We start from the raw sequence: 131,606 nt of genomic DNA, 5'->3' as shown, positions 1-131,606 counted from the left end.
TGAGTCACAAGTGAATCATCTATCCTTACATCTTGGTACTGCGTCCTCCGAAAACTGCCAATTTAAAAAGCAGCTTAAGGAGTTGAGTGCGGATCACCAAAAAGTTGTCAATGAGCGTGATGTTCTGAAAACCAACTGCGCCCGACTGAAATCTGAGTACTCAACCCTAAGGTCCGGTCTTCCCGAGATTGCAAAGCACGTCACAGCTTGTCCAAGTGTTCGCATTCCGTTTGGGAAGGCTATAGTTGCTGCTCGTGCGCTTGAGCGATCGCGCTTCTGGGATGTTGTGAAATCAAACCTTTCTGTGCCGGATATTATTCCGGCGCCAATTTCAAATGAACTTGTTGAAGATGCTGATGGTAAGTGGACGGAAGCCTGTGCGGCTTTGGCGAATTTAAGAATTTCCCGTCTTGAGGAGTTAGCCGAGAATCAAGACTTTTCCTCTCGTCAAGTGGTTGACGATGATTTGGCAGGTGGTGGGTTGGAGGGGCAGTGATTGCCTGCTTCCCACGGTGATGTATCTTCGCCAGCGAGGGATGGGCCCAGCAGTTTAAGGGTTTCGTATCCCTATATCTATATTTATGCATTTTATTTTCAAAGCGGGATATACGTCTGATCGCTGCGGGCGAGGATTGTATATTCTCCTTAGTGTAGGGCGCCGTTCCAATTAAGCCACCCTTAGTGTAGGTAATAATTATTTTAAACAATATGCGGAAGAGTAGAATTTCACCTGTCTTTTCTTATACAATGTTTGAGTATAAGACATTTTCTGTTTGCCGGAGGCATTTTAATATGAATGTTGCTCTTCTTATCGTATATTAATTTTTTGAATATATTTTGCTATATGCGTTTCATTTTTATCTTGCAATTATATAAGCGGTATATTTATATTTGCATGCGCATTGTAGCAATTGAACAAATGCTATTTGCATATGACGGGAGCGACCCTTCTATATGCAAATAATCTTTTTATTCTTTTCTGTTTATTAAAGCAAGCCAATGCTTATGTACATTATACTCTTGAATTATGTGTACGCACTGATAAACCAATATCTAATCCGTCTATATAAGCAACCCAATGCTTATTTCAAGAGTCTTCCGGACAATCCAATGTCCGTGGAATGGACAAGTAACCAAACTTGTATTTTATAGTCATGACTTTGCAAGTCTCCGTCTTGCGCGGTATACGAGCGTTTGAAACAAACCAATGTTTTACTACTGTTACCATTAAAAATAGTTTTAGTAACCAAAGTAAACTATGCCACTTGGGATTCGGAGTGCATCCCTGTGCAGCTTTAGGGGCATATAATAACAGAATGCACAAATGAAATGGCTAAAATTGCATGGTTCAATTTATTAAAAAATAATTCAAATGACAGAAAAACATAACAAAATTTCAACAGATGTCCGGGTGATCAATCCTACTGTTGCTATCTTTTGCTCTTTTGCGCCGTTTTATTTTTATGCATGCAAGGCGCATCATGTCATTTTTCTTTACAGCCTTCATGCCCCTCCTCATTGAACTTCCCAGCAAATGTTTCATCTGGGCTATTCGCCACGCAATCACTGTTTGGGTTTTTATCTTTCTTTACCGCTTTTGATGTGGCAATGCCATCTTGTATCTTAACCCGGCGTTGCTTTCGTGGCTTTGATAATGCTAAAAACGAACATATATTTCATAGCATTATTCCTCAAGAAAGACAAGCTTTTAGTTGCAATTGTTCTATTTACAAGTGATATTCGTTTAAATAATAAAAGGTGAAGACAAAAGACAGATTCGACAAATTGAAGACAAAAAGGTCCAAAGAGCTAAAAAGTACAAGATACAACTAAAAAGGTTCAAAATATTGATGAGGAACGTCTCAAAATGACAAGAGTACAAGTTGCGGAACACAAAGTACGCGATTTAAAATAATACGCGAGGATGTCCGAAAATCCGGAACCGGGACCTGAGCCAAGAAGAAACGCCCGACGCAACGGACCAAAAATATCTAGTCTACTATGCACAAGAATATAATATAATATATATATAATTATATATAATTATATATTATTATTATTATTATTATTATATTACGTCGACAAAGAAGAAAACAAAAGCAGTTGGCTGAATCCAGGGTGGCCATGCGACTCGCATGGCCAGAGGCACAAAACCATGCGAGTCGCATGGTGTGAGATTGCTGGTCAGGTCCTATATAAAGCCAGTTTTGTGCCGAGTTATGAACATCCTTTTTCTCTTCCTCTTCAACGTAAATATATTTATATTTATAATTTATATTTTAATTTTAATTATAATTCTAATAATAAGGGTATGTTAGCGAATGTTGTAAGGGTGTAAGTCGAAATTCTGTCCGTGTAACGCTACGCTATTTTTAATCATTGTAAGTTATGTTCAACCTTTTTATATTAATGTCTCGTAGCTAAGTTATTATTATGCTTATTTAAAACGAAGTAATCATGATGTTGGGCTAATTACTAAAATTGGGTAATTGGGCTTTGTACCATAATTGGGGTTTGAACAAAAGAACGACACTTGTGGAAACTAGACTATGGGCTATTAATGGGCTTTATATTTGTTTAACTAAATGAAAGTTTGTTAATGTTAATATAAAGATTTACAATTGGGCGTCCCTATAAATTACCATATACACTCGATCGGACACGATGGGCGGGGTATTTATATGTACGAATAATCGTTCATTTAACCGGACACGGGAATGGATTAATAGCCACTAGAATAATTAAAACAGGGGTGAAATTACATTCAAGGGTAATTGGTGTAATTGTTAACAAAGTAGTAAAACCTTGGTTTACACGCAGTCGATAACCTAGTGTAATTGTAAACAAAGTATTAAAACCTTGTTACAATTCGAATCCCCAATTAGTTGGAATATTTATCTTCGGGTATAATAATAATTTGACAAGGACACTTGCAATTTATATTTATGACTGATGGACTGTTATGGACAAAAACCAGACGGACATATTGAATAATCCAGGACAAAGGACAATTAACCCATGGGCATAAAACTAAAATCAACACGTCAAACATCATGATTACGGAAGTTTAAATAAGCATAATTCTTTTATTTCATATTTAATTTCCTTTATTTTATATTTAATTGCACTTCTAATTATCGCACTTTTATTTATTGTTATTTTATTTAATCGCACTTTTATTTATTTTATTTTATCGCACTTTAATTTTATCGCATTTTTATTCGCAATTTCATTATCGTTATTTACTTTAAGCTTTAATTTAAGTCTTGTATTTATTTTATATTTTACATTAGGTTTTAACTGCGACTAAAGTTTTAAAATCGACAAACCGGTCATTAAACGGTAAAAACCTCCCTTTATAATAATAATATTACCTATATATATATTTGTATTTTTATAAAAGTAAACTAATATAGCGTTGAGCTTTGTTTAAAGATTTCCCTGTGGAACGAACCGGACTTACTAAAAACTACACTACTGTACGATTAGGTACACTGCCTATAAGTGTTGTAGCAAGGTTTAAGTATATCCATTCTATAAATAAATAAATATCTTGTGTAAAATTGTATCGTATTTAATAGTATTTTCTGCTAAAATTTAATAGTATTTTATACCCCTCTGATTTTATTTTAATTATATATATATATATTTTATTTAAAAAAAAAAATAATAATAAGTAATCGGGCCAAGGTACTGTAGCAGCCCAACTTTTGGCCTGGATCCGAACCCCATGCGAGTCGCATGAGATTTCAACTAAACCCCATGCGAGTCGCATGAGGGGTCTGACAGGACCACATCTGAACCCTAAAAACGCATTAATTACGAATTATAATATATTATTATTATAATTAAACCCTAATTTGATTTATTATTATTAATTAAGTTTTTAGTTTAATTAATTACTTTTAATTAGTTTTATTATATTTAAAACTTAATACTTTAATATAATTACTATAAAAATAATATTTTAATAAAAATTGTATTTTTTTTTTATCACTTTTTATTTCTTTTAATATTTTGTCCATTTTTAATCGTTGTAGCGTAATATTTGTATTTTTAGCTCATAATTAATTTTAAAATTAGTTTTTGCTATAGTTATTTTTACTCCTATATTTTTAGGCTTTGCCGTAGAATTCCTTAAGTGCTTTTTCTTTAGACTAAGATTTAGGTGCTTTAGAATTTTGCGACGCCTTTTTAAGTTTTAGTTTCTTTTTAAGTTATTTTCATTTGGGATTTAGTTTTTCCTGTAAGCTTTAATATTTTTAGACCTTTTACTATGTATCAATTATCATTCCCATTAGTAATATCAATTTGCGATTATAATTTTAAGTTAGTTGTAGTAATAAGGTTAAATTAATTAAGTATTTTTAAGTTTTTATAAGTTTCTTTTATTTTTCCGTCACCTTTTATTTTTCAACCATTTTTTTTTTTTCGACATTTTTCGACGCGCAATCTTTTTCTCTCTTATTTCTCGCTATTCTAGTTTTAGGACTTAGAATTTTTTTTCTACTTCTTATCTAAATTTCTTAAAATTACGAAAATTTATTTTAAGTGGTTAAATTGATAGACATCAAAATTTTCTGGTTCGTAGTAATAGTTGGATTTGTACGTGGACCGGGTTATTGGAGCCAAACAGTCCTCAATTATATTGAGACCAAACGAATCCTGCCCCTCTGCTGCATCTTTTGGCTATTCGAAACGTGGGCAAAATCAGAAAAGTCTATTGATTGGATAACTTATTATAACTTTTCTTTCCTTTTAAAAACTAATAGGATATTCTGTGAATGCACCGAGCAAGACGTTCACCACCTTTTGTACGTTCACCACCTGTAACTCGATCAAGACATCGTTTAACAAATATAACCGCCGTTGATTTTTCTTTAGAATCGTCATCCAGTCGACCAAGTACTTCAGTTCAAATTTCCGATAATCCATTTTTTGAACCCAACCTCACAATTGAGAATCCAGAAAATATTCAGGAACGGTTCGTAGATCCTGAACCATTAAACTTTCCTCCGGAACCACCAATCATTCAAACAGAGATTGTTGAGGAACGAACTATTAAATCAGAATCATCTAGTGATACCGATTCAACAAATTCAATTATGGAGAATCTGGAACCTTTAAGTATGGAAGACCGAATGAGAGCTAAACGCACTGGCCAAGGTCACGCAATTACTCATCCAGACATTAATGCGCCAGATTATGAAATCAAAGGACAAATTCTACACATGGTGACTAATCAATGCCAATTTAGTGGTGCGCCGAAGGAAGATCCAAATGAACATCTACGTACCTTTAATAGGATCTGCACACTATTTAAAATACGAGAAGTGGAGGATGAACAGATATATCTCATGTTATTTCCCTGGACTTTAAAGGGAGAAGCCAAAGATTGGTTGGAATCGTTACCTGAAGGGGCGATCGATACATGGGACGTTTTAGTTGACAAATTTCTTAAACAATTTTTTCCTGCATCTAAAGCCGTAAGACTTCAAGCAGAAATTGTTACGTTCACACAAAAGCCAAATGAAACTCTATATGAGGCGTGGACAAGATATGGAAAGTTGTTAAGAGGATGTCCGCAACATGGTTTAGACACCTGTCAAATAGTACAAATATTCTACCAAGGATGCGACATCACTACAAGAAAAGACATAGATATAGCAGCTGGTGGTTCTATTATGAAGAAAACCGAAACTGATGCTTACAAAATTATTGATAACACTGCTTCCCACTCACATGAGTGGCACCAAGAAAAAGACATCATTAGATCATCTAAAGCAGCTAGAGCCGATTCTAGCCATGACTTAGATTCCATTTCCGCAAAGATAGATGCTTTCGAGAGACGAATGGAAAAGATGACTAAAGATATTCATGCTATACGAATTAGTTGTGAGCAGTGTGGAGGACCACATTTGACAAAAGATTGTCTCAATATTGAATTAACAATGGAACAAAGAGAGAATATTTCATACATAAACCAAAGGCCTGGAAATAATTATCAGAATAATTATCAACCGCCAAGACCGATTTACAATCAAAACCAGAATTATAACCGAAATATTCCATACAATAACCAACAAGGTCCTAGCAATCAACAAGTATCCAATAATACTTATAATCAGCAAAGACCGAATTTTCAAAACAAACCACCACAACAAACCGATGATAAAAAGCCGAATTTAGAAGATATGATGACGAAGCTAGTTGAAACTCAAACGCAGTTTTTCACATCTCAAAAACAAACCAATGAACAAAATGCTCAAGCATTTAGAAATCAACAAGCTTCTATTCAAAATCTGGAACAAGAAGTAAGTAACCTAGCAAGGTTAATAGGTGAAAGAAAACCGGGAAGTTTACCTAGTGATACAAATGCTAACCCCCGGAATGAAACAGCTAAAGCTATTACCACAAGAAGTGGTACAACACTTAAATCAACTGAAATACCTGTAACTTCTGATGAAACTATTCCTACTCCACAAGAACCACAACCTGATCAAGATAAGGAAAAAGAACCGGTAGTTGAAAAGGTTAATGAAGATAACACAGTTAAGGATAAACCTTATGTTAAACCATACCAACCACCTCTTCCTTATCCGAGTAAAATGAAGAAAGAGAAACTTGAAGCCGAGCAATCCAAATTCTTGGATATGTTTAAACAGATAAATGTAAATCTTCCTTTCATTGATGTGATTTCAGGAATGCCAAGATATGCTAAATTCTTGAAAGATCTAATCACGAATAGAAAGAAAATGGAAGAACTCTCGGCTGTTACTATGAATGCTAATTGTTCAGCAGTGCTGTTGAATAAGATACCAGAAAAACTATCTGATCCAGGAAGTTTCACAATTCCATGTTTTCTGGGTAGTCTTAGTTCAATAGAAGCATTAGCAGACTTAGGTGCTAGTATAAATCTAATGCCGTATTCACTATACGCTAAACTAGACCTTGGAGAATAGAAACCAACCAGAATAAGCATACAACTAGCCGATAGATCAATAAAATATCCTAGAGGGATAATGGAGAACATGCTAGTTAAAGTTGGTACTTTAGTATTCCCAGTAGATTTTGTTGTTTTGGACATGGAAGAAGATTCTCAAGTTCCTCTCATATTAGGAAGACCATTCTTAAACACGGCTAAAGCAATGATAGACGTGTTCGGTAAGAAACTGACCCTAAGTATAGAGGATGAGAGTGTTACCTTTTCAGTTGATAGAGCAATGCAACAACCACAATCTGCAGATGATACATGTTATTATATTCAAACTATAGATGCACATGCGGAATTATTAGAAGAATTTCCAGAATTACAAGGAACAGGAGAATGTTCTTTAGGAGAAGGAAATGAACCAATTGATGAAGCTGAAATGTTAGCTACACTTATAGCTAATGGATATGAACCAACAACAGAAGAAATTCAAATACTAAAAGAAGAAGACAGATATCGATATAAATCATCGATAGAAGAACCTCCGAAATTAGAGTTAAAGCCACTTCCAAACCATTTGGAATACGCTTATTTACATGGTGAATCTGAATTACCTGTAATAATATCGTCTTCTCTTACTGAAAATGAGAAATCACAACTCATTTCTGTGTTGAAAGCTCATAAACCAGCCATTGCATGGAAGATTCATGATATTAAAGGAATAAGTCCTTCGTATTGCACACATAAAATCCTTATGGAAGAAGGTCATAAAACGTATGTGCAACGCCAACGAAGACTAAATCCTAATATGCAAGATGTAGTTAAGAAAGAGATTATTAAACTGCTAGATGCAGGATTGATATATCCAATCTCTGATAGTCCATGGGTAAGCCCAGTTCAATGCGTACCTAAGAAGGGTGGCATGACTGTCATTACAAATGAGAAAAATGAGCTTATTCCTACTAGGACTGTAACAGGATGGCGTGTGTGTATTGATTATAGAAAATTAAATGACGCCACCAGAAAAGATCACTTTCCCTTACCTTTCATAGATCAAATGTTGGAAAGATTAGCCGGAAATAGTTACTATTGTTTTCTAGATGGATTTTCCGGATATTTTCAAATTCCAATAGCACCCGAGGACCAAGAGAAAACAACATTCACGTGCCCTTATGGTACTTTTGCTTACAAAAGAATGCCATTTGGACTTTGTAACGCCCCTGCAACCTTTCAAAGGTGTATGATGGCGATTTTTCACGACATGATAGAAGAATGCATGGAAGTTTTCATGGATGACTTTTCAGTCTTCGGTGATACATTTAAATCATGTCTAGTTAATCTGGAACGAATGCTAATTAGATGCGAAAAATCAAATCTAGTACTTAATTGGGAGAAATGCCATTTCATGGTTAAAGAAGGCATCGTTCTTGGACATAAAATTTCAAAAGAAGGAATTGAAGTGGATAGAGCTAAAGTAGATGTAATTGCTAAACTTCCACATCCCACCAATGTTAGAGGAGTTAGGAGTTTTCTAGGGCATGCCGGTTTTTATCGACGTTTCATAAAAGATTTTTCAAAAATTGCCACTCCTATGAATAAACTCCTAGAAAAGGATGCTCCATTCATCTTTTCAGATGAATGTATCAAATCTTTTAATATTCTTAAAGAAAAACTCACTAATGCACCAATCATGATAACACCAAATTGGAATCTACCATTTGAACTAATGTGCGATGCAAGTGATTTTGCAATGGGAGCCGTTTTAGGACAAAGGATTGAAAAACGATTTCAACCTATATATTATGCTAGTAAGACATTACAAGGAGCACAAACGAACTATACAACTACTGAAAAAGAACTCCTTGCTATTGTCTTTGCTTTTGACAAATTTCGATCATATCTCGTTCTAGCAAAAACGGTGGTCTATACCGACCATTCTGCTCTTAGATACCTATTTTCAAAACAAGATGCTAAACCAAGATTAATCCGTTGGATCTTACTCTTACAAGAGTTTGATATTGAAATCCGAGATAAAAAAGGAGCAGAAAATCTCGCCGCTGATCATCTTTCTCGTCTTGAAAATCCTGAATTAGAAGTTCTAAATGAATCAGCCATACAAGACAACTTTCCTGATGAATATTTATTGAAGATAGATTATAAAGAAATCCCATGGTTTGCAGACTATGCAAACTACTTAGTTTGTGGATTCCTTGAAAAAGGATTATCGTACCAAAGACGAAAGAAATTCTTCAGTGATATAAAACACTATTTCTGGGAAGATCCACATCTGTTTAAAAGTTGTCCCGATGGAATAATACGCCGATGTGTATTTGGAGATGAAGCTAGTAAAATTTTAAACCATTGTCACACAGGACCAACAGGAGGGCATTATGGGCCTCAACTAACAGCAAGAAAAGTTTATGAAGCTGGATTCTATTGGCCTACAATTTACAAAGACGCACACCTTCTTTGCAAATCCTGTGATGCATGTCAAAGGGCCGGAAGAATAAGTCAACGTGATGAAATGCCACAAAATGTCATCCAAGTATGTGAAGTATTTGACATTTGGGGTATTGACTTTATGGGTCCATTTCCAAAATCTCATAATAATCTATATATACTCGTAGCCATTGATTATGTATCTAAATGGGCGGAAGCACAAGCTCTCCCAACTAACGATGCACGAGTTGTAGTCAACTTTTTAAAACGTCTTTTTGCAAGGTTTGGAACACCGAAAGCTTTAATAAGTGATCGGGGTACTCATTTCTGTAATAATCAACTTGAGAAAGTTCTTAAAAGATATGGAGTAACTCATAAAATCTCCACCGCATATCATCCACAAACAAGTGGACAAGTTGAAAATACCAACCGAGCTTTAAAACGTATTCTAGAGAAAACCGTAGGATCAAATCCGATGGAATGGTCCATTAAATTGGAGGATGCACTCTGGGCTTTTAGAACAGCCTACAAAACTCCAATTGGAACCACATCTTTTAGACTTGTTTATGGAAAAGCATGTCATCTTCCAGTAGAAATTGAACACAAAGCATTTTGGGCTTTGAAGACATGTAATCTTGATTTACATGAAGCCGGACGTCTACGATTAAGTCAACTAAACGAATTAGAAGAATTAAGACATGAAGCATACGAAAATTCGTTAATCTATAAAGAAAGAACGAAGAAATGGCATGATAAAAGAATCAGAAGTTCAAAAGAATTTAAAGAAGGAGACAGAGTTCTTCTTTTCAATTCACGATTCAAGCTATTTCCTGGAAAATTGAAATCAAGATGGTCTGGACCATTCATAGTCAAAAGAGTTTTCCCATACGGAACGATAGAATTAATAAATTCAAATGGGATTGAATTTAAAGTTAATGGTCACAGAGTTAAACATTACATACATGGTCCGATGGAAGTCGACAACGAAGTTAATCACAATTTCGACACCACAGCTAACTAAGTGTGGGGAGAATCAAGTCTGTAAAGGATAATATGTATTTCTGTTAGAGTTAGATTGTCTGTTTTCATGTAGTTCTCGAAAATGGAACACGTATGGTCTTTCCCTAGCAGACCCTAAAGAACTAGTCTTCTCCCCCCATTCTGAATTTTTATTTTTTTTAGGTTTTTACGAAATGAAGACTGCCTGTGAACTAAACCATGGTCTAATGCTACACGCTTTGATCACTAAACGTAATAATGACATACTACCGAGTGAATTAGTATCAGTAATCAGAGAAAGAATGGACGGAGTTAGAAAAGGATCCAGATGCGAAGATAATAAGTTACAATTTGGTAAAGGAAAATCAAAATCCGCAGTGAAAAGAAGAGCACGACACCTAGAAAAATGTCACAAATGCGGAAAATGGTCACATGGAGGTAAATGTTCAAATAATCAAACCTATTCAAATACCGAATTTGTTACTTTATGCAGAGACGGACCGTTCATATGTTTAGAAGAAAAGACAATGAATGCTCGAGGTTACGCCTATGCAGCCATGGAAGACCAATTAAACCGACTATCTTATGAATATAATAGATCATATAACTAAGAAATCTATTTCACAGGTATGTCTGTACAGTTTTTATTTTTATTTTTAACCTTTTGATAATAAACGCTAATTTGTTCGCTAAAAAGTATTAAATTGGTATTAAATAAAATTAGGTTTGGCGACCGAAATTATTGATATCGTTCAAAAATTTATTACATCACTGCGAAATTTAACGTTTATTCTTAAGGTATAAATATCTTTAATCAATCAACCCAAAATATTTCAAAAATTCGTCATGAGTTAAATTAGGTCTTGGAACCGAAATTACTTTACCGAAAAGAGGGGCGCATATTTTTGATAATATTTGACTGATTAAAGTGGGATAAAAAGACAAAAAGATTTTTAATTTTATTTTTACCATATTTAAAATTAATATTTAAATCTTAAACTAATATTGTAAAACTTTGTAAAAACAATATTTTTAAAATGGTAAATATTTGAAAAATTAATATAAGTTTGGTGTGAATTTATAATATAAATTTTTAAAATAAGTTTGGTGTGAATTTATAATATGAATTTATAAATTAAGTCTGGTGTGAATTTTTAAAATATTAATTTTGAATTTTATAATTGTGTGAATTTAAAAACAAAAATTTACTTTATCTCATTAAGTTAAGAATATGATTTTTAAAATTCGTCGTAAGTTGAAGACTAGGTCTTTGAACCGAAATTGCTTTACCCGAGGGAGGGACGAGAACTTTTATTATCATTATTTTTAATCTTATTGATTTAAAGTATGCCAAAAACATTAAAAAAAAACCCAAAAATCTTAGCTTTTAAAACAATCGGTACAAAAAGACAAATTTTAAAATTTTGTCGAGGGACGGACTAGGGCATCGTCCCGAAACGACCTCGTCTTAAAAAGAAACAAATTTTTAAAATTTTATTTAATTTATGTTTTAAAAGCTTAAGGTTTTAAAAAAAAAAAAAAAAAAAAAAAAAAAAAAAAAAAAAAACCTGGAATTGACCCCCATGCGAGTCGCATGGGGGAAAGGCTTAAGCCATGCGACTCGCATGGCCATAAAAAACTGGACAGGATCAAAAGCTCAGCCGATTCTGTTTCTTTCTCACAATACACACACATATACACGAACCATCTCCCAAACTCTCTCAATTTTTCACCAATTTTCACCAAATTTCTTGCAAAACTTCACAATAATCATGCCTAGATTCAGTAGTCTCAACCCCTTCAGGAGAAAGGTAAAGATTTCACCCCTAATCTCTTTAAATTCGAATTTTTGTGTTCTTGAGCTAGAAAATTTATATTTTGATTTTGTTAAATTTAGGTGTAATTAGAGCTAAATTATTGTTATATTATGCATGTATATCCTAGATAGAAGCTATTTAACATGAATTGAAGCTAAAAACTTCAAATTTTTAAGAATCTAGGGTTTGTGTTCTTGAGCAATTTGGGGCTTTTTGATATAAACAGGTTATGGCCGATTTTTGTCATGAATTGTTGCTAAATTAAGTGGTGTAACATGTTTAGGTAGTTAATTGATCCAAACTTTGAGCCTAAACATGTTTTTGAGAATTAAAGTGGACTTTTTAAGTCTAAAAATTCATGAACTTGGATAATTTGATATAAAGGCCATTTGAAACTTGTTTCATTGCTAGTAGTGATTATTTTGGCATGTTAATTGAGATAAATGCTTATGAACTTGATGTACATTTTTCGTATATGCTTATTTGACAAAGTGTAGACTTGACAAAAATATGAAAATGAGCACTAGTTTGATTTGAATGCCATGTAACAAGTGTTTAATTGCTATAATGATTATTGTTGACATGTTTAAGAGTTTAAATGTGATAAAACATTGTATACATTTTCGTATGTAAAAATGTAGAATTGTTATTGTTAAGAAAATGTGTATAAAATGTGTTATGAATTGAACATGTCATCATAATTGTTTCAAGTTATTATTTTGCTAACACTAATGCATATTTGGATGCACAAATTTTGTGTTTAATGTGTTTTGCAGAAAGCCGATACTGGAGGTTCAGGAGCATCATCATCCAGGCAACCAGAGCCCGAACCGGAAATGTTTCATGAACAAGAACAGCATATGCAACAAGAAGAAGAAGAACAGGAGGAGCAACATATTCCATATCACGATCAAGATCAATTATTTGTGAATCAGTTTCGTCAATTCGCTCCACATCAAAGGATTCTGAGCTTAGACATTAATGAAGATCAGTTACACCCAAATCTAAGATTTGATCGATGTTGGATAGAGTATCCAGATTATCAAAAGAACATGCACATTCTCTACTTTAAGGTTGTTGAAATGCCAAGGGCAATTGACTGGGTACCTTTGGAAACAGTTGACCTTGCCGAACCGATTCGGGAATTATTGGTGCAAAGGTATGGTAATTCTCAATTTAACGATTGGATGCGCCTATTTTCCATTCGTAGAACCATATATAGGGAATGGTGTATAGAATTACTTAGTACTATTAAGTTAAACAGTGATGTTAGGAGGATAGATGATAGAAGCTTTATTAGATTTCTGTTAGGTGGACGAATGTACAGAATGTCCATGATAGATTTAGCTAGGGCCTTACAGATTTACACCCCTGCTGAACTTTTGAGCCCCGACTGTAATAGCTTGATTGCCCAAGGAGAAAGGGTAGATAGGGAATTTGATATTAACGCTGTCTGGAGGCGTATGTCCCACTTTAATGAATTTCACGCCAGTGGAAATCATACATACTTAGATATAGACAGAGCTGAACTCCGGGTGATTCATAGATTCTTAGCAAACACAATTACACAAAGGGGTAGGAATAAGGAGAAATTGACCGTAAACGATTTGTTCTACCTCAAGTGTATTAGAGACCCGAGGAGTTTCGTTAACATTCCCTATTGTGTTGGTTATTATCTCGCTAATGTAGTTTCGGGGATGAAATCGGGGAGTATTATAGGTGGTGGTATTTTCATTACTCTCATTGGAGAGTATTTAGGTGTAGATAAGCACCAAGGGGGTCCAATGAACGAAATAGAGGACGGAGGTGAAACTATAAGTTCAAACCTTTATCACGGTGCAAGGGTATTATTAATGAGACGTGGTCGGGTACATCGATACGAGGGACCTCAGCGACAGGTAGAGAGAGGTTCGGATGACGAGATGGAGGAGGCGAACAACATTATAGGAGTTGTTCGGGAGACTGCTCTTGATTTGGGGGTTCGTATGGAGGATGAATACATGACGAACTATGATAGGCATATGCAGTATGAGGCATGGCAACGCCGGAATGACTACGAGCATTCCCGGCAACGAGAGCATGGCCGATGGGATTATCATCAGCGCCAAATTATAAGCCAGTTGCAGCCTGGCGAGATGTATTATCCGACCCGACCCGCATACTATCCCGCACATCAGCCAGAGATGAGACCACCCTATGATTCATATGATTATGACGCAGCATACCAGTACACCTATAATCAGCCATGGAACCCGGACGCGAACATGAATTGGGATCCATATCCTAATTTTCCTCCTAACCCACCTCCTGATCAGTAGAGATAAGTGGTAATTTCTATTTTTATTTTAAACACTTAACATTTTATTATGTTTATGTAATGTTTGATATTTTATTATTATTGTGTACTAATATTTTTCTTATAGTTTGAAAGTGGGATGCCAAAGTTCCATTTCAAATTGCATGTATGATTATATTTGTATTGTATGTATTCTCTTTTATGCACAAAACAGGGTAAAACAACGCGTTTTCAAAGACTGGCATTAAGTTCAGCAAAAGCAAGTAATTTTGACGACAATGATGCAAAATATATGTGAAATAACAACAAGACGGAATGAACAAATGACGTGCACCATTTATCATTCAGCAAACAAACGCCAATATATTTGGAAACTTTAGTAAAAATTTAATCATTTTCACACAAATCACCCTCAATAATTTAAATTGTTACTGATTTCTTGCAAATGAGGGCATTGCAAGATCTTAAGTGTGGGAAGGGATTAAATTCTTTCGGATTTTAAAATTTTTATATTAAACACTTGGTTACCATTAAAAATACTAGTAAAGCAGTAGTTGTATTAGAATCTAGTGCTCTCTGATAAAAAAAGAACAGCCCTAGTCTTATATACTGACTACCCAATTCTAGTAAAATTTTTCAAAATTTGCAATTAAATGAATTCAAATCATGTTTATACATATTTATGAACGATAAAACTAGGTTTTAACACCGAAATTATTGTTACCTCGGAAAGGACATAAATTGAGAAACAAACTAAAATGTTAAAATTCATTTAAAATGGAATAGAGGACGATAAAAAGAAAAATAAAAAGCCAAGTGTGGGAAAATTTACCAAGTTATTTTAAACATATGTCACATATATCTGTAACAAATAACTGAAAATACTTTTGCTTTGGACTAAACTAAACTGTTTTACCCGATGAAAGAAAAGAAGAGATGGATCTACACGATGAATCAATTCCATCATTAAAAGGAAGTAAAGTCTTCCGAAAAAGACACGCGCTTCTTGATTTAGGTCATGAAGTTGTCGTTCAGACCAGCTGTAGGTTGACGAAAAATCTAGAAAAGTCATCACTAAAATCAGCAGGAAATCCACGGACCTCAGCATTAAACAGGGTCGCCAAGTGGTCAGATTTATCCTAACCATGAGAAGGATTTATCTCGTATAATGGGGGGCACCATGCAAATTAGCTGGATAAGACTAATGAATCAGATCCCCAGAAAGGATAATCTCCTTAAAGATTAAAAATCAGCTTTTAAGACTGATATTACTCAATCCTAGAGATTGACCTTAAAGATTGAGAATTCAAACTCATGGAATTCAATGATATCTAAACTCGAGCTTGAACGAGAAAATATTTTGATCAAAATTATAAACCGATTTGTTTTCTGAAAACCCTATTTTCAATGCGTTCATTACCATTGAACGTAAAATCCTAGGAATTCACCTGGAATTCATTAGGTCACCTGAACTAAATCGGGTGTCAACCGTAAGAACGGTGGTTGCATAGCATGGTCGGAGACAGGACCTTGTGCCAGACCGAAAAATTATAAGGGTGAGCTTTACTATTGCTCCTATCAAGGATAGTAATTGCGTCCGACACGTTATAGACCATAATCAAAAGCATGTCACGGGACATTGCCTTAAACAGTTGCTTGTTCAACGCTTTCCTTTACAACCGGACGGTAGCTTGCCGAAAGGTAATATACGGGACAAGTAAACTGGACGTGTTGCTTTCCTAATACAAGGTTAGCAAGTGGGTGACACAAAACCACAAGTTTTGAGCTAAAATTTTCAAATCTGAAACCCACCAAACCCACAAAAATATTTTGCAAACACCGGTAAAGGGTTATTCCGGAAAACTTATCTAGGGTAAAAACTAGATTTCGAAAGATCAAATGTTTTCATAAAAATCCAATTTCCTTAATGGATCTAAATTTTTATAGTCATGTGGGACTGTAAACCATATCGTTACTACCATTGTTTATACCGCCGTATAGAAATCACTGATGTACAAAGTGTGAAGAATAAAGAAGTGATTCTAGTATTTCAAGACAATATTGCTTGAGGACAAGCAACGCTCAAGTGTGGGAATATTTGATAATGCTAAAAACGAACATATATTTCATAGCATTATTCCTCAAGAAAGACAAGCTTTTAGTTGCAATTGTTCTATTTACAAGTGATATTCGTTTAAATAATAAAAGGTGAAGACAAAAGACAGATTCGACAAATTGAAGACAAAAAGGTCCAAAGAGCTAAAAAGTACAAGATACAACTAAAAAGGTTCAAAATATTGATGAGGAACGTCTCAAAATGACAAGAGTACAAGTTGCGGAACACAAAGTACGCGATTTAAAATAATACGCGAGGACGTCCGAAAATCCGGAACCGGGACCTGAGCCAAGAAGAAACGCCCGACGCAACGGACCAAAAATATCTAGTCTACTATGCACAAGAATATAATATAATATATATATAATTATATATAATTATATATTATATATATTATTATTATTATATTACGTCGACAAAGAAGAAAACAAAAGCAGTTGGCTGAATCCAGGGTGGCCATGCGACTCGCATGGCCAGAGGCACAAAACCATGCGAGTCGCATGGTGTGAGATTGCTGGTCAGGTCCTATATAAAGCCAGTTTTGTGCCGAGTTATGAACATCCTTTTTCTCTTCCTCTTCAACGTAAATATATTTATATTTATAATTTATATTTTAATTTTAATTATAATTCTAATAATAAGGGTATGTTAGCGAATGTTGTAAGGGTGTAAGTCGAAATTCTGTCCGTGTAACGCTACGCTATTTTTAATCATTGTAAGTTATGTTCAACCTTTTTATATTAATGTCTCGTAGCTAAGTTATTATTATGCTTATTTAAAACGAAGTAATCATGATGTTGGGCTAATTACTAAAATTGGGTAATTGGGCTTTGTACCATAATTGGGGTTTGAACAAAAGAACGACACTTGTGGAAACTAGACTATGGGCTATTAATGGGCTTTATATTTGTTTAACTAAATGAAAGTTTGTTAATGTTAATATAAAGATTTACAATTGGGCGTCCCTATAAATTACCATATACACTCGATCGGACACGATGGGCGGGGTATTTATATGTACGAATAATCGTTCATTTAACCGGACACGGGAATGGATTAATAGCCACTAGAATAATTAAAACAGGGGTGAAATTACATTCAAGGGTAATTGGTGTAATTGTTAACAAAGTAGTAAAACCTTGGTTTACACGCAGTCGATAACCTAGTGTAATTGTAAACAAAGTATTAAAACCTTGTTACAATTCGAATCCCCAATTAGTTGGAATATTTATCTTCGGGTATAATAATAATTTGACAAGGACACTTGCAATTTATATTTATGACTGATGGACTGTTATGGACAAAAACCAGACGGACATATTGAATAATCCAGGACAAAGGACAATTAACCCATGGGCATAAAACTAAAATCAACACGTCAAACATCATGATTACGGAAGTTTAAATAAGCATAATTCTTTTATTTCATATTTAATTTCCTTTATTTTATATTTAATTGCACTTCTAATTATCGCACTTTTATTTATTGTTATTTTATTTAATCGCACTTTTATTTATTTTATTTTATCGCACTTTAATTTTATCGCATTTTTATTCGCAATTTCATTATCGTTATTTACTTTAAGCTTTAATTTAAGTCTTGTATTTATTTTATATTTTACATTAGGTTTTAACTGCGACTAAAGTTTTAAAATCGACAAACCGGTCATTAAACGGTAAAAACCTCCCTTTATAATAATAATATTACCTATATATATATTTGTATTTTTATAAAAGTAAACTAATATAGCGTTGAGCTTTGTTTAAAGATTTCCCTGTGGAACGAACCGGACTTACTAAAAACTACACTACTGTACGATTAGGTACACTGCCTATAAGTGTTGTAGCAAGGTTTAAGTATATCCATTCTATAAATAAATAAATATCTTGTGTAAAATTGTATCGTATTTAATAGTATTTTCTGCTAAAATTTAATAGTATTTTATACCCCTCTGCTTTGACATCAGGCTTCTTTCCTTTTGACCCTTTTTTATTTTCCTTTATCTTTTCATGGACCATCTTGATGGGTTTTTTACGTCTATTGCGTTTCCCCACCATTCGTTCGGTTTCCGTTGTTTTAAACGCCCTAAACCTCCTGCTGATATAATGTCCGAGAATAAATTTCAATTCTAATTAGGGTAAAAATTTTCTTAACATTGTTGCCATTTTATGCAACTTACCTCTTCCTGACGACGATGTTTGAATGATCTCAGCTGATATCCGAGTGCGCATGCTTTGCTTTACATCGAGCTCTTTAGGCGCGTCTTTTTTTACAATTATGTTAATTTTTGATGCAGCGCACAAGCTGTGTTTGGGTTTTATCTGTGCACGCACCCTTGCATTTTGATTTTGCATCGCACGTTGCCACTTGTTGGTGTTAGGTGATGTTTGCACCTTTCCACGTGCGGCTTCTTTCTTATTTCCTGGTTGACGTTGTCCTTTTAAACCAGCAACGTGGGTGTGGATTATTTCTTCGCATATTTTTGCTTCTTGGTTTGCCTTAACACTTTTTCTAAGTTTTTTTGAAGCCTGCATCTTATAATATTTTTAAAACATTTAATCTCAACATAGTTTTTATGCGTCCTACTTACATGATTAAGCATTTTATCTTAATCGTTGCCAATTTTAAATGTTGTTTTAAGTACAAAATAGGTGTTAACACCTTTTCCTAGTGACTGTCGCACTGTAACAATTAAACATTTAATTGAATGATTTGCGTACCTGTGTGCGCAGCGTTTCCTTGGTCTTTTGCTGTTTGCTTAACTGCGCAGCTTTTTCTTTCCGCATCACCGCTTTTGACCTCGTTCTGTTCTCCTCATTCTCTTCCGATTTTATGGTTGCAATTCCCCTTTTTGTTGGGAATTTTAGCATGCCAGGTCATTTTTCAGAAAATACTACCTGCCAGTGCACCTTGCCAAACGGCCTGCCAGACGTTTTTTGGCCAAAAATTACTATTTTGCCCCCAAGCTTTGCTTATAAAAGGAGGGCTTCATTTCTCATTTCAACACACCAAAAACACACCAATTCTTCACTTCTCTCTCTAAAATATCTCTCTATAGTCGCTCTCTAGTGATCTATAGGAGATTAGTTCTCTCTCTACTTTCTCTCTCTAGTTTCTAGAGAGAGAAAAGTACAGAGATTAGGAAATGTAATTATCTCTCTATTGTCACTCTCTAGTGATCAATAGGAGATTAGTATGTAGTTAGTAGTAGAAGATATCAAGCATTATAACGTTATGGATATTATGAAGTAATACAAGTGTTATTCTGCCGACATTATCCGGTACTATCTATCCTTTTCTTTTATTAATTCATCATAATGTTCTTGTTTGATGTTTGTGATTTATTAATGATTGAAATGCTTGTTGCCATAATGTGTGAGTAATTGCTTGATAGTTTTCCATGATTTATTAATGTTAGTTAGGGATGATTATCGTTTCGTAATCACTTTCTGTCTATGATATTAAACCTCGTTATTATCGTCCTTCCACCAATAAACGTGATTAAAACCTTTTATAAAGTCGAAAATATAAAGGTAATTAGTTATCTGTGTTTATACATTGGTCAAGGTATGAACCCATCGGAAATACTATAAAGTACATGGGGAAGTACCATAGGACCAGATCAAGACATTGGTCAAGAGTATAAGACTCGAGGAAATACTGTTGTAACAGTAGAGTACAGTGTTGATGTACTATAGGATCACTTGAGCATGGTCAAGGTTAGAAGCTATGGAACCATTATAAGTCTAGTACATGGTGGATAACTAAGGGATTTATTGGGTAAATTTAAGTAAGGGCTGGTTTAAATCATAAATGGGAGTATAACGCACTACTATACAAACTAAGCTTATAAATCTTAAGGATGACTGAGAACTATCGGATGTTCTAATTTGTCTACAAACCCTTAGATTTTACCAAACCATTGACAGAAATGGATTCGAAACACAATCATAACCACTCACTTGGGTGATACACTAAGGTGTTAAGAAAGGTTGGATATTCTATATATATGGCTATGCTACTTTATTCGTGCGCTCAAGGTATGCATTGCATCTAAGATGGGCCACTTATATCCTTAAACCAGATAAAGCGTCGGGAGTTGAGCATAGTCCATCCGATCAGAATCTTCAAAGCCTAGTCCCTCGTGACATGCTAACCGGGGAACCGCTTAGTAGGGAATCTAGTGTTCACACCAAGGTATATCTATCTAAGGAGTGTCTCATAATCATCCCGACACTACGTTATCTTAAATCATGGTGAACCACGCATTCTCTGTCCTTAACTGTTGCATGCTAGCTAGCTTATTTTAATTATATTGCTTTAATATCTTAATTACAATTATATAAACTATTCAACCCAACTATTTCCTTTACACAGTTTGATATTCCGGATAAAGTGGTGTCTAGAATAAACCGGTTGGACTTGGTTATTGGATTTTTCGAACAGTCGCCAATTTATTGGGATCAAAAGGATCCTGCCTCTCCACACAAGGTGTACCTGGCCACTAGTCTTGGATACTAAATTGTGTATAAACCCAATCTTAATTACTAAATTATCTAGATAAGCTCCGCTTCAAATTCAACCGCTCAAGGAACGACCCTAGGTCATATTTGCCCTTGCTAAGCCATAGGAAGAAATAATAGATTTAGGCCCAGTATATATAAATTAAACATTCAGCTTCTCCCGTTGGTATCCTGAATTGACGTTTTGCGACCTAACGACACCGCATAAATAAACCATCCGATTTGGGCATATCAAGGGTATTCCCTATTGAGATTTATACTGGACATATTTAGCGATGAATATCCCCAAGCAATAATCAAAATTTGCTCTACCATTGAGTCTGGCGACTAATTGGGATATTCAAGTGATCAATACAAGGTGAGAATATTTTGTACAGATATTGTATGTCAAATTCTATCGGCTTGTAATGCTTGAATCCAAACATAGAAAGGTTAGCTTACATAGAGGTAAATATATTTCGAAAATAATGTCTAAAAGCATATCCGACCATCACGGGCCGTCCTTGTCTTTAAGGGAGAACACATGTGGATGATTTGAGCATCCAAAGTAATTATGAAGTCAACAAGCATCTGCATAAAGTTCAAGTCAAGTTTAAAAAAGATGAAAACAATATTCAAATGTTCAAAGATGAAGAATTCAAGTCAAAATCAATCAAGAAGAAAGATAATGAGGAGAGTTCCCATAATTAAAGAAGATATGTGCTCAAATCTCAAATCATTCATAGTGTGACGCTCTCGCGTGGCTTGGATTGTTGATCCAGGGGTTCACATTAAACTGCCGAGCATCCTTGTGCCTGTGATATAAGATATACCCATTAAGACAAGAAGCTAAAAATATATTTACAGATATGTACTCTAAGTTATGCTATTACAGATGAAAAGCATGGGGTTTTTAGCGTTTGTGTATGCACATCTCAGAATATTCAAAATACTATGAGATCTACCCGAGCCATCTAAATCGAAGGTATAGGTTGAGGTAGAAGCCCAAGGCTGACAGGAATATTCAAAATATTGTGAGAGTACCTTCTGATCAATTAGATCAAAAGTATGTGCTAGTGATAACGGACAGCGTCTGGACTTTAGTGCTCAATTGACTACCTGATACATCGTGCGATCTCAAATGAGGACTGATTCTATGATCTAATCTAGCATAGAAATATGTTAAAGTAATTAATCAACGTGATCATCAAAATGTCTATGAGGAAAGAATATGAAAGCTTAATGTGACTTGATATCTATAATCAGAGTTTTAATCTTTAGGTACTTAATCTTAAGAATTGAACGATGATGATTTGCGAGTATAGTTTAGTATTGATTCCATGCTAAGATCAACATCTCACAAAAATATGTGTTTTTGTTTCCGTTAAAATACAAGTTAGTATTTAAATGTAATTGCATATGCTTTTCATACATGCATTCATACTATGAAAAATACAAAAATATTTTTAGTGTTTCTTTTTTTTTCATAAATTTTAGAAAATTCAGAAATATTTTCTGTCATATTTTTTTTTTTTTTGGTTACTCATGTGAATTCAAATTGACGTATCAAACTGAAGCTGAGTTTATGTGAAGTGCGAAAAATGTTTTTGATGGTTGAAATTCAAAATTTGTTTTTCTATTTGAAAATTCAAGAGTTTTTGAATGTTTACAACGTGATGTGAAGTTTGTATGTTTGTGAAAAATGTTGAGTCAAAAAGGTTAAACCAGTGTGTGTTTGAACTGAATGTTTGATCTGACCAACATTTTGTCAAAGTTGATATACGTACGATCCATGATAACTGCAAGAAGAAGTTAAAGTTGGAGCTTCTGGAGTTCTGATGAAGTGAATGAATGGCGTACGTGACGGAAAGGGATAAAGCTGCTTAATTAACCGTTTCGATGTTTATAATGTTTATGTTGTAAAGAAACGAGAGATTGATTATGCCTAACGTGCTCATGATTATATATGTCATTGTGTTTTGTGATGTTTACATGTGCAGGTTATGAAGCTTTAGAAAGAAATAGAAGTTACTGTGGGGTAATCAGAATCGTCTGATTATTTACAGGCCAAACATTATCAAATCTTAATATTCTGCTGCTTCTAAGAAGATTTGAAGAGATTGAAGAACCTGAAGTCACAACAGTCATAAGTTAGGGTTAATCTGATGACAGGTGAACTTTGAAGATTGCTAAGAATAAGTCTCTGAGTATCAACAGAGTTTTTACTCAAAGGTTCAACAAGTTGTATTTCTTGGTAATTGTATCGACTTGCGATTATCATTGTAATATAACAAGGATAAAGATGAAGACAGAAGACATGTGCCAGTTAAGGAAGTTTATTGGTGCATAAGGGAAAGTCTCGTGAAATTGAATGTAATGCCACATCCGAGGGGGAGTATGATGATCCTCAAGGGAGTTTGTTGGTGTACAAATCCGAGTAAAGAAGGAATGTTGATCGAACTAGGTCCTAGGGGGAGTATGTTGGTGCATAAAAGTCCCAAGTTCGTATCAACCGAAGCCCGATAAAAGTCAGACGGGACTGTCGAGTGTTAGCAGGCCCAATTAGTATATAAGGAGTTTAAGGGCTTCATTAGAAGGTTAATCACCCAATTAGGTTTCCTGTTAGTTTTCACTCAACCAAGAACTGATCCAAAACCCACAAGTCGAATAACGACTCTAGGCGTTGATCTAATCCGATCTATACGATCCGGTTCGACTAAATCGACACCCGAAAGTCAACGATTCGCTAGAACATCGATCCGAAGATCCGAATAGCTCCAACAGAAACCAACCTTAACTGAACAAAAAATACAACATACCAACAAGAACCCGACCACGATATCAACACGCATAGGCTAAAAACATAATCGTACGAATCAACAACCCGGGCGAGAAAAACCCCAAAAGAACCTATGGACCCGCATTTTTCAATTTACCATCAATGATCTCCCAATTAATACTTTTGCCTGAACGATTATTAATCTTGAAGGTAAGCGCACTTGAAGATCCATCGTCAACCACGTTCGAAGAACTTCCACACCGATTAGCAACTTGAGGATCCATAAACAAATTTTGGATCGCTTCTCCGTAATCCAAATCGTCGCCATAATCATTAAGAGAATAGGAACACGAAATGTCTTTATCTTTAGTCCTTCTTTTCGAATTCTTACAAACGCCTTCACCTTGATTATTTGCTTTTTTCCGAGTATCCAATTCGTCCTCATCCTTTAAATCACCCAAGTTCTACATTCTGTTCATAAGCTCAACAAAACCCATATATTTATCATCCAAAACCGCACCACCTTTGATGTTAGTGGCCGAAACAGAGGGCGAGGGATGCCCAACAACCCTTGGATCCAAATCCGAACAAATCACCTCATCGTCCAAAGTAACATTAAAGTTGGGCCTCGGCCCATTAAGGGGGCTATCACATTGTTCCAAAGAACCGAAACGAATGCCAGAACCAGAAACATTCTCATCGACCTTATTAGCGGAAAAAAAAAAACCTTCTGTGTAACAAACGATGGACTGAAACTCGAAGGTAGTTCAGTCCCTAACTCAGTCGATTCAATGATATAAAAAACAAGATATCATACTTAAGAAGATGCTAGTTACATATTTCTAGCACACCAAAGTACATTTGCATTTAAGAAACATGCTAAACATACAACGTACATATATTACTTGTATAAATCATTTATTTGATCTCTATATAATTCCATAACTTGGTTCCTTCTGATCTTCATGGTTGCTGTCATCAAACCACTCTCAATCTGAAAGGGTTAACATGATTTGGAAGAAATTTATCTAATTAGTAGAGATTTAAAGCAATTGGTAAAACTCACTTCTAGAACTATAAAAACAAAATATGATGTAATAGTTTTGACTCATTTTACGAATCGACAATGTTGGGACTTAAAACGACCTAGGAAGAATATTTATAGGGATGAAGTGGGTTGACCGAAACACGTTGTCCAAAATTTATAGATTATTTAATAAATAGTTAGTGTGTCGAATATGATAAAAGGTTATGCTATTTCAATACAGAGTAGTACTAAACAAACTTTTGGAGTAAACTAAGCAAGTTTTGGCATAAAGGTTACACTTTGAGGTATTGGTTTAAAATTTTCTTAATTTACCCATTTGACCGGCTAAGATTTGACATACCCCAAGTCGAGCCACTTATAAGTAAACGGGTCACATTTGCTACCCGCACTAAAGAGCTTAGATCTAGATGTGATAAGATAGGCTAAATGAAAAATTAAGGGAAAAAGGGGAATTAAATCATAAACAAAAGAGATCGGTTTATATACATTACCGTAAAAGGCTCTTCAATTACAAGAATAGCTCCAATTTGGAACGAGCATTCAGAAGTCCTGTTTAGAGAAAATGAATTAACACTTGCAACAAAAATTATCACTAATATTTAGGCCATGTTAGACGACAATTTTTTCAAAATCCTATTTATAAGTTGTACGAAGGAAGATCTAATCATAGGCTCCTAATTACCTAAGAATAGAAATGGATAGGACCCCGTTACCGTTACGTAGACGATAAATAAAGACACAAAAAATGTGAAGAAAAATGATAAAAGGATTTTCCTGACGACAACCCTATGCATAAACTACTTGTAACGAGCAGTGTAGTGTTGACTTTAATGAGTTGTTTTCATTTGTACAAGCAATTGATGCATGTTAACGATAGCCTTAAGTGTTATCGTTAGAAAAATCCAAGATAAAGGTAAGTAGTTTGATATACTACTTCAACAATGCAAGAGTCCTCAAGAACTAGATAACATGCTCAAAATATCTAACTATTTGAAATTCTACTAGGCGATAATAATTACAATATTTTGAGATTAGTTTTTCGTTACCATCTCCGTAGCTCTTTAGATAACAAACCAGCTATTTCCTCCTTGTTAAGTTCAACAGAACCAGAAACCGAAGTAGATAGATTTTTTGATGCCAACATAATTTCTTCCTTGTTTGGAACAATGATAGCTCCAAGGCGACGTCGATCCTAGTTTTCATTTATGGTATAATATAATGTATGCAAATTAGTACTATATCTATAGTAGACGTGACAACGTTGGCCCATTCCTAATGAAGGTGTCAAATTGGGTAATCGAATATAAAGTAGCTAAAACTTTTACAATGAAATTGGTCAAAACTAAGTCAAAGTGTAATGTTGTTGAATCGTGACTCATACTTCTTCTTAATACATGTTATTATATGAATCTAGATTAAAACTTCAAATTTTTTTTTTTTTTTTTTTTTGATAATTATAATTATCTATATTAAATTTGTTTTGTTATAAAAGCGTACATTTTATTTTAAAGCGTAAATATATGAGTTAGTGGGTCGGAATGACCCGACCCAACTCAACTTATGTTGGCCCGTATTCGACTCGCCTGATTTATCCATGTTCCCACTTGTAGTTATGATTAATGAAAGAACCGATAATGAAATAAGGAATTATAAATTTTTTGTAACATGAAATTGTGAATCCGTAATTGTTATAAAAATGGTTTTTTTATAAAGCTAAAAAATAAAAGTGTAAGAAATGTGTTAGTGGGTTGAAATGACCCGACCAGACCTTTTCGGCCCGTCCTTGACTCGCCTGATTAATCCAAGTTCCCACTTGTATTAAAGATTAATGAAAAAAATCTGATGATGAATTAGGATTTTATGTAACACCTGGCCAATTACAACTATTTGCTGAATTAAACTACTTCTCATGGCAGCTTCTTCTAGTTGTTGTTGGAAGCTTCGACGAGCCCAACACACCACTATAGAGGATCTAGACTATACTAGACTCACTACACCAACACTTTGACGTTGGTTAGCCTTTAATTTTATAAATCCTTAGTGCACAATGTACTTAGGCGACAGTGTCGACCATATATCTTTAGGCGGTATAACCGACCATGTATTACTTAGGCGGCAGAGCCGGCCATATAATAAGAACAACAAAAGTGCACTAAGACCTTAAACACAAACTAAGGCTTGATCGGGAAACTTAATAAAAATACTTATATTAAATTACAATTACAATATTACTTACAAGCTTTCTCTTCTCTACTTTCGCTAACTCACACTCTTCTTCTCTTCTTCACAACTCACTTCTTATTTCACTCTCACACCTAACACAACTTAAATGAAATCTCCTCTCATATTTATACTACTCCATGGAACATTCTAGAACCTAGATATTTCCATGGATATATAAATATCTAGATATTTCTATAACCTACAAATATCTAGATTTTTCTTTTACATTTCAATTTCTAGATTTTTCTCTCATATTCTAATATCTAGATATTTTCTTATACACATTAATATCTAGATATTTTACATATATACATCTACTAATTCCATATTATTTTATAATACCAAATTTGCATTGTATTTTAACACTCTCCCTCAATGCAAATTTTCTTCCAACGATGTCTTACAGACCATTCCAAGTGCTTCTCTGAATTTTGTAAACTTCGGTTTACTTAGGCTCTTGGTGAATATATCTGCAACCTGTTCATCTGACTTTGTTGGCACCATCTTGATCTCCCCTTCAAGGACCTTCTCGCGAACATAGTGATAGTGCACTTCTATATGTTTTGTTCTCGCATGAAAGACTGGATTTTCTGCTAGACGTATAGCTGATAAGTTATCGCAGAAAAGCTTTACTTGATAATCTGTTGATTGATGAAGATCTTCCATTAGTTGCTTCAACCAAGTAATTTCTTGTGTTGCTGATGCTGCCGATCGATATTCTGCTTCAGTGCTTGATAAGGATACAGTTGGTTGTCTCTTGCTGCACCATGATATTACTCCCGATCCAAGACTAAACATGTATCCAGTTGTTGATCGTCGTGTATCATAGTCTCCAGCATAATCAGCGTCACAGTATCCAGTCACCCGACATTCTTTTGTTCTCTTATATAAAATGCCAAAGTTAATAGTGCCTTTAACATACCTTAAGATGCGTCGTACAACATCAAGGTGAGGCTTTTTCGGATTGCTCATGTATCGACTAACCACTCCAACTGCATAAGATATGTCTGGCCGGCTTAGTGTGAGATAAATAAGACTTTCGACCATCTTTCGATACATGGTAACATCTTGAAGACTTTTTCCTTCATCTGCTCGTAGTTTTGTATTCGGATCCATCGGAGTTGAGATAGGTTTGCAATTAAGCATTCCGTACTTTTGTAAAAGATCTCGCGCATATTTCTGTTGTCCCAGAAATAATCCTTCTCTTTTCTGCTCTATTTCGAGTCCAAGAAAATGTTTGAGTTCTCCAAGCTCCTTCATATGAAATCTGATAGACAGATTCTCTCTTGTTCTTTGGATCTCCTCATAGTGATCTCCCGTGATGATTAAGTCATCCACATATACTAGCACTATGGCTAGTTTTCCATGATTTTGTTTCACAAATAAACTAGAATCTGAAGGAGCAACTGTAAAACCACTTTGTACCAAGAACTCACCAATTTTCCCATACCAAGCTCTTGGAGCCTGCTTCAAGCCATATAGTGCCTTCTTTAATTTGCAGACATGCTCAGGATGGATCTTGTTCTCAAAGCCTCTTGGTTGCTCCATATAAATGTTTTTGTCAAGTTCTCCATGTAAGAAAGCGTTCTTGACATCCATCTGCCACAGCTTCCAAGATTTGCTGGCAGCTAAAGCTAGTAGAGCTCGAATTGTTGTGATCTTCGCCACTGGACTAAACGTTTCTTCATAATCAAGCCCATATTGTTGAGAAAAACCTCTAGCAACAAGTCGAGCTTTATACCTTTCAATGGAGCCATCTGATCGAGTCTTCACCTTGTAAACCCATTTACAAGATATTGGTTTTACATCTTTTGGCTTTGGAACTAAACTCCATGTCTGGTTTTCTTTTAGTGCATTAATTTCTTCTTCCATCGCTTTCTGCCATTCTTGACTTTGTGCTGCTTCTTCATAAGTGAAAGGCTCAATAGGTATTGATTCATCCACATGAGCAGCATTGGCATACCTCGGATTAGGTTGCCTCGGCCTTGTTGATCTCCGTAATTCTTGCACATGCTCCTTGGCATCCATTTGGCTTGGACGAACCTCTTCGGATGTAGATTGATGTACCCCAGTTTTCCATGGACTCGTTTCCTTAGAGTACGATCCTTCTCCTTCTTTAATTGGATCCGTTATGTGCTCTTTATGTTCTTCTTTCTCTTTTGGAACTTCTTCTAATCCATGAGATTCTGGAAGCTCTATCTTTTGAGGTAACCACCATGAAGAAGCTTCATCAAATACCACATTTCTTGAAGTATGACACTTTCCAGTATTTGGATCACAACATCTCCATCCTTTTCTTGATTCATCATAACCGACAAAAATGCATCGAATTGCCTTCTTATCAAATTTGCTTCGTAGATGATCTGGTACGAAGACGTAGCATACACATCCAAAAACCTTGAGATGGTTGACGGTTGGCTTGATCTTCCATAATCTTTCATATGGTGAAATATATCCCAACTTTGTTTGTGGGAGTCTGTTAATCACGTATGAAGCCGTCCTCATACATTCGGCCCAAAATCTTCCTGGTACATTCTTACCATGAAGCATACTTCGACAGGTTTCAGCAAGATGACGATTCTTACGTTCTGCCACTCCATTCTATTGTGGAGTATTAGGGCAAGTTAATTGCCTTCTGATCTTGTGCTTCTCAAGATAGATATTGAACTCGGTTGATAAATATTCTCCTCCATTATCTGTGCGTAAGCATCGAATCTTAGTATTGAGCTCACTTTCTACCTTGTTCTTGAACTCTTTAAACTTCAGAAAAGTCTCCGACTTCTCCTTCATGAAGTAAACCCACACATATCTTGAGAAGTCATCAATGAATGTCACCATATATTTCATACCTCCAAGTGATGTTTGTTTCACTGGGCCGAAGACATCTGAGTGTATTAGCTCTAGTGGTGTCTTGGACTGATGCGCTGACTCCTTGAATGGCAATTGGTGAGCTTTGCCAAATTGACATCCAGCACATATTGTATCTGTTCGGATATCAATTTGAGGAAGCCCATTTACTATGCGTTTCACCATCATCTCCTTTAACTTATTGTATCCCACATGCCCAAGACGTTCATTCTACAGATCAGCCGTCTCATTCTTTCGAGTCTTATCCACATATGCTGTTTCAGCAGATAGTACATAGACCGACTCTATTCTTTTTCCTTGCATAATTGGATTGCCAACCACCTTCACTCTCTTGAATACAGACACATCTTCTGGTCCAAAGAGCACATAATTCCCTTCTGCTGTCAATTGTGGTACTGACAGTAAATTCTTCTTTAGGCCAGGGACAAGATACACCTTCTCGAGTTGGAGCTTATGAGAGTCGCCTTCATTTGGAATTATTGTCTTTCCAATGTGAGAAATATATAACCTTGAATTGTCGGCTGTCAACACAACTCTCTTTCCTTTGTAATCCTCCATTTCTTGCAGCTTTGTCCCATCGTTGGTCATATGATTTGAGCATCCAGAATCGATGATCCAATCATCTTTGTAGTTTATTTTTGACTTTAAAGTTGTTGTAAGAGCTTGATCATCTATGTCAGCTTCAACAGAGAGTCCAGCTTCTGCATCCCATGTTTCCTCATTAATGGTTGCTTCGAATGTGACCTCTTTCTTCTCATCTCTTGTGGCGGCCACATTTCCTTCGAAAGTTCGCCTTTTGGGGAATCTACAATCTCGAGCAAAATGACCCTTCTTGCCACAATTGAAGCATTCACCATTCTTTCTCTTATCATTTTCCCCGTATTGTTGGCGATGATCTCTTCTTCCTTGTTGAGCTCCCCGAGCTCCCCCTGAAGTGTTGCCTTTTGACTTTGGGTGACTCTTCCATCCATATGTCTGACTTTCTTTCATCGCATCTTGTCTTCGAGATGTTGCTTTCTTCTTATTGGTGAAGAGTGCATCTTCTCCGTCTTTTATGGTTACTTCATTCATCTGCTTGGCTAATGCCTCTTGATTAGCCAACAAATTCTCCAGCTCTATTAATGATGGTTGAGTAGGCCATCCTCTCACAGCGGCTATAAATCCATTATACTCGGACCTTAAGCCATGGATGATAATTCTCTTCATCCTTGCATCACTCACTTTTTCTTCAGGAGCAAGTTGAGATATCTCACGACAAATAGATTTCACCTTGGTGAAATACTAAGAAATAGATAGACTTCCTTGTGTGATACCCGAAAGCTCATTTTCCAAGAGCTGGAGGCGTGCTTCATTCTTCTTTGAAAATAATTTTTCAAAAGTTTCCCAAGCTGCCTTTGGTGTTTTCTCGTCACAGATGTGCTCCAATAGATCCTCCTCGATTGTAGTCTTCAATATAAATAAAGCCTTCCCGACCTTGATGTTCCATTTTCTCAAGGCTTCGACACTTTCTTTCGGTGGAGGTGTTGTGTCACTGCCAGCAACTATTTCCCATAAATACTGTCCTTGTAGGTAGGATTCTATGCAAGTCCACCAATAACCATAGTTGTGGTTATTGAGACTCTTGATTCCACTGCTCGTACTTGCAAGATCTGCCATCATGACGTCCAACGTCCAATAAGCTTGGTCCCTGACCGATGAGCTTTCACAGTTCCTAACTGTGCTCCGACAGAATCTTTCTTAGAGCCTTGGTGAAAACAAGCCGATGTAAACGTCCAACGTTTACCGATTTCCTCCACTAGAAATGGTCCCGAACGACCCGCTCTGATACCAATTGTTGGAAGCTTCGACGAGCCCAACACACCACTATAGAGGATCTAGACTATACTAGACTCACTACACCAACACTTTGACGTTGGTTAGCCTTTAATTTTATAAATCCTTAGTGCACAATGTACTTAGGCGACAGTGTCGACCATATATCTTTAGGCGGTATAACCGACCATGTATTACTTAGGCGGCAGAGCCGACCATATAATAAGAACAACAAAAGTGCACTAAGACCTTAAACACAAACTAAGGCTTGATCGGGAAATTTAATAAAAATACTTATATTAAATTACAATTACAATATTACTTACAAGCTTTCTCTTCTCTACTTTCGCTAACTCACACTCTTCTTCTCTTCTTCACAACTCACTTCTTATTTCACTCTCACACCTAACACAACTTAAATGAAATCTCCTCCCATATTTATACTACTCCATGGAACATTCTAGAACCTAGATATTTCCATGGATATATAAATATCTAGATATTTCTATAACCTACAAATATCTAGATTTTTCTTTTACATTTCAATTTCTAGATTTTTCTCTCATATTCTAATATCTAGATATTTTCTTATACATATTAATATCTATATATTTTACATATATACATCTACTAATTCCATATTATTTTATAATACCAAATTTGCATTGTATTTTAACAGTTGTTCTGGTTCAACATTTTCCCCTAGTAACCATTAAAAAAATGTTATTAAGTCATATATTTATTTAATCAAATACAAAGAAATTGTTTCCAAATTTCGATGCTTGTTTACCTGTTGAAAGGACAATAGTGTCCTTGGCCCGTCCTTCAAGAACAATAACACCACCAGCATTACGATTTCGACCTATCGGGTATGAAGGTGAAATCCATCCGATATCTCCTGTATATAACCACCCGTCCTTATCCAACGCTTGCTTTGTCGCTATTGGATTCTTTATACAAATAGATAAACATCATTAGCAATCTAATAAAACTGCATCAGTTTGGTTTTCAGTTTCCTCAGTTTATTTGGTTAATTTTAAAAAATTTGCAAAACCGAAACCAAATTCCACTTCAAAATGGAAACCATGCTGAAATTATTGATGTACCTTATAATAACCTTTCATGACCTGTGGGCCCTTGACTATGATAATTCCTTTTGAACTAGGAGGAAGATCTTCACCTGTTTCTTCATTTACAACCTTTATTTCTGTATACGGTATCGGACGCCCAACTGAGCCAAGAACCTTCAAATGTCAAATATATGAACATTCATATTACTACATCCACCATCATTTGATGTTACTTTTCAAATATCTCTCAAAAAACTTTAACAAGAAAGTTGTGTAAATTTAGGTGGGTCGGGATTTGAGAAACAAGTCAAAATATGTATAGTACTTGTTTAGAATGGGTTGTAACAATTTCATCATGTGTAACTTATTCTTATTTTCCATATTTAAAAACATTGTTTAAAACTTTGCCTTTTAGATAAGGGATTAATTATAATCCAATTTCTAGAATAATACTCACTCCGTCCCAGTTTAATAATCTACAGATAAAAAGGTACACAGTTTAATAAATGTTAATATCACAATATTTTTTATTCACTTTACAGTTTTAGCTCATACTTTTTACATATTTTTTTATTTTAAATGCATAAAGTAAGGGTACAAGAAAACTTTACCTCATTATTCTTATTTATTTATAGAAGTGGACTATTAATTTGGGACGTCAAGAAAACAAGATTATTGAATTGAGAGGGAGGGAGTAATGTTCAAATAGTTTTATGCATTATGAATACACTTTGTGACTTTCGACCCATTTCTCCGGTTTTAATTTTATCAGATTTTCTTTGTATTAGAAAATATGACCAACTATATCTGTAAAAATTCAGATCGAGATTGGCATGTTACGTTACAATCTGATCCTCGACCAGCTACTGTTGGAGATGACTCTGTTAGTCCATATCCAGCTAGAATTTTGATACCAATTGCCTGTGAATACAAAAACTTTAGCGTCCTATTTACTTTTTTCTTTTGGTGAAAAAAATATAAATTATATAAATATAATCAACTTTGTATTAAAATTAAATATAATACAGTTAATTCAAACCTCAAAGAATCTGTCAACATGCAAAGGCAAGCTACCACCTCCACACATTCCGGCCTGTGTATGTTTGGTTGCTTAATATAATCTTTATTTTACCCAAAAAAAAAAAAAAAAACATATACACAACCCACATAACAAATATTTGTATTAGATGTGGCAAAATGTAAGAGGTGAGAGGGTTGGGTAACGGGTCAAGCGGTGGAATCGGACGGGTCGAATTGGCTCATATCAGCTTTTGTGCATATTTTGTACAGTTTTTTATATATATAACGAGTGTGTAAAATATATTCTTAAAAACACAATCATTCTAATAATAACGTAAGTAGTAACAATAACAAAATAAAATGATTTAAAAGGTTTTATCCATTAACAGAAAATTAATACACTTTGTTGTATTTTTAGAGCCTAAACCCAAGGGGTGGGGCCGTTGGACTTTCTTATTACTCCCGAAAGGAAAAAAATAATATTTTTTTTGTGACTTTCCTGCCCGACTTGTTTGGCCCATTTCCGTTTATAGTCATTTTTAATTTTTGATTTGTCCTGGTTGACCGTTATAGATAAAACATAACCTTGCGTCACATTCATAAGTATATGGGTCGAAAGTATAGGTTGTTTATAAATCATACCCTAGAGATCCCAATTGACGAGTGGATTTTATTATACATAACTTTTTTTGCTAATAAATGCAATGGAAGCAAGATTGCAGCAACAACCCGTGCGTATAACCATTCCAACATCGCAACAACGTAAGACGGTTGCTTCTGGTTTTTTGGTAAAATATTACCCTACAAGGAAAGAACAACAACAATATCAAATTATCAAATTCAAATTTTATCATCATACAAAAAATAGAAGTTAAGAAGAGCGATAAAGGTTGAACCTCGTATATGTTTTTGAAATGCATGTATGACATACTGATCTTTAAGAATGATAGTGAAATCAACTTACGAATAGAAGAACTCGAATATATCTGTTTCATTATCCCACTGCATAACATGATACACACTACTCACATATACTGTACTAATTATGGTTGAATAGTTATTGTTCAGAGGGTAAACTAGTAATTTTCTATTTTCCAGTTTTTCCTTTATACCCATTGTTGATGTCATCATGATAACATTCCAACGAATTGGGCTATTCAATTTTTAGCACCATAAAGTCCACAAATAAATCGGGTCAAAAGGTAAAACTTTTAAACATGGAAATGTACCTGTATAAATTTTGGTATACAAGAGGCACCGAAAGGATATAATGCGGCTGATAGTGCCTCAAATCATCCTACAACAAATTAATTAAATACTTATTACTTATCAAGGTGAAAAAGTGTGTAATAAGAAAATATATTATTATATTTATATAGAACAGACCTTCAAGTGTTTGATCGTTGTGTACATTTGCTCAACTCCATGAAAAAGAGCATGATACCCAGAAGAACGTTCATACGCATGCCAAGGTGGAAGCATACTTAGATATCTATCTTCGGGCCCAACAGAGAACAACTCCCACAAATTTCTAACCTGGAAAAATATGAACATAAACCCAATCATTACAACATAATATACTAGCATTAAGCTAACCTTTCTCGTATATAATATACGATTGAATAAAGCTATAATGTTTAAGAATGGGATACAGACAAAATCCACTAAGATACATAAGAGGTAGCAATATGGGTTGTATTTTTTTAGCATAGATTGAAATGGGTCGGGTAAGTTAGGCATGTTAGGACGTAGTTTTATTGAGGTAATTTGTTTTTTTAAAGGCAACAGTCGGCATCGAATAGTCTCATTTGCCACGCACGTACGCATTTTTGGGAGGAAACTCGAATCGCATTGCAGGAACCCGGTCCTTAAACCATTCTGAGGGGCAGGCGGACCGGGTTTGAATCCTGAATGGATCCGTGTGAAAACCCTCTGAAGTCAATCTAGAGCTCCATATTTCAGGCAGATTGATTAATACAATGGGCCCAACGAGGCTCGAACCCATGACCTAACCCTCGTCCCAACACACAATGTGTTGGGGATACCGTTGAAGCGAAGCTTCGTTGGTTATTGAGGTAGTTTATATCCATGCGAAATTACAAAAATACCCCATTTATTAGTTTAATGGACCATTATCCCTGATTAAGCCCATAATTATAAACAGGTTTCGTAAAAGACAAAAGGAATCCATTACTCTCATTTTAGGGTTAGCCTTTGATACATTTAAACCTTAGCCTCCTCCTTAACCCATTTTGATCCCCTTCTTCCATTTTATCCCACTCTTTATATGAACTATGATTAATCAATGAATTTCAATGTTAGATTTACGTTTTATGATTTAAAAATGGTATCAGATCATAATCACAATTTGTAGCTTCATTTTCTTACAAAAAATAATCCTTAACTGATGATGTTTCTAGATGCCGCTAGATGTCTCCATTCTAGCCGCAATCTAGAAGATACTAGATATTCAAAGTTGTCAATTTTGACTATGGATATGGAAGAAGCAAAGTTGGAACAATGACGGCTAAACCAACTTTGACAACTCATGTGGAAGTAGCAAAGTTGAAAACAATTACGGCTAGCCACCATTTTTTGCGTTCACACCATCCCGTTCACACCTTTCCACCTCCTCAAATTTTTCCTATAAATAGAGGTGGAAACCTTCATTGTAATGCATTCAGAAAAGTGTAATCACACCTAGTTAGTGTGTGTGAGTTTAAGTGTAATCATAACCAAGAGTGAATACAACCTAGATAGTGGTGAGATTCCTAGTGTGTTAGTTTGAGAGTTTTTTTTTTGTTTTTGAGTTTTGTAATACTCTGTAATCTATTCTTGTGAGTAATATAGTTATTTTCTCTCAAATTTGTGTGTACTAACGTCCAGTCGATCCGCTCTTAATCTCAACAAGTGGTATCAGAGTGTTTGAGTTTTCTAAAGTTTTCAACCCCGTTTGTGTTGAAAAGTTATTTGTAAGGTGATAATGTCCACGGAAGAGTCGGGATCATCTTCCGGAGCCATGATTATGCTCAGTGCCACCAACTACACGCTGTGGAAACCTCGGATGGAAGATCTCCTCAGCTGTAAGGATTTGTTTGACCCTATTGAATTAAAGGGTACGAATCCTGATTCCGCCAAAGAGAAAGAGTGGAAGAAGTTAAACCGAAAAACTATTGGTCAGATCCGTCAATGGATTGATCATGGTGTCTTCCACCATGTTGCACAAGAGACAGACGCATATGTCCTCTGGAAAAAGTTGGAGGATGTGACGACTCCGTCAAAACACTTAACGGCTCCGTCACTTGGTCCCACAGCTTGATCGAAACTCTATATGAATTTAATAAAACAACCTTGCATTCTTTATTTAAAAATGATTTCCTATAAAGGAAATCTACTAAAATGTATAAGTTTAGAAAAACTATACAATAATACTTCAACCAAAAGTTGACCAAAATAAAGTCAACAAACAACCACTTTTTAATGTAATAAAATAGAATGCAAGTTAATGTTTAACAAAAGCTGCCATCATAAATATGCAGACTCTCTAAGCACAGCGGAAGCAATCAATCATGAACCTGAGAATAAAACATGCGAGTAACTGTCAACAAAAATGTTGAGTGAATTATAGGTTTAATATTGCAAACAATATTTAATTTAAACAATAAAAATTTATGTTTGAAAACATAAAAACTCCTTTTTGAACCACCAAATTATATGCTAGAAAACATATAATAAAACATTATTCCATTTTCCGTGAGCCACCTGGTAACCACTTAACCATTTATTTACCCTTGCCAAACACAATAAATAATATACACCGAACAAGTGTATCTACAACAAAATACGAAGTACTAAACATTCCGATAACAAATTGCTAGCGCGACTAGCTCGAAATGGGGTTGTCAAACCCGATAGATCTATCCATAGGATTCGCGTTCACCAGTAGAAACCAGTGATTACAGTTACCAGACTAGGGAATATTTTTGTTCAACTCACAATGAATAATTTAAACCAACTTCCACTTGTGTCCAAAATATAAATAAATTGCATGTATTCTCATCCCAAAAGATTTAAAATAGAAAAATGGGACTATAACTCACCTTAATAGCAACTGAAGAAATCTCACAAACAAGCGAACAGCAAATAAAGTAAAGTGATCAAGAAAGATCACAACGCCGACCTATAAATAAAGCAGGCCGATATAAATAACTAACTTAGGTCAAGTCTTAGTATGATAGCTATTGTACATGTTGCAAGTAGACATAGAATAACACTCGGCAAGCATCGGTTTGACTGGAACAGCATACGGACACACACTTTCTATTTTTAGAAAGTTTCTATTTTTAGCAGGTTTCCATTTTTGGAAAGTTTTCTATTTTAGGAAAGTTTCTATTTTTGGAAAGTTTCTATTTTTGGAAAGTTTCTATTTTTGGAAAGTTTCCAAATTTAGAAAGTTCTATTTTTAGAAAGTTTTGAAGTTAGGAAAGTTTCCTTATTTAGAAAGTCACCAGAAGTCAACTGAAAGTCAAAGTCAACCGAAAGTCAACTCAAAAGTCAACCTTGGTCAAACATAGTCAACATTAATTTAAAAAGTGTAAGTTATAATAATAACATAGGTTATAATGTTTATTAAAGTCAAAAGTGTATAATTATGTCTTAACATAAGTTTAATTAAATAAAAATGAATTATTAAAGTTTAGATAAGTTTAAATGATATAATTAATATAACATAAGTATTAAATTAATTAATTAAATATTAGTCATAATATAAGTATTATTAATTAATAATAAATTTTAAATCATATCATAAGTATTATTAATTAATAATGAATTATTAATCATATCATAAATTTCTAATTATACTTATTAAATCATAAGTATTTAATAATTAAATAATAACTAAGTCTTATAATAATTAAATAATTATTTAATCCTTATTATAAGTCCTATAATACTAATAATCTCATAATATAAGTTTAATACTTATCATAAGTATTTTTCATTAATAATACAAGTATTATTAATCATAAGTTTAATTAAAATGTTAATTAAATCATAAGTCATAATTAAATGATATAATAAATATATATCATAAGTCTTAAATAATAATAATTACTTCTTATATCATAAGTAATTAATCAATAATGAAAAATCATTATTTTTCTCATAAGTTTTAATATTTAACCATAAGTTTTAATCAAAAGTTCATCGGGTCGTATCTTGAGCCCCGGGTGTCGGTTTTCGGCGAGCCTTACATATATCTCCGCCTAAGCAAACCACCCGACACTTTGGTACACTCAAGAACACACCATGAACAGCCCACAAGTCGTGATATACAGTCAATATACTACTTGGAACTTCAATTCAATCAAAAACGTGTTTTAGACGTAACGGGTGATTCGTGGCTCGGATTGAGATGACCCGAACATGAAAGTTCGCCCCACCATCAGTCGTAACACACTAACACACCCTAAAGTCACCAAATATGGTCACAAAGTCGGACCAAACCTGGTTCATACCAAAATCACATTTCAATCTTAACAAAATACCACTTTGATCGTAACTAGGGCTCCGGGAATCGAAACGACATGAATCCGGAGTCTAAAATTAATGTCTTGATGAGAAGAACTCATTTATATACTTTATTTTATGATCAACATCAGTTACAATATCAGAAACACACGAAAAAGCTGCTGTTCCAATTTTATCAAACCGAAAAATATGCAATCGAGTAATTCTACGAATACAATCAACATTACAACAACTAATAATCATCATACTAATAAAATATAATCAAAATACAGAAAAATAAAGAAAAATTAAAAATCTAGGGTTAGGGTTTATACCCTAATCAATAATCAAGTGATATAGACGCGTAGAGAACGATGAGAGGAATCCGTTTATGTTGAAAGCCCTAATTCTTAACCTTGATTTGATGATGAAATGGTGATGATGATGATGAAAGGGGACGTTCATGGGAGGAGAGGGAGGAAGGAGGTGAAAAAAAATAAGATGATTAGGTTAGAAATGAGAGTAAGTAGTGAAGTTTAGAGTAATGGTCACTAGTTTGCAAGTTTGACAAAATACTCCCCTCCTTAAGGGATTTTCGGCCAAAAACTGAATGGGGTGGGCCCCATAGTGGCCCAATTTGATAAATGACAAAATCCTAGTGGCCCGAACGCCCGAACGAAACCCGAAACGCGAAAACGCCGCTACGCGATTGATTTTTCGAAGAGATAATAAGTACGCGACGAATAAAATATATAAACACTATATATAATCATATGACATCAAAATATCATATTTAAAATAATTAGGACTTAAAAATTCCAAAAGTTCGACCGTTGGTTTGAAAACCGAAAAGATTCGCCGGATAGAAATCCGCGACTCGTAGGAACGTATAATTTAAAATATGAATACAAATATTCATATAACACATAATAATTAATATATTATTACAAAAATAATAATATAGGTCATAGAAATGACGTGGCACGAATAACAATTAACGGTCGTTAAATAGTTAACGGTAAAAGATAACGGAAAAAGTAGGGTCGTTACAGTACCTTCCCGTTACGGAAATTTCGTCCCGAAATTTAAGCAGGTGCAGGGGTTGACTCAGCATTTGGGAACAAATGCGGGTACTTCTTCTTCATCTGATCTTCACGCTCCCAAGTGAACTCGGGACCGCTTCCGGTGTTCCATCTAACTCGAACAATAGGAATTTTACTCTGCTTAAGAGTCTTTACCTCTCGGTCCATAATTTCAACAGGTTCTTCAATAAAATAAAGTTGCTTATCAACATGAAGTTCATCAAAAAGAATAGTTTCATTGGCCTCGGCCAAACACTTCTTTAAATTCGATACATGAAAAACGTCACGAATAGCACTGAGTTCTTGTGGCAATTTCAAACGATAAGCCACTGGTCCAACTCTCTCAATAATCCCAAAAGGTCCAACAAATCGAGGATTCAACTTTCCCCTTTTACCAAAACGTACCACACCCTTCCAAGGTGAAACTTTCAACATAACACGATCACCGACCTGAAAGTCGATATCGTTCCTTCTCTTATCAGCATAACTCTTTTGCCTACTCCTGGCAGTTCTCAATCTTTCCTTAATCTGTGCAATCTTCTCGGTAGTCTCGTGAATGATCTCTGGTCATGTGAGTTGAGCATCCCCAACCTCATTCCAACAGACAGGAGACCTACACTTTCTACCATACAGAGCTTCAAATGGTGCGGCTTTAATACTTGCATGATAACTGCTATTATAAGAAAACTCATCCAGCGGCAAATATTTATCCCACCCATTTCCAAAATCAATAACAGACGCTCTTAACATGTTTTCTACGTTTGAATGGTCCTTTCACTCTGACCATCCGTCTGTGGATGATAAGCGGTGCTCATATCCAATTTAGTTCCTAGAGCACCTTGTTAGGACTGCCTCAGTCCAACATAATCGATACGGGAACACCATGTCTCGAAATAATCTCCTTCAAATACAAACGAGTAAACTTCTTCATTGAATATGTTTCCTTAATTGGCAAGAAAAGAGTTGACTTAGCGAGTCGGTAACAATCACCCAAATGGTATCATAACCACCCACAACTCCCGGTAACTTCGTAATAAAGTCCATCTTAATACCTTCCCACTTCCACTCGGGAATTTTAGGTTGCACCAAAAGTCCAGACGGTTTCTGATGTTCAGCTTTAACCTTAGCGCAGGTCAAACACTTAGCCACATACGTAGCCACATCAGCTTTCAAATTAGGCCACCAATACAGCTCCTTAAGATCATGATACATCTTTCCTGAACCAGGATGAATAGAGTACCTAGACTTATGAGCCTCATCTAAAACAAGTTTTCGTAGATCACCAAACTTCGGAACCCAAAGGCATCCCGCAAAATACCGAGTACCATCGGTTTGTACCTCTAACTGTTTACTCAAGCCTCAGACCTTCCCATTACAAAATTTTCCTCCTTCAAGGCTTCTTATTGTGCCTCAAGGATCTGCCTAGCGAGGTTTGTTTGAATTGTCATATTCAAGGCCCTAAACCTGCGAGGTTCAGCCCTTTCTTTACGACTTAATGCATCAGCCACATCATTGGCCTTTCCCGGATGATATAAAAGTTCGCAATCATAATCATTTAACGTCTCAACCCATCTTCGTTGCCTCATATTTAACTGTTTCTAATCAAGAATATGTTGAAGACTTTTGTGATCAGTGTACAATGTACCTTTGACCCCATATAGATAATGTCTGCAAATCTTAAGCGCAAACACAATAGCTCTCAACTCTAAATCATGGGTTACGTAATTCTGCTCGTGAATCTTCAACTGACGTGACGCGTACGCAATAACTTTCTTTCGTTGCATCAAAACACAACCAAAGTCTTGACACGAAGCATCACAATAGATAACAAAATCATCATTACCCTCAGGTAGTGATAATATCGGTGCAGAAGTTAACTTCTTCTTCAGAGTTTGGAAAGCAGACTCTTGTTCACTCTTCCACTCGTACTTCTTCCCCTTATGCGTTAAAGCAGTCAGAGGTTTCGCTACTCGTGAAAAATCTTGAATGAACCTTCTATAATAGCCTGCTAATCCTAGAAACTGGCGAATCTGAGTAGGAGTTTTCGGAATTTTCCACTTTTCAATTGCCTCAATCTTGGCGGGATCAACTAGTATTCCTTGTTTACTAACAATATATCCAAGGAATTGAACTTCTCTTAATCAGAAATTAGACTTAGAGAACTTAGCGTACAACTCTTCTTTTCTCAATAAATCAAGCACCAACTTCAAATATTCTTCGTGTTCTTCATCACTCTTAGAATAAATAAGGATGTCGTCGATAAAAACAATAACGAATATGTCCAGATAGGGTCTGCACACACGGTTCATGAGGTCCATAAACACAGCAGGTGCATTTGTCAATCCGAACGGCATAACAAGAAATTCAAAGTGACCGTAACGGGTGCGGAAAGCAGTTTTCAGAATATCAGTTTCTTTAGCGCGTAATTGGTGATAACCGGAACGAAGATCAATCTTATAATAAACGGACGAACCTTGAAGTTGATCGAACAGATCATCAATTCTCGGAAGAGGGTAACGGTTTTTAACAGTAAGCTCGTTCAATTCACGATAATCAATACACAAACGAAATGAACCATCTTTCTTCTCAACGAACAAAACGGGAGCTCCCCAAGGGGACGAACTGGGCCGGATGAAATAAAGTTGCAATAATGAAGGAAGAAATAAATATGGAGTAGTCACATCGGTGGCATAGATATTTAAGGCAATTCTCTCAAAGGAGTTAACGAGGATCATGGACTCCAAAGTAAATTTTCATTATATTTCCGAAAGGAAGACGTATGAAAGGTGTGATAATTCAACGAGAGTGAACTTCCTTGTACAATGAGCGAGGAAGTCTAGGATTAATCCATATTCTTAAATTTATGTGCGGATGAAAAGAACGCGAATCATGGGTTATAAAGAATGGCCGACTCCAGGTGAGATGAATCTCCAAAAATAATTTCGTGCACCCTAAAGTATCGAATCCTAGGATTGATGTTTACGAGGGTGTTGCGGTTGACAGCGAAAATTGAGAGTAGAAACTCCTCAAACGGTCTAGAGTAATATATATCCATGATACCCATTATAACAACAGTTGGGGTAGAAACCCACCTAGCGCCTTTTCTACAATAAGGTGACCATCGAGTGTACCCCAGAAACTTGATTTATCGGTCTGCGTTTCGGCCATGTCCAACCATAAGAGGGAAAATTCTATGAGCGCAAAGACTTTCCAACAAATTTTATAAAACCGGCATCCAAACTGGTGTAAGAATTTCTATCAATGGACTTAATGGTAAATTTTCATCCTTAAACGGAGGATGAGAAGAAATGTGATCCAAACACTCTGTAGAGTAATGCGAAAATTCTAATGTAATCAATCAAAGAAGTTTTGAAAAAGCTTTAAACGTCTAATGTAACCCCATAAATGGAACGAAGCTCTTAGTAAATTTAGAAGTATGTACAACGTGTACCATTTTACGTAAATCAATTTGAGTTAACTAGACAACTCAATAAGAGTGGTTTTAAAATAATTTTGAAGGTATAAATTAGTGTATACTATCCAAAATAGGTAAGGGTAAATTTGTCCATTTGAATTCATACGTACATATATGATTTTATAAATAGTATACATGACAAAGTATTTCATTACTTCTATTCGCCCATAAATCTCGTGAGAACCGCCCAATTACACAAATGTGTAAAATTTTTAATGAAAAGCAGGGTATCCACATCACAGAGGTTACGAGTTGAAGTAAGATCGTTAAAGCTCGGGTGATGGACTTGAATCGTCTTGCGACATCTCTTCAATAAATGCTACGAGGTCATGAAAACCAATGAGTTAAATAATGTCTTGACTTTTATCAGAACACAAGTCCTTGGGTCAAAACTATTCACGTGCGAAGCTGTCACTAACAAGCGAGTTATAAATGATAAAACATGGGGTAGGTAGTTCGGTTAAGATGAGTCTCTCGCATATCAATAAATAAGATAATGAGTATCTTCCTTACTCATGTAATAACGTTAGAATTTCCGAATGAGTGGTGTACAAATTTTCTTTGACTCGCTTTCTATTCCTCATGTCACAATATTGGGACTTATTTATGAATTAACGTAATATAATCACGTTGGCCTGACGCCATTATATTTCACTAAGTCATAGTTCCATTCCAATAGCACTACATGAGGTCAGGACACGCGGTCAACCTCGAATTTCAACACAATTTCCCTAAAACAATTTCTTAACAATGTGCTAAGGATAGCACAAGAGACAAGGACATCGAAAGTAATGAATAGGAGTAACGATGACATAAAAATGTCTTCGAAGTACCAAGAATCTCTAAAAGTAAGAATGACGTTTTCCGTTTCAACAACCAAAGCACATAGGCACAACGGCACAAATGCACGTAATATAACAAAAATGTTATATACCTAAACATAATAGCTGACATTGAAATGCCGAGCATTTAGAAGTCAAGAATGACATCTCGCGTAATATAACTCAAACGTTATATACATAACCATAATAGATGACATAGAAATGCCGAGAATTCTTGAACACGTAATGTAACTTAAACGTTATATCAATAAACACTAATTATGACATAGAAATGTCGAGAATTCCAGAAGTCAAGAATGACACCCCCTCGGTTTCACTAACCGAGGTGTTCCTTTAAAAGATGAACTCGCATGAGTCGGAGAATACGTTTAAATCGGAATGGGAGTTCCTCCCGGATTCAGAACATAATAGAAATGTATGTATGATAACAATATACATACCAACACGACACAAATAATCACATATAATAATATATAATAGGCCGGGCTGTAGACTAGACTCACTAATGCACCCTATTGACCCGGGTAACGACATCAATGCAGCCTAATTCCCTACAACCAGAGCTCTGATACCAACTGTGACGACTCCGTCAAAACACTTAACGGCTCCGTCACTTGGTCCCACAGCTTGATCGAAACTCTATATGAATTTAATAAAACAACCTTGCATTCTTTATTTAAAAATGATTTCCTATAAAGGAAATCTACTAAAATGTATAAGTTTAGAAAAACTATACAATAATACTTTAACCAAAAGTTGACCAAAATAAAGTCAACAAACAACCACTTTTTAATGTAATAAAATAGAATGCAAGTTAATGTTTAACAAAAGCTGCCATCATAAATATGCAGACTCTCTAAGCACAGCGGAAGCAATCAATCATGAACCTGAGAATAAAACATGCGAGTAACTGTCAACAAAAATGTTGAGTGAATTATAGGTTTAATATTGCAAACAATATTTAATTTAAACAATAAAAATTTATGTTTGAAAACATAAAAACTCCTTTTTGAACCACCAAATTATATGCTAGAAAACATATAATAAAACATTATTCCATTTTCCGTGAGCCACCTGGTAACCACTTAACCATTTATTTACCCTTGCCAAACACAATAAATAATATACACCGAACAAGTGTATCTACAACAAAATACGAAGTACTAAACATTCCGATAACAAATTGCTAGCGCGACTAGCTCGAAATGGGGTTGTCAAACCCGATAGATCTATCCATAGGATTCGCGTTCACCAGTAGAAACCAGTGATTACAGTTACCAGACTAGGGAATATTTTTGTTCAACTCACAATGAATAATTTAAACCAACTTCCACTTGTGTCCAAAATATAAATAAATTGCATGTATTCTCATCCCAAAAGATTTAAAATAGAAAAATGGGACTATAACTCACCTTAATAGCAACTGAAGAAATCTCACAAACAAGCGAACAGCAAATAAAGTAAAGTGATCAAGAAAGATCACAACGCCGACCTATAAATAAAGCAGGCCGATATAAATAACTAACTTAGGTCAAGTCTTAGTATGATAGCTATTGTACATGTTGCAAGTAGACATAGAATAACACTCGGCAAGCATCGGTTTGACTGGAACAGCATACGGACACACACTTTCTATTTTTAGAAAGTTTCTATTTTTAGCAGGTTTCCATTTTTGGAAAGTTTTCTATTTTAGGAAAGTTTCTATTTTTGGAAAGTTTCTATTTTTGGAAAGTTTCTATTTTTGGAAAGTTTCCAAATTTAGAAAGTTCTATTTTTAGAAAGTTTTGAAGTTAGGAAAGTTTCCTTATTTAGAAAGTCAACAGAAGTCAACTGAAAGTCAAAGTCAACCGAAAGTCAACTCAAAAGTCAACCTTGGTCAAACATAGTCAACATTAATTTAAAAAGTGTAAGTTATAATAATAACATAGGTTATAATGTTTATTAAAGTCAAAAGTGTATAATTATGTCTTAACATAAGTTTAATTAAATAAAAATGAATTATTAAAGTTTAGATAAGTTTAAATGATATAATTAATATAACATAAGTATTAAATTAATTAATTAAATATTAGTCATAATATAAGTATTATTAATTAATAATAAATTTTAAATCATATCATAAGTATTATTAATTAATAATGAATTATTAATCATATCATAAATTTCTAATTATACTTATTAAATCATAAGTATTTAATAATTAAATAATAACTAAGTCTTATAATAATTAAATAATTATTTAATCCTTATTATAAGTCCTATAATACTAATAATCTCATAATATAAGTTTAATACTTATCATAAGTATTTTTCATTAATAATACAAGTATTATTAATCATAAGTTTAATTAAAATGTTAATTAAATCATAAGTCATAATTAAATGATATAATAAATATATATCATAAGTCTTAAATAATAATAATTACTTCTTATATCATAAGTAATTAATCAATAATGAAAAATCATTATTTTTCTCATAAGTTTTAATATTTAACCATAAGTTTTAATCAAAAGTTCATCGGGTCGTATCTTGAGCCCCGGGTGTCGGTTTTCGGCGAGCCTTACATATATCTCCGCCTAAGCAAACCACCCGACACTTTGGTACACTCAAGAACACACCATGAACAGCCCACAAGTCGTGATATACAGTCAATATACTACTTGGAACTTCAATTCAATCAAAAACGTGTTTTAGACGTAACGGGTGATTCGTGGCTCGGATTGAGATGACCCGAACATGAAAGTTCGCCCCACCATCAGTCGTAACACACTAACACACCCTAAAGTCACCAAATATGGTCACAAAGTCGGACCAAACCTGGTTCATACCAAAATCACATTTCAATCTTAACAAAATACCACTTTGATCGTAACTAGGGCTCCGGGAATCGAAACGACATGAATCCGGAGTCTAAAATTAATGTCTTGATGAGAGGAACTCATTTATATACTTTATTTTATGATCAACATCAGTTACAATATCAGAAACACACGAAAAAGCTGCTGTTCCAATTTTATCAAACCGAAAAATATGCAATCGAGTAATTCTACGAATACAATCAACATTACAACAACTAATAATCATCATACTAATAAAATATAATCAAAATACAGAAAAATAAAGAAAAATTAAAAATCTAGGGTTAGGGTTTATACCCTAATCAATAATCAAGTGATATAGACGCGTAGAGAACGATGAGAGGAATCCGTTTATGTTGAAAGCCCTAATTCTTAACCTTGATTTGATGATGAAATGGTGATGATGATGATGAAAGGGGACGTTCATGGGAGGAGAGGGAGGAAGGAGGTGAAAAAAAATAAGATGATTAGGTTAGAAATGAGAGTAAGTAGTGAAGTTTAGAGTAATGGTCACTAGTTTGCAAGTTTGACAAAATACTCCCCTCCTTAAGGGATTTTCGGCCAAAAACTGAATGGGGTGGGCCCCATAGTGGCCCAATTTGATAAATGACAAAATCCTAGTGGCCCGAACGCCCGAACGAAACCCGAAACGCGAAAACGCCGCTACGCGATTGATTTTTCGAAGAGATAATAAGTACGCGACGAATAAAATATATAAACACTATATATAATCATATGACATCAAAATATCATATTTAAAATAATTAGGACTTAAAAATTCCAAAAGTTCGACCGTTGGTTTGAAAACCGAAAAGATTCGCCGGATAGAAATCCGCGACTCGTAGGAACGTATAATTTAAAATATGAATACAAATATTCATATAACACATAATAATTAATATATTATTACAAAAATAATAATATAGGTCATAGAAATGACGTGGCACGAATAACAATTAACGGTCGTTAAATAGTTAACGGTAAAAGATAACGGAAAAAGTAGGGTCGTTACAGAGGACATGTACCAGGCTAAGCCTGCTCGAAATAAAGCCCTGTTGATGAGGCGTTTAGTCAACATGAAGCTTAAGAGTGGAACTTCAGTTGCCGAGCATACCAGTGAGTTCCAGAGCTTGGTCAACCAGTTATCGTCTGTAGAGATGCCTCTTGGCGATGAAGTTCAGGCGCTACTGCTACTTAGTTCTCTTCCTGATAGTTGGGAGACGCTGTTCGTAACACTCAACAACTCAGCTCCGAATGACAAACTTACCATGTCAATGGTCAAGGATGCCCTATTTAGTGAAGAGGCAAGGAGAAAGGACATGGACTCAAATCAGACCCATGCCTTTGTCACAACGAATGAGTAGCAAAAACAAATGGAGAGGCAGAAGCAAGAGCAGGGGCAGGTTTGCTGATGGCAGAAAACCAATATATAAATGCCATCATTGTGGATTAGAAGGACATATGAAGAAGAACTGCTACAGATTGAAAGAGGAACAAGATCAGAGCAGTTCACAGTCGAAGAACAAGGGTGGAGAAATATTAGTTACTATCACTGGTGATGTAGCTTATTGTTCAACCCATGATGAGACATGCCTTCACGTTTCACGAGAAGACACAGAATGGGTGGTAGATACTGCAGCTTCCTACCACGTGACTCCATACAAGGAATACTTCACAACATACAAATCTGGTGACTTTGGAGCTGTGAAGATGGGAAATTCCAGTTCCGCTGAGATTGTCGGAATTAGTGATGTCACGATAAAGACAAGTTCCGGGAGCACAATCACTCTGAAGGATGTCCGCCATGTGCCAGATCTTCGACTGAATCTACTTTCTAGAGTAGCTCTAGACAAACAGGGCTATGATAGTCATTTCAGTAGAGGCACATGGAAATTGTCAAGAAGCGCTATGATAGTCGCTCGAGGACACATTTGTGGCACACTATACAAAACTCATGTGAAGATCTGTACAGACGGCCTTAATGTTGTAGAAAAAGAGGCGTCACAAAATTTATGGCACCAGAGACTCGGTCACATGAGTGAAAAAGGTTTGTCTACCCTAATAAAGAAGAAGCTTATCAATGTAGACAAGGACAATGTACTAAATCCTTGCAATCATTGTCTGTATGGTAAGCAGCATTGTGACGATCGCTCCAAATCCATATGGACGAACACGTCATTCATTGATTTCATTGCGAGGTATTTGACCTCTATATGATACGTTTTGTAAACATTGTATTCTTTTGAAAAGGCATACCATAAATGAATATTTAATTCCAAGGTTTTCGACATCTGCTGATTTCTACATATAGACAATCACCGTAAATAATAGTTTACAATAATAATACTTCCGTTGACAATGCAGTCAAAATAGATACATGATGATGGTTTTGTGAATGCAACGTTTTCTTGAATAAAGCATGCAAGACTCCATGCACATAGCTTGTATATCATGTAAGCAAACAGCGGAAGACTTCTAGGGAACCTGAGAATAAACATGCTAACAAGTGTCAACACAAAGGTTGGTGAGTTCATAGTTTTAATGTTTCGTATAATCTGTATATAAAGGTGGATCACAAGATTTCAGTTGTTTCATCCAGAAACGTTTATCAATAGATTATATAAAAGTGGATCACAAGATTTCAGTTGTTTCATCCAGAAACGTTTATCAAAATATTCTACGAAATTGAGCACCCTGGTAACTAAACTTTAACGTATATATAATTTGTACCCTTTGTATAATCATCTTAATAATACACGCAAACCAACGTGTACGCTTCTCAAATAGCATACGTCCGTTAAAAGGCTAGTGCTCTAGCTCGGACGGGGATATCAAGCCCTATGGATCCATATACTACTACTCGCGCCCACCAGTTCTTATAACCGGCAGTTACTAGTTACCAAAGCTAAGGGATTTTCGGTTCAAACTCAGTGTAGAATTTAATATGTACTTGTATCCATTGTGTTTAAAATAAAGTGCATGTATTCTCAGCCCAAAAATATATATTGCAAAAGCAATTAAAAAGGGATCAATGAAACTCACACAAAATCAGTTTTAGTATTTGTATCCATTTAGTAAAACAATTTATAAAACTGCGCATGTATTCTCAGCCCAAAAATATATTGAGTAAAAGGGATCATATGAAACTCACTGTTTAATATTGATATACAATATTGCAGGAAAGCACGTAGACGCATCGGAGATGATAAACACGAGGTTTGATTCAAAAAAAATACCCCCGAACATTACCCATAACCTCCTTGGCAATAACCCATAATTTCCTTAGCTCTAGCTTGCTCGAAAACTCGTTTTGAAAAATTACTTGGACAGCACTCCGTCGTAATATTTTATGTACATTATTATTTTTGTATCGCAAAAATAATAACACTAATAATAAAAATAATAAGATTAATAATAATCTTATTATTATTATTAATAATAATAATAATAATAATAATAATAATAAAATAAATAAATACGGAGTAAAAATAATATATGTGTGTGTGTGATTTATCTGGCCAAAACTCGAGAATTTATAGCACTTGGACTGAAATCTGGAGTCATGCGACTCGCATGGAAATGGCCTTCTGGCCATGCGACTCGCATGAGGACCAGGGACAGCTCACATTGTTTTGGCTCCTAGCTTGTCGACATAATATAAAATAAATATAAATATAATATATATAATTTAAATTAATTAATTATATATTATATTAAATTCACGTGCATAGTTGACTTGTAATTTTTGTTCCGATAAGTCGTACGTTGTCACTCGACTTATGTCCCGGTTCCGGTTTTTCGAACGCCCTTTCGTACGCTGAGAAAACTTGTACTTTACGTTTCGTGAATCGTACCTTTGTCAAAATATAGTCTTAAATCATCCATCAAATATACCACTGTAGCAATTCACTGTAGCAAAGTCAATTTCACTGTAGCAAATAGTGATTTTCAAAAACACTGTAGCATTTTGGGTACTGTAGCAATTTGAAATGTTACTATCGTTTACTAAATAACTTGAAATTATATATATGTATATATCTTTTTAATATATATAAATCAGTTTTTAAATACACATTGGAAGTTATTTATAAATAAATTTTAATAATAAATATTTCAACTTATCATATATATTCAAATAGATATTTAAACCAATAAGTTTAATGTACGGTATCAAATAATTAATACATTGTTACCTTTTCAAGTTATAGTATATATGTATCTATTTACATATAATTGTTCGCGAATCGTCGAAAACAACCGAAAGGTATTTAAATATATAAAAGTAGTTCAAAAATTTTGAGATTCAGTTTTTACAGACTTTGCTTATCGTGTCGAAAATGTTAATCATACAAAGATTAAGTTTAAATTTGGTCAGAAATTTCCGGGTCATCACAAGCATAGAGTCTCGTTTAATTCCTCTTCAACGAGAAGATCAGAGTTACTCAGTCTGGTGCACTCTGATTGTAACAACCCAAACCAAACCACGACAATTCCCATTAAATTTTACAACAAAAAAAATTTTCTGGTGCAGTTCATTTGCGCGGCGCGCCAGGTGGGTGCGCGGCGCGCCAAACCACCTGGACAGCCCGCTGTCCCCGGAAGTCATTTTAACGAAAATGTTTGACTAGTTCCCGACATTTTTAGCCAAAACGCTTTTAACCATAAATTCATATATATAAAACTAGCACGTTTAATTAATAAAATTAAGTTTACGAAGTGGGTCCCACATTGACCCATTTTGCCACCTTAAGTACCGAAATACAACATTTGACCAAAAGACTTTTAATACAAACAAAGCCGAGCATGGCGATTGGGGATACACTACCCAATCCTAAACGATCCAAAAGCAAGTCACTAAAGCAACTATGCAAGTCTTCTAGTCCTCGCGCTTACCCGAGCCACCGTCCGCATCGTATCTATAAAAAGAGTCAACAACGAGAGGGTAAGCTAATGCTTAGTGAATGATAACATACTACATACATATATATGTATAAAATGAATACGCCACACAAAACAAATACCGCATACCGAAGCATCCAAGTATAAAGCATCTACACTAAGCATACCGTACGATCTAAGCAACGAGCTAATGATACAACACAAAAGATAGTCCGCCAACGACAAAGTAAACATCGCCAAATAGCTACACCCGGAGGGTTAGCTACAACACAACAACACATTAATATAATACAATAATAATAATACACAAGGTTAACCCCTTAACCTCAATCACACGAACATTGGCCGAACAACCCGAGCCTTGTGAATTCGCACAACCCGAAATTCACTTCTCAACCATAAGATGACCGAACAACCCGAGTCATCGTGAATCCGCACTACCCGAAATTCATTACCTCCAATAAGGTGACCGAACAACCCGAGTCACCATGAATCCGCACTACCCGAGATTCATTTCACAATACTAAAACCCACGGTCACGGGATTATAAAATCCACCACACAACCATATCAACCCTTCGCCATTAGGGTTATAACAACCAAATCACAACCAAGTGTGATAACGTGCACACAAACGTGTACTTCGCCAAAGATGGTCAACCAAGACGCACAAACGTGCCAATTGGACTCATACACAAGTCCTTCAAATCCACCTATATGTGAAGTGAGCTCTATAACCGAGAATCACTTCACCCGACCCGCACCCATCCTACACATACATATGCATATAGGATATTATCACTCACCTTGAAGTCTTGAAGAAAGCTTCCAAGTAAACCGCAACTCGCCGATGGAAAATACCTATTCCATTATCACAAATACCACAACACAATTAGATTGGATTCACAAATTAACCCAATTCGTCACTTAGTGCCATTTCGACCCAAATGCACTTCCAAGCACAAACCGTACCCAAACTAACCAATAATCACTAACACAAGTGAGAATGGTCCTAATATGCCAATTAAACCCGAACTCAAGTGTTAAACACGTGTCATACCCATTTTGACACTTAAACCCTAATTTTGACCCATAAAGGTCAAAATCTCATCCTTTACAAGTTTTGCCACCAAAACACATTTAACTCGGTCTTATACTTCAACTTAATCCATTTTAAGTTTATAAACCTCATTAATTCGCCAATCGGGTCATAATTACCACCAAACTCTAATTTGACCCAAAGTCACAATTAGTCATCCAAATACCCTAAAATGGTTTCCAATACTTCCATAATCACTAATCCAAGTGATTAAACTCATAACCAAAGCCTAATCAAGGCCAAACCGCCAACCAACCCAAAACCCGCCAAGTGACAAGAATAACTAGTCACCATAAACCCATTTCATCACCTAAGTGGGTTACACAACAAATTAACTCAAAACCCTAAATTGAATATCAAATTAAACAAATGAAATTCGGAGTTTGAGCTTACCAATACCACCGCGTAGCCGAGAACGAAAGGAACAACTTTAAAACCCGAGACTTTGAACGATTCGAGCTTCTTCTTCACCAAAACCTCCAATCTCTCTCTAAACCCTTACTCTCTCTCTAAAAATGGGTGAAGATGATGAGTGGATGTGAATGAGATCCAAAACTGATCCAAAGTAGCTAATATGCCTCACAAATCCGGCCTCAAGTGAAATTACCCATTTGCCCTTCATTTAAAACACTTAAAAGAAAAGGGGTCTGTCAGCAGCAAACGGCGCGGCGCGCCCCAACCCCGCGCGGCGCGCGACATAGCTGAACCAGATTCCTTTGCATCTTAATTCCATATAATTAATCCACGAAGCCCATTCTCGAATGTCTTAATACACAAGCAAGCAAGATAATTATTCGAGTCTTACACTGATGTTTGCGGTCCCTTGGAGGTTGAATCAATTGGCGGCAATCGATATTTTCTAACGTTTATCGATGATGCTTCTCGAAAGGTGTGGGTATATTTCTTGCGGACGAAGGACCACGTTTTCGATTACTTCAAACAGTTCCATGTCATGGTAGAACGTGACACAAGAAAGAAGTTAAAGTGTCTTCGATCCGAAAACGGTGGTGAATACTCTTCCAGGCAGTTCGATGCCTATTGCAGATCATATGGCATCCGACATGAGAAGACAGTTACACGTACCCCTCAACACAATGGTATAGCAGAAAGAATGAACCGAACAATCATTGAACGTGTTCGGAGCATGCTCAGTATGGCTAAGCTGCCAAAGCCATTCTGGGGAGAAGCAGTCAGAGCCGCATGTTACTTGATCAACCGATCTCCATCAGTACCACTGAATTTTGAAGTTCCTGAGAAACTTTGGTCTGGAAAGGATCCATCATACTCTCACTTAAGAGTATTTGGATGTTTGGCATACACACATGTATCCAAGGAGCTCAGGCAGAAGCTGGATGCAAGGACCACTCCATGCATATTCATAGGCTATGGAGATGAAGAATTTGGATACATATTATGGGATCCAAAGGAGAAAAAGGTGATCAGAAGTAGGGACGTAGTGTTCCATGAAAGCCAGACAATAGAAGATATTGAAAAGCCCACAATATCTCAGAAATCAAATGTTGCTGCTCATGTGCCAGAGGCAACAACGGAATCATTCATGAGAAATGAATATACAGTGCAAGAAGAAATGCCAGAAGTAGAAGATAATGAGGAAAATGACGGTGCTGAGCAGGGGGAGCCACAACCCCATCTGCCAGACGTTACAGGACCATCACAAGACGAAGATGATGGTGGATCTTCTCAGTATATTCCAGAAGTTCGTAGATCTGAACGAGGTCGGATTCCATCGAGTAGATATCCGGAATCCGAGTACCTTCTACTTACTGAAGATGGAGAACCAGAGAGTTTTCATGAAGCGGTATCTCATAAGGACAAAGAAAAATGATTGCTCGCAATGAAAGATGAGATGGATTCTCTGCAGAAAAATCAGACTTATGAAATCGTAGAACTTCCACGCGGGAAGAAGGCACTGAAAAACAAATGGGTGTTCAAGCTGAAAAAGGATGGCAGTGGGAAAGTGGTGAAATACAAAGCACGGCTTGTATTCAAAGGATTCCAACAGAAGAAAGGGATTGATTTTGATGAGATATTTTCACCGGTAGTCAAGATGACTTCAATTAGAGTCATACTTGGATTGGTAGCAAGTATGAACTTGGAGTTTGAACAGATTGATGTAAAGACAGCTTTTCTTCATGGAGATTTACATGAAGAAATTTACATGGAGCAGCCGGAAGGTTTTGAGGTTTCAGGAGATAATCTCGTATGCAAGCTGAAGAAAAGGTTGTATGGTTTGAAGCAGGCACCTAGGCAATGGTACAAGAAGTTTAACTCGTGCATGGTGAGTCAAGGGTACAAGAAAACTGCAGCGGATGAGTGTGTCTATATTCAGAGGTTTTCTGAAGGAAATTTCGTTGCTCTTCTACTATATGTAGACGATATTTTGATCGTATGGAAAGACGCAACGAAGATCAACCAACTGAAGAAGGAACTCTCTAAGTCTTTCGACATGAAAGACTTAGGACAAGCTCAACAAATTTTGGGAATGCATATAACTCGAGACAGGAAGAATAGAAGGTTATGGCTATCTCAAGAGAAGTATATTGAACGAGTGCTTGAACAGTTCAATATGAACAATGCCAAACCTGTTAGCATTCCATTAGCCAACCATTTCAAGTTAAGCAAGAGTTCTTGTCCCTCATCCAAGGAAGAGACTGGGGAGATGTCGTCAGTACCATATTCTTCAGCGGTTGGAAGTTTGATGTATGCAATGGTGTGTACAAGGCCCGATATTGCTCACGCAGTGGGAACGGTGAGTCGTTTTCTCTCCAACTCCGGGAAAGAGCATTGGAATGCAGTAAAATGGATTCTCAGATATCTTAAAGGTACAACGAAGATATGTCTTTGTTACGGGGGAGCTGATCCAATATTGGAAGGCTATACAGATGCAGATATGGCTGGAGATCCCGATAGTAGAAAATCTACTTCAGGATTCATTTACACTTTTGCAGGGGGAGCTGTTTCATGGCACTCAAGACTACAGAAGTGTGTTACATTATCTACAACTGAAGCAGAGTATATTGCTGTTGCAGAAGCTGGAAAAGAAATGTTGTGGTTAAAGCGTTATCTACAAGAATTTAGAATCAAGCAAAAGGAGTACAAGGTACATTGTGACAGTCAGAGTGCTCTAGATTTGAGCAAGAACTCTATGTACCATTCCCGTACAAAACATATTGATATTCGCTATCATTGGATACGCGAGGTAATTGATCGACAACTACTGAGACTAGTGAAGATCTATACAAAGGAGAATCCTGCGGATATGTTGACAAAGGTGGTGACTCGAGAGAAGCTAATGTTATGCAGAAACATAACCGGGATGTGGTTTTCCTGTATACGGCTAGAGGGGGAGAATTGATAAGTTCAAGCCGTAATCTAGTATCTTCTAGATGCCGCTAGATGTCTCCATTCTAGACGCAATCTAGAAGATACTAGATATTCAAAGTTGCCAATTTTGACTATGGATATGGAAGAAGCAAAGTTGGAAACAATGACGGCTAAACCAACTTTGACAACTCATGTGGAAGTAGCAAAGTTGAAAACAATTACGGCTAGCCACCATTTTTTGCGTTCACACCATCCCGTTCACACCTTTCCACCTCCTCAAATTTTTCCTATAAATAGAGGTGGAAACCTTCATTGTAATGCATTCAGAAAAGTGTAATCACACCTAGTTAGTGTGTGTGAGTTTAAGTGTAATCATAACCAAGAGTGAATACATCCTAGATAGTGGTGAGATTCCTAGTGTGTTAGTTTGAGAGTTTTTTTTTTTTTTGTTTTTGAGTTTTGTAATACTCTGTAATCTATTCTTGTGAGTAATAGAGTTATTTTCTCTCAAATTTGTGTGTACCAACGTCCAGTCGATCAGCTCTTAATCTCAACAAGTTATGAGTCGGAAAAGAAATATGAGATGATTTGAATCGCCAAATGCATGGAACTTGTATAGCTTCTAAGTAAAGGATCACAACTGCATCGAAGATCTATAAATACTTCAAAAAATGAAGGAGAACTACTTAGACCATCGTACAAGAGATTTTGCAATATCCCGAACGAGCTTCGAAAGAACAAACTTCACAACAAAACACTTGAAATAAAAATGAAGTTTATGTACAACATGGACCCGGACTGGGAAAGACATGCAATGAATATGATTCAGAATCAAGCATCAAGAACCCCAACATTCATTTAATTGTTGAGATTCTGAATTGAATCATCCGGAATTTTGCAAGAAGGAAGGCTGAAAAGGGAAGCATTACAACAACAACAAGTGTCGCAGATCCACTTGCCCTTATTGTTGAAAAGAAATAGCAAGCTACTATATACTCAAGAAAACCAATAATTGAAGAGGTTGAGCCTCTTGAATATGACATATATGAAACTGATGACAATGAGGATTCTGACTTTCACAAGATAGTTGCTCTTTTACTAAAGCAGTAAACACCCGATTCTCCAAAGTCAAACCAACTAACAATAAATTACGTCTTACTTCTGCATCCTCTTATAACAAGGAACCGGAGTTCAAAGGGAAGTATGAGTACCAAAAGAATCTCCATGTGGAAAATCGTACAACGGGAGATGTTAAGACTATTGAGAAGTGATGCAAAAGGTTGCTACAACTGTGGAAAACCTGTGCACTTCGCACAAAATTGTTGGTGGCCCGTGAAAAAGGATGAGACCTACTACAGGAACACAATATTGTTGGCTAAACAAGAGGCTCTAGGAGTTGCACTTCTAGTGAGCAAGCAGCTTCATGCGCTACTGATAGTGAAAATGAAGACCAACAAGCATGCTTGTGCTACATGGCTTAAATGTCTGAAAAGGATCCTGATGGATGTCCTTCTGCTGAACCTAACATTGAGGATACCAAAACTGACTTATCAACTCCTAATGAATTTGTTGCTCAAACTAAAATGCTGCACAATAAAGTTTTCAGTTTGATTATTGACTCTTTAAACTATGATTTACAAGAAAAATCATCAACCATTTTTGAACTTGTAAAACAAAATGATACTTTTCACAAGAAGTTATCTCCTTAAAAAATGAGATTGAAAAACTTAAAGATGAAAACTCTACTTCAACTCTATTATCTCCAAATCAAGTTAATGCCACAATCATTGAACTTGAAAAAGACATTTTAGAGCCACATAAGACCATTAAGACTTTAAATATTGAACGGACTGAGGAAAATTTGAGAGCTTACGCCCTGTTGGAAGAAGTTGAAACTCAAAAAGCTAAATATAAATCTCTTCAACCTTAAACAGTTAAATGACAAAATCAAAATCTGTGATTCAAATCATGAGGTATTTATTAAAAGTGGTAAAGTAATAGCCTTTCAAAAGAAATTGAGTCCTTCAAAGAACAAGTGGTTTATTATGAGCAAATTTATATAGGCAAAAACAATCACTTCAAACCATTTTTATGCATAAACTTAAATATCTTGAAGCTCTTCTTAAAAGCGAACACCACAAGAGTTATGATACAGATATGTTAGGATATGGTAATCCAAAAACATTACTCTTAATTCAATATGAAGTTCCACCACTATATGATTAGCTTGTGTCGTTGTCCAATACCAGGACTAGCACTGGTTGACACAATACACACTACACAATTCACAAACTCCTTTATTTTTCTCATCCTATCCTAGGTCACAAGGATAGTTATGCTAGAGCGGAATAATTGCACCGTGTCGCAATCTAAAACACAAGGATTAGTTGTGGTTGACACATTCTCATTTTCAACTTAATATCTTTACTTGTTCTTGCAGTTGTATTTCTTTATCAACAGCTTGTTCTTGATGCCTTCGTTACACAAACACATTATGAAGGGGGAAAAAGATTTAAATGACACTATTTCATGACGACAAGGTGCACCTCAACATCTCAAACACAACAAACACCAAACCCACTACACAAGCTTCCGCACCACATCTCAAAGCATGCGCACTCAATTTTTGACGTGATGAAAATAACCAATATCTAGTTGAGGGGAGCAAAAGATCGCATTAATCAAGGGGGAGCAAGAGAACTCATCACTCGAGGGAGCAAGAAAAGAATACACAAAGTACATGCTCCGTCTCTAGCTCCGTCATACAAGCTTTCTCTCAGATACACATCATCTAGTCAAGACAACACAATAAAACCAAGATACCCACAAAGATAAGACAACTTCTAAAAGAAGAAGTTTCCAACAAAGTTAACAAAACAACACCACTCAACCTTTATCCCGCATTTCTTAAAGACAAAGAAGTTTCCTCAAGAAGAAGCTTCTACATCATACAACAAAAATGGAGAATCTTATAAAAAGAGATTATCACATAAACAAACTCACAAAAAAGTTTTTCCTGCATAGCTTAAAAGAAAGATATCATCAAGTCAAAGCTTCAAAGATCAAAGACATCAATTCATACAAAAGTCGAAGATGACAAGTCGCCCCCAACATTTAAATAGAATTAAAGAAGTCCAAGCACACATCACATCAAAGGGGGTGTTTGTTAGTACATAACTTTATTAATGTAATATGTATCCACATGAAATTACCAATCTACCCTTCATTAGCTTAATGGACCATTATCCCTAATTAAGCCTATAAATGTAAATGGATTCCTTGAGGTATAAAAGGAATCCATTACTCCCATTTTAGAGTTAGTCTTTCAGACATTTAAACCCTAGCCTCCTCCTTACCCATTTTCCTCTTTTTCCATTTTATCCCACTTTTTGTATGAACTATGATTTTTCAATGAATTTCAATGTTAGATTTACGTTTTAGTATTTACAAGGTGTGATTAGAAATCTCTTCTCTTCTCTTCTTTCTTTTATCTTCTCTTACATCACATAATGTGATTAAAGCTGACATGTCACTCTGACATTTAATCCACAATTTCAGTGCCACTTGGAATTTTTATAATTAATCAGTATTATTATTGTTAATCACCACAAATTACCAACTGGACCAATAATCATGGTTATTAACTTCCTCTCTCTTCAAGAAACGGATCTAATACCCAATGTCCTCTCTCTTCAACATTCATCCTCCCACAACCTTTTGAATCGTCGATTGTTGCCTCTGATCGGCGCAATCTATTACGCCGCTACAATAGATTTAATCGCTACATTTTTTCGCTTCTGATGGTATAACTTTTGTATATTATCTCTGGTATACCTCAAATCGCCGACTGAACAAAACCGCTGCCCTAATTCGCCTTCAAACGCACAGACTTTGAATTTTCAATGTTTCTGAATTCTAATTATAGACCCTACGTCTTCAACCTTCAAATTCCTATACAATTATTTTCAATAAGAGTTTAATTTTGCATTTGTATAAGGATTAAAGCCGTCATCCATGTTTAAGGATTGGTATCTTCGGTCTCATCGTTGTTTACATGGATAATTCAAAATTCTTTCATCGAATTGATCCACCTTCGTTTACAACTGATGACAGGTATATCTATTCAATTTGATTTCACTTCTCCTAACAAATAAATGTTTCAGTTATGTTTCTTGACTGCCTGTATAATAATTTCCGTTGTTAACATTTGTTTTTTTCAGATACTCTGAAACCAGACAATAATGAATAACAATTGAAATCACTTCACAAGTTTAAAGGTTTCTATACAGTTTTGTGATTAACTGTTTCGGTAAACAACAATAAGTATGGATTTGTTGATGATTAATGACGTTATACATCGGTTAAATTCATCGATTTATATTAACTCCTGTTTTTTTATTGTTGAATTTTGAAGGTAGTTTAAAGTCCCAAACTCTTATAATCACATTATTCATGTGGATATGCATACAGGATTTTTCAAACATAGGTTTTTGATCTTCATTAAAAAATCAGGTTATGCGTTTTTTGTTTTCTAAAAATATCTTAAGTATGAATGTTAATTTGTGTATTCCGATCTTATGCAACATATCTCATTAGCGAGGTTTCTCTTTTGATTATTAAATGTGCTTTGTTTATCGTTGATGATGTCAATTCCTGTCAACATATTGATGGCTGTTATAGATATGGAACCTTCATATGTAACATCAAAGAGTGTTACAAGGGTCAAAATGGGCAGTTTGGGCAATGGTTGATAACCAATTGTAGAACATTACTTACCCAAGAAGCAGGTTACAATATGTTTTTGTCTTCCCAAACTCAAGCATTTGTTAAACTTTATAATGGGTCGTGCTATACTACCATGCTCAAACATATATAAACATGTCTATACACATGATGGAATAAGTGTAGACATATATGGACGGAGTATATACGGCCAGATTTCAAGCATGAAGATTCACATCTTGGTGAATAACTCATTTGGAGGTACCATTAAGCCATATGTAATGTGTAAGGTTGGTCTTCCCATATTTCTTTATTGTAGCAATAACATCAGGTCTCAAATATTAGTGTATTGCCGTATTTATAAGGAGTCATCTTGGGTTACATTCTAATGTCAACGAGTCAAAAGGGTATAGTTTGACACATATCAGGTTAACATAGGCTCAAAATAGAAGTGGTGGTGACCAATCCGATCCAACTTGAACCGTTTATGTACTATTACAAATTCAACCATTTTTGACCAACTGCATAAACATGTTGCTACACGTAGGAGTGGTTTGATCAGGTTGGTTAACGAGGCAAAAACGGGTATATATAGGAATTGATTTGAAATGTTGTCTTTGTACATGTAATAATTGATCCTTGGAGTGCTCCTTTGGTATCTGTCTTTATAGGTGTCAAAATGGGTTATTTAGGCAACTTCCAAAAACATATTTAAATAGGTTAGTTCTTTAGAGTCGCTAAAATGGGCTGGGTTGGGTCATTGTTTGACCAGCCAATACGTTTTTTCGATTTGACTCAACGTTATAGTGGCCTGCAGATTCATATAATTACTAGGCTCGGTACTTCAACCTTTGTTCTGATGTCATTCATACGAATTGAGATGTAGTAGTTGATTGTTGTATTGGATGAGGAATTAATTAAAACTTAAGCATATATAAATCGAATTCTAGTAAGTGTCTTTTGAACCGTCTTGACTCTCTTGCTTTTGGAGATGGATGTGATCTTGATTAAAAAGTCAAGTACCTCGAGGATGTTTGCCCAGGGGTAATTGATATCTAACAGCACTACTTGAAACTCAAAAATTGAAAGTAACTTTTTTACTATTGGGATCCTTGGGAAAGACGACTGTTCAACAAATTGTGTATCAAATCAAAATGGGTTGTGGGTTACGTGTAATTAGTCAAATCAAGTATGCTCATTTTGTTGATGGTTTATGTTGCTTTGTTTTATTTGTATGTGCAGGACGACTTTCAGACTTTGAAGGGCGGGAAGTACTATGTGTGCGTGCTTATGGTTCATCTTTTTACACATGGAATAAATCTACGGTCTTACTTCAATCTATGGATATGAATCTTTATTTAATGGCATTCATATATACATGTGATTTCTTAATGTGTTTTGTGACTGGATATGAATGTAAATTTTTATGGATATGAATGTTAAATTTTATTATAACTAACTTATGTGCATTATACTGCAACGTTAATCAAGATTTCCTTCACTTTTACATACGTGGATGCTTTCTTATTTGGTAGTATTTCAAGATACATGTGATTGTATTATTTTATTAATCTTCATATAACTTATGTACAATTCCATCTGATCTATATACAACTTGATGTTATGGAAAACAACTTATTTCACCTGTTTGGTCTACTTATACTTCCATTATAAGTAATTTATTTATTATTTGTGGTAAAGTTATATTCTGATGTAGATTTGAGTTCTGAATCAGGTGGTTTTTCAACGGAACTGTATCACCAGCAAGAAGAAGGGTCAAAAGTGGGGTATATAAAATTTCTCAACTTTTCAAAGGAATGACTTTCAAAAAGCAGATGATGAACCGTCTACAATGTCAAATGCAGATGCACAACCACCTCGATTAAACACGATAAGTTTGATCAGCTACCTTTGTGCACATAATACGTAAATCTACTTGTGTTATTTTTATTATAGGGAAGGTGATGTCATTGCGTACCGTCTTATCTTCTTCTTGGACTCCTGAGCTCTCTTCATTTCGGGTAAATCTTTAGCAGAAATGAGAGCTATTCAAAGAAGACATTGTGTGTGTTTTACTACTACTACTGCTGCTGCTGCTGCTGCTGCTGCTGCTGCTGCTGCCGCCGCCGCCGCAGCCGCCGCCGCCGCCGCCGCCACTGCCGCTGTGCCACTGCCACCACCACCACCACCACCACTAAAAATTATTTTCAGGTTGGAAAAGTCTTACATTGTGATAATAATAGCACTGTTCTGATATCGGTACTGTATTATCCCAATGTATTTGATAAGATGGATGAAGATGGCCCATACAAATCTCTTTATAAAGAAGATGGAAGTTTAGAGGTATTTTATTTCTTTTGGCCTCTTTGAACTATTTGACTCATTTGTGTATTATTTTTTTTAATTCTGTTTATACCCCTTTGACTTACAAGAGATAAACATAAGTCAAACCGATTCACCTTGAGGTGAATGGATTGAAATTATGACCTTGGTATTGTGTCTCCATATTGTGTCTCACTTTATAAGTGGTTCCTCTGCAGATTAATTTAGAAGCGCTTATGGACGTCTGAAGTGTTAAAAAAAGAAACTCACATACGACAAAAGCAGTTAATAATGTTGTCGTTCAAGCTCCAAATGGTGAAATTAAAGATGATGCGTTGAAGCAATTGTCTATCAGTATGACCCCAATCTGTCTAAAAGTCCAAGTATTACTTTTTTTTCGAGGAGTTAAATGGGTAAAGCTTTAAGAAGTGGCTAAATTGAAAACAGCTAGAATGACCCAAATGGGTTGGAACTTGGAAGTTGCTTAAAGCATACACAAAATTTATCAAACTTCTTAATGAACTCAAAAAAAAAAAATTTTTTTTAACAGAATTAGGTTGTTATTATAATATTATAAGCTTTGATCATCATCATATTTGAATTTTGAAAATTTGATTATGTTAAGAAGTAATCCATCTTTATAAACCGTTACTCAACCTTGTGTGTATACTCGGGGTATTTATTCATAGATTTTCTTATGTTTTCTCGACCAGTCGTCACGCACAAACATGGTAATGCATGGGATGAACTGAGTGAGGCATTAAGGGAAAAGAAATTAGAGTTATTGGAGATAAATGAAGAGATGAAAGATTCAGGGAGGAACAAATGGTCATATAGAGCTTTAGAGGTAGTGCACTTGGTCCAACAATGGCTATGTTAAGATCTACTAATAACATATAATCTCGGCGCACTCTGTTTCACATGATCTGATTTATCATATCGTTAATTGATATAACATTATACGTTTCCAGTTTGTTTGATTAAGAGTCGCCGTGCAACGCACGGGCTCTTAAGAGCACTGGGTGTGGTGACGCGTCAGTTCAGTGTTAGTTCAGTGTCTTGCTGATGACTGGACGCTGACTGGACTGACACTGGAAACTAACATTGGTGAAAAAAACGGGGGAATTGGGAAGAATGTCAGTTCAGTGTCAGTTCAGTGTCTTGGAAAGAGAAAATAGTGTATGTTATTATTATTTAATTATTTTTTAAAATTAATTTAATTATTTGAAAAAACAATATTAACACAAAATAAACTTCATTAATAATAAAAAAAAAAGTTACATAATTAAAAATTAAACTACAAAATAAAAATACAATGCATAATAAAGACGTTATTTGTAACTCGAATAGCCCAAAGATGTTCGACCAATTTCACTCTTCCCCCTCATCCTCCGCCTCCTCTTCCTCCCCTGAGCTCGGATAGCCCAAACATGTTCGACTAAATCGCCTCGTAAACGTTCATGCACCTCCCGATCGTGTAATTCCTTCGTCCTGGCTTTATACTCTTCACATCTATCGTACCAAGTAGTTTGCATGTTTTGAACCGGTTCATACACCCAATTATTCTCAGAAATGTTGAACCCATTATCTTCAACTATCATGTTATGCATTATGATACACGCATACATAATTCTTTGAATAGCCTTCAACGAATAAGGCCTTGCAAGTTGTTGTAGTATATGCCAACGTCCTTGTAAAATACCAAAAGTCCTCTCAACATCCTTTCTTGCCTTAGATTGTTTGCGTGAACAGTATTTACTCTTTGGATCAGCTGCACTCGAATACGCTTTAACAAATGATGCCCATTGAGGGTAAATCCCATCCGCTAAATAATAACCCCTTTTGTACTCCACACCATTAATAACATAAGGGATGTCTGGGAAATTATCATTAAGCATCGATTCGAACAAAGGACTGGTATTTAACACATTTATGTCATTGTTTGACCCAGCAACCCCAAAATAAGCATGCCATATCCAATTATCATACGAGGCAACGGCTTCAAGCATAATAGTTGGATGACTATGATCTCCACGCTTAAATTGGCCTTGCCATGCAACCGGACATTTTCCCCAAACCCAATGCATACAATCTATACTACCTAGCATGCCGGGAAAGTCATGCTTTTCCTCATGAACCTCGTATAAACGTTCCATGTCCTCACGAGTAGGCTCGCGCATATAATCATTTGAATATAAAACAGTAATACATTTACAAAAATTCTGTAAACTTTCACGAGCTACACGTTCCGACATTTGTAAATACTCGTCTAATGCATCGGGTGCATAACCGTATGCCAACTGACGAAGTGCCGCCGTTATTTTTAAATGTGTACTAATGCCTAACTCGCCACGGCAATCAGGTTTAACATGAAACCATTCAAAATATTCAGGTAAACTATTTGCAGAAAAATTTAATATACCTTCCATAATTCGGTTGAATACACGTCTCCTCATTCGAAATCGACGTTTGAACTCCACTTCGCTATACTTCGGACGTTCAGCAAAATAGTCTCTTATGAGGCGATCATGTGCTTCATGGTGATCACGTCTGATATAGCGTCGCGTTAAACGAACATTAGAACTATCCCCCTCATCACTTTGATCGGCCTCTAACATTTCGAGTGCAAGCATCGTATACTCAACATCGGAAGATGAATAAGCCATTGTGTTTTTTAAACTATTATTTGTATTGTATAAAAAATGAGAGAAGTGAGGTTTGTGTGAGTATATAGTATGTGATTTGTGTGTGTATTTATAGAGGTTTAATATGTAATTTATAAAAAAAGAAAAAAAAAAAAGCACAAAAAACGGATGCAACGGCTAGAAATATGAAAATGGGGCCCACTTAATCATCAAGAACCAAAGTCTTGGATCCGACGCCGGCCAGGTCGACGTTGGACCGACGCCGGGGTGGTGTGGTGGCGACGGTCGATGGTTAAAAAGTGGGAATCCGACGCCGGGGTGCTTGTTCCCACACCGAGAGCTCTAAAGACTAGTTATATACACCAATATATTAACCGTTTGGGAGGTTGTAATGTACTTATTATAAAACTACACTTGTTTAAAACATTTACTTTTAAGGATACTCTTTAAATTACCTAATTAATCCCTAAATAAAGACAAAACTAAAATCGATCCCTTCATAAATAAATGAAACAAAACTGCCGCCTCTTAGTTACAGAAAGTCCGGTCTTACCTCAGGAGTAATTAACCAACTCACGGACGAATAATTTTAAAGTTAAATCTATTGTTTTTAACTTATACTTAGTCACAAGATTCTTAAAAAAGAAAAAGTGATCAAAATGAAAAAATGGTGCAAAAGATAGAATTTGTACCAGAAATAAAAAATTATTGTGTGTAAGCATTACTCCTTTTGGGCTGCCAGTAGTTCCACTTGTATAAATAAGAGTGGCAACATCATCAGACTTGATAGGTTCATAAATGTATTTTTCACCTAAAACTCACAAAGTCAGTTATTAAGGAAAAGGTCAAACAACTCAAATATTCTAAACAAATAGTAGAAAAATGAAAAACAACTCAAATTTTAAACCATGCCACATATGTAGGGCATGTTTGGCACAAGGTTTTTTCGAATTTTTTGGAACTTTTAGCTTATAACTTTTATGAAAAAACTTATATCTAATAAAAAAAAAACTTCGTTAGGTTAAAAGAGCTTTAAACTTTTAAACGGATAAAAAAAGCTAAAAGCTAATAGAACTAACTTTTGAGAAAAAACTCATAGTTTTTTGTCATTTTACTATTTACTTTAACAGTTTCAGCTACTCTAACAAATACCTAAATACATATAAAAAGCTAACAGCTACAAGCTACCAGCTAAAACCAAACATACCCTTAACGAACATGTTCCATATTGAACATTATTTTATTGATGTTATCTGATTCTAACATTAGAGATGAAACGTAGTGCTAACTGAACCGTCGCACTAGTAAATGGGTCAAAATTGACACTTCTACTTCTAAAAGATCTCCCTAAACTAACCGACTCTAGAGATTCATTATGTAAGCCTGTATATTATTTTACTGTTCGTCACATCATGCACTTATTAATATTTTTCTGCTAATGTCTTCTTATTTTTAATCCGTCACTAACATCATCATGACGTAACACATTTTTTTTCTATTCTTTCATGTCTCTATAAGTTAATATGAACTGATCTGCCCTCATTCATTGATTTACAAAGTATAAATACAAGTTCCTGTGTAACTAACTTTCAACTAAGTTAGGGATAAGAGTATGCGACTAATACTATGTTGACTAGCTATATCGACTATTTTGTTCTGTTACAATATTGACATAATGTTTGACTAATACTATATTGACTAATAGGGTCCCGCAGTTGAAACGGGAGGTGGACGGACGTTGAGACTGGAGCGAAAATCATCAAATAGTAGTCGGGGTAGTCCTTTAGTGAATATGTCCGCAATTTGGTACCGTGATGGAACGTGTAGAATACGAACTTGTCCACGAGCTATCTTTTCTCGCACAAAGTGAATGTCCAACTCAATGTGCTTTGTTCGCTGGTGTTGTATCGGATTGCTCGCAAGATAGATACTACTCACATTGTCACAATAAACTATGGTAGCTTGGTGGAGGGGGTGGTGTAGTTCAAGTAATAAGTTCCGTAACCAACACGATTCTGAGACCACGTTGGCGACCCCCCTGTACTCGGCTTCAGTACTAGAGCGAGAAATAGTGGGTTGTCTTTTAGAGGACCAAGAAATTAAGTTGTCACCGAGATAGACACAATACCCAGATGTTGATCTACGGGTGTCGGGGCAACCGGCCCAATCCGCGTCCGTGTAAGAGATTAGAGAAGTCGTGTTGGTTTTAGTCATGTGTATTCCATAATCGATCGTCCCTTGAATATAGCGAATTATCTTTTTCAGTGCCGCCATATGAGTGTCATGAGGATTGTGCATGTGTAGGCACACTTGCTGAACGGAGTACGAGATGTCGGGTCTCGTGAAAGTTAGATATTGTAAAGCACCCGCCAAGCTTCTATAAAGGGACGGATCAGTATAAGGGTTTCCAACATGAGTACTCAACTTAGAGGTGACGTCCACAGGAGTGTTGGATGGCTTGCATGAACACATGTCTGCACGAGCAATTATCTCTTGAGCATATTTAGATTGGTTTAAGAATAAACCATTTGGCGTTTGTTGGACGGAGATACCCAAAAAATCACTTAAGAAACCGAGATCCTTCATGGCAAATTCATTCGACAAATATTGCATAATAGTGGCTCGTAACTCGTCTGAAGATGTAACTAGAATGATGTCGTCCACGTAAAGTAATATATATGCAACGTCTTTGCCCTTTTTATAGATAAAGAGAGAGTGGTCACAACGGCTATGAGTGAAGCCGAGAGAGAAGACATAGTTTGCAAATCTTTCGTACCATGCCCTTGGCGCTTGTTTGAGACCGTATAATGACTTATTTAATCGACAAATATGATCGGGATACTTAGGGTCCCGGAAGCCCATAGGTTGATACATATACACCGTCTCATTGAGGTTGCCATGTAAAAACGCGTTTTTGACATCGAGTTGTCGTATTTGCCACGAGTGTGCAAGTGCGAGAGAAAGAACGACTCGAATAGTTGCCGGTTTAACAACCGGACTAAATGTCTCCGTGCAATCGACCCCTAATTGTTGCGACCTGCCATCACCAACCAAACGAGCTTTGTATCGCTCAAATGAACCGTTAGAACGAAATTTATGTTTATAAATCCACATAGAGGGAATTACATGCATATGAGGTTCTCGAGGTACCAAAACCCATGTTTGATTATCAACAAGTGCTTTGTATTCGTCGGTCATGGCATTGTACCAATTAGGATCGGCCAAGGCTTGTTTGGGGTTTGAAGGAAGAGGAGATAGATTGGAAGTGGAGGCGGAAAGATTGAACGGGACGTGTGGTTTATAAATACCTTGCATACCGCGAGTTGTCATGGTGCGGATAGGTTGAGTGGTGTTTACAGTAGGTGAAGTATGAGAGGTGGATGGAGTGGAAATAGGTGTAGTCTCAGTAGCTTGCGAAGGTGATGAGGGAATTGTAGTATCAATATTTACAGTAGGTATATTTGGTGTCATAGTGGTAGTAGGTGAATTAATATTAACAGAAGCATGTGAAGGCGAATTAGAGGTATGAATTGTAGTAGTGGCAGGTGTATTTGATGTTGGGGTAGGTGGTAGAGATGGGTTAGTAGGTAGAGTGGATTGTGTTGGGCTTGATATTGAAATTGGGCTGGAAACAGGAGTGGTATCTTGCATTGTACTAGTGACATGATGTGGTGTATAAAAGATTGGATTAAACGTGTCAGTAAAAGCGTTATATGTAATAGAATTATTTGGTGTAATGGATGTAAACGGAAAAGATGTTTCATCGAATATGACGTGACGGGAAATAATGATTTTCTTAGCGGAGAGTTCGTAACATTTATAGCCACGATGATGGGTAGGAAACCCAAGAAAAACGCATGGGGTGGATCGAGGTTGAAGTTTGTGAATGTTTGTAGGCGGGATGAGGGGATAACAAAGACAACCGAATACTCGAAGGTGATCATAAACAGGCGTGCGGTGATATAAGAGTTGAGTTGGAGATAGATTTTGAAGAAGTTTATTTGGTAGAACATTTAGTAAGTAAGTGGCATGTTGAAGGGCGTGAGGCCAGAAGTTTGAAGGGACGCAAGATTGTGAGAGAATAGTGCGGATTATATTGTTAATTGCTCTTATTTTTCTTTCGGCTTTTCCATTTTGAGCGGAAGTGTAAGGACACGAGAAACGAAAAACCATGCCATTTTCGGCGCAAAAATGATGAAATTTTGTGTTGTTATATTTGGTTCCGTTGTCACATTGAAAGGATTTTATATTGATACCGAATTGCGTTTTTATGAATTTATGAAAATTAGTAAATATGCTAAAGACTTGTGATTTATTAGTCAATATAGTATTAGTCAAAAGGAGCATGAGTAACATTAGATGATTTATAAAATGGTAAACGCACATGTTTGCCAAAAACGCAAGCTTGACAAATAGTAGATTTATTACTAGGATTACATGGAATGTAATTTTTATTGCTAAGAGAACGAAAAATATTAACGCCTGGATGACCTAGACGTTTGTGCCATAAATCTGAAGATGAAACCGAAAACGCTGAATGTGAGGAGATAGCTTGCATCAAAGAAGGATGAAACGGGTAAAGATCGCCGGTGCTATTACATCGCATTATTGGGGTTCCCTTCGGAAAATCCTTCACAGTAAAACCAAAAGGGTCAAATTCAATAGAAATATTATTGTCAATAGACAAACGACGAACAGAGATTAAATTTTTAATTAACTGAGAAGATTAAAGAACATTGTTTAATTGTAAAGGACGAGTATAGGAAGGAAGTAAGGTATGACCGTATCCTTGAATTGGTAATCCATTGCCATCACCTACAATAATACGTTTAGAGCAATATGTTGGATAATAAAACATAAATTTACCGTGATTGTTGGTCATGTGAGATGTAGCGCCCGTGTCTAAATACCAATTGTCATCCGGTGGGTTTAAACTCATTGTGTGCATAGCGGCCTCGATATCAGTGGGTTGTGACGAAACAGAGGACGCATAATTAGCAGAAGTAGTATTGGGCCTTGGGCCCAACAGACCAGGCTGATTGTTGGCAGATTGTGGGCGTGTCCATGTAGTAGTGGGGAATGGACAAGGAGGTAAGGCCCAGTTACTGTTGTTCCAGGCCCAAGGGCTGTTATTCCATTGCCCTGGATAAAAACTACCCGAATTAAAACCTGGATTCTGTGAACCCGAATACGATGAACCCGAGTGAAAACCACCCGAATACGATCTTCCTCTCCCCCGATTTCCAGACGAATTTCTACCCCGATTTCCACGATTAAAACCTCGACCACGAGTGTTAAAAGGACGATTGGATGAGTTGTTAGATTGCGATTGATTTGTATTACCAGTAGATGAAACAAGAGCAGTAGCGGCGGTGGAGGTTGCTTGATTGGCGAGTTTTTGAGTGTGAGATTCTTCAAGGATAAGCATGGATCGAGCCTCATAAAAAGAAGGTAGTCTTTCACGGTGAGTGATGATCGAACGGAGACTTGCATAGCTATCATTGAGGCCCGTGACGAGTTGCAAAACCAATCGATCTTCTTCAATTGCGGGCCCTACATTACCTAACTGATCTGCCAGGGTTTTCAGTTCCTGACAATAAGAGGAGGCGTCCGGAAAATTGTCAATTCGAGTATTGGTAAATTGATGTTGTAGGTGAACTGCTCGTGAGTTTTTGTTATCGTGAAAAACACTTTTCAAGCGATCCCACGCTTGTTGTGCAGTAGCGTCGGGTTTGAAAATTGTACGAAGTAGATCATGGGTAATCGTCCCATAAATCCATTGGAGAACAATTGCATCAAGCCGTTCCCACAAGGCAGTTTTTGGTGGTGTCGTAGGTGATTGAGTGATGGTGGAAGAAGAAGAATCATCCGGTGCAGGAACAATATGATCAATTACTTCGTATGCCCTGCAATGAATTTGAAACAGACCTGACCAAAACTCATATTGACTGTCTGCCATCGACAAGGTAATGGGTATAAAATTTTTGATATTGTTGACAGTAATTGCCGGATGAATTTTATTTGCATCAGACATTGTGGTTGGTAAAAAAAAAATAGATAGAAAAGAAGCAGATTAGAAGAGACGATGGTGTAGAAGGGTTTGAGGGATTTTAGGCTGCTGATACCATATAAGTTAATATGAACTGATCTGCCCTCATTCATTGATTTACAAAGTATAAATACAAGTTCCTGTGTAACTAACTTTCAACTAAGTTAGGGATAAGAGTATGCGACTAATACTATGTTGACTAGCTATATCGACTATTTTGTTCTGTTACAATATTGACATAATGTTTGACTAATACTATATTGACTAATAGTCTCTTTTTTAGGCTTCTTGGCCCAACAAAGTGGACCTCTAGGCTTCTAGTTTACTAGGTTAAGATAGAAAAGAATGAAATGTGACTAATAAACATTAAACTTTTTTATTATTTTTTTATTTTTACTATTACACTTTTTTAGAGCAGAATAAACATTGTAAATTGACTTACAAACATCATATGAGTCAAGCAAAAACGCACGATGTTCACGACCAATATCCATGATATCCTTGTAACTATAAGCAGAAACTCCCTCCATTATATGACTACTGATGGATGATGTTTCGCCCCATAATAAGATGACAAATCTAATTTTCACCTCAGAATTAAAAGCCTCTGCTATCTGGTTATAGAACTCAGGATTGTCTATAGCAAGTGCAACACTATTATGAAAAAAAAAAAAGTTTATAGCGTCAAAAACAGATGAATATAATACGTTTAATGCAAACAACCAAACGAAATCATTCATAGTAACCTTTCAGAATGTTTATAGATGAGTAACAGCTCTTCCACAGATGACTTGCATCCTCTTACAACATTTATTGCTCCTGTGGCCATAATACCTATAAAACCAAACTTATTAACAATATTATATATAATTATTATTATTATTATCTGAATTAGGCTATACCATAGAATACATTGATGCATGTTTATAAATGTATTCAACAGTCCAAAGTATGAATATTATCTACCTTGATCAACAACGATCCAACGACAAGAATTCTCAGCAAAAAGTGCTATCTTTTCACTTGGTTTAAGTCCAATAACTCTTAAACCTTCAGAAAAATCCAAGATGTTTTGTTCCAACTGCAATATTCAAAACTCAATAGTGTACTTTTCGATTAACTTGTTCTATAGTTAAAACTTGACTAGTGAAAAATTGATAATGTGCAAAATACCTGCTTGTAAGTGATAGTTGTAGGAGGGTCATGATGTGGGTCTACCAATGCAACCTTATCACTAAATTTTTCGGCAGAGTATCTCAAAATGTCGGGAATTGTTGTTACTTCTGTCGTTGATTCATTGTGCTGTAATAGTAATGAACTCTCGAGGAGAGGTGCGTACTTTCGAACTTGCCTTTTTTCGTTCTGCAAATGAGCAGTTAACTGAGATAGGTCATGAATCACAATCTTCTATCAGTAGAACAATTAGTCATGTAACAAAATATCTATGACTAAATTTGAATATTCAGTTAAAACGAATTACTCATTTTACTCAGAACATCAAAACCTACTCATGTTTATTTTTATTAATATTACACCGCCCAACCCTCATTGTTCTTACAAACAACACCTTAACTTGCACTCATCATTCAAATTAAAAACTGATACTAAGCATCTCAATAATCAAACTGAGTGAGTACATAAACCTTTAATATAAGATGAAGATTGAACTTTACTCGAATTAATCAAAGAGAATAAAAGCTAGAAAAAGCGGTCATTATTTTATTTCATTAATTCATCCAATGTACGTCTGATTTCACGATTCTCTTTTAGTAGATCACTTAGTTCTGTGCTCATCCGTGAATATATTCATGTGCTTTAAATTCTAAACCTCTTTAATCACTTCATCGAATCCCTCGGATTTTAGTTTGTTCACCCTCAATTACGGTAACTGTTTTTCATAATCGGATGGAATACACACACCCCATCGTAAATTCACCTTCACGGGCTATGTCACTGGTAATCGGTATCGGGCACCATCAAAATCCTAGAAAAATCGAGTATATTTTCCCGCCATCGAGGTTGTTCATGTTAGGGTTACAAGAAAGAGTTGATGTAATGGATTTACGAGCGAAAGCGATCCTAACCTCTGTTTGAAATGAACCGAGATATTAGGGTTAGGTTAAGGTTCTGAGGTGAAATCGAGAAAATAGCGGAGATTGTCAGAGGGAAATTATTCAATTGATTGTTGTGCTGGACTGTGAATGTGTTGGGAAAGGGAAGAAAATGGGGAAGAAGAAGAGTAACAGGCAAGTGCTTGAAAGAAAAATGAAGGTTGTAAAAATCGGAAAAATCCGTTGAGTTCTTGTCGAGAAATCGTTTTGGAGTTGCTGCCGAGTTCTCGTTTTGGAATCGGCCAAAAATTGGTCAAAGATCGATTTAATAGGTCAACGATCGATAAATGGAGTTTCTCGACCAAAAATCGGTCCAATCTCAGTCAAATCGGTCAAATCTCGGGTATCATAAAAATTGTTCCAAAAGTCAATGAAAGTCAACCGCCGATAACTCCCCGAGTTCTCCGAGAACTCCCAGAAATAGTCCCGCCGAGAACTCCCCGAGTTCCAATTTCTTCAACCTTGATAATACGAAATGACAATTTTGTCCTCACTAACATGTTGTGAAATTAAAAAAAAGAAAAAAAAAATCTAATGAACGTTATTGACGTGGACCACTGGAGTTACAAGTGAAAATATAAATCCTGCTCTTTTTCGGTTCCAACACCCTCGAATACATAGATAGGTAGAAATGGCTACTCTTTTTTTATTCTAGCACCCTTAAATACATAGGATAGGTAGGACTGGGTGAGAAAGGGTTCTTTTTGTTGTTACTAAACTTTACCCGGCATTTGATTCCTCTTACTCATAAGGAGAGGTCAATACTAAACATTCATTTTTATTTGGGTATAGACAATCTCTCTTTATTCTTTATGATATTGACCACAATTCTGATCGAATTGTGGGATCGATTTTTTTTTTATTTCATGTAAAAATTAATAAGTAGCAGGTAAAATTGAAAGGATGAAGATAAGGAAATGGAATGGGTAGAAAAGTGGGTAGGTAAAGAAAAAATTTTTATGATGTTTGTGATGTGCATATGTCATTTGATCATATATCTACTTTTTTTTCGGTGATATATTCACCATCATTTTTACTTCATTCACCATAAATCATGCATTAACATGTTGTTTGTACTGTACAACCTGTTAATACACAGTTATGGATGGTGGATGGATCACAATTCTGCACCTCATTTTGAGGTCACGTTATATTTTTTTTTACCCTCATCATTTGCAAGTATCTCAAATATATACTGTAACGACCCTGACTTTTCCATCTTTAATTAATAATGGTTATTATTAATACTTGTGATTAAACGAATGTATATTATTACATCTACTTGTTACCGCGATTAACTTTTGAATGCCCGAAACGTCTTTGTGACACACGTACATTAAACGAATAATATTTTCAAGTATTATTTACATTCATGATTGATTTTATCAATCATTTTAATTAACTATGGTTACTAGTTAGTTACTTGAGCTTTTATTAGATTAACTTGTTAATTACTTGAACTTGGGCCTTTATTAGTGTTAATGGACTTAAGAAGTCCACCCTACTTCTTTAATGGACTTATTAGCCCATTACTTCCATGTAAGTATCATCATTAATGTGTAACTAGTTAGTTTAAGACTTATGGAATCTAGTTACACCATGTCCCCATGAACTAACACCTTGTAACCAACTTTTGAAGGCTTTACATGCTAGTAACTAGTGAGTATTTCTCCTCCCCTTGATTCCTTTCCAAACCAACGACCAAAGTGGCCTTTAGGGGAGTCTTGCTTCATTTTTTTTACTACTTCACTCACTTATACTCTCCCATTTACACACACACACTTACATGCAAATTTCTCTCAAACTTTTCTCTTAAATTCTTTCCTTTCTTGTAAGTAGCATGAACAAATATTTCTCTTCTTTTTCCTTTGTAAAAACCAAATTCTATACACACATCATCATCATTCTATTGCTTGTTGTTACTTGTTCTTTGTTAATGTTACTTACTTGTAGTTGTTATTGTTGTTTACTTATTATTTTCTAAGAAGCAAACTTGTTAGTTTGATTCTTCATCTATCTTGTTCTAACAAGAACATACAAGACATAAACTTTCTAGTTTATGATCTCCACTTAATACTTGTTTAAAGAAAGCTCATGTGTTGTAACCCATACTTGAAGTTCATGAAGTAAACTTAAAGTTTACTTTCTAAAGATCAAGACTTAGGCTTGAATCTTTAAAGTATGAACAACCATGACTTATTAACTTGTTTACTTAGTTTATTACTTCATATTATGCACTTTAAATTCATGTTTGTTGGTTAAAATTGGTCAAGTGTTACTAGTTAACTTTGATCTCATTTATCTTGAACAAAAGTTAACTTTACAACTTCAAGAACATAGAAGTATAACTCTTTAGTTATAACTTCACATACTTTTGAAAGATCTAAGTTCTATAGCTTATGGTCTACTTAAATTGTTATAAACAAAAGCTTGAAAGCTTACATATACTTTACAAGATGATAATCTAAGTTTTGTAACTTTTAGTTTCATTAAAGTAAAGATTCATGTGTTAATACTTAGGATCTAACTTAATAACTTTAGATCAAGACTTTTGAGTCTTGGATCTTCAAGATCAAACTAAGAACTATGTTCTACAACTTATGATCTTGATTAGTTAGCTTACTTTCAAGTTTATAGTTCTAAAGTACTTTTATATTTCATGTATGTGTTAAATCTAAGACTTTGATGTAACTTTGGTTCATCAAAACACTTGCAACACTTAAATAAGTTGTGCTACTTGTCTTAGACTTACACTTGGGATATGATGGTCAAACCTTGGTGAAAATGATGCAAACACATCAACGAGTTGTACACTTGAAGCTATATGCATCAAGAATGAGAACCCTGATAAGCATCGAACGCCAAGAACCACCGGAACCTACTGACCCTACTGTTTTGTTGTTTCTGGGTCTGATCAGTACGACCTGGGCTACTGAAAGTTTTATATTCAGTTAGCTCTGTTCGAGTAGATAATTTTTCGTTTAAGACTCATCTTCATCCGAGTTACGGTTTAGGATTTATGGCCCTCCGATCGTCATTATGTCCTTTTAACGTTGTGCTGAAAATTCTGACCTACTCGCACTTCGACATTCGCCACAGTCAAACTAAGACGAGTTTGTTTCTGTTACCACAACTAAAGGACTCATATACGGAGCCATGGCCACTGGTCTCACCTCTGTTCGGTTTGTGTAGAGGCCGTGGTGACTGACCGAAGTCAGCCTTCGTTTTAAACTCTTTACTTGAACAAAACTTACTTTAACCCTTTCGTTTGATGATGATTGATGATGACCTTTAAGACCTATTTTACATACTTTTAGACCTATTGGGACGATTTACTGACTTAGTACTATTTGACTTAGGTTGAGGACTTTCGAACTGATTACTTGCACACTTTCCCGACTCTACATTACCACTACTTATCATTGTGAGTTATAGCATTCCCTTTTTACTTTAACTTATTTTGGGAACTGAGAATACATGCGGATTTATGTTTTACATACTAGACACGAGTACTTAAACTTTATATATGTGTGGGTTATACAACGGCATAAATATTCCCTTTAGCTCGGTAACGTTTAATCATTGGTTTTTCAACCGGTGAACGCGAATCTTAGATATGGATCCATAGGGTTTGACATCCCCATTCGGGCTAGTCGCGCTAGCAGTCAACGAGTGTTTAATACTTCGTAAACATACGCACTTGCCAAGTGTACTTTCAGGGGGTGATATATTATTAAACGTTAAGTTAGTTACCGAGTGCCCACGGTTGAGCATATACTTAAACATATTGATTTGGATTACTGTTTTGAAACGCTCTTTGTAGCACTGAAATCTCGTGGCCTACCTTACATTACTGTTATACTTAAACTATAGCTCACCAACCTTTGTGTTGACGTTTTTAAGCATGTATTTCTCAGGTGCTTGAGGTTGCTAGCTTCCGCTGTTGTACTAGTCTTGCTGTAGACACCCGCTACTCTAGAGTTGTCACCGCATGAACTACTTTATCTTGCATTCAAACTTTAGTACTTTGAAACTATGACTTGTAACGACCATTGTGGTCACATACACTTATTATTTGCTTCTACTTAGTGAAGCATACTTTTGGGTTGTAAAACATTTGACGTTAGTTATGACGTCACCTTTATTTATGAATGCAAACTCTTTTTGAAATCGCATATAGTACTTAACCTTGTAATGATCCTGTTGTTGATGGTCCGTACATGATGATTTAGTACGGGGCATCACATTTGGTATCAGAGCATTGGTTGTAGGGAATTAGGTTGCATTAGTGAGTCTAAGACCGACCCGAGTAGGATTCACTAATAGGACTAATCTACAACTTGCTAGTTTACTTGTTTCTGCGGAACTTACTGCATACTGCTACTTGTTTACACTACTGCATGATATTATCTGCTTTCGATTGCATGCTACTGTGTTATATTACTGCATGTTACTGTTTACTACTACTGCATGCCACTGCTTACTTCTACTGCTGTATGAACTTACTGCATGCTACCGTTTCCTTTTACTGCTATGTAAACTCGCTGTATGCTTTTGCTTACTCTCGCTACTGCATGCTACTATCTGCTTTTAACATGTTACTTCGGTATGATACTGTTACTATTGCCATACTACGTGCTGCTGTAAACGATCTAGGCTGCTGTAGTTGTTATGCCTGATTACGCGCTTGCTACACATCTATTATTCGCTGTACCAACGAGGAGAACCTATCCTTCCCAGTTCAGATGTTTTCCTGAACTACGTTCCCGCTCGTCTAACCCTAAGAACTAGTAGTGTAACCCACATGATACTACTGCTCCACCGTTCCAGAGATCGAAACGTTACTTCACGCAATCTAGAAGATTGTTCAGTTGACACATACCCTGTACGCTTTCATGACCATCGCTTAACTCTTTCATTCTTTACCACTGCTCGACGATCTAACGACACTTCTGGACTTAGGTCCCTAACACTCCTAGACATTGGAGAAGTCGGGAAGGCATTTCCCTTAACAAGGTCATAATGTCTTCTACTGATGCTCAGCCATACCCAAGGACTTGGAAGTCGCCTCAAGACATATCGTATCACTACTTGCTACACGTACAACCCGACGCGAGACCCGGAATGAATATCTAAAAGGAACTTAACAACATTACCTGAATCCGAACCTTTGAAGAAACTTAGGGACACTTAGGCATTAATACATGATCTGAGGAACCTACGCACCCACATCGAGAAATTGTGAGATTAGTTATGTCGATTCTGTTTTGAGATGGCATAGATAAAGCACCGTTAGGTGAAATTGTGTATAATTGGAAGTGATCACGTTACATTGACCATGATATAATAGTCAAGTAGAAATGTCGGCAGTCTAATATGAAAATATCTGTAATAATTTGGAAAATGATAAAGGTCAAACTGTGTAATCAGTTTCATTTCCACTAATCTATGTAATATTTATATATGATATATGACATGTGAATTAACACCACAACCTCTTCTCTTCTACTCTACTTCTTTTCTGCTCTCTATTTCTATTAACCACAAGTCACTTGGTTCACCTTTTATATTTTTCGGTTAATCACCTCCACCAAAAACCACCATTCGCGTTTCATTTTTCTTCCTTCTCTCGACAACCGCTAGCAACCATCATATCCATTATTACCTTGAAGCATTCGACCCATTAACACCCAAAATCACATCTTTCTTAAACTATTTTGTTCTAGCCATAAGTCACGAGCCACTTTCACCACACCATGATCACCACCATCGGGTATCACTATATCCATCACCACCTTCATGAAACAACCACCACCGTGAATAATCACCACCTAAACACCTTCCATCAACCACCTTCTACCACCTCTCAAACCCTACGAACCAACTGCAATCACCATCGATTTCCTCATTAAACCCACTTGATAACCGTTTGTTCCAGCTTCAATGATGAACACCACCACAACCATCTTTAAAACCCACCTAAAACGAGAACTGTGTACATCCATCTTTCTGTTTGTTGTCCGGGAACCACACTTAAAGTGTTATGGTTCTAACATCCAAGGATTCGTGAAATACTGCTACAAATCACAGCTCGTAAATTTCCTGTTTTGTTTATACTAAAACAGCGATGATAATTAAGCAAAGAAAAAGATGAAGCTTTTGCATAATTCTTTCGGTTTCAATCATGACAAAACCCCACAGCTGTTCTTTGTCGTTGCTGCTAACAGTTTCTATTTCGGTGTGTTCACATCCCCACAAACCGTCACTCTCTCATATATTTTTTTTATTTGCTGCGTCCCTGTTTACAACATAGAAAAAGTGATTGATTAATTTTAGGAATTCAAATGTGAGTGGAGACGTGGGTACCAGATGGGGACATATCTTGGATTCCAAAACCATCGAGCTATTTGAATCAGTTTTTTTTTTATTTAAAAACAAACTTGAATCGGGCTTATAATTTATCCGGGCTATCTTAAAATGGTGTTGTTTTCAAATGATGGGATGAATCCAGGATTGAAGATAAAGATACTGATATAACGTTAATCATAACCGAACCTTTAATTCATCTTGGATCCACAAAACGGGTTTGGATCAGAAAATAATCGGGCCATTTAAATTATCGCTGGGCTTAAAGATTGGGCCGTTATTCTTGGGCTTCACCGTTTTTCTTTTAAAAGTGATAAAAATATGATGAAACTATTACATTGATATTGAGTAGTTAAAAACGCGATTTGAATTAAGTACTCACGAGTGCTTCAGTGGTTTGGGAGGAAGTTGTGTAATTGTGAGGTCCTGGGTTCAAGTCCCATTCGCGACAATATTCTTTTTCGCCTTTGAGGTAGTTATTTACTTAATTATTTATGATTAACATTATCTTATTATCATTATTATTAATATTATTATTATAATTATTTTTATTATCACTAACATTAAAATTTACATTTTAATTAAAATTATTACTATCATTATTATTATTTTCATTAACATAATTTTTATACATTATTTTATTTACATTATTTCATTAATATTATCATTAATATTATTATCATTACAGTAATAATATTATTAAAAACATAATAACATCATTTACATAAATATTTATATATAACAAATTTTGATTTAACAATATAAGTATATAGATATATATGTATTGATATAACCATATGTATCAATATTATATAATAAATAGACGTAATTATTTGATTACCATTATATGTGTTAATATATATAAATGATATATGTTCGTGAATCCGAGGCCAACCCTACAATAGTTCAATGATGTTGTATGTATTTTTACTACAAAATACATTAGGTGAGTATATAGTCCCTTTTAAACTCTAAATATTTTTGGGCTGAGAATACATGCGCTGTTTTTATAAATGATTTACGTTATGGACACAAGTGATCAAAAATAAAATCTACGTTGAGTTGTACCATGGCATATTTCTTTATACTTGGTAGCTAATATTTACGTGAGGAGCGTAAACGCGAATCCTGTTGATAGATCTATCGGGCCTGACAACCCCAACCGGGCTGAACGACCATGCATTAATTAACCGGTTGCACAGTACTTCGTTTCGTTACTACACTTGGTACGGTGTAGGGTTTATTTAAGAATATGCTGCGATGATATATATATGTTAAGTATGGTTACCAAGTGCTCAACGACTTTTCATACACGAGGAGTGTATTCTTTATAAACATGAAATCTTGTGGTCCATAGTTATAACGCTGCTAGCATCAAACCTATATATCTCACCAACTTTATGTTGACATTTTAAACCATGTTATTCTCAGGTATGAAAGAAACCTTCCGCTGTGCATTTGCTCATGTTAAGGACATTATTTGGAGTCGACCATCGCAATGGGACCAACTGTTGAAGACTTAGTCCGGGCGGATAAGGACCGGTCCTTTCAGTTGGTATCAGAGCTGGTTTAATGCCGTTTATGAGCGGGTTAATCGTAGAGGGGGTTCTCACAGTGTTACCTGTGACGAAGCATTGGCTCTTGCCCCTCGCGGTCCCTATTAGGGTTGGCTGGCTTGGCAGAGATGCGGGCTGTAAAATCAGTGTCTGAGGTACGCTCAGTGGTCACCAGGCGGTTTGCTGGGTATCAGCAGCTGCGGAAGGCACTGGGTGGGACGGGTTGTCCCCAACTGTCTTTCAGTTGGTATCAGAGCGTTGGTCTTAGCGAACCAGGTCTCCCATTAGTGTGTCTAACTGGTAGTTGTTAGGCTACATTAGTGAGTCTGGACTTTGACCGTGTCTGCCTGTCAAAAGTTTTGCTTATCATTTCTAGTCGGAAATCATCTGCTTATCATCCTTAGGAAATTGCCTGCCTATCATTCTCAAGTCTAGACACGTCCTACTGCATTTAGTGCATCGATAGTGTATAAACGAAATTCATATCTTAGCGTATCTGATAATTCATATCTTAACGCATCTGTAGACTTGCTTGTCATATGCCGTAAGATCCTCTGTAGGCTACAAAATCTTTATTATTATAGATATTCTATGAAGTTAGAATATCATTCTATATTCGAAAATCATTTCACGTAAAAGATTCTTCTCAAATTGCCCTCTTGGCGATGAACCTGAAAGCACTTACCGGCAAACCTGTTCAAGAAACCATTTACCCTCTCATTTCCAGAGTATCCCGTCACGATTATATATTATCCTATATTTCGAATCTTACTCAACCGCTCGTCTCAACCGTCAATCATTCCGTAGTACTAGAAGAAGTTAACGAACTACGCGTTCGTGTGTCGACTTTGGAGAACATGGTGCGAAGGTTACGAATACCAGCAGCAGCACCAACAGCATAATCAGTACCACCATTATCGACGTCGACAGTACCCTTATTATCCCTAACCCATAACCACGCCGTAACTCTCAACATCACAACCTATACCTCGAATATCAACATTTCACGCCTCAATATCACCATCTGTACTTCGAGTATGAACTTCGTTCTACACATCGATCTACATCGATTATCTTCGCTTTACGTATCATTCCACCTCATTTTACCTTCGTCCGACATGGCAATTATGTAATCTCTAAAGTTCTAGAGATCATGTAATCAAGTGCTAACAATAAATCAAATGAGTATAAAATCTTATTGACTCATTAAATCCATAATTACATCTGAAGAAAATATATATGCAAGTATATTTTTATAAAGATCGTAATTAAAAATTCTTTCGTACAAACTGTTAATGATGAAAATATTTTAACGGGTGGGTAGTACCCAAGGAATATTTAAAATTCACATTAACAAGTTACACTGTACATTCTTCGAATCTGATTCAACGGTCATTTATTATTCTACTTACAACCACCGATATTCATATCCACTCACCCCGGAATAACCATTTTCATTCAAATTTCATATTCGGATTTTGACCTATCGGAATCCAACAAGTGGCATAAAGAAGAAAACATTGTACGAAATAAAATTTGTTAAAAACAGACGAATTAATTAAATTGAAATATTGTTAGGAATCCACGCTAACTGTTCCTAGCTAACTGTTCCCGGCTAACATTTAATTTATCGCAATTTACATTCTCGCAATTTTAATTTCTGCACTGTACATACTGTCGGGACACATGTACAATAATACGTCGGATTAATTCTGAGACAACACGTTGTATAATGGGTCATGATATATATTTATTTATTTTACGCACTTTAAATAACGGGACACGTATGCAAGGTTTCGACTTATCATATCGACCCATCTATATATATATATTTCGGAACAACCGCAGACACTCTATATGTGAAGGTGGGAGTTGGCTATACAGGGTTGGAGTTTATTCCAAAATATATATATGGTTTAAGTTGTGATCGACACTGAGACCGGTACACGGGTCACGATACGTATTAATTAATTCAAATATTATATATATTTAATTTATATATGAATTTATTAGACTATTGGACAATCGGACTATTGGACTGCTAACTTTGGATAATTAAAATGAATTAAAATGTTGATTATAACATATGAAACTAAAACTAATCTTCAAGTTTGCCACTTGATTTCATCTTAAACCTCATTTGTATCTTGATGATTACAACCTGTGTTCAAACATATCATGATTCTTGAAAACACCTCGATCGAGAAGTTGAATCAGCTGCACCTCGTCTATGGAAGAAAGATTCATGCATACAGTTATGCACCCGAAAAACCCTCGAAACCAAATTCATAGTTTAACACATACCGTGTTGAATCCTTTGCCATTTATTAGCAAAAACAATCCTACAGTTCCTTTTCAAGAAGCTAATTTTGTCACAGCTCCACTTCGACCTTTCAGTGAGACTACTCCTATTATAACCTCGATATTTATACCTTGTCCTTTCGCCGTCGTTACCAGAGAACCTTTTATATTTCACAACATCATCAGCAGTTGTACCAGCAACTCGTTATCTTTCTGGTGAAATCCGCAACCAGTATTTTGAAAATCTCGTAGAAATTCTCCCAGTTATATCGAAAACGTTTATCCCTAAGAATTTCATATTTCGAATGTGAAGTTTCTGAGAAACGCCCTAAACTATGAAGTAGTTCTTGAAATGCTGATGAAGCAGCAAAAACTGTAAATGACTTTAACAATCAAAAGATTGATGATGAAGAATGGTATGGTGGTAAAGCTAAGAAAAGAGAAGGATTGAAACCGAAAGACGGATTGAGCAAAGTATGAAAGAGGCTGTGGATAAATCACAAGGACTGAACCTGCTTTCAAAGAATCCAAACGATTCAGTGCCTGCTAAAATCGTTAGTAATAACCCTATTCCTTATTATAAACCTTCACAGACAAATCTTCCTCGTTATCCATTGATATCATTGTGCCTTTCATTGTAAATATCCCCAATATTTCTGAAGATATATTCACAACTTATCTGAGATCATGAATCCCTCCGTAATATCGGTGTTACAACATAAAAGAAACTGTGTTAGTTTCTAGGTTCTGAAACCTCTAAAGTTAAAATATGAATGTTTTGAAGTAGTGTTGGGAACTGATGCATGAATTAGTATAATATAATGAAACTTGATCAACTTCATTATATTACAGTAAGTCATGTTAAGTTTCTAATGGAATGTGATGATTCACAGTACCGTCATCATGTTCCATGTTACACGGCTCTTACATTCTATCTAATCCCCAAACGTATTAGGAACATATCGTCTTGATAGTTCGATCTTTTCCAGGATATTCTGGTAATTGGACAAATCAAAATCGTGCCATTACCATTTCTTTCTAAGAGCATTAGCTATGTTCATACCTACGAATTTCGGATCATTACTCGCTTGACTTGAGGACGGGAAGAAGAAACGAAGGGACAATGTCCCGAAATAGAAATTGGAGTATAAATCGCAGCAAATAGAAGAAAGTATAAACTGTGGATGACAATGATTATAGAAGACAGAAGTAGGAACACCGAAGTATAAGGGAAGATATCAAACTCAACAACCACTCAGAAATTACAAACTGTGTATATCAATACGTATTGCAACGTAAAGACACGGGAGAATTAGAAACATTATAATTCCAAGAAAATCATAAAAGTGAATAGATTCTTCTGGCGGCAGATGAAAGAGAAGAATGAAAGATATGAAAGTTAGAAGTATAATAAGAATCAGGATTGGATGAAGCATATTAAGGAATAAGTAGAGGAAGAAAGAATAGAAGGTGTAGAGAATAAGGAAACGTAGGAGGTAGATTTATAGTGAAATATCCGACAGAGAAATCAAAACAGATTGCCACATTAAATCAAAGAAGATTCTGATCCCTAAAGAGCCAAATCTTGTTACATAAGATTTTCTTTAAATCCCTTAAATTCTGAAAATCAATCCTAATCACGTCATCGGTTAAAACAATTCCATATTCACTCATTTCATTCTTTTGTGATAGCTTCACTCGTGCGCTTCTCATAATCGAATTGTTTTACCGCTATTACTAAATGGTGATAAAACTCTATTTATCAATTTATATTCGTCATAAAAACATCTTATTGTTAGTCATGACGATCTCTATCAAATTTCGGGGACGAAATTTCTTTAACGGGTGGGTACTGTAACGACCCGGGAATTTCCGACCAAATTTAAACCTTAAGCTTTATATGTTTCCGACACGATAAGCAAAATATGTAATGTTGAGTCTAGAAAATTTAAAATTTATATTTAGGTATTCAATTGACCCTTGACCAGTTCTGACGATTCACGAACAGATAATTGTAAATGAATGTGTGTGTGTGTGTATATATATATATATATAGTTTAATATAATATATGATTTAATGGTATAAACTAAATTGTGAAATGAGTTATATAAACCATAAACTTATTAAAAATATAATTAGGAATTATTTGTTTAATTTTTAAAACTTCTTATATTTTACTTAGGGAATGTGAGTGAATAATTAATGTCATTTTTTTTAACAGTTAAAGCTCGAATTTTATAACATAATGACTTAAGTAAATAAAGGAGATTAATCTAAAATTTTGGAATTTTTCCTGAGAAATTTTATCCGCCACTTGTTAACAACGGACCACGATATAATAGTCAAGTAGAAATGTAAGCAGTCTAATATGAAAATATCTGTAATAATTTGGAAAATGATAAAGGTCAAACTGTGTAATCAGTTTCATTTCCACTAATCTATGTAATATTTATATATGATATATGACATGTGAATTAACACCACAACCTCTTCTCTTCTACTCTACTTCTTTTCTGCTCTCTATTTCTATTAACCACAAGTCACTTGGTTCACCTTTTATATTTTTCGGTTAATCACCTCCACCAAAAACCACCATTCGCGTTTCATTTTTATTCCTTCTCTCGACAACCGCTAGCAACCATCATATCCATTATTACCTTGAAGCATTCGACCCATTAACACCCACAATCACATCTTTCTTAAACTATTTTGTTCTAGCCATAAGTCACGAGCCACTTTCACCACACCATGATCACCACCATCGGGTATCACTATATCCATCACCACCTTCATGAAACAACCACCACCGTGAATAATCACCACCTAAACACCTTCCATCAACCACCTTCTACCACCTCTCAAACCCTACGAACCAACTGCAATCACCATCGGTTTCCTCATTAAACCCACTTGATAACCGTTTGTTCCAGCTTCAATGATGAACACCACCACAACCATCTTTAAAACCCACCTAAAATGAGAACTGTGTACATCCATCTTTCTGTTTGTTGTCCGGGAACCACACTTAAAGTGTTATGGTTCTAACATCCAAGGATTCGTGAAATACTGCTACAAATCACAGCTCGTAAATTTCCTGTTTTGTTTATACTAAAACAGCGATGATAATTGATGTGCAGCGAGGGGTATATAAAATAGTTTATATTTTACTAGGAAAAACTATTAAATACGATACAATTTTACACAAGATATTTATTTATTTATAGAATGGATATACTTAAACCTTGCTACAACACTTATAGGCAGTGCACCTAATCGTACAGTAGTGTAGTTTTTAGTAAGTCCGGTTCGTTCCACAGGGAAATCTTTAAACAAAGCTCAACGCTATATTAGTTTACTTTTATTAAAAATACAAATATATATATATAAGTAATATTATTATTATAAAGGGGGGTTTTTACCGTTTAATGACCGGTTTGTCGATTTTAAGACTTTAGTCGCAGTTAAAACCTAATGTAAAATATTAAATAAATAAAAGACTTAATTTAAAGCGTAAAGTAAATAACGATAATAAAATTGCGAATAATAAAAGTGCGATAAAATAAACTTACGATAATTAAAAAGTACGATAATTAAAAGTGCGATTAAATAACAATAAATAAAAGTGCGATAATTAGAAGTGCAATTAAATATAAAATAAAGGAAATTAAATATGAAATAAAAGAATTATGCTTATTTAAACTTCCGTAATCATGATGTTTGACGTGTTGATTTTAGTTTTATGTCCATGGGTTAATTGTCCTTTGTCCTGGATTATTTAATATGTCCGTCTGGTTTTTGTCCATAACAGTCTATCAGTCATAAATATAAAGTGCGAGTGTCCTCATCAAATTATTCTTATACCCGAAGTTAAATATTCCAACTAATTGGGGATTCGAATTGTAACAAGGTTTTAATACTTTGTTTAATGAATACACCAGGTTATCGACTGCGTGTAAACCAAGGTTTTACTACTTTGTTAACAATTACACCAATTACCCTTGAATGTAATTTCACCCCTGTTTTAATTATTCTAGTGGCTATTAATCCGTTCCCGTGTCCGGTTAAATGAACGATTATTCGTACATATAAATACCCCGCCCATCGTGTCCGATCGAGTGTATATGGTAATTTATAGGGACGCCCAATTGTAAATCTTTATATTAACATTAACAAACTTTCATTTAGTTAAACAAATATAAAGCCCATTAATAGCCCATAGTCTAATTTCCACAAGTGTCGTTCTTTTGTCCAAACCTCAATTATGGTACAAAGCCCAATTACCCAATTTTAGTAATTAGCCCAACATCATGATTACTTCGTTTTAAATAAGCATAATAATAACTTAGCTACGAGACATTAATGTAAAAAGGTTGAACATAACTTATAATGATTAAAAATAGCGTAGCGTTACACGGACAGAATTTCGACTTACACCCTTACAACATTCGCTAACATACCCTTATTATTAGAATTATAATTAAAATTAAAATTAAAATATAAATTATATATATATATATATATATATATATATATATATATATATATATCGTATATATTGAGAGATGAGAGAAATAAGATATGAAATTTGATCAGAATTCGGTTTCCTTTATAGCCAGAGTTGAAATTTGGGGCTCCGCGACTCGCGGCAAAAACCCCTTCAAACTCCGCGAGTCGCGGAGATAGAAATTACAGCTCAGTCCTTGGAGTTTTCTCTGCCGACGGTTTTTAATATATATATATAATATATATATAATTAATATAATTAATTATATATTATATTATATTTATATATATAGTTAACTTGTAATTTTTAGTCCGTTGCGTCGAGCGTTAAGAGTTGACTCTGGTCCCGGTTCCGGATTTTCGAACGTCCTTGCGTACAATTTTATATTTTGTACTTTGCGTTTTGAATCTTGTACTCTTGTAATTTCGAGACGTTTCTTATCAATAATTGGAACCTTTTTGATTGTCTTTTGTACTTTTGAGTTTTTTTGGTCGTTTGCGTCTTCAATTCGTCGAATCTGTCTTTTGTCTTCACCTTTTATTATTTAAACGAATATCACTTGTAAATAGAACAATTGCAACTAAAAGCTTGTCTTTCTTGAGGAATAATACTATGAAATATATGTTCGTTTTTAGCATTATCAAATATTCCCACACTTGAGCGTTGCTTGTCCTCAAGCAATATCGTCTTGAAATACTAGAATCACTTCTTTATTCTTCACACTTTGTACATCAGTGATTTCTATACGGCGGTATAAACAATGGTAGTAACGATATGGTTTACAGTCCCACATGACTATAAAAATTTAGATCCATTAAGGAAATTGGATCTTTATGAAAACATTTGATCTTTTGAAATCTAGTTTTTACCCTAGATAAGTTTTCCGGAATAACCCTTTACCGGTGTTTGCAAAATATTTTTGTGGGTTAGGTGGGTTTCAGATTTGAAAATTTTAGCTCAAAACTTGCGGTTTTGTGTCACCCACTTGCTATCCTTGTATTTGGAAAGCAACACGTCCAGTTTACTTGTCCCGTATATTACCTTTCGGTAAACTACCGTCCGGTTGTAAAGGAAAGCGTTGAACAAGCAACTGTTAAGGCAATGTCCCGTGACATGCTTTTAATTATGGTCTATAACGTGTCGGACGCAATTACTATCCTTGGTAGGAGCAATAGTATAGCTCACCCTTATAATTTTTCGGTCTGGCACAAAGTCCTGTCTTTGACCATGCTATGCAACCACCGTTCTTACGGTTGACACCCGATTTAGTTCAGGTGACCTAATGAATTCCAGGTGAATTCCTAGGATTTTACGTTCAATGGTAATGAACGCATTGAAAATAGGGTTTTCAGAAAACAAATCGGTTTATAATTTTGATCAAAATATTTTCTCGTTTAAGCTCGAGTTTAGATATCATTGAATTCCATGAGTTTGTAATTCTCAATCTTTAAGGTCAATCTCTAGGATTGAGTAATATCAGTCTTAAAAGCTGATTTTTAATCTTTAAGGAGATTATCCTTTCTGGGGATCTGATTCATTAGTCTTATCAAGCTAATTTGCACGGTGCCCCCCATTGTACGAGATAAATCCTTCTCATGGTTAGGATAAATCTGACCACTTGGCGACCCTGTTTAATGCTGAGGTCCGTGGATTTCCTGCTGATTTTAGTGATGACTTTTCTAGATTTTTCGTCAACCTACAGCTGGTCTGAACGACAACTTCATGACCTAAATCAAGAAGCGCGTTTCTTTTTCGGAAGACTTTACTTCCTTTTAATGATGGAATTGATTCATTGTGTAGATCCATCTCTTCTTTTCTTTCATCGGGTAAAACAGTTTAGTTTAGTCCAAAGCAAAAGTATTTTCAGTTATTTGTTACAGATATATGTGACATATGTTTAAGATAACTTGGTAAATTTTCCCACACTTGGCTTTTATTTTCCTTTTTATCGTCCTCTATTCCATTTTAAATGAATTTTAACATTTTAGTTTGTTTCTCAGTTTATGTCCTTTCCGAGGTAACAATAATTTCGGTGTTAAAACCTAGTTTTATCGTTCATAAATATGTATAAACATGATTTTGAATTCATTTAATTGAAAATTTTGAAAAATTTTACTAGAATTGGGTAGTCAGTATATAAGACTAGGGCTATTCTTTTTTATCAGAGAGCACTAGATTCTAATACAACTACTGCTTTACTAGTATTTTTAATGGTAACCAAGTATTTAATATAAAAATTTTAAAATCCGAAAGAATTTAACCCCTTCCCACACTTAAGATCTTGCAATGCCCTCATTTGCAAGAAATCAGTAACAATTTAAATTATTGAGGGTGATTTGTGTGAAAATGATTAAATTTTTACCAAAGTTTCCAAATATATTGGCGTTTGATTGCTGAATGATAAATGGTGCACATCATTTGTTCATTCCGTCTTGTTGTTATTTCACATATATTTTGCATCTTGTCGTCAAAATTAGTTGCTTTTGCTGAACTTAATGCCAGTCTTTGAAAATGCGTTGTTTTACCCTCTGTACTAGTAATTCCCTAATTGGCCCGGCCAATTCTACAGCTTCTAAGGGTCCCCATTCTATGACCCTCGGTACCTCAACAACCTTAGAGTGAAGAGTATGCAAACCCGTTGATATTTTGGATAATCTATCCAAAGTCTGTCAAATCTCAGGTTCGGGTGCAACTCTTCCAAATGCATATCGGAAAAGGTCATGACTGGATGAGGTACATCCTACTTGTAGTAGTTATCTACCTCCTGTTGTTCCAAATTCTCGGCAGGAGCATTGCGGGCTTGGGATGAAGATTCACCCCTTTCATTCTGCAAAACACATCAAACACAAATTTTGTGCATCCAAATATGCATTAGTGTCAGCAAAATCATCAATTAAAATAATTACAATGACATTATCAATTTATATCAAACTTAAGCTTATTTTCACATTTTTATCAAATCTACACTTTTTCAAATAAGCATATACGAAAATTTTCGCCAGGTTCATAAGCATTCAACTCAAATAACATGTCAAAATAATCATTACTAGCAATTAAACAAGTCTCAAATGGCATTATCTTTCAAAAATCAAGTTCATGAATTTTGGACTTGAAAAAGTCCACTTTAATTCTCAAAATCATGTTTAGGCTCAAAGTTTGAATCATTTAACTACCTAGACATGTTACACTACTCAATTTAGCAACAATTCATGACAAAAATCGGCCATAACCTGTTTATATCAAAAAGCCCCAAATTTGCTCAAGAACACAAACCCTAGATTATTCAAAATTTGAAGTTTAAGGCTTCTAATCATGTTAAACAGCATCAATCTAGGTTATACAAGCATAATACATAAACAATTTAAGTCTAATTACACTAAAAAGCATCAAAATCAAATTGGGGAAAAAATAGCTCAAGAACACCAAAATTCGAATTAAATGGTGTTTAGGTGTAGAAATTTACCGTTTTTCTTGAGTAATTCTTAGATAGCATCCTTCTCAACATGATTTAAGCAAAAAATTTGGTGATTAACGGTTAAAAATTGGGATTTTTGGGGGTGATTTTCGGGTTTTTTCGGGTGCAGTTTCGCAGTATTTTTCTGTGTTTTTGTTTGTGGGAGTGAACTGATCGTGCAGTTCTTTATATTTTTTTTCTGATTTTTGATCCCTCCGCGAGTCGCGGAGGTTTTGTACTTCAAACTCCGCGAGTCGCGGAGTTTACTCTTTTTTTTTTTTTTTTTTTTTTTTTATATAATCTTTAACTTCTTAAAACAATTTAGTAATTAATTTTAAAATTTTGTTTCCCTTGTTATTTAGGATGAGGTCGTTTCGGATCGATGTCCTAGTCCGTCCCTCGACAAAATTTTAAAATTTGTCTTTTTGTAGCGATTGTTTTAAAAGCTAAGATTTTTGGGTTTTTTCAATGTTTTTGGCATACTCTAATTCAGTAAGATTAAAAATAATGATAATAAAAGTTCTCGTCCCTCCCTCGGGTAAAGCAATTTCGGTTCAAAGACCTAGTCTTCAACTTACGACGAATTTTAAAAATCATATTTTTAACTTAATGAGATAAAGTAAATTTTTGTTTTTAAATTCACACAACTTAAATATAAAATTCAAAATTAATATTAAAAATTCACACCAAACTCAAAATTTGAAATGAATAAAATTAAAAATTCATATTTTTTTTTTTTTTTTTAAAATTAAAAATTCACACCAAACTTAATTTAAAAATTTATAAATTCATATCAAACTTATATTAATTTTTCAAATAATTACAATTTTAAATATATTGTTTTTACAAAGTTTACAATATTAATTTAAGATTTATATTAATTTTAAAAACATGGTAAAAATAAAATTAAAAATCTTTTTGTCTTTTTATCCCACTTTAATCAATCAAATATTATCAAAAATATGCGCCCCTCTTTTCGGTAAAGTAATTTCGGTTCCAAGACCTAATTTAACTCATGACGAATTTTTGAAATATTTTGGGTTGATTGATTAAAGATATTTATACCTTAAGAATAAACGTTAAATTTCGCAGTGATGTAATAAATTTTTGAATGATATCAATAATTTCGGTCGCCAAACCTAATTTTATTCAATACCAATTTAATACTTTTTAGCGAACAAATTAGCGTTTATTATCAAAAGGTTAAAAATAAAAATAAAAATAAAAACTGTACAGACATACCTGTGAAATAGATTTCTTAGTTATATGATCTATTCCATTCATAAGATAGTCGGTTTAATTGATTTTCCATGGCTACATAGGCGTAACCTCGAGCATTCAGTATCTTTTCTTCTAAACATATGAACGGTCCGTCTCTGCATAAAGTAACAAATTCGGTATTTGAATAGGTTTGATTATTTGAACATTTACCTCCATGTGACCATTTTCCGCATTTGTGACATCGTTCTAGGTGTCGTGCTCTTCTTTTCGCTGCGGATTTTGATTTTCATTTACCAAATTGTAACTTATTATCTTCGCGTCTGGATCCTTTTCTAACTCCGTCCATTCTTTCTCTGATTACTGATACTAGTTCACTCGGTAGTATGTCATTATTACGTTTAGTGATCAAAGCGTGTAGCATTAGACCATGGTTTAGTTCACAGGCAGTCTTCATTTCGTAAAAACCTAAAAAAATAAAAATTCAGAATGGGGGGAGAAGACTAGTTCTTTAGGGTCTGCTAGGGAAAGACCATACGTGTTCCATTTTCGAGAACTACACGAAAACAGACAATCTAACTCTAACAGAAATATATATTATCCTTTAAAGACTTGATTCTCCCCACACTTAGTTGGCTGTGGTGTCGAAATTGTGATTAACTTCGTTGTCAACTTCCATCGGACCATGTATGTAATGTTTAACTCTGTGACCATTAACTTTAAATTCTATCCCATTTGAATTTATTAATTCTATCGTTCCGTATGGGAAAACTCTTTTGACTATGAATGGTCCAGACCATCTTGATTTCAATTTTCCAGGAAATAGCTTGAATCGTGAATTGAAAAGAAGAACTCTGTCTCCTTCTTTAAATTCTTTTGAACTTCTGATTCTTTTGTCATGCCATTTCTTCGTTCTTTCTTTATAGATTAACGAATTTTCGTATGCTTCATGTCTTAATTCTTCTAATTCGTTTAGTTGACTTAATCGTAGACGTCCGGCTTCATGTAAATCAAGATTACATGTTTTCAAAGCCCAAAATGCTTTGTGTTCAATTTCTACTGGAAGATGACATGCTTTTCCATAAACAAGTCTAAAAGGTGTGGTTCCAATTGGAGTTTTGTAGGCTGTTCTAAAAGCCCAGAGTGCATCCTCCAATTTAATGGACCATTCCTTCGGATTTGATCCTACGGTTTTCTCTAGAATACGTTTTAAAGCTCGGTTGGTGTTTTCAACTTGTCCACTTGTTTGTGGATGATATGCGGTGGAGATTTTATGAGTTACTCCATATCTTTTAAGAACTTTCTCAAGTTGATTATTACAGAAATGAGTACCCCGATCACTTATTAAAGCTTTCGGTGTTCCAAACCTTGCAAAAAGACGTTTTAAAAAGTTGACTACAACTCGTGCATCGTTAGTTGGGAGAGCTTGTGCTTCCGCCCATTTAGATACATAATCAATGGCTACGAGTATATATAGATTATTATGAGATTTTGGAAATGGACCCATAAAGTCAATACCCCAAATGTCAAATATTTCACATACTTGGATGACATTTTGTGGCATTTCATCACGTTGACTTATTTTTCCGGCCCTTTGACATGCATCACAGGATTTGCAAAGAAGGTGTGCGTCTTTGTAAATTGTAGGCCAATAGAATCCAGCTTCATAAACTTTTCTTGCTGTTAGTTGAGGCCCATAATGCCCTCCTGTTGGTCCTGTGTGACAATGGTTTAAAATTTTACTAGCTTCATCTCCAAATACACATCGGCGTATTATTCTATCGGGACAACTTTTAAACAGATGTGGGTCTTCCCAGAAATAGTGTTTTATATCACTGAAGAATTTCTTTCGTCTTTGGTACGATAATCCTTTTTCAAGGAATCCACAAACTAAGTAGTTTGCATAGTTTGCAAACCATGAGATTTCTTTATAATCTATCTTCAATAGATATTCATCAGGAAAGTTGTCTTGTATGGCTGATTCATTCAGAACTTCTAATTCGGGATTTTCAAGACGAGAAAGATGATCAGCGGCGAGATTTTCTGCTCCTTTTTTATCTCGGATTTCAATATCAAACTCTTGTAAGAGTAAGATCCAACGGATTAATCTTGGTTTAGCATCTTGTTTTGAAAATAGGTATCTAAGAGCAGAATGGTCGGTATAGACCACCGTTTTTGCTAGAACGAGATATGATCGAAATTTGTCAAAAGCAAAGACAATAGCAAGGAGTTCTTTTTCAGTAGTTGTATAGTTCGTTTGTGCTCCTTGTAACGTCTTACTAGCATAATATATAGGTTGAAATCATTTTTCAATCCTTTGTCCTAAAACGGCTCCCATTGCAAAATCGCTTGCATCGCACATTAGTTCAAATGGTAGATTCCAATTTGGTGTTATCATGATCGGTGCATTAGTGAGTTTTTCTTTAAGAATATTAAAAGATTTGATACACTCATCTGAAAAGATGAATGCCGCCTCCTTTTCTAGGAGTTTATTCATAGGAGTGGCAATTTTAGAAAAATCTTTTATGAAACGTCGGTAAAAACCGGCATGCCCTAGAAAACTCCTAACTCCTCTAACATTTGTGGGATGTGGAAGTTTAGCAATTACATCTACTTTAGCTCTATCCACTTCAATTCCTTCTTTTGAAATTTTATGTCCAAGAACGATGCCTTCTTTAACCATGAAATGGCATTTCTCCCAATTAAGTACTAGATTTGATTTTTCGCATCTAATTAGCATTCGTTCCAGATTAACTAGACATGATTTAAATGTATCACCGAAGACTGAAAAGTCATCCATGAATACTTCCATGCATTCTTCTATCATGTCGTGAAAAATCGCCATCATACACCTTTGAAAGGTTGCAGGGGCGTTACAAAGTCCAAATGGCATTCTTTTGTAAGCAAAAGTACCATAAGGGCACGTGAATGTGGTTTTCTCTTGATCTTCGGGTGCTATTGGAATTTGAAAATATCCGGAAAATCCATCTAGAAAACAATAGTAACTATTTCCGGCTAATCTTTCCAACATTTGATCTATGAAAGGTAAGGGAAAGTGATCTTTTCTGGTGGCGTCATTTAATTTTCTATAATCAATACATACACGCCATCCTGTTACAGTCCTAGTAGGAATAAGCTCATTTTTCTCATTTGTAATGACAGTCATACCACCCTTCTTAGGTACGCATTGAACTGGGCTTACCCATGGACTATCAGAAATTGGATATATCAAACCTGCATCTAGCAGTTTAATAATATCTTTTTTAACTACATCTTGCATATTAGGATTTAGTCTTCGTTGGCGTTGCACATACGTTTTATGACCTTCTTCCATAAGGATTTTATGTGTGCAATACGAAGGACTTATTCCTTTAATATCATGAATCTTCCATGCAATGGCTGGTTTATGAGCTTTCAACACAGAAATGAGTTGTGATTTCTCATTTTCAGTAAGAGAAGACGATATTATTACAGGTAATTCAGATTCACCATGTAAATAAGCGTATTCCAAATGGTTTGGAAGTGGCTTTAACTCTAATTTCGGAGGTTCTTCTATCGATGATTTATATCGATATCTGTCTTCTTCTTTTAGCATTTGAATTTCTTCTGTTGTTGGTTCATATCCATTAGCTATAAGTGTAGCTAACATTTCAGCTTCATCAATTGGTTCATTACCTTCTCCTAAAGAACATTCTCCTGTTCCTCGTAATTCTGGAAATTCTTCTAATAATTCTGCATGTGCATCTATAGTTTGAATATAATAACATGTATCATCTGCAGATTGCGGTTGTTGCATTGCTCTATCAACTGAAAAGGTAACACTCTCATCCTCTATACTTAGGGTCAGTTTCTTACCGAACACGTCTATCATTGCTTTAGCCGTGTTTAAGAATGGTCTTCCTAATATGAGAGGAACTTGAGAATCTTCTTCCATGTCCAAAACAACAAAATCTACTGGAAATACTAAAGTACCAACTTTTACTAGCATGTTCTCCATTATCCCTCTAGGATATTTTATTGATCTATCGGCTAGTTGTATGCTTATTCTGGTTGGTTTCAATTCTCCAAGGTCTAGTTTAGCGTATAGTGAATACGGCATTAGATTTATACTAGCACCTAAGTTTGCCAATGCTTCTATTGAACTAAGACTACCCAGAAAACATGGAATTGTGAAACTTCCTGGATCAGATAATTTTTCTGGTATCTTATTCAACAGCACTGCTGAACAATTAGCATTCATAGTAACAGGCGAGAGTTCTTCCATTTTCTTTCTATTCGTGATTAGATCTTTCAAGAATTTAGCATATCTTGGCATTCCTGAAATCACATCAATGAAAGGAAGATTTACATTTATCTGTTTAAACATATCCAAGAATTTGGATTGCTCGGCTTCAAGTTTTTCTTTCTTCATTTTACTCGGGTAAGGAAGTGGTGGTTGGTATGGTTTAACATAAGGTTTATCCTTAACTGTGTTATCTTCATTAACCTTTTCAACTACCGGTTCTTTTTCCTTTTCTTTATCAGGTTGTGGTTCTTGTGGAGTAGGAATAGTTTCATCAGAAGTTACAAGTATTTCAGGTGATTTAAGTGTTGTACCACTTCTTGTGGTAATAGCTTTAGCTGTTTCATTCCGGGGGTTAGCGTTTGTATCACTAGGTAGACTTCCCGGTTTTCTTTCACCTATTAACCTTGCTAGGTTACTTACTTCTTGTTCCAGATTTTGAATAGAAGCTTGTTGATTTCTAAATGCTTGAGCATTTTGTTCATTGGTTTGTTTCTGAGATGTGAAAAACTGCGTTTGAGTTTCAACTAGCTTCGTCATCATATCTTCTAAATTCGGCTTTTTATCATCGGTTTGTTGTGGTGGGTTGTTTTGAAAATTCGGTCTTTGCTGATTGTAAGTATTATTGGATACTTGTTGATTGCTAGGACCTTGTTGGTTGTTGTATGGAATATTTCGGTTATAATTCTGGTTTTGATTGTAAATCGGTCTTGGCGGTTGATAATTATTCTGATAATTATTTCCAGGCCTTTGGTTTATGTATGAAATATTCTCTCTTTGTTCCATTGTTAATTCAATACTGAGACAATCTTTTGTCAAATGTGGTCCTCCACACTGCTCACAACTAATTCGTATTGAGTGAATATCCTTAGTCATCTTTTCCATTCGTCTCTCGAAAGCATCTATCTTTGCGGAAATGGAATCTAAGTCATGGCTAGAATCGGCTCTAGCTGCTTTAGATGATCTAATGATATCTTTTTCTTGTAGTGATGTCGCATCCTCGGTAGAATATTTGTACTATTTGACAGGTGTCTAAACCATGTTGCGGACATCCTCTTAACAACTTTTCATATCTTGTCCACGCCTCATATAGAGTTTCATTTGGCTTCTGTGTGAACGTAACAATTTCTGCTTGAAGTCTTACGGCTTTAGATGCAGGAAAGAATTGTTTAAGAAATTTGTCAACTAAAACATCCCATGTATCAATCGCCCCTTCAGGTAACGATTCCAACCAATCTTTGGCTTCTCCCTTTAAAGTCCAGGGAAATAACATGAGATATATCTGTTCATCCTCCACTTCTCGTATTTTAAATAGTGTGCAGATCCTATTAAAGGTACGTAGATGTTCATTTGGATCTTCCTTCGGCGCACCACTAAATTGGCATTGATTAGTCACCATGTGTAGAATTTGTCCTTTGATTTCATAATCTGGCGCATTAATGTCTGGATGAGTAATTGCGTGACCTTGGCCAGTGCGTTTAGCTCTCATTCGGTCTTCCATACTTAAAGGTTCCAGATTCTCCATAATTGAATTTGTTGAATCGGTATCACTAGATGATTATGATTTAATGGTTCGTTCCTCAACAATCTCTGTTTGAATGATTGGTGGTTCCGGAGGAAAGTTTAATGGTTCAGGATCTATGAACCGTTCCTGAATATTCTCTGGATTCTCAATTGTGAGGTCGGGTTCAAAAAATGGATTATCGGAAATTTGAACTGAAGTACTTGGTTGATTGGATGACGATTCTAAAGAAAAATCAACGGCGGTTATATTTGCTAAATGTCTTGATCTAGTTACAGGTGGTGAACGTACAAAAGGTGATGAACGTCTTGCTCGGTGCATTCACTGAATATCCTATTAGTTTTAAAAAGGAAAGAAAAATTATAATAAGTTATCCAATCAATAGACTTTTATGATTTTGCCCACGTTTCGAATAGCCAAAAGATGCAGCAGAGGGGCAGGATTCGTTTGGTCTCAATATAATTGAGGACTGTTTGGCTCCAATAACCCGGTCCACGTACAAATCCAACTATTACTACGAACCAGAAAATTTTGATGTCTATTAATTTAACCACTTAAAATAAATTTTCGTAATTTTAAGAAATTTAGATAAGAAGTAGAAAAAATTCTAAGTCCTAAAAACTAGAATGGCGAGAAATAAGAGAGAAAAAGAGTTCGTCGCAAAAGGTCGAAAAAGAAAAATGGTTGAAAAATAAAAGGTGACGGAAAAATAAAAGAAACTTATAAAAACTTAAAAATACTTTACTAACCTAACCTTATTACTACAACTAACTTAAAATTATAATCGCAAATTGAAATTACTAATTGGAATGACAATTGGTACATAGTAAAAGGTCTAAAATTATTAAAGCTTACAAGGAAAAACTAAATCCCAAATGGAAATAACTTAAAAAGAAACTAAAACTTAAAAAGGCGTCGCAAAATTCTAAAGTACCTAAATCTTAGTCTAAAGAAAAAGCACTTAAGGAATTCTACGGCAAAGCCTAAAAATCTAGGAGTAAAAATAACTATAGCAAAAACTAAGTTTAAAATTAAATATGAGCTAAAAATACAAATATTACGCTACAACGATTAAAAAGGTACAAAATATAAAAATATACAAAAAGTTGTAAAAAGTACAATTTTTATAAAAATATTATTTTTATATTATTTATTTAATAAAACTACTAATTTTACAATTTTAATAAAACTAATTAAACAAAATACATAAATTAAATAAAAAGTAAAAATAAAACTAAAACTAATAATAATAATAATAATAATTAGGTTTAAATATTAATAATAATTAATTAAATCCCGTAATTAATGCAGATTTAGGGTTTCTGTTCGCGTGTCAGAGTAGCTCCGCGAGTCGCGGCAATTAAAGAAGAAAACTCCGCGAGTCGCGGGGTTCAGAAATTCTGTTGACAGCTTTCAATTTTTACGCGTTTTTCTTTATTTTTTTTTTATTTTATGTTTTCTGTTTTTTTAAATAAATAAAAGATGTTTAATAAAATTTATATTATTATAAACTAAAATAAAGATAAAGAAACTTATAAAACTTAAATATTTAACAAAATCTTAAAAATAAATACTTATATTTTTGTTTTTTTTTTCTTTTTATATTTTTAAATAATTAAAACGTATTTTTACAAAAACGAATTTTAATAAAAGTTAACTAAAAATCTTTTTTTTTTTATATTAGCGTTGCGCTTCAGGCTTTTAAGATAGTTCCCCGGCAGCGGCGCCAAAAATACTTGATGTGCAGCGAGGGGTATATAAAATAGTTTATATTTTACTAGGAAAAACTATTAAATACGATACAATTTTACACAAGATATTTATTTATTTATAGAATGGATATACTTAAACCTTGCTACAACACTTATAGGCAGTGTACCTAATCGTACAGTAGTGTAGTTTTTAGTAAGTCCGGTTCGTTCCACAGGGAAATCTTTAAACAAAGCTCAACGCTATATTAGTTTACTTTTATTAAAAATACAAATATATATATAAGTAATATTATTATTATAAAGGGGGGTTTTTACCGTTTAATGACCGGTTTGTCGATTTTAAGACTTTAGTCGCAGTTAAAACCTAATGTAAAATATTAAATAAATAAAAGACTTAATTTAAAGCGTAAAGTAAATAACGATAATAAAATTGCGAATAATAAAAGTGCGATAAAATAAACTTACGATAATTAAAAAGTACGATAATTAAAAGTGCGATTAAATAACAATAAATAAAAGTGCGATAATTAGAAGTGCAATTAAATATAAAATAAAGGAAATTAAATATGAAATAAAAGAATTATGCTTATTTAAACTTCCGTAATCATGATGTTTGACGTGTTGATTTTAGTTTTATGCCCATGGGTTAATTGTCCTTTGTCCTGGATTATTTAATATGTCCGTCTGGTTTTTGTCCATAACAGTCCATCAGTCATAAATATAAAGTGCGAGTGTCCTCATCAAATTATTCTTATACCCGAAGTTAAATATTCCAACTAATTGGGGATTCGAATTGTAACAAGGTTTTAATACTTTGTTTAATGAATACACCAGGTTATCGACTGCGTGTAAACCAAGGTTTTACTACTTTGTTAACAATTACACCAATTACCCTTGAATGTAATTTCACCCCTGTTTTAATTATTCTAGTGGCTATTAATCCATTCCCGTGTCCGGTTAAATGAACGATTATTCGTACATATAAATACCCCGCCCATCGTGTCCGATCGAGTGTATATGGTAATTTATAGGGACGCCCAATTGTAAATCTTTATATTAACATTAACAAACTTTCATTTAGTTAAACAAATATAAAGCCCATTAATAGCCCATAGTCTAATTTCCACAAGTGTCGTTCTTTTGTCCAAACCTCAATTATGGTACAAAGCCCAATTACCCAATTTTAGTAATTAGCCCAACATCATGATTACTTCGTTTTAAATAAGCATAATAATAACTTAGCTACGAGACATTAATGTAAAAAGGTTGAACATAACTTACAATGATTAAAAATAGCGTAGCGTTACACGGACAGAATTTCGACTTACACCCTTACAACATTCGCTAACATACCCTTATTATTAGAATTATAATTAAAATTAAAATTAAAATATAAATTATATATATATATATATCGTATATATTGAGAGATGAGAGAAATAAGATATGAAATTTGATCAGAATTCGGTTTCCTTTATAGCCAGAGTTGAAATTTGGGGCTCCGCGACTCGCGGCAAAAACCCCTTCAAACTCCGTGAGTCGTGGAGATAGAAATTACAGCTCAGTCCTTGGAGTTTTCTCTGCCGACGGTTTTTAATATATATATATAATATATATATAATTAATATAATTAATTATATATTATATTATATTTATATATATAGTTAACTTGTAATTTTTAGTCCGTTGCGTCGAGCGTTAAGAGTTGACTCAGGTCCCGGTTCCGGATTTTCGAACGTCCTTGCGTACAATTTTATATTTTGTACTTTGCGTTTTGAATCTTGTACTCTTGTAATTTCGAGACGTTTCTTATCAATAATTGGAACCTTTTTGATTGTCTTTTGTACTTTTGAGCTTTTTTGGTCGTTTGCGTCTTCAATTCGTCGAATCTGTCTTTTGTCTTCACCTTTTATTATTTAAACGAATATCACTTGTAAATAGAACAATTGCAACTAAAAGCTTGTCTTTCTTGAGGAATAATGCTATGAAATATATGTTCGTTTTTAGCATTATCAATAATTAAGCAAAGAAAAAGATGAAGCTTTTGCATAATTCTTTCGGTTTCAATCATGACAAAACCCCACAGCTGTTCTTTGTCGTTGCTGCTAACAGTTTCTATTTCGGTGTGTTCACATCCCCACAAACCGTCACTCTCTCATATATTTTTTTTATTTGCTGCGTCCCTGTTTACAACATAGAAAAAGTGATTGATTAATTTTAGGAATTCAAATGTGAGTGGAGACGTGGGGTACCAGATGGGGACATATCTTGGATACTAAAACCATCGAGCTATTTGAATCAGTTTTTTTTTATTTAAAAACAAACTTGAATCGGGCTTATAATTTATCCGGGCTATCTTAAAATGGTGTTGTTTTCAAATGATGGGATGAATCCAGGATTGAAGATAAAGATACTGATATAACGTTAATCATAACCGAACCTTTAATTCATCTTGGATCCACAAAACGGGTTTGGATCAGAAAATAATCGGGCCATTTAAATTATCGCTGGGCTTAAAGATTGGGCCGTTATTCTTGGGCTTCACCGTTTTTCTTTTAAAAGTGATAAAAATATGATGAAACTATTACATTGATATTGAGTAGTTAAAAACGCGATTTGAATTAAGTACTCACGAGTGCTTCAGTGGTTTGGGAGGAAGTTGTCTAATTGTGAGGTCCTGGGTTCAAGTCCCATTCGCGACAATATTCTTTTTCGCCTTTGAGGTAGTTATTTACTTAATTATTTATGATTAACATTATCTTATTATCATTATTATTAATATTATTATTATAATTATTTTTATTATCACTAACATTATTATTTACATTTTAATTAAAATTATTACTATCATTATTATTATTTTCATTAACATAATTTTTATACATTATTTTATTTACATTATTTCATTAATATTATCATTAATATTATTATCATTACAGTAATAATATTATTACAAACATAATAACATCATTTACATAAATATTTATATATAACAAATTTTGATTTAACAATATAAGTATATAGATATATATGTATTGATATAACCATATGTATCAATATTATATAATAAATAGACGTAATTATTTGATTACCATTATATGTGTTAATATATATAAATGATATATGTTCGTGAATCCGAGGCCAACCCTACAATAGTTCAATGATGTTGTATGTATTTTTACTACAAAATACATTAGGTGAGTATATAGTCCCTTTTAAACTCTAAATATTTTTGGGCTGAGAATACATGCGCTGTTTTTATAAATGATTTACGTTATGGACACAAGTGATCAAAAATAAAATCTACGTTGAGTTGTACCATGGCATATTTCTTTATACTTGGTAGCTAATATTTACGTGAGGAGCGTAAACGCGAATCCTGTTGATAGATCTATCGGGCCTGACAACCCCAACCGGGCTGAACGACCATGCATTAATTAATTGGTTGCACAGTACTTCGTTTCGTTACTACACTTGGTACGGTGTAGGGTTTATTTAAGAATATGCTGCGATGATATATATATGTTAAGTATGGTTACCAAGTGCTCAACGACTTTTCATACACGAGGAGTGTATTCTTTATAAACATGAAATCTTGTGGTCCATAGTTATAACGCTGCTAGCATCAAACCTATATATCTCACCAACTTTATGTTGACATTTTAAACCATGTTATTCTCAGGTATGAAAGAAACCTTCCGCTGTGCATTTGCTCATGTTAAGGACATTATTTGGAGTCGACCATCGCAATGAGACCAACTGTTGAAGACTTAGTCCGGGCGGATAAGGACCGGTCCTTTCAGTTGGTATCAGAGCTGGTTTAATGCCGTTTATGAGCGGGTTAATCGTAGAGGGGGTTCTCACAGTGTTACCTGTGATGAAGCATTGGCTCTTGCCCCTCGCGGTCCCTATTAGGGTTGGCTGGCTTGGCAGAGATGCGGGCTGTAAAATCAGTGTCTGAGGTACGCTCAGTGGTCACCAGGCGGTTTGCTGGGTATCAGCAGCTGCGGAAGGCACTGGGTGGGACGGGTTGTCCCCAACTGTCTTTTAGTTGGTATCAGAGCGTTGGTCTTAGCGAACCAGGTCTCCCATTAGTGTGTCTAACTGGTAGTTGTTAGGCTACATTAGTGAGTCTGGACTTTGACCGTGTCTGCCTGTCAAAAGTTTTGCTTATCATTTCTAGTCGGAAATCATCTGCTTATCATCCTTAGGAAATTGCCTACCTATCATTCTCAAGTCTAGACACGTCCTACTGCATTTAGTGCATCGATAGTGTATAAACGAAATTCATATCTTAGCGTATCTGATAATTCATATCTTAGCGCATCTGTAGACTTGCTTGTCATATGCCGTAAGATCCTCTGTAGGCTACAAAATCTTTATTATTATAGATATTCTATGAAGTTAGAATATCATTCTATATTCGAAAATCATTTCACGTAAAAGATTCTTCTCAAATTGCCCTCTTGGCGATGAACCTGAAAGCACTTACCGGCAAACCTGTTCAAGAAACCATTTACCCTCTCATTTCCAGAGTATCCAGTCACGATTATATATTATCCTATATTTCGAATCTTACTCAACCGCTCGTCTCAACCGTCAATCATTCCGTAGTACTAGAAGAAGTTAACGAACTACGCGTTCGTGTGACGACTTTGGAGAACATGGTACGAAGGTTGCGAATACCAGCAGCAGCACCAGCAGCATAATCAGTACCACCATTATCGACGTCGACAGTACCCTTATTATCCCTAACCCATAACCGCGCCGTAACTCTCAACATCACAACCTATACCTCGAATATCAACATTTCACGCCTCAATATCACCATCTGTACTTCGAGTATGAACTTCGTTCTACACATCGATCTACATCGATTATATTCGCTTTACGTATCATTCCACCTCATTTTACCTTCGTCCGACATGGCAATTATGTAATCTCTAAAGTTCTAGAGATCATGTAATCAAGTGCTAACAATAAATCAAATGAGTATAAAATCTTATTGACTCATTAAATCCATAATTACATCTGAAGAAAATATATATGCAAGTATATTTTTATAAAGATCGTAATTAAAAATTCTTTCGTACAAACTGTTAATGATGAAAATATTTTAACGGGTGGGTAGTACCCAAGGAATATTTAAAATTCACATTAACAAGTTACACTGTACATTCTTCGAATCTGATTCAACGGTCATTTATTATTCTACTTACAACCACCGATATTCATATCCACTCACCCCGGAATAACCATTTTCATTCAAATTTCATATTCGGATTTTGACCTATCGGAATCCAACAAGTGGCATAAAGAAGAAAACATTGGACGAAATAAAATTTGTTAAAAACAGACGAATTAATTAAATTGAAATATTGTTAGGAATACACGCTAACTGTTCCTAGATAACTGTTCCCGACTAACATTTAATTTATCGCAATTTACATTCTCGCAATTTTAATTTCTGCACTGTACATACTGTCGGGACACATGTACAACAATACGTCGGATTAATTCTGAGACAACACGTTGTATAATGGGTCATGATATATATTTATTTATTTTACGCACTTTAAATAACGGGACACGTATGCAAGGTTTCGACTTATCATATCGACCCATCTATATATATATATTTCGGAACAACCGCAGACACTCTATATGTGAAGGTGGGAGTTGGCTATACAGGGTTGGAGTTGATTCCAAAATATATATATGGTTTGAGTTGTGATCGACACTGAGACCGGTACACGGGTCACGATACGTATTAATTAATTCAAATATTATATATATTTAATTTATATATGAATTTATTAGACTATTGGACAATCGGACTATTGGACTGCTAACTTTGGATAATTAAAATGAATTAAAATGTTGATTATAACATATGAAACTAAAACTAATCTTCAAGTTTGCCACTTGATTTCATCTTAAACCTCATTTGTATCTTGATGATTACAATCTGTGTTCAAACCTATCATGATTCTTGAAAACACCTCGATCGAGAAGTTGAATCAGCTGCACCTCGTCTATGGAAGAAAGATTCATGCATACAGTTATGCACCCGAAAAACCCTCGAAACCAAATTCATAGTTTAACACATACCGTGTTGAATCCTTTGCCATTTATTAGCAAAAACAATCCTACAGTTCCTTTTCAAGAAGCTAATTTTGTCACAGCTCCACTTCGACCTTTCAGTGACACTACTCCTATTATAACCTCGATATTTATACCTTGTCCTTTCGCCGTCGTTACCAGAGAACCTTTTATATTTCACAACATCATCAGCAGTTGTACCAGCAACTCGTTATCTTTCTGGTGAAATCCGCAACCAGTATTTTGAAAATCTCGTAGAAATTCTCCCAGTTATATCGAAAACGTTTATCCCTAAGAATTTCATATTTCGAATGTGAAGTTTCTGAGAAACGCCCTAAACTATGAAGTAGTTCTTGAAATGCTGATGAAGCAGCAAAAACTGTAAATGACTTTAACAATCAAAAGATTGATGATGAAGAATGGTATGGTGGTAAAGCTAAGAAAAGAAAAGGATTGAAACCGAAAGACGGATTGAGCAAAGTATGAAAGAGGCTGTGGATAAATCACAAGGACTGAACCTGCTTTCAAAGAATCCAAACGATTCAGTGCCTGCTAAAATCGTTAGTAATAACCCTATTCCTTATTATAAACCTTCACAGACAAATCTTCCTCGTTATCCATTGATATCATTGTGCCTTTCATTGTAAATATCCCCAATATTTCTGAAGATATATTCACAACTTATCTGAGATCATGAATCCCTCCGTAATATCGGTGTTACAACATAAAAGAAACTGTGTTAGTTTCTAGGTTCTGAAACCTCTAAAGTTAAAATATGAATGTTTTGAAGTAGTGTTGGGAACTGATGCATGAATTAGTATAATATAATGAAACTTGATCAACTTCATTATATTACAGTAAGTCATGTTAAGTTTCTAATGGAATGTGATGATTCACAGTACCGTCATCATGTGCCATGTTACACGGCTCTTACATTCTATCTAATCCCCAAACGTATTAGGAACATATCGTCTTGATAGTTCGATCTTTTCCAGGATATTCTGGTAATTGGACAAATCAAAATCGTGCCATTACCATTTCTTTCTAAGAGCATTAGCTATGTTCATACCTACGAATTTCGGATCATTACTCGCTTGACTTGAGGACGGGAAGAAGAAACGAAGGGACAATGTCCCGAAATAGAAATTGGAGTATAAATCGCAGCAAATAGAAGAAAGTATAAACTGTGGATGACAATGATTATAGAAGACAGAAGTAGGAACACCGAAGTATAAGGGAAGATATCAAACTCAATAACCACTCAGCAATTACAAACTGTGTATATCAATACGTATTGCAACGTAAAGACACGGGAGAATTAGAAACATTATAATTCCAAGAAAATCATAAAAGTGAATAGATTCTTCTGGCGGCAGATGAAAGAGAAGAATGAAAGATATGAAAGTTAGAAGTATAATAAGAATCAGGATTGGATGAAGCATATTAAGGAATAAGTAGAGGAAGAAAGAATAGAAGGTGTGGAGAATAAGGAAACGTAGGAGGTAGATTTATAGTGAAATATCCGACAGAGAAATCAAAACAGATTGCCACATTAAATCAAAGAAGATTCTGATCCCTAAAGAGCCAAATCTTGTTACATAAGATTTTCTTTAAATCCCTTAAATTCTGAAAATCAATCCTAATCACGTCATCGGTTAAAACAATTCCATATTCACTCATTTCATTCTTTTGTGATAGCTTCACTCGTGCGCTTCTCATAATCGAATTGTTTTACCGCTATTACTAAATGGTGATAAAACTCTATTTATCAATTTATATTCGTCATAAAAACATCTTATTTTTAGTCATGACGATCTCGATCAAATTTCGGGGACGAAATTTCTTTAACGGGTGGGTACTGTAACGACCCGGGAATTTCCGACCAAATTTAAACCTTAAGCTTTATATGTTTCCGACACGATAAGCAAAATATGTAATGTTGAGTCTAGAAAATTTAAAATTTATATTTAGGTATTCAATTGACCCTTGACCAGTTCCGACGATTCACGAACAGATAATTGTAAATGAATGTGTGTGTGTGTGTATATATATATATATATATATATATATATATATATATATATATATATATATATATAGTTTAATATAATATATGATTTAATGGTATAAACTAAATTGTGAAATGAGTTATATAAACTATAAACTTATTAAAAATATAATTAGGAATTATTTGTTTAATTTTTAAAACTTCTTATATTTTACTTAGGGAATGTGAGTGAATAATTAATGTCATTTTTTTTAACAGTTAAAGCTCGAATTTTATAACATAATGACTTAAGTAAATAAAGGAGATTAATCTAAAAATTTGGAATTTTTCCTGAGAAATTTTATCCGCCACTTGTTAACAACGGACCACGATATAATAGTCAAGTAGAAATGTCGGCAGTCTAATATGAAAATATCTGTAATAATTTGGAAAATGATAAAGGTCAAACTGTGTAATCAGTTTCATTTCCACTAATCTATGTAATATTTATATATGATATATGACATGTGAATTAACACCACAACCTCTTCTCTTCTACTCTACTTCTTTTCTGCTCTCTATTTCTATTAACCACAAGTCACTTGGTTCACCTTTTATATTTTTCGGTTAATCACCTCCACCAAAAACCACCATTCGCGTTTCATTTTTCTTCCTTCTCTCGACAACCGCTAGCAACCATCATATCCATTATTACCTTGAAGCATTCGACCCATTAACACCCACAATCACATCTTTCTTAAACTATTTTGTTCTAGCCATAAGTCACGAGCCACTTTCACCACACCATGATCACCACCATCGGGTATCACTATATCCATCACCACCTTCATGAAACAACCACCACCGTGAATAATCACCACCTAAACACCTTCCATCAACCACCTTCTACCACCTCTCAAACCCTACGAACCAACTGCAATCACCATCGGTTTCCTCATTAAACCCACTTGATAACCGTTTGTTCCAGCTTCAATGATGAACACCACCACAACCATCTTTAAAACCCACCTAAAACGAGAACTGTGTACATCCATCTTTCTGTTTGTTGTCCGGGAACCACACTTAAAGTGTTATGGTTCTAACATCCAAGGATTCGTGAAATACTGATACAAATCACAGCTCGTAAATTTCCTGTTTTGTTTATACTAAAACAACGATGATAATTAAGCAAAGAAAAAGATGAAGCTTTTGCATAATTCTTTCGGTTTCAATCATGACAAAACCCCACAGCTGTTCTTTGTCATTGCTGCTAACAGTTTCTATTTCGGTGTGTTCACATCCCCACAAACCGTCACTCTCTCATATATTTTTTTTATTTGCTGCGTCCCTGTTTACAACATAGAAAAAGTGATTGATTAATTTTAGGAATTCAAATGTGAGTGGAGACGTGGGGTACCAGATGGGGACATATCTTGGATTCCAAAACCATCGAGCTATTTGAATCAGTTTTTTTTTTATTTAAAAACAAACTTGAATCGGGCTTATAATTTATCCGGGCTATCTTAAAATGGTGTTGTTTTCAAATGATGGGATGAATCCAGGATTGAAGATAAAGATACTGATATAACGTTAATCATAACCGAACCTTTAATTCATCTTGGATCCACAAAACGGGTTTGGATCAGAAAATAATCGGGCCATTTAAATTATCGCTGGGCTTAAAGATTGGGCCGTTATTCTTGGGCTTCACCGTTTTTCTTTTAAAAGTGATAAAAATATGATGAAACTATTACATTGATATTGAGTAGTTAAAAACGCGATTTGAATTAAGTACTCACGAGTGCTTCAGTGGTTTGGGAGGAAGTTGTCTAATTGTGAGGTCCTGGGTTCAAGTCCCATTCGCGACAATATTCTTTTTCGCCTTTGAGGTAGTTATTTACTTAATTATTTATGATTAACATTATCTTATTATCATTATTATTAATATTATTATTATAATTATTTTTATTATCACTAACATTAAAATTTACATTTTAATTAAAATTATTACTATCATTATTATTATTTTCATTAACATAATTTTTATACATTATTTTATTTACATTATTTCATTAATATTATCATTAATATTATTATCATTACAGTAATAATATTATTACAAACATAATAACATCATTTACATAAATATTTATATATAACAAATTTTGATTTAACAATATAAGTATATAGATATATATGTATTGATATAACCATATGTATCAATATTATATAATTAATAGACGTAATTATTTGATTACCATTATATGTGTTAATATATATAAATGATATAGGTTCGTGAATCCGAGGCCAACCCTACAATAGTTCAATGATGTTGTATGTATTTTTACTACAAAATACATTAGGTGAGTATATAGTCCCTTTTAAACTCTAAATATTTTTGGGCTGAGAATACATGCGCTGTTTTTATAAATGATTTACGTTATGGACACAAGTGATCAAAAATAAAATCTACGTTGAGTTGTACCATGGCATATTTCTTTATACTTGGTAGCTAATATTTACGTGAGGAGTGTAAACGCGAATCCTGTTGATAGATCTATCGGGCCTGACAACCCCAACCGGGCTGGACGACCATGCATTAATTAACCGGTTGCACAGTACTTCGTTTCGTTACTACACTTGGTACGGTGTAGGGTTTATTTAAGAATATGCTGCGATGATATATATATGTTAAGTATGGTTACCAAGTGCTCAACGACTTTTCATACACGAGGAGTGTATTCTTTATAAACATGAAATCTTGTGGTCCATAGTTATAACGCTGCTAGCATCAAACCTATATATCTCACCAACTTTATGTTGACATTTTAAACCATGTTATTCTCAGGTATGAAAGAAACCATCCGCTGTGCATTTGCTCATGTTAAGGACATTATTTGGAGTCGACCATCGCAATGGGACCAACTGTTGAAGACTTAGTCCTGGAGGATAAGGACCGGTCCTTTCATAACCTAACACCTATCAATTTGGGAAATTGGATGCAATAGTTGGGATAAACTTTAAGATTAACCTAATACTCATCAAGTTAGGAAGCTTTGATGAAATAGTTGGAACGAACTGACTTCCAAGGATGAAAGCGAAGGATATTTATAGTGAGAAAATTTTTCGTATACCTCGCAAGAATGGCAAGCTAAAATCCATCTGGGTTATTGTTGACCGTTTCACCAAATCAGCTCACTTTCTACCCACAATAGAAACCGATACAATGGACAAACGTGCACAACAATACATAAAGGAAATCTTATCCCATCACTTCAACGATGGCTACCCAAGAAACTTATTTGATACCAATTCTTACGCGACTCTATACCCTCACTTATTCCGAGAGATTCCTTATTCGATGATAACCACGCCATCATCCTTCTTACTTCGATATTAGTCATAACAGTTCGAAATTTTCCAAAAATCAATGGGTGGTTCATTCTCATCCTCATACTCTCCCATTCGTATCTCACTTATAAGCAACAACTTCACACTTAAACATTTTTAGTCAAAGGACTTGTGCCCTACTAATAGTCATCAACCACATTTAAATCCAACAGTTTTCATTACCTTGTAACATTTTGCTCAAATATCACATGAAATTTTCAAAAAAAAAAATAATCTTTTAATCGATCCTCATCAATCATTTTCCAACCTGTAACCACCGAAATATGAAAATTTTGTTTGCCAACATTTTTTTCTTCCACCCACTATTTTACGGAACGATCCTCTCAAAGTTTTATAAAAGTAAATTTATTTTATCTGCCATTCATGCAAATTTTTGAAATCGTATCCGTTATATAAAATAAAGTAAATGATTACTTATTTTTGACAAATACATGTAGAATTTTACTTTCACTCTTACAAATCAAATCTTTTGTTCAAAATATATTTTACTTTGAATGGTACGGGTTGTACATAACCCTAGTTTACTAGAACTTCGTTTCTTTCCATACATTGTCACCTTAAACAATTTCTATAAAACTTTTTCGTTGCTTGCTATATAAAATTCTTCGTTGCTCATTCGTACCCAAGTCATCGTGAAGACCTTACAACCGTCAAAATCGAGAGATTCATGTGTGTATGTGTTGAAGACACTTCTGCCACGTCATTCAGAGCCTTTGGGCATCCACTGACACTTAAACCATTTAAAAATCATTGCGTTACCCCAAGAACCTTATTTGCCACGCCTGTTGGAACAATGCTCTTTCTTACATAACTCTAAGTCCTGACTTATTCCAAGGGATTCTCATTTAGTGGTATTGATACCATCATTATTCCGACTTTAATACTAGTCATAACCTGTTTAGCACTTTGCAAATTCAAGAAGCAATTAACTTCTCATTCTCGTGCTCTATCATTCGTACCTCACTTTTTAGCAACGGCTTCGCACGTAAATATTTTTGGCCCAAAGACTTGTGTTCTGATAATTACCAAAACTACATTTATGTCATTAGTTTTCATTACCTAGTAACCAGTCACCCGATGATTTAAAGCTTTTCCACTCAATTTTTTTTTCCAATTCGTAACCTTTGAAATACGAAAAACTATGTTTATCAACTTTTTTACCCGTTGTTTATTTGTGCGGTCCTCACGAGATTTAAAAACTTTTCTGTCACTTATACGATTTATAAAAACCATACATACATAAATTTATACTTACTTATTTTGATACTAAGTTATATCTTCAAATTATTTAAAAAAAAACCGCTCCTTTACCGAGTTATTCAACTTAAGTCAAATAGTTTTGTGCAAAATGGTACACGTTGTACCTACTTCTAAATTTACTAGGAACTTCGTTCCGTTTACATTGTCACAACAAACGTTTAAAGGTATTGTTTTTCAAAAACTCCCTTAGTTGATTTTATTAAAGGTTTTCATATCAGACTACACCATGTATGGATCACACTTTTTCTCACCCTCCGTTAGAGATGAAACTTACTATTAAGATCTTTGTTAAAAACTCTTGAGCCACTTTGGATGGCAGTTTTATAAAATTTGTTAGAAAATCTTTGCACCCATAAAATGTTCTTTTAAAGCTAGACATAACAAAAACCTGGGCCGATAAATCAGTTTTCTGAGGTACACTCATTGGTCATCCTATTATAGGAAAGGTACTAGTTGGGTTACTGTTATCAATACTTCACGGCAAATCACAACCCCCTCGTAAACATCATCTCTATGAATCAGTATGTTGAGACACAAGAATCATTTTTGGAGATTCTTTTCACTCAAAGTGAACCATTCGTTAGGACCAAGGGTTCACGTATCTTCTCATCCGCACATCCCCTTAAGTACACGGATAAATTCAAAACGAACCACTCGAAGAGTTCACTCTCGTTCAAGACCACACCTTTCGTGCGACTTTCTTTTGGAAATGTAATATAAGATACTTTGAGAACCTATGAATCTTGTTATCCCTTGGGAGGGGACTGCTTAAATCATTTACGACACTGATGTGGATACTCTATATATTCCTTCCTTCATTGGTTGCAACTGTATGTTGCTCTAGTTAATGTTAACCCTACTTCAACATGTAACTGAAAGGATGAAGTTACATTACGGAACTGTATTTTCATTTCATCCAAGGGTAGGTTCACCCGCAGTATGGTAAACTAGGTGATATCCCTCATTGATCGTTCAGACCATTCTAAAGACACTATGAATAATTATGGCTTGCAAGTCCGATTGGACACTTTTAGCTAAAATTTCAATTCACTTATTCAAATGAAACATTCTTAAATATCAGATTCCTTATGCCTATGGTCTCCTTCCAAAATCGAGGGGTTAGTAAAATCCGTGGCTAACACTATCCAGACATCAAATCGCATGGTTGTGATCACCATGTTTTCCATCCTACCTGTCAGCTTTGTGTTACGACATAAGTGCTCGATGTTTTAGATGAGCTTAGAAACATTCATGATGCATTTCACGCATCAGCTTACTGAAGGTGCCTGTAAGGCTAAACACACCATCTTTCCTTTTGTGGATATACATTCAGAGGACATACTCCTATTAATCAAAAACGTAATCAATTTGTTGACCTCTTAAGACAAGAGACTTAATTAATGGCATATACCTATTCTCACTTTCATACACCGAAATACCTTTCGAGGTAAATAACTTACTTCTGAGCCCATGAGCCTCACGGAACTTTGATACGCCCTTCTTATTCGAGTACGGTACGATTGTTTGGTCACTCCTTAAAATTTCGGGACGAAATTTTCTTTAACAGGTGGGTAATGTAACGACCCTGACTTTTCCATCTTTAATTAATAATGGTTATTATTAATACTTGTGATTAAACGAATGTATATTATTACATCTACTTGTTACCGCGATTAACTTTTGAATGCCCGAAACGTCTTTGTGACACACGTACATTAAACGAATAATATTTTCAAGTATTATTTACATTCATGATTGATTTTATCAATCATTTTAATTAACTATGGTTACTAGTTAGTTACTTGGGCTTTTATTGTTAATTACTTGAACTTGGGCCTTTATTAGTGTTAATGGACTTAAGAAGCCCACCCTAATTCTTTAATGGACTTATTAGCCGATTACTTCCATGTAAGTATCATCATTAATGTTTAACTAGTTAGTTTAAGACTTATGGAATCTAGTTACACCATGTCGCCATGAACTAACACCTTGTAACCAACTTTTGAAGGCTTTACATGCTAGTAACTAGTGAGTATTTCTCCTCCCCTTGATTCCTTTCCAAACCAACGACCAAAGTGGCCTTTAGGGGAGTCTTGCTTCATTTTTTTTACTACTTCACTCACTTATACTCTCCCATTTACACACACACACACACTTACATGCAAATTTCTCTCAAGCTTTTCTCTTAAATTCTCTCCTTTCTTGTAAGTAGCATGAACAAATATTTCTCTTCTTTTTCCTTTGTAAAAACCAAATTCTATACACACATCATCATCATTCTATTGCTTGTTGTTACTTGTTCTTTGTTAATGTTACTTACTTGTAGTTGTTATTGTTGTTTACTTATTATTTTCTAAGAAGCAAACTTGTTAGTTTGATTCTTCATCTATCTTATTCTAACAAGAACATACAAGACATAAACTTTCTAGTTTATGATCTCCACTTAATACTTGTTTAAAGAAAGTTCATGTGTTGTAACCCATACTTGAAGTTCATGAAGTAAACTTAAAGTTTACTTTCTAAAGATCAAGACTTAGGCTTGAATCTTTAAAGTATGAACAACCATGACTTATTAACTTGTTTACTTAGTTTATTACTTCATATTATGCACTTTAAATTCATGTTTGTTGGTTAAAATTGGTCAAGTGTTACTAGTTAACTTTGATCTCATTTATCTTGAACAAAAGTTAACTTTACAACTTCAAGAACATAGAAGTATAACTCTTTAGTTATAACTTCACATACTTTTGAAAGATCTAAGTTCTATAGCTTATGGTCTACTTAAATTGTTGTAAACAAAAGCTTGAAAGCTTACATATACTTTACAAGATGATAATCTAAGTTTTGTAACTTTTGGTTTCATTGAAGTAAAGATTCATGTGTTAATACTTAGGATATAACTTAATAACTTTAGATCAAGACTTTTGAGTCTTGGATCTTCAAGATCAAACTAAGAACTATGTTCTACAACTTATGATCTTGATTAGTTAGCTTACTTTCAAGTTTATAGCTCTAAAGTACTTTTATATTTCATCTATGTGTTAAATCTAAGACTTTGATGTAACTTTGGTTCATCAAAACACTTGCAACACTTAAATAAGTTGTGCTACTTGTCTTAGACTTACACTTGGGATATGATGGTCAAACCTTGGTGAAAATGATGCAAACACATCAACGAGTTGTACACTTGAAGCTATATGCATCAAGAATGAGAACCGTGATAAGCATCGAACGCCAAGAACCACCGGAACCTACTGACCCTACTGTTTTTCTGTTTCTGGGTCTGATCAGTACGACCTGGGCTACTGAAAGTTTGATATTCAGTTAGCTCTGTTCGAGTAGATAATTTTTCGTTTAAGACTCATCTTCATCCGAGTTACGGTTTAGGATTTATGGCGCTCCGATCGTCATTATGTCCTTTTAACGTTGTGCTGAAAATTCTGACCTACTCGCACTTCGACCGTCGCCACGGTCAAACTAAGACGAGTTTGCTTCTGGAAATTTTACCACAACTAAAGGACTCATATAAGGATCCATGTCCACTGGTCTCACCTCTGTTTGGTTTGTGTAGAGGCCGTGGTGACTGACCGAAGTCAGCCTTCGTTTTAAACTCTTTACTTGAACAAAACTTACTTTAACCCTTTCGTTTGATGATGATTGATGATGACCTTTAAGACCTATTTTACATACTTTTAGACCTATTGGGACGATTTACTGACTTAGTACTATTTGACTTAGGTTGAGGACTTTCGAACTGATTACTTGCACACTTTCCCGACTCTACATTACCACTACTTATCTTTGTGAGTTATAGCATTCCCTTTTTACTTTAACTTATTTTGGGAACTGAGAATACATGCGGATTTTATGTTTTACATACTAGGCACGAGTACTTAAACTTTATATATGTGTGGGTTATACAACGGCATAAATATTCCCTTTAGCTCGGTAACGTTTAATCATTGGTTTTCGAACCGGTGAACGCGAATCTTAGATATGGATCCATAGGGTTTGACATCCCCACTCGGGCTAGTCGCGCTAGCAGTCAACGAGTGTTTAATACTTCGTAAACATATGCACTTGCCAAGTGTACATTCAGGGGGTGATATATTATTAAACGTTAAGTTAGTTACCGAGTGCCCACGGTTGAGCATATACTTAAACATACTGATTTGGATTACTGTTTTGAAACGCTCTTTGTAGCACTGAAATCTCGTGGCCTACCTTACATTACTGTTATACTTAAACTATAGCTCACCAACCTTTGTGTTGACGTTTTTAAGCATGTATTTCTCAGGTGCTTGAGGTTGCTAGCTTCCGCTGTTGTACTAGTCTTGCTGTAGACACCCGCTGCTCTAGAGTTGTCACCGCATGAACTACGTTATCTTGCATTCAAACTTTAGTACTTTGAAACTATGACTTCTAACGACCATTGTGGTCACATACACTTATTATTTGCTTCTACTTAGTGAAGCATACTTTTGGGTTGTAAAACATTTGACGTTAGTTATGACGTCACCTTTATTTATGAATGCAAACTCTTTTTGAAATCGCATATAGTACTTAACCTTGTAATGATCCTGTTGTTGATGGTCCGTACATGATGATTTAGTACGGGGCATCACATATACCACCATTATTGGTGTTCAATTATTTTAAAGAAAATCATGTCACCCGTAACGATTCAACCTATGACCTCTCCCTATTCCATGACACAAAGTAAATGGGGGAACCGTTGGGTTAAGCCAGCAAGGTACTTCAATTGTGATTATAATTTTATTTTATCTATTCAATTAAAATATTTTTAAACCATATAAATTTATAAACTTGATGAACATTTAATTAACTTCAGTCATATTGGAAAATGAAATCACTTGAAAGAGTTACTCTGAAGTAAATAATCCATAATAATAATTTAGTACAAAATTATTCCGTACATTATATTATTCCCTTTTATATCAAATCTTGGTCTAGTAAAAAGTTATTTTATTTGTAATATTAGAATAAGTTTACGAAAGAAATTCAATCTTCTTTAAAAATTAAAAATGTCATTAGAAACGTGTTGTCATCAACTCATTATTTAAGTTATATTTACTTGTAGTATATCAACTTGAAATTATTACACTTTATTTAACGTGAGAGATTGAGTGATCAATTCCAGACTCTTTATATAGATATAGATTGTTTCTAAAAATTAAATTGATTTTTCTATCATTCACCTTAAGGACTATCTTTAAAGATTTCAAACATGAATTGAGAATACGGTCGACACTTAGCCTACTGAATATAACATATTTATACATGACTTAACTGCTTAAGAATAACCCTAAAACTAACAATAGAACAATCCGAATTAGATTGAGTCATCACTTGATCTTCTTACATTGGTTAACAAGATAGTCAGAACCGGCCCTGATATCCACCTAATTTTATCTTTTTCAATTGTAAACTGAATCTTTTAGTTAAACAAAATCAGCTTAAGTAACCAACATTAATCGCCATCTCACTCTTACTTGAAGACTGAAAACAAAATGCCAATTAGGTAACAAGACATGACATACTTGGCGTTTTACATAATTACGGTTGATGCCAGTGTGAGGAACAAGATGAGACAAAGGGGTTGTTGCCTCAAACATCCGAATTGTTAGTGTAGTACTGTATAAGTGTATCATCTATTTTTATATTTTTATAATATTGTAAGGTAAAAGTTTGATACTTCAATGGCCTGCCTAAATAAACATATTTATACTTAATATTATCTATTTCGTCCAATAAAACTTTAAAAAGGGTTACTTTGGTGAAACGAAATCCAGCTTTAAGAACAAAAAATGATCATTATCATCAGCATCACATACCAATTGCCTCAGACATATTTTTTCCAAGCTAATTCGCAACTACCAACAATAACCAAAGTTTATATTAACAATAGTTTCAGCATGTTATCACAACAAATACATTCCAAAAGGAATATATATACAACATCAAGAAATTCATTAAAAACCAACTATAAACATAATACTCCCTCCATCCCACCACAATTATATATAAACATAATTTTTTTTTTTTTTTTGACCAGCAAAAATATAAATGTAAAATAAACATAATTCAAATGTCCACTTTTTTATTTTAACTAATCAGAAAAAGTTATTCTGAAGAAAGATGTCTTGTGATTGGTAAAAATGAAATTAGTAAGACTTTTTAAAATTGTGTAAAAAAAATAAGTGGACACTTGTAATAAAACAGACAGTAGTAATTTAAATACCTTGAATTCAGCACAAACTAGGATTCCATGACAACGATTTACATGGTCACGAGTGCGTTTTTTGCTATTAAATAACACATTGCCCGTGTTTAAGTTGTTCCGGTAGAGATAGCAAATTGGATGTGCACGTTGGATATATGACAACATTGATATGATGTTGTTAGGAGATGTATTTACAATGGACATTGGTTCAGATATTGAATAAACTTGATTCAACAAACTTCTATACATTGTCATGTTGTGTGTGTGAATAAGATTGATTTTTTTATAACTATATTCCTTCAATAAATACACCAATAGTTATAGTTACACTTAATAACATTCCGTGTTACAAATGATAAGCATTGCGTAAAATTTAATTATTGACTATCAAATTATATGCGACGACTTAATTGTGTTTTATAATTTCTAAAATAAAAAAACTTACACGTGCGCGATGAACCCATATAGATATTTATTTTATATGAGTTTATGAGTTGGTTTATGTGAGTTTAACAATATTCATAGTTTGTATTTCAGCACTTAGTGATCTTGACACTTGCATGTGAGTGTAGGTGGTAATTGGATAAATATTGTGATAACACAGTTGTGTAGATTGTTTTGAGTGATCTTAAGGGCGCTCACATCGGTCATATCTTGACCTCTGCCCATAGATGCATCCAACTGAACCTTGATGGCAGCAATTCGCCCACAGCTCTGCCCACAGATCCGCCCACACTTCAGCCCTCCATTTCATGTTTATGTGAAATATTTCAGGACGGGATGAAAGCAAGTTTTGTGGTACTTTTTGCTAGTGGTCTTGTACAATTGATTAATTAGTGGGTGAGGAAGGAGTGTCATGGTTGGGAGTATTTAGTCCTGAGAAGGAAGTGCTGATGTGGCGCTGATGTGGCACCCATGACTAAGCATGGAGAATTTCCTCCATTGGGAGCACTCTAATAATGTAAGTTTTACGTGCGTTTAACTAAAAGATAGTCTCGTTAATTAAACAGTGTGAAATTAGAACTTCTGAAAGATGTTAATGTGAGTTAACTAATTTCATTATGCCTTTAGCTTATCGATTTCGTGAGACTAATATAAACTGTTTACTGTTTATTTTTTTGAACCAACCTTTGTGGTCAAGTGGTTCACGCCTTTGCACTTGTGCATTGAGATGGGGGTGGGGAGGTCTCAAGTTCGAGTCTCTCCCCTTAAAAATATTCTTGTCCCGGGGAAGGTTTTACCGACCCGTATTCAGGACCCAGGACCCAGGTCCGACAGCCTACCCCTCGGGATGGTATAAGGTTCGGATCCCTGTAATACAGTTCGAGTTTTCTGCCCAAAAGTGCGTGCGTGCGTGGCAAATGAGAGTATTCGATGCCAACCACTTGACTTTCAAAAAAAATATAAAATGTTTACCAAGATCTTAGTAACAGGTTTAATAACAAAAGAACAATCCTGAACATTTATTCAGCATTAAACTTGACACTATTTCTCCTTATGTAACGACCCGGAAATTTCCGACCAAATTTAAACTTAATCTTTATATGGTTTCGATACGATAAGCAAAGTATGTAATGTTAAGTTTAGAAAACTTTGGAAACAATGTTCATACATTCATTTAACCTCGACCAGTTCCCGACGATTCATGAACAACTATTTGTAAATAGATTCTTATATATATATTTAAGTGTGTATATATATATGTACATGAATATTAATTGTGAATATCTAATATTAAATATTAACTTTATTTATTTAAAAACATATATTTAATGTATTTATTTATATAATAAAACCAGAATCCATATTTATATATAATGTATATATATATATATATATATATATATATATATATATATATATATATATATATATATATATATATATATATATAAAATATAAAATATGGGATTTTTTTTCCGAAGGCTTTTATTCGCCACTGATTTATCAACGGAGTACGAAATTTAGTCAGTAATAGGTGACGGCTAACTAATTTCACGTTTTAAATCTTAATGTATATTATAATACTGTACGCTTTTGTTATTTTCAGCCTAATTACAGAAAACTTGTAAGGAAATATATATTAAATAATTGATGTCCGTGAATTATGATTGTAATGTGTTTATCTAGTGAATTATATTACTTGCGGGAAATACTGTTCTACCTTTTTATTTTGTCAACTAACTCATATATAATTTAAATATGCAAGTGACCATATATCATGAAATCCACTTGTGCACTTCAATATCCGTAAATTGTGTAGTTTGTTTTATGATTACTATTGTTGATTGAATTACTTTGTTTGTATGTTATGCACATACATTAATCTCCACCAAATCTATCTAATCTATATATACAAATGCATATGAGTTAAACAATCATCTAACACATCTGTTTTCTTTTCTCCTATCTCCTACTTCTTAGACAAACCGTAACCACCCAAACCCACACCAAACTATCATCACTAATCACCACTTATGTTGCAGGTATTTACTTCTGTTTCTGTTTCTAATCATAACAAACCGAACACCTTTGATCACTACAACCCGATGTTGCTTGTACAGACCCAGAAACAAAACCAACCATCCATGTGTGCTGCTAATCTTCGACCCAAAAACCACCATCCAAAACCACTATAACCCGTCACCCTTCTCTTCTCTATTCTCCTTCTTTCCTATTTAATCACCTCCACGAACACCACAAGACCCAAACCTCTATTGTTACTGCGTTTTCTTTTATTCTGTTTTGAACCGAAGACAGCCTGCCAAACCACCAACTGTAACCACCTCAATTGCACCCTTCTCTCTCTACTCTCTCTCTTGTTTTCTATTGCAACCCGACTCATAAATACCACCATCTCTTCATCGAGACCCAACCCCAGAAACTGAATCCCAATTGATGCTTGTTGTGTTTATAACTGCTATTAATCTTTTGTTTCTACTTTTCATTCGAACCAAAAACACACCACGATACTCTCATCAACCCAAAACACCACATGTACAATCACCATCACGGATACCTCTATTATTATGTTTCTTTTTCTGTTCCTTCGACTACAGCTAGCGACGGTTACCATTTTTTTCTGCTTCGATTCCTGTTGTAAACAAAGAAGAAGAAGTAAATACTATTGCATCTGTTTCCTTTGGATTTTGTTGTGACGAGAAAGGCTTGATGAACGAATGATAATGATAGATGTGTCGGTTGCATAAGTGGAAGACAACTTCTATTTTTTTTCCTTCTCTTTCTGTTGATCCAGCCGACAAGAAAAATATATAATCTATCATGGATGCTTTTACGTTTAGTAATAGATTTGGGCTAAGGGAAAACGTATTAGGCTGTGAACTTCGATTGGTCATCGGGCTGTTTATACGTTTTATTTGTTGGGCTGATTATGTTGGGCCTGGTGAGCGGTTTTATTGAGTTGGAGAAGATAAGGGAAACACAAAGAAACACGGGTTAAAATGATTCTTTTGAGTATTGAATCAAAAACGTTGCAGACGGATCCATGGTTGAGGGTGTTGTTGAGTTAGCTGGAGGTTGCGGGTTCGAGTCCTGTCATGTCCAGTTTATTTTTCTTTAACCTATTCTGAGGTAGTTACTTATTATTATTATTTTTGTTATTATTATTATTATAAATTATTTTTATTGTTAATTGTTATTATTATTAATATTAGTAATATATTTATTAGGATAATTAAAAGTAATATTATTATGGTTAGTACTAGTATAACTATTATTATCATTAACATGATTAGGATTATTATTATTATCATTAATGTGAAAATAATAAAATTTATCATTATCTTCTTTAATATTAATATTAGTATCATTTTTATAATCATTAGTATTATTATAATTATTATTACTAACATAAGCATCATTATAAACAATATCATTATTATTATTAGTAATATCATTATTAATAAAGTTATTATTATTATTATTATTATTATTATTATTATTATTATTATTATTATTATTATTAGTAACTCATTGTTATCAAAACTATCATTTTTAACAGATAAATATTTTGTACATAAAATATACTTACTACATATACTATAATTAAAATAATATCTCATATAAATATATATCAAACATATTAAGATTTTTTTTATATAAATACTTACAAACTGTTAATTTTAATTATAATACTAAACATACATACATATATATATATATATATATATATATATATATATATATATATATATATATATATATATATATATATATATATATATATATATATGTATATATATATATATATATATATATATATATATATTAATATAACTAAATGTATAAATATTTATCACCCTAAATATATATACAAAATAAATAGGTATAACATGTAATTAAAGATATAATATCAGTATATGTTTTAAATGGAAATTGGTATAAATTCTATATAACTACAAATATATCAATAATATATATTAATAATTGAAATTATGTGATATCCATTAGATGTGTTAATAGATATACAATTGATATAGGTTCGTGAATCCGAGGCCAACCCTATACTTATTCAATGTCGTTATATGTATTTTTACTACAAAATACAGTATGGTGAGTTTCATATGCTCCCTTTTTACTTACTTTTAAAATATATATTTTTGGGACTGAGAATATATGAAATGCTTTTATAAATGTTTGACGGGATAGACACAAGCAAAACATTCCTCTAATGAATTATTATACAGACAGCAGTTCTGTAGGTTATTATATCGAATATCGCCTCTGATTATTATAGCTTGGTAACCTAAGAATTAGGGAACAGACACCCTAATTGACGCGAATCCTAAAGGTAGATCTATGGGTACTGACCAGCCCCATCCGGGTTACGGATGCTTTAGTACTTCGAGGTTTATATATATACAGACGATGCTTGTATATATTACAGACTGAAAGTTCTGTTTATTTTGGGGATATTCGTGATGCGCTTTATATGTTATAGTCGGTTACTAAGCAAGGTTATATATAGAGAGAATGATTTTTATACACAGGTTATGTGTATGTTATTTTGTACACGAGATATGTGTACGGTTATTAAAAATCGCGAGGCAACCTACGGGGGAGAAAAGGATACGAACCTACTCTGCAAAGCATTTATGAAAAATGGTTTCGTACACGAGATAGGTGTACTGTATTTAAATCTTGTGGTCTATCAAAAGTACTGGATTTTATTGTTAATGATAAACCTATGAACTCACCAACCTTTTGGTTGACACTTTTTAAAACATGTTTATTCTTAGGTATGAAAGAAATCTTCCGCTGTGCATTTGCTCATATTACATGGAGTCATTCATGGCATATTTAGGACAACACCTCGCAATGGGACCAAATATTGATGACTTCGTCCAGGTGGATAAGGACGGGTCTTCACAGACGGTATCAGAGCGGTGGTCTTAGCGAACCAGGTCTTGCATTAGTGTGTGTAACTGATAGTTGTTAGGATGCATTAGTGAGTCTGGACTTCGACCTTAGCTGCATATTATACGTATTGTTTATCATTCCTAGTGGAAAATTACTTGCTTATTATTCCTAAGTTTAGACACGACTTCCTGCACTTATTTGATAGATAGTGTATAGATAAATTCATATCCTAGTGTATCTGTTACTATAGATTTTATCTGACACGTTTCCTTATTTTTTCTTCGTAATCTATGGGATCTTATGTACTTTGTATAGGTATTATATATAATTAGAATATCATCCGATATCCGAAAATCATTTCATATCGAAAAATCCCTTATTCAATCGTACGCAATGCAACTCACCATTAGATCAAGTCCCTCGGATTCCGATATGGAGTCCCACTCCAGCTCTGAAAGCAGCGTCACCAGAATGAATCAATCAATCAGCCATCCCCAATTCATCTGATGGGTTCGTAGTCGACTTAATCAATGGAGACACGAAGAAGGCGATCCTTTTCATTAACCGAATTCACCTCTCGGCGAAGAACCTGAAGCACTTACCGGCGAACCTATCCGAAACACCATTTTTAGCCTCATTTCCAGGGTAGCTCGTCACAATTACATTCTATCTAAAATGCTAAACCTTATTCATCCGCTCGTTCCGACCGACAATCATCCCGGAGTAATAGAAGAAGTCAACGAACTTCGTGCTCGAGTAGTACAGAAAGGGATGAGTACCTCCCGAAGAAGGAAGTTCTTCAGGGATGCCCAAGTACTACTACTGGGAAGACCCTTACCTGTTTAGAATTTGCCCTGATCAGATAATCAGGAGGTGCGTAGATGAGAAACAAGCAGCAGGGATTCTTCACCAATGTCATCATGGACCAACTAGAGGTCATCATGGAGCGAACTTAACAGCAAGAAAAGTCTACGAATCAGGATTCTACTGGCCATCTATATTTCGAGATGCGCAAGAGCTTGTAAAGCGTTGCGACGCATGCCAAAGACAAGGCAATATCTCTATGAAGAACGAGATGCCTAGGACTAATATCCAAGCTTGCGAAATCTTCGACATATGGGGATTAGACTTCATGGGCCCTTTCCCAAAGTCTAACGGGAAAGAATACGTCCTCGTAGCAGTCGATTACGTCTCCAGATGGGTGGAAGCTCAAGCATTTCCGACAAACGATGCCAAAGTCGTCACAAATTTCCTGAAGAGACTATTCTGCAGATTTGGAGCTCCCCGTGCGATCATTAGTGATAGAGGCACACACTTCTGTAACACTCAGTTTATGAAGGTGATGCAGCAATACGGAGTTACCCACAAGATGTCCACTGCCTATCATCCGCAGACCAATGGACAGGCAGAGGTCAGGAACAGAGCACTTAAAAGGATATTAGAACGCACTGTCGGTCATCATGGAAATAAATGGGCCGAGAAGTTAGACGATGCTCTGTGGGCATTCCGGACTGCCTACAAGAATCCTCTAGGAACTACACCCTACAGAATGATCTATGGGAAAGCTTGTCATCTTCCGTTGGAACTCGAATACAAAGCTCTTTGGGCGCTGAAGACCTGCAACCTCGATCCCTCAGTTACCAGTAAACACAGAAAGATGCAGATGAACGAACTCGCCGAATTGAGAGACCAAGCATATGAAACGTCGTATATCTACAAGGAACGAACGAAACTTACACATAATGCCAAATTAATTCCTACAAAGTTCGCCCCTGGAGATAAGGTTCTTCTCTTCAATTCTCGGTTCAAGAAGTTCGCGGGAAAATTTAGATCAAGATGGAGTGGCCCATACAAAGTTGTACACGCTTTTCCACACGGAGCTGTGGAGTTGGAAGGACCTACGAGAAATTTCAAGGTCAATGGCCACCGGTTGAAGGCATATCTAGAAGACCACGAGAAGGAGGAACACCTTTTCTCCTTCGATCCATTTTGAAGACAAGGAAAACTCGAGCTGTAACGACTTGATAAACAAAGCGCTCTTGGGAGGCACCCCTTGCTTATCCTTTTTATTTATTACTTATTTTCTTTCAAATTATTTTCAGTCTTGAGATATTATTTCTGTACTAACCAACTAAGCGCCATACTTGCGCTTAGTGCTCACGGTTTTGTTTAATGTGTTTTAGGCAATATTATGCCAAGTTCAGGAGCATCAGCTAGCTTGCCTGTACGCAGGAGGAGGACTCCTGTAGTATATTCATCAGGGAGTAGTGCCGGCCAGCACAGGCCGTCTACAGGGCAGCTAGGCCCCAGGAGACTGGTACTACAGAGCATCAAGGAAGATATCAGCACAGCGCCGCCATCTCCCCCGGTCAGACGATCCAGACGTCTAGCCAGGAGACCGGCCGAGCATTCACCACTGTCAGATTCATATGAGCCGCCGATATCTATCCACTATGGAGCTACACTGAGCGATCCAGATGTTGCGTGGGCGTTACTTAGGGATCAGCAGAGCCTTTATACGGCTCTGCAAGCATACTTCTGTCGTGAAGAGATGCCTCGTTCTACCCTAGGCCCGTCATCATATAGGCTAGTATCTCGTGCCCAGACGACACGAAGATCTATGCCTGGGCAGTCTACGCCAGCATCGGTTCACTCCGTCGCTATGCCTCCACATGCTTCTCCTACTATGCCACCTGTCCCAGTTGCAGAGCCGACTCCAGCTACAGCATTGCCAGATGGTTGTCATCTAGTGACCATTCCGATTTCAGTGGATCCGCCAACGGCCCAGGTTTTTGAGATCACGGGAACCATACCCGATGAGGATCCTCTCGCAGACCTATCTCACCTGGAGCTACCCTCAGACTTATGTCTAGATTCTTTGTTGGGACCTGAGTTGGATACGGGAGACACGTTTGAACGCTTGCCGAACTTGGACTTGGATGAGGATGATTTCAGATATCTTTTAGAGCCTACACATCAGGATAGTATCCTCTAGACTACCTTTTCTTTATTTTTATGTTTATCTTTCAGTTTTTTTCTTTATCTTTTGAAAAGTATTGTATTGAAAAGTTGTTATATAGTGGAAATGCTGCCTTTCTCTTTTTGTTCTTCATGCAGAATTATTATACAAGAGACTGGTATGTAGGAGATGGACCCTAGGAGACCAGCACTAGGTAAGTAACACGGCCATAGGGAAGTAATCGTTCCTCAACCTATTTCAATTATAACACACTAAAATCTCTAAGTGTGGGGTTACCCCCGCAACCAACTTAGAATTTTAGAAGTCATGTCCTTAATTTATAAAGTATTAATATTCTTCTGAGAGAACATTAGGGACAATGTTCTTCTAAGTGTGGGGTAATGGGTAAGGTTTTTAAAGGTCAAAATTTCAAGTCAAGTAACTGTAAAACGCCAGGTTTTGAAAATTTGAAAAATTCTTACTGTGTTTTTGCCCAAAAGATCTAATAAAATTGCTAGAAATCGGCTTTCGGAACATTTATTAGAACGGAACGATTAAGCTAGAGCTAATGTTTTGTGTCAAAAGATTTCTTTTAAGAAAGTATGTTAAAGGCTACGCATGATCAAGCACGACCCCTACTCTTAAAAAGTGAGGATTTTGGACCCAAAGTATCTGTACGACCCATCAAATCGGAAGTACTTTGTTATTTCAATTGATGAGCGTGCCGGTGTACAGTTCAAGTTAGAACTTGGTTCAGACATACGTTTCAAGGCCAATGGTTAGTGAGCGCCATACGTGGTGCAGGTGCGATACTCCTTCAGAAATCATTCCGAATAGAGAAGACAAAAACCTTCCGTTTCCGTTTCCATTTCCACGTAATTTCAACCAGACCAACTCACAACGCGAGTTGATGAATCAGAAATATTCACCCCAAATTCACTCCCAAATACACCATACACCATACATTCCCCTTTCCATTACACTAAAGATCCAGAGATCAATGAAGAGATAGATCGATCAAATTCGCTTCAAAAGCACTAGTCGAAAGATTCCGAAACCTTAATTGTTTTTGATAGGTCAAAGACCTATTTTCAGTGGAGTATCACTTCCTCTCTGGGCACCAGGAACAAGAAGACAAAAGTTATGAAGAAAGGGTATGCCAAAAAAAAAAAAATAAAAAAAATAAAATGATTGAAAGAGCAAAGTCTCTAATAAGGCAAAAAGAAACCCGAGGAAATGCCCTGAAGAAGAATGACGGAAGAGCAAAAGAAAAATTCTAGACAAAGTCTTAGCGAAATCCACCTCTTCCGAAGAAAAACCCTTTACAGAATTCTCAGCCATTATCTATCCAAAATGGATACTCTGAGGAATCGAAGTCTATCAATTCTCTCAAAAAAATCGAAAGATCTGGATCCCTTTTCACCGAAATTCATAAAATTTCCATCCAAACCCTATAACCCGTCTTCCTCTTGAAAGAATGCCTAGGAAGAAGATCAGTTCCGTCCTCATTTAACCGGTGGAGATATCGATGCTTTACCAAGCCTATGATGCGAACTGTTACACGACTGGCTTCTGAGCGACAATACAAGCAGAATAGGACACCCTAAACACTTGAGTGATATGAGTGATCCGTCTGTGAGAAGCCTGATCATGTATACTCTACATCTGAGAGTTGGAAAGTACGCCTTTTCCACTACGGACGAAACTGAAATCTGAAGACCAAATCATGTAAGTTCGAAACTTTTTCTAATACTTTTGAACGATGAACCGACTTCCGATGAAGGCATAATAAAAAGATCTACGGGTGGGGCATAGAAGAATCCATTAGAAAGATCCCGATATTCCCGCTTATTTGCTTGAGGACAAGCAAAGCTAAGTGTGGGGTATTTGATATCGGGAAAAAGTCACGTTTTTACCCCCTAAATCAAGGCCTAAAACCATAAAGATTAAAACTTTGTCGGCAAAATTATCGTTTTTTCAATTGGTTTTGTAGATTAAGTAATTACAAAGGCGATGCAAAAAGAATCAAGCAAAACGGAGCTAAAACGAAGAATCTAGAGCGAAAACGGTGAAAGTCAAGAAATCAAGTTACGATCCAAGAAACAAGGCTGACCAGGGCACGGATCCGGCTTGCCATCCGGCTTGCCGTATGGATCCGGCCTGCCAAATCCGCCCCACCATTCGACTAGGCAACACGGATCCGGCTTGCCGAATCCGGCTTGCCATACGGCTTGCCGGCCGGATTTGGCTGAAAACTTTGCCTATTTAAAGGAGCTCCCTCCACTCATTTTCAACACACTCAACTTACAACACAATTCATATTTTCAATTTTCTTAGGTAGTTTTTAGTAGTAGTTAGTTAGTTTCTACTTTTCGGAGGATAATCCGAGTCCCTCGGATCCCGGGGCAGATTAAGTCCGGCTTTTCAGGCTTTTATCCGGTACGCCTATCTCTTGTATTAAACAT

At 35.1% G+C, this 131,606-nt stretch overlaps 1 protein-coding gene across 1 annotated transcript; it reads right to left on the bottom strand.

The window, feature by feature from the left end:
* Positions 1–24,781: 24,781 nt before the first annotated feature.
* LOC139876413 (probable acyl-activating enzyme 16, chloroplastic) lies at positions 24,782–121,058 on the bottom strand. The gene is made up of 20 exons (XM_071863724.1): positions 120,857–121,058; positions 112,469–112,509; positions 73,946–74,134; positions 73,739–73,853; positions 73,519–73,606; positions 73,215–73,426; positions 67,416–67,534; positions 35,308–35,457; positions 35,151–35,218; positions 34,818–34,923; positions 34,564–34,722; positions 33,941–33,994; positions 33,742–33,822; positions 32,938–33,075; positions 32,622–32,781; positions 32,509–32,533; positions 26,798–26,867; positions 25,975–26,120; positions 25,420–25,477; positions 24,782–24,874 (listed from the first exon to the last, which is right to left on the bottom strand). The coding sequence occupies exons 1-20, from the start codon at positions 121,056–121,058 to the stop codon at positions 24,782–24,784; spliced, it is 2,274 nt and encodes a 757-aa protein (XP_071719825.1).
* Between the last annotated feature and the right edge of the window lie 10,548 nt (positions 121,059–131,606).

Source organism: Rutidosis leptorrhynchoides, chromosome 11 (genome assembly GCF_046630445.1).
Source record: "Rutidosis leptorrhynchoides isolate AG116_Rl617_1_P2 chromosome 11, CSIRO_AGI_Rlap_v1, whole genome shotgun sequence".
NCBI classification, from domain to species: Eukaryota; Viridiplantae; Streptophyta; class Magnoliopsida; order Asterales; family Asteraceae; genus Rutidosis; species Rutidosis leptorrhynchoides.
The sequence above is the reverse complement of the archived record's forward strand: the minus strand, read 5'-3'. Positions and strand labels throughout refer to the sequence as shown.

Coding starts and splice junctions, on each gene's coding strand:
- LOC139876413 (XM_071863724.1), bottom strand. CDS start 121,058: ATGACAATGTATAGAAGTTTGTTGAATCAAGTTTATTCAATATCTGAA. Junction 35,219..35,307: donor CAACGATCAAACACTTGAAG/GTCTGTTCTATA, acceptor AATTTGTTGTAG/GATGATTTGAGGCACTATCA. Junction 32,782..32,937: donor TCATGAAAGGTTATTATAAG/GTACATCAATAA, acceptor ATTTGTATAAAG/AATCCAATAGCGACAAAGCA.